At 42.0% G+C, this 135,107-nt stretch overlaps 1 protein-coding gene and 1 pseudogene across 2 annotated transcripts; both read left to right on the top strand.

Moving 5' to 3' along the window:
* The first annotated feature begins 60,883 nt into the window (after positions 1 to 60,883).
* On the top strand, positions 60,884 to 61,666 carry LOC121436213 (annotated as a pseudogene).
* An 8,878-nt stretch (positions 61,667 to 70,544) lies between these two features.
* On the top strand, positions 70,545 to 117,664 carry A2m (alpha-2-macroglobulin). 2 transcript variants are annotated; one of them, XM_041643326.1, is made up of 37 exons: positions 70,545 to 70,569; positions 70,649 to 70,931; positions 72,922 to 73,105; positions 74,004 to 74,160; positions 74,314 to 74,366; positions 76,040 to 76,060; positions 76,302 to 76,470; positions 77,311 to 77,395; positions 79,065 to 79,185; positions 79,884 to 80,001; positions 80,145 to 80,254; positions 82,781 to 82,942; positions 84,095 to 84,322; positions 84,741 to 84,804; positions 85,970 to 86,112; positions 86,685 to 86,834; positions 90,033 to 90,200; positions 90,802 to 90,880; positions 92,076 to 92,202; positions 95,395 to 95,623; positions 96,511 to 96,637; positions 97,167 to 97,288; positions 97,740 to 97,791; positions 104,552 to 104,635; positions 105,372 to 105,548; positions 105,842 to 105,929; positions 106,728 to 106,884; positions 107,161 to 107,235; positions 108,122 to 108,302; positions 110,020 to 110,243; positions 112,743 to 112,961; positions 113,118 to 113,245; positions 114,054 to 114,144; positions 114,962 to 115,030; positions 116,608 to 116,710; positions 117,141 to 117,182; positions 117,509 to 117,664. In XM_041643326.1, the coding sequence occupies exons 2-37, from the start codon at positions 70,834 to 70,836 to the stop codon at positions 117,523 to 117,525; spliced, it is 4,422 nt and encodes a 1,473-aa protein (XP_041499260.1). In that variant the 5' UTR covers positions 70,545 to 70,569; positions 70,649 to 70,833; the 3' UTR covers positions 117,526 to 117,664. The 2 variants fall into 2 exon arrangements, with proteins under 2 accessions (XP_041499260.1, XP_041499265.1); XM_041643331.1 differs by having other exon boundaries at positions 79,884 to 79,998.
* The last annotated feature ends 17,443 nt before the right edge of the window (positions 117,665 to 135,107 follow it).

Raw genomic sequence — 135,107 nt, forward strand, 5'->3', positions numbered from 1 at the left:
GATGATGAATATGTCTGCAGAGTGACATCACACTATTGGATGATGAATGTGTCTGCAGAGTGACATCACACTATTGATGATGAATGTGTCTGCAGAGTGACATCACACTATTGATGATGAATATGTCTGCAGAGTGACATCACACTATTGATGATGAATATGTCTGCAGAGTGACTTCACACTATTGGATGGTGAATGTGTCTGCAGAGTGATGTCACATTATTGGATAATGAATGGGTCTGCAGAATGACATCACACTATTGATGATGAATGTGTCTGCAGAGTGACGTCACACTATTGGATGGTGAATGGGTCTGCAGAGTGACATCACATTATTGGATGGTAAATAAGTCTGCAAAGTGACGTCACACTATTGGTGAATGGGTCAACTGAAGAAACTTATAAGTGAACTATAAACATTCCTAGAATTGAAGGAAAATGAAAGCACAGCGTACCCCAATCTATGCAGTCCTAAGAGAAAAGTTTATAGTTAGTTCTAAGTACATAAAAATGAGACAAAGAGAAAAGCCCAAATAAATAACCTAATTCTGTATGTTAAAGCCTTAGAAAAACAGGAACAACCCAAATCTAAGGCAGTAGGAGGGGAAAAATATTAAGATCGGGGCAGATATTGAAGAAATAAAAATGAAAAATAACACAAAGAATCGTGAAATTAAGAATCAATTCTTTGAAAAGTTAAGATTGACAAATCCTTAGCCAAACTATCCAAAAGAAAGAAAAAAAACCGAAGTTAATAAACTTAGGTATGAAACGTGAGACATTGAAAATGATACCAATAAATTAGAAAATCACAAGAAAATACCCTAGAAACCTACACTTCACTAAGTTGGAAAATCTGAAAGAAACTGATATATTTTCAGATGCATACCACCTGCCAAAATGAAATTAAGACAACACAGATTTAGACAGACCTGAGACCAGCATGAGATTGAAAAAACTCATAACAGCAGATAACCCCCTGACTGAAATGAATCCTCCCTGGAGGAGCACACAGAGACTCCTGTTAGGAGCAAGAGACACGTGCTCTCCAAGATTTGAACCAGAGATGGTTGATTATAAGCCTGTCTGGTGTAGAGCCTGTTGTAAAAATAAGAAGTCAGAGCTCAGCTGGTGATGGGAGGTGTCGTCTTGGATGAGTTTTCTATATCCGTCTTCTCTACTGCCTTTCTTCCAATTGTCTACACAAGCGTATTTGTGATTGGTTTGCCCAGTAATGGCACGGCCCTCTGGACCTTCCTTTTCTGAACAACAACCACTACAACCACCCACCCTGCTGTGGATTACAAGGTCAGTCTGGCCTTGGTAGACCTCCTATCTGTCATTTGTTCCCCCCTCCCTGAAAAGCTCATTTCCTACCACTTATACATCAACAACGGGATCTATGGGATGCACTTTGCACGGTGATCATCAGCATTTTCCATGGCAACGTGACTGCTGCATCCTCTGTTGGGATTTTGATGGGCATTGCATTGAATCTGTAACTGCTTTTGGTAAGATTGCCATTTTTACTATGTTAATTCTACCTACCCAAGAGCATGGGAAATCTTTCCATTTTCTAGTGTCTTCTTCAATTTCTTTCTTCAAAGATTTAAAGTTTTTGTCATACAAGTCTTCCACTTGTTTGGTTAGAGTTACTTTGGACTATTTTATGCCATCTGCGGCTATTGTGAAGGGTGATGTTTCTCTGATTTCTTTCTCAGCCCATTTATCATCTGTGCATAGGAGGGCTACTGTTTTTTTTTAATTTAATCTTGTATCCTGCTACATTACTGAACATGTTTATGAGTTGTAGAAGTTCCTTGGTAGACTTTTGGGGGTTGCTTATATAAACTATCATGTCATCAGAAAATAATGAGGCTTCTGTCTAGGCTATTAACTTTGGGGGAGTGTTGGCAGGGCAGGGGCTGTCACAGAAGCCTTCCACATTTCTCCCTATCAACTGTGTGTCTGCAGTCATCGATAGCACTGCAAAATAGTCTCCTTGCTCTTCACAGTCATGGGTCTCCACTTGGTTTCTGGCGACAGCAGCCCTGACCACAGACACAGTCCCCTGCTGTAGTAGGACCGTGGGCCCAGACATCACCATGGCCTCAGGCGGCAGCATAGCCACTCAGATCAGTATGGCACCTGACAACAACACGGCTCATGGACATCCAGATGGCTTCAGGCTGCAACACAGGCCACAGACATCCTCATGGCCGTTGGTGGTGACTTGGACCACAGACATCCACACAGACCGTGGCTGCAGTAGGGCTGTGGTCCCCTCCATGGCACCATGGCCTGAATATCACCACAGCCCCAGTGGGCACATGGCTTAGTATTTTTAAAAGCTATTGTTGGAACATTTATTGTCGATTTTGCTCACCTATTGCCAAATAAGAAATAAATTAAAATCTTTACAGAGTCTAAATCACATCTGTTTGGAAACATTGCATGAACAAGAGGTTCCAACCCACTGAAGAAGTATATGACTCCAAGTTAACTTTATACATTGGCTGTATATTGACTTTAAAATTATTTTATTGTATACTGATCTGTTAATAACACATGAAATGTTAAAGGCAAAAACAAGAGACCCTTACCAACTAAAAAAGTGTTTAGGACCACTGCAGAATCTACAAGACCTTTGAAGAAGAACCAGCATCAATACTATTTATTATTCTGTAAAAAGCAAAACAATGAATGGCCTTGAAATGCACTTACAACCTCAAACCAGATAAAGACATCAAAAAAGTTTCAAATAATCAATAAAAATATTATGAAAAAGACACCAAGAAGGTTATAGACCCCTCTCCATAATGAACATAGATGCAAAAATTCTCAATAAAGTACTCACAAAAGAAGTTCAAGATCACATCAAAAAAATCATTTTCCCTAAACAATTACAGACTCCATTCCAGAGACAGAGAGATGGTTAAACAATGTAAATCAACAAATGTAGTTCATCACATATATGAACTCAAAGACATAAATGACACAATCACTTCAACAGATGCAGAAAAGACCTATGACAGCATCAATCATCCATCATGGCAAAAGTCATGAGATGCAGGGAGCACAAGCCAGGGATGCAGGGAGCACACCTCACTGTGATAAAGGATCTATGTGTGTCAAAGGTGGTCTGGGTGTGATTATTCATGGGCAAGAACATCAAGAGAGTGCCAATATCTGAGTTTAAGAAAAATGGCTCTATATTTAGGAGAACAAGTCCAGGGTGGGGGTAGACCAGTGGAAGAACCCCCGCCTGGCAAGTGTGAGGCTCTGGCTTTGATCCCCATATGGAGAAAAGGGACGTCTACCATGTAGTCAGAATGTCTGGAGAGGAGAAGTAGAGAGGACCCCCAGGGTGTCCAAGGGCAGAATAAAGGAGGTGGCACAAAGAAAGATGAAGAAGATCTTGGCGAAGATGAAGTGAGATTGCAAGTTTATTCTCGGACTTTGATTATTTTCTTCTGCCAGGGAGTCTGGCTTCCTCAAGATCCCCAGAGATGAATGATTGAAGGTCCCATAAGCCTGGGAGAGGTTTTTGGCAGCTGTACTAAAGACTGCAGCCCAGGAACAGTGGCGGGAGCTAGACCTCGTGATGGGATTGGAGACGGTTCTGAGAGACCAAGCTTGGAGCAGATGAAAGGGAATCGAATAGTCTACTGAGAGGAAAGCTGGGCTGTAAACACATGTGTTCAAAGCATAGAGCATAGGTGCTTGGAATCAGAAGTGAAAACCAGGGCAACACTATTCTCACCAACCACCTCTCTCATCCTAAAGATTTAACACCTGTTGACTGGTTCACAGGACAATGTCATGTACACTGTACTATATTCTATGAATATGTCATAATAAAATAGCATACAGGTGCTTTATAAGCAATAGAATTTAATCCTTTCAGGTCTAGAGACTAGGGAGTACAAGATAAAGGCAGATTTGGTGTTTGGTATGGGCTTTCTACCTGCCTTATAGATAGCATCATCTCAAATGGCCTCAAACAGAAAGGGTAATGAGATCTTACCTGGTCCTATAACAAAGGCACACATCTTCATACCCTAGTTATTTCTAGAGGCTTCATGTCTCAATATAGTCCTCTTTGAGTTTAGGATTTCAGTGTATAATTTGGGAGTAACACAAACACCCAATTCCTTCCTCCTAAACTATCTTTTAGGGTTCTTCAGAGAAACAGTCCAACAGTGAGTAAGTGTGTGTGTGTGTGTGTGTGTGTGTGTGTGTGTGTGTGTGTGTAATACATATTTTAAAGAATTGGCTTGTATTATGCAGTCTGGAAAATCCAAACCATGCAGCGCAGGGCTTTGGGCTTGAGGTCTAATTCCAGACCCAGGGCCAATGCCATCCGCTAGAAAAGTGATTTCTTAGTCACGGAAATCAACTGCTGCTCTATCCAGGTCTTCAGCTGGTTGGCGAAGCCTGCTGTGATGTTTGATCTTCACTGTTGGCTTGACTTGGTTGGATCACCCAGGAAAACATGCCTCTGATGTATGAAAGAGCGTCTTCAGAGAGGTTTAGATGAGGAGGGAAGACCCACCCGGAATTTGGGCAACATAGTTCTATGGGCTGGGGGCTGTGATGAGTAAAATAGTAAAAAGTAGAAGGTGACCTTACCACAAACATTCATCTCTTTCCCCAACTCTAGGTGCAATGTGACCAGCTCCACTGCTGTGCCTTCCCCACATGATGCACTACATCCCTTCAAACTGTGAATCACCATACACTCCTCCCTCTCTCTCCCTTCCTTCCTTTCTTTCCTCTCTCCCTTTCTTCATCCCTTCCTCCCTCCCTCTTTCTCTTCCTTCCTTTCTTCCTTCATTTTCCTTCCCGTAGTTGCTTTTGTAAAATGCTTTGCCATAGCAATAAGATAAAGAATTAATACACCACTTTCTTTGCCACAGCAATAAGATAAAGAATTAATACACCATTTTCTTTGCCACAGCAATACGATAAAGAATTTATACACCACTTTCTTTTGTTCGCTTAAAATTCATCAGTGTTAGTATTAATCTCAAAAAAACCACCTTTCCAGAAGCATTCCGAAAAATATCTCATCAAACAACTTGGCCCTGTGGTTTTGCCAAGTTATACATAAAATCAATCGTCACTCCAGTATAATAGCTGCGTTATCTTCCTGACAGCTCTGATATCCAGAGTGAGGTTTCTTCCGTCCGCTGAGTCTGACTTCCTTAATTTATAACTTCTGCATGATGGCCAAGATAGCTCTTTCCTGAAGACATCTGTCTGCATTATCGTCACTAAGAAGACAACCAAGGGAAAGGGAATGCATTCTTGCTCTTTAAGAACACTTCCTGGGGCCAGCCAGATGGCTCAGCAGCTGCCAGTGCTGACACCCTGAGTTCCATCTCTGGGACCCACATGGTGGAGTGGAAGTTGCCCTCCTGCCGTCTGTGTGGGTTTGAGTCTATAGTGCGGCTGCTGGGGTTTCTAGCTCCTTGAGACTCTTTACAATGAATTGCACAGGCATGAATAGTTACAGGAAAGGACGTGGTTCACTACAGAAATTCAGATGAATTTAGAGGTGGCTAGCCTCAAGCATGCAAATGGAAATAAAAGGGGGGTTAAAAGATATTTCATGCATCATTTACGTATTACCCACTTCTCCAAAGTTCACACAACATGGGCCCTTCTTTGAGCATGCTCTTTCAATTGAATAAAATCCAGATAGGCTAAGGAAGTGGTTTTCAACCATAGAGAATGATTTATTTGGGATTTGTCCTTTTCACACTGCTGACTAAGACCATCAGAAAACACAGATATTTACATTATGATTCATAACAGCAGTAAAATTACTACTTATGAAATTATAAAGTAACCATGAAAATAATTTTATGGTTGGGGGTCACCACAACCTGGGGAACTGTATTAAAGAGTTGCAGCGTTAGGAAGGTTGAGAACCACTGGGCTAAGGGCTTCCAGAATGTGCTGAGCTCTGGAGTCTCCTCTTCTGCCCTGTCATAGTTACAGCTACTATGGCTTTGATGAATCACCATGACCAAAGGCAACTTGGGGAGGAAAGGATTTCTCTCACTCACAGTTCCACGTAACAGCTCATCATCAAATGCAGTGAGGGCGGGAAGGAACCTGGAGGCAGGAGCTGATGCAGAGGCCATGGAGTGCAGCTACTCCCCGGCTGTTCCCTATGACTTACTCAGCCTGCTTTATTATAGAACCCAGGACCACCAGCCCAGGGGTGGTTCTACCCACAGTGGGTTGGGGCTCTCCCACATCAACCACTAAGTAAGAAAACACTCTACAGGCTTGCCTACAGTCTGATCTTGTAAAGGCATTGTATCAACTGAGGTACCCTCCTCAACGATGACTCTAGCTTGTGTCAAGTTGACATAAAATTAGCCAGCACAACCCTGTGCCCCATTCTCCTGACTCAATAGTCCCCTGAGAACTGTGGTACAAAAATTGTTTGGGGGGGAGCAGAAGAGTGATGGTCATTCAGTCTTTGTTGCAGGAGCTCCTTCCGCTCCTTCAGCCAATAGCTGCTGAGATACCAGCCCATTGGGGCGTGGTCTTTCTCTCTTTAAAAAAGCTGCCAAAGCCCTCAGCTTGGTCTCTGGCTTCTGGCTCTGCTTCCCTTCCTGATTGCGCAGAGGGCTGTTGTCTGGGACGGTGATCTGTAAGTTTTTCCCCCTTAAATAAATAACCATTATATTAATCATAATTCCAAACTGGTATGGGATTGTTTGTGACTTATGCCTTCAAGTCTTCTGTAACTACTTCCATGGCAATGAGGGTATAGTACTTGCCTACGAGAGACCACCAGACTCTTCTCCTGTCTCATCTCGAGCCGAGGCTCTGGATCTCCAGTAGTAAGAAGTGCCTGGAATCACCATAGTATCTCAATTTTAGTCTGAAATCCTTGTGTATCATAGAAGACACAAATTTTACAAGGTTAAAATATAAGGTTTAGAAAAAAGTAGCAGGATTGTGCCAATTGTGACTATGCCTGTTCCAAGAGACACATTTTGTACTCTGCTCTCAGAGGTTATTAAAACACACAAAGACACACACACACAGAGTACACATAGAGAAAACATACAGAAAGAGACAGAAACAGAGACCAAGACATAGACACACAGAGAGAAATATTAAGAATGTGGAAAGAAACAAGGGAATATTTTTCCAAAACAATATTTTTATTGATTCTTTGAAAATTTCACACCACACACCCTGACCACACTCACTTCCCAGTCTTCCCATGTACTCCCCTCACTGTTATGATATCCCCCAAATAAGTCCTATTCGTGTTGTCCATATACTCCCCAGAGCATGGTCAAACTCCCAGTGACCAGCTCCCTAAAGAAAACTGAGTTTTTCTCCATCTACACCCCAAGAGAAGCCATCATTTGTGGAGAGTTACACTTCAGCATCCTTACCTCAATTCTTAAGAATTCCCTTGGATGGCTTCCTTTTTAGGCTGTTATTTTTTTTGGAGGGTGATAGTGGGGGTTGGGGTAGAGATTGTCACAAAGTCATTGAAACCTTCCATGTGCCTCTTTCTGCCAAAGTAGCTTCCTTGCTCTTCACAGTCATGGGAGCCCAGGTCATGGGCTTCTGGTGACAGCACAGGCCATGAATATGGACCCTGCCACAGTAGGACCATGAACCCAGACAGGGCCCACGGACATCAACATGGCCTTAGGTGGCAGTGGAGGACATTCAGATCAGTGTGGCCTCAAACATCAACATGGCTTCAGGAAGGGAGCACAGACCACGGACATCCACGTGGCCTTTGGCAAAGGCATGGGCCGTGGACAGCAACATAGACCCCAGCTGCAGTAGGACCCCAGACCCACACATGGCCCTCAGCAGCATCACAGACAACAGTAGTAGTTCGAGGAGGTCCAATCCAGAAAGTGAACTTTTCCTCATTACGGGCCTCTGCTACTGTTCAGAGCCAGGGTGATCCTGTGGCCAGGCATCCTGTTCCAGGGGCCGAGTCTGTGTCTGCATACCCTGCAGGTTGCCACACACCATTCTGCCAGCCCCTCACGGGCAATGACTTGCTCCACTTCCAACCTCAGCCCTCCCTCACATCTGTTCTGCACACATCACGTCTCCAGTTCCGCCTCTCCCCACAGCACAGGTTCTGCTCCACTCCCCCCACTCCCCCACCCCGTCTTTCCCGCCTCTCCATCACTCATTCATTCACCATAATGGCTCTGCCTAAGAGGCAGGGAGGGGGCGGGGAGGCTGGCCAGCTTCCATGCCGAGAGTGAACACTTTTAGTAAGAAATTGATTGACAGTGGAAACGACTAAAGGGACTGTTGAGTAAGGTCACAACCACGGAGCGCAAATGTCTGCGAGAAATAATGAAACAGCAAGGCCTGACGTAAGGTTGCAACGCGGATAAACTTGGATAGCTTCACCTGAAAACATTCGCATAACAGGAGCCTTTTTGATTGATAGTTGGGAGGGCTCTGTGACAATTCTATCTAGTGTATCAGTAGCTCATTTACAGGGTTTAACTGAAAGCCTTGTACAATGCCTTAATTGTTGTTTTTCCTTTAAAAATTTAGTGGCCGTGCCGTGTCCTCTGGAAGCACAGGGGGCATGTCCCCTTGTGTTGACTTTCCTCTTCATAGAATTGTACCCTGGATAAAGTCCACCATCTGGGACACTAGCCTCTCTGATCGAGAAGACAGATGGTTCGTCAAAGCTTTGGGATGCTTTGAGAAATTCGTCAGTCTCCTGGTACCTCATTGACTCAGGATAGGAGCCAACATATTGGATCTCCATCCGCTTTAGCATTGACCTCCACACGGTGGTCAGTTATGTTAGTATTTTGAAAAACAAACTCTAAAATTTTAGCTGTTTTGTAACACACCAAAATAAAGCTTTATAGAGATAGATTTTCAAATAAAACCGACTTAAGATTCAGGTTATTAATTAAAAAGGGCTAAGTCACAATTCCAATCTTCAGACAGTAGGAATAGCAGAGCCTATAACAGTGGTCCTCAACCTGTGAGTTGTGACCTCATTGTGGGGGTCACATATCAGCTATCCTGTATATCATATATTTACATTATAATTCATAACAGTAGCAAAATTACAGTTAGCAATGAAATAATTTTATGGTTGGGATTCTCTAGAGGAACGGAACTGATAGGACTAACATGGGTTGAAAGAAGATTTATTAAATTGGTCTGCAGGGTGTGTCCTAGCCCAACAATGTCTCCCTCACACCCGAGAGGCTGAGAGCCCTGCAGTTTCTCAGTCTGCGATGTCATGTGCCTCAGTACTTCCAGTCTGACCCAGAATGTTTGGAGGATTCCAGGAAAAACTCTGGCTTCAGCCCACATCAGCAGCCACAAACTCCCCTGCCATAAAATCCCAGCCGGGTTCTAGCATGAGTGGGGGAATCAGCAGCAGCCACAGAGTAGACAGACTCGCCGGCAAGAGTGCAGGCCGATCGAGCAAAGAAGGCAAGGCTTCCTTCATGTTCTTCAACAGGCCGCTACCTGAAGGGAATTCAGAGTAGGTCTGCCCACGTTGATTGAGGCAATCAAGACAACCCACCCCAGACACACCTACAACATACTTCATGTAGACATCCCCTGCTCCCTATGGGTGACTCTAGCTTATCAAGGTGACAGCTGAGCTAACCATCACAGTAGGTGTCTCAAGATAACATTATTATCGTCTCAACATATACGGAAAATAAATGAAAAGGATATTTAGATGGCCATGGGTTTGTTACTCAGTTATTTTAGGGAAATTCAGAGACAAACTGAGCTCCATCCTATGATGCAACAACATAGAGTAACACACAGATGATTACATAGAAGTAAATGTGAACACATGTGACCCAGCTCCATCAAGGTAAGGTATTCACATCTCTCTCTTTGAGGGAACAGCGTTAGCTCTTGGGAGAGCTGCAAGACTCTTTCGTTTGTCTGTCAGTCTTTCCTGAGTATCTTCAGTCCTGCAAGGTGATCATAGGCAAGGGTGGGTTCTCCAGTCTCAGTTCCCGAGTCTTCAGCAGTTGAGATTCCTGAATTATTGAAGGTTCTTGGGCTAGTTTAGTTATTTGGCATAGTAAGTTTTAGAATCATCTTTTGGCAGCAAAAATAAAGAGATGGAGCAGGAGGCCTGGTGGGAGGGAAAGATATTACTCAGCTAACAGGACGGCAAGTGCCTACTGCAAAGTACAGCCAGAGAATTGGGGTTTGGGGAAGTCCTCATAAGATGAGAGCGATTCAGGGAGGAGATGGATAGAGATGGGAGTCCCCAAAAAGCTTCCAGTCTTTTCTGTTGTATTGCTGAGGGCCTGTGGAAAGGTAGCATGGGCTCTGGTTATTCCTGGGGGCTCAAGCACTCTAGGTGGCACGCTGTGGACAGCAGGTATGGAGAGCAGAAGGTTTCATTCCTGATCTGCACTATAGACCTAGTTTCTTCCCTTTTGTTCTTCTCTATAGTTGCCCATCCTGGTAAAGAGCCATAAATGCCTGTCCATGGGGCAGTTTAGGTCATTATACTTAATTTTCACAAGATAAGCTCATTATAAAATGGCATTTGAACTTAAGGTTTTATCTTACGGCGAATATCCTCCTTGCTCAGCTTGTATTGGAGGCAGAGAGTATCATAGCAAAATATTAGCCTCCTTTTTAATTAGGTCTTGGGGATCTGACTTATTCCATCTCCTGGGGCTACATCCAGGGAGTTCAGGGAAGCTGAAAGCAAGTTTCTCATTGTGCTCCTAAAGAAAGAGGAACAGTACCGGAACCTCAGGAGTGAAGGACATCTCTGTCAGCATACTCCTCTAGTCCTGAGACCAGGCAGTAGAGCACCTCCTTCCTGTCCTTAACTTCTATCTGCAGCATCTTTGGGGCGCCCCTGAGCTTAGCCACACAGGATTAGAAACATCTGTCTGTACTCCAAATGCTCTTGGGCTTCCTTTTCCTCCAGCTAGGGTTTAAAGAATGCTACACACACACACACACACACCATGATTAAATCCAGAAATGTGTGCAAGTCCGCATTACAGATATTCCTGAGGCATGTCTTCCACCTCAGTCTTTATTCTAGGAAGCGTGGGGAGGGGGAGTTGGAGGAAGAAGGGAGAGAAGGGGAAGAGGAAGGGAGGAAAGGAAAGAAGGAGAGAGAGAGAGAGAGAGAGAGAGAGAGAGAGAGAGAGAGAGAGCTGGAGTCACTCCCAAAGCCACAGCAGTGGCATTCCTGGAAGGGAGGATTTCAAACCATTCTGAGATCTGCAATGAGTCTCCCAGGAAAGAAGCAGGGAGGGATGAGTACCTTGGCCAGACCTGACAAGTGCTATCTGCAGGAGATCCTTGTCATGGGCGGGGACAAGAGCACGTTCTGCCTAAGCATGCCAACAGCCACCAGGGGAGGGTTTATGGGCTCTGAGTCAGAGCTAGCTAGGACTGCTTTCTTCCAATGATTGAGCTACAACCTATTTACCTTTATCAGAAGAATACCAAGATCCCACCTACTTCAAGCCTGCTGGAAAAACATGGGATGTCTGGATCATCAAAGCACCCTGTTTCTTGATCAAGATGAAAGACAAGTCGAGGAAACTTTGCAACCCCACTACTGTTCTGGGATGGAAGGATAAAAGGTTCAAATAAAAGTTTAATTTTACAAAAGAAATTAGAATAGGAAGATTATCTTACAGTAATGTCACGTGCCTGGTTACAACCTGATGTGCTTTGCTGGGGAATAGAAAGAGGCCTGGAGTCATCAGCAACCTGGACCCTTCTATTTTATGCTAGACGTGAGCAACTGAAGATGCCCATAGAAGTGTGTCAAGTGGTAATGTTATCCGGCATGCAAATTGTGAGCATGCTGACAAAAATCAGACATGCTTATGTCTTTACACAATGTATGCACACTGCCAGATTACACAGCAATTAATTTACAAAGTAAATCAGTTTTACTGCCTCTAATTTGCCAAATAGTCCCAGTTTTCCTTCATAGCTGGCCAGGCAAAACACAGGTTATTTTAGTCCAATCTTAATGACTAATTAATTCTCAGATCACACACACACACACACACACACACACACACACACACGTGTGTGTTATAGCTATAAAGGGTTGAAGAGAAGTTCAAGAGGCTGGACTGGAAGCAAGCAGAAAGCTGGTAGAGATTCAAAGGGAATCTCTGTGGGGATTTGCTGATGGATACTGCTGGAGGTGTTGGTACAGAGTTGAGTCCCAGGCCAGAGTTGTGTTGAGTCTCAGATTCTAATCAATGTTAAAAAATGTGGTACAGGATTGTGGATGCTATAGAGGCAAAGGGAGGAGCTAAATCCAGACAGATGGGTTGAGGGAGTAGACAGACAGCAGATCTAGATGGACAAACATAAGGGCAAATGAATGGTCATTTGATAAGTTCTGTCAAAACAAACTGAAACCCTAGCACAGTTGGGCTTTCTCTTCATGTTGGTCCTTGATGCATGTGCTGGCTAATTTTATGTCAACTTGACACAAGTTAGAGTCGTCTGGGAAGAGTGAACCCTGATTAAGAAAATGCCTCCATAAGATTGGTCTGTAGGCAATCCTGAAGGGTATTCTCTGATGTGGGAGGGCTCAGCCCATTGTGGGAGGGGCCACCCCTGAGCAAATGGTCCTGGGTATTGTAGAAGACAAAGATGTGTTACATTTGTTTCTGCTGTGGAACACTTGTTTTAATGATGAAAAGATGCGTTGCATTCTTTTATGCTGTATTTGTTTAACTCTGTGAAGCTATAATTCTTTGCCTGTCTAAGATATACAATGGTCTAATAAAGAGCTGGATAGCCAATAGTGAGGCAGGAGAAAGGATAGGGAGGGCTGGCAGGCAGAGAGAATAAATAGAAGGAGAAATCTGGAAGAACATAAAGAAAGAACAAGGAGAGGAGAACATCAGGGGCCAGCCACCCAGCTACACAGCAAGTCATGGAGAAAAAAATGAAGGGTATACAAAAGTAGATAAAGATACAATCCCAGAGGCAAAAGATAGATGGGGTAATTTAAGATAAGAAAAACTGGCTAGAAACAAGCCAAGCTAAGACTGGACATTTATAAGAAAGAATAAGACTCCATGTGTGATTTATTTAGGAGCTCGGTGGTGGGCCCCCCAAATGACAAAAGATTGAAAGGAGTAAAGCAAACAATACTTTGGCACCCAATGTGGGGCCAGATTTCCATCAGGGCTTAAGAAAGCTGGAAGAAAAAAAAAAAGAAAAAGGACACAACTCCTTTAAGAAGTGCTGATGTTCAGTCAGCAGCACTAAATAGAAAATAGAAATGGCAAGCTAAGTAAAAACCATCTGTGGCAACACAGGTACCAGCCTCCATAGGTAGAAAGAGTTAACGTAGTTCTTGGTCACAAACCTCTGACTGGACTGTGAGCTTTAGGCTTGGCTTTCCTGACCAGAGAAGTGGGCTAAGCCAGCCACAAAAACTGTGTAGAGGTCCTGTAGTTTTTTGCTCATGCAGACAAAAGAGGCTCAAAGATACATAGTAAAAGAGATCCAGATAGAAAAACCTGTAAACAGGTTCCAATGTGTGTAGGCTTAAGAAAGAAAAGAAAATGGGTATAGATAGTCAAAGAAATAAATAGATTAAAAACAATAAAGTCTTTAAAGAGACAGTAAGAGAAAGAGAAAAAAGCTACAAAAAAGATGGGAAATACACAGGGAGTGTGGATCCTGTTTAGTACTGCGTTGATTTTAAATTTTTTGATTCTTAATGGGCAAGAGATAGCTGCTCGGATACATACGATTGTGAGCAGGACTGCACAATTGAGCCAACCTAGATACTTTATGGCTATCTTAACTTTAAAGTGAAAGTCAAATGGAAATTAAAAATGTTTTGGAGAAGAGGTTTTGCTTTTGTTTCCATAGAAACAAGAGGCTGTTGGTTCATTCAGGAATAATATGGATCAGGTTTGATCAAGGAAGACCTCCTAAAACTTGGCAGGTGATATCTATCAACAAAGGTTACCACAGGTCTTTCCAGGACTTGAACATTTTCTCAAATTTTCTCAGGGATCCTTAAAGATGCCTTTACCCACAGACAACAGGAAACAGTCTAGAGAACACGACATCTATAGTCCCAAGAGTTGGATTGTGGAAGGCTTTTGGTTATTTGGTGGGTTATGGATGCTTGTTATAATTTAGGGGAATATAGAAATATAGGATAAAAAGTAATTATTATACTCAGATATTTTGGATTGGCATAGATTTTGGTATATTGATACAAATTTAAAATTATTTTTTCTTAAACTGTACATATATATATATCTACTCTTGTTTGGGGTATTGTTCTTATGCAGTTCATTTAAAAATGCAATGTATAAATTAGAAATGAGGTTAATAGTTAATCTGTAATAATCAAACTTATAGTCACATTATGCATGTTTTCCGGGTTAAACAGGTATATTTTAAATAGATGGTCTTCGAACACTTCAAAGACCTATAGAATACAGAATTTAAAATGTTTTGTTTACTTGGGACGTTCTATAACAATGAGACACATCTGCTACTGAAGTACCAATTTACTTCAGAGAAAATGATGGATACTGAAGAAACTCCATATGAAATTGCTTTTATTGTAGTGAGATTAGCCATTTGGACAAGAAACTGCTTTTGCCTTGACTGTTTGATAGTATGCTATATAAATTGGACATGCAAAATGCACAGAAAAGTTACTGCTGAATTTGCCAAAACAAGGTGGGTCAGTCCTTCAGGGTTCCTGCTTCATCCTGCAGGACACAGAGAAAAGTGACTGATGAACTTTGCCAATACAAGGTAACCCTTCATACTCCCTGATTCCCTGAAAAGTCTGCCAGATAATCTATGCCTGTAGGTTTAAGATGGATGCCCCAACATTACAGAGGAACTCTGGATGACTGTCCAGGCAGCAAGGTGTCTCTGTTGTTAGGTAATATTACATCCTTCTGGGAGTCTTTGATGCAGTTGAAGACTAGATAATTATAGTTACAGTTTTCCTTAGTTATGATAGAAAGTAAAATAGGTGTAAAACTTTGGATTCACTAAAATAGGATAGATAATACATTATTTTCTCTGACTATGCTAGCCCCAAGTGGGCAGAATATTATAAATGTAATTCTTAGTTGATAACTTTTTGTTGTATGTAGTTTTACTATGTTAAAGTAAAAACCTTTCTTTTCACTTAGACAAATAGGGGAAAATGTTGTAGAATATTATTTTAAGATATGTTGCATTTTTTAATGCTGTGGAACAATTATTTTAATCTTGCAAAGATATGTTGCATTCTTTTATATTGCATTTGTTTAACTCTGTGAAGCTGTGACCCTTTGCCTGTATAAAACACTTAATGTTCTAATAAAGAGCTGAGTGACCAATAGCGAAGCAAGAGAAAGGATAGGTGGTGCTGACAGGCAGAGAGAATAAATAGAAAGAAATAAAGAAAGGTATACAGAAATAGAAAAAGATAAAAGTTCAGAGGCAAACAATAAAAGGGATAATTTAAGATAGGAAAAGCTGGCTAGAAACAAGCCAGGTTAAAGCCACGCATTTATAAGAAAGAATAAGACTTCTCCATGTGCGATTTACTTAGGAGCTGTATGGCAGGCCCCCTAAAAGACAAGAGTAAAAAGAGCAAAACAAACAACACCTGGGTTCTATCAGAAGGTAATGTGAGCCAGACAGTAGTGGCACATGCCTTTAGTCACAGCACTCAGGAAGCAGAGACAAGTGAATCTCTGTGAATTGGAGGCCAGCCTGGTCTACAGGGTGAGTTTCAGGACAGGCGTCAAAAGTTATAAAGAAACACTGTCTCAAACAAACTAACTAACTAACTAACCCAAAACAAAACAAAAAAGGCAGGGTGAGAAGTCATGGAGAACAAGCTAGCACACACACCACCACCACCACCTCCACCACCACCAACTCTACCACCTCTGCCACTTCTACCACCACTACCACCATCATGGCCTCTGCATCAGCTCCCACCTTCATGCTCTGTGTGAGTTTCTGTCCTAATTTCCTTGAATGATGAACAGTGATATAGAAATGTAAGCCACATGAACCCTTTCCTCCTCAACTTGCTTTAGGTTGTGGTATTAAATTATGAGTCTGTGCCTCATGGGTAATGGTGGACAAAAGGTGATTGATTACATGTCCAGCAAGCGAGCTGGTCTTCATCATGCCTCTGTGTTTGAATCCAAAATGGACTCAAATGACTCTTGTAAAAATTGAGTCTCCCGGGATGAGACATAACCTGGCAACTGCTGGTTTATACAATAGGGATAACTTAGAACAGAGCACACCCAGACCTCAGCAATGTGAGGAGGAAAGATAAAGACGGACAACTGTGTTCCATGTCCCCTCTCCCCCCACCACAGAAGACCCTTCCTGAGTGTTGAAGACAAGTTTCCCAGAGTTGGTCCTGTCACTCAGCCAGCTCCAAATCCACAGGCGCTGGGATGGAAGCCAGCTGGCCTGAGAATGAAAGGCTTTATTGAAAAGTGTATGCAGATGGCAAACAGTGCACTACAGAGATAAAGGACAAGCGGCCTCCTGTGTTCTCCAACACTCAGTCTGCCTCCTTCGGATTGAGAAGCATGATCTACAGGACAGACGGTGGGAAGTGACTGGTGGGACTCACTAACTTGTGTCCTAACAGCTGGGGAACTACAGCTCTCCAGCTTTAACACTCACAGTGACCCCCAAACAGCTGTGCTTTGTAATCATCGGCTTCTTCATCATCTCTTTATATTCATTTATTAACTTTTTATTGATTCGTTGTGAATTTCATATCATGTACCCCAATCCCACTCACCTCCCTGTCCCACCATTTCCACCCCTGCCCTTGCAACTTCACCCCAAAAACAAATCAAAGAAGCAAAAATTCTTACTATGGAAGCCACCACAGTGTATCATGACATGCCACACAGTAGACCCTTTTCCCCAAAAGCTTTACTTGCAAATGTTCATCATAATGAGTCATTGGATGGCTTCCAGGCATCTGGTTTTTGCTACTCTATCAATACTAGATCCTCAGCCGAACTCCTCTCAGATGTCCTGCTGTTACCCTGTATCATGGACATTCTTCTGCTTTGGTTCTGCAGGAGCAGACCCTTCACATAGTCCAGCAGTTCAGGGAAGGAGTGGATGTTAGGGTGGACCAACTCAGCCCCGAATCTGGGCCTGGGTGGTAGCTGAGTCAGACAGCCTGCCTACTCTCCCTCACCCACACCACCATGGCCAGCTCTCCTGCTTTGCCCAGGTGGGGAGCAGGGCCAGCTCTCCTGTGTCCATGCCACCAGGGCAAGCTTTTCTGCTTTGCTCAGCTGAGGAGTGGGGCCAATTCTCCTGCTGTGACAGCTAGCAAGGGGCAGGACCAGCTCTCCCTCTTTCAGGCCTTAGGGTTAGCTCCCCTTATCCAAACCATCAGGGCCAGTTCTCTTGCTTTAGCCAGGTGGGGAGCAGGACCAGTTCTCCTGTGCCCATGCCAAGGCAAGATCAGTGCTGCTGCCCAGGCAATGTGCTGGGTCAACTTTCCTGAGTGCTGCAGCCAGGAAGAGGTGGGGCCAATTCACATGCTCTCAAGCATCCAGGGCCAGCTCTCCCATACTACCCAGGTAAGGGACAGGGACAGCTCTTCCAAGCTCATGCTCTTGGGGCCAGCTCATCTATCCTCCATGGTGGTGTGAACTTTTCTGTTCTGCTAACCCATTCCCAAATAACCACACAGAGACTTATTATTAATCATAAATGCTCATCGGATAGCTTAGGCCTGTTGCTAACATTTTAAATTAACCCATTTCTGGTGCGGGAGAATTGTCTGTATTCTGTTAATCATGTTTTAAATAAATGCTGATTGGCCAGGCAGGAAGTATAGGCTGGTCAACCAGACAGGAAGTAGAGGTGGGGTGATGAGAACAGGAGAATTCTGGGAAGAAGGAAGCTCTTCCCGCATTCCTGCCCAGATCACCAAAGAAGCAGGATGTGACATACCCTGCTGAGAAAGGTACCGACCCATATGGCTAAGATAGAGAAGAACAATGGGTTAATATAAGTTACAAGAGCTAATAAGAAGCCTGAGCTAATGGGCCAATCAGTTTATAATCTAATGCAGACTCTCTGTGTGATTTTTCTTTGGGGCTTGCTGGCTGAGGGGTATGGGGCGGGACAGAAGCCCCAACAAGCAGGCCCCTCATGTTACACATTTCTATTTCTTGACTCGCTGCCACGTGGCTCATGACTTGTTCATTGCAATAGCACTGATTGTCCTGGCCCATTGGGACAGGTGCTTGAGTGTCATCTTCTGGACCCACAGGGCGTCTTTTAAATTTTTTAATAGTTTTGCTTATTAGTAGCACATATGCATTGTACAAACTGATGGAATTTATTGTGACAGTCACATGCGTGTGTACCATGTGGTCTCATCATGTCCTTCCCCCATTACCCTCTCTACCTTCCTTCCCACTGGTCCTTTCTTTCCAAATAATCTTCTTCCCAACCCACCCACTCCCAATTTCACATGCTACTATTCTTTTAATTCTAGATTTCAGGAGTGATCTTAAAATGTGTGATATTTGTATTTTTAGTCCTGGGTAATTCATTGAACATGATGGCTCCAGTTCCACATATCTTCCTGGAAATGACAGTTTCTTCTTCTTCATGGCTAATTGGTACCCTGTTATGTGCATTGGCACTGTTTTCCTCATCCTTCCAATTGTTACAGATGTCTAAGTTGATTCTACAACTCGATGATTGTGAAAAGTATTGCGTTAAGCATGTATGTACGGATGCGCTATGCTGACTTTGATTCCTCTTGGCATGCACCTCGGAGTGGGATAGCTGGGTCATACGACAGTTTTATCTTTAAGCTTTTAAGGTAATTGTAAACTGATTTCCATTGTGACTGCCTTCATTGACAATCCCACCAACTATTCTCCACGTCATTACCCATGTTCCTTTGCTTTCTTTACAGTAGCCATGTTACTGGTGGACTCTCACTTGCATGTTCCTCTTGACTAAGGATGCTGGACATAGTTTCAGATATTTACTGACTGCTATACTTCTTTTGAGAACTTTTTTGTCTATTTATTTATTGGATTTTTAAAAAAAGTTCTCTGTGTATCGTGGCAATTAGTCCCTTGTCAGATGACTAGTTAGCAAACACTCCTTTCTGTTCCCTTTGCTGTGGAGATGCCTCTGGATTTAATGCCACCCCATCTTCCGACTCCGGCCTTCCAGAGTCATATCCAGCAAGTTCTTTTCCATACTTGTGCCTTGAGGTTTTTTCCTTATATTTCTTCAAGTGCTTTCAAAGTTTCAGATCTTACACTAAAGTCTTTGATACATTTTTGAGTTGATTTTTTTTTTAAAAACTCAGGAACGATATAGCTGGATCAATACCATATGAGAATATTCTCCAAAACATCTCCATTAATTCAGTTCCAACATCTAGTTTCTCAGAATTGTGTTTCAAGTTGCATTTAGGCCAGAAGGGGGCGCTATGTGGTCTCTGGTTGCAAGTTTCGGGATAAGGGGCAGATAGCATCTAAAGAAGCAAAAGTCCCAATCTGTTTAAAGAAATCTTAGATAGTTTTAGCTCCCTTGTTAATGGCTCCTTTCATTCTGAGTTAGATAAGTGACGGACGCGGAGATAAATGAATTGCCTACGGAATCCCAATGGATTGTCAGAGACTGGGCTGGACAGGATGAAGGCGAAATTTGAATCTCAATGGGAATAAAGTTCAGGGTGGAGTCTCTAGAGCCAGCTGTCAGCCATTAGCCCCAAAAGTCCCAGGGGGAGGTTGCCAGTGTGGGATTTCGGCCAGAACTGTATGGAAAAAAAATCTCTTGCTCTCTGATACCCAGATTTTAGAGCTAAAATCTTCCAAAGGGGCTCCCCCTGCCAGAGAAAACGGAGCAACACAATTACCAGCCCGGGGATTTCATAATACTCATCTTGATTCGGGGGGGGGGGGGGTTCCCATTCTGGGATTAAAGGAGAGGCCCCGGACAACTCAACAGTCACCTCTCTTTGACAGTTTGTCTTGGTTTATGCTGAGCTTAATAAATTGGTGATCCTCAGAAGAAATCTCAGACAATGCCCCCCCCCCAATATGCAGACTAGAGGTCCTGGGTCCAGTTCATTTCCTTGCTGTTAAAAAAATTAAAGGGCAGGAAAAATTGCAGTCACAGCAAGTAATTAAATTAAATTTATTCCATGTGGAGAAACACACACACACACACACACACACACACACAGAGAGAGAGAGAGAGAGAGAGAGAGAGAGAGAGAGAGAGAGAACATAAAGACAGGCTTTCACGGGTGGGAAGGGGATCCAGAGGACTTGGGTTTGTTATAGGTTTGGGTGGCCTGTGGGGGGATGCTCTCTCCCATTTGGTGTTGGTCATCTTGTCCAAAGGAGAGGCAGCTGACTGACTCTTGACCCAGGTGAGCCAGCCTAGCATATGCTTGGACCAAACATCAGCAAGGAGATGGGAGAAGTCCTCTGAGTCTTTATCTTGGGTGAAGAAACCAAGAGCCTAACAAGTTGTTTATTGTCTGTCTGTCTTTCCTTGTCTGTCTCCCAGGGAGCTTTCTGACTCTTATACCTCCCGCCTTGACCTAACCTAGCATGACATCTGTGTCACTGTGGCTTTTGCTGTATTGCCTGAAGACACGAAGAAGATCTGGAGAGCATCCCTGGCACATGCTGACTCTCTCTGTGTTGGGGGTAGGAGCATAAGCCTGCTGGTGCTGGGACAACTCCACCAACTGACCCCAGTACCAACCCATCCACCAATTGACCCCAATACCAACCCACTCAGATAATCCCCCACAGCTTTATGATGCTTGCCTCCCGGCAGAAATGGAAAAGGAGACTCCTGAGTCACTTGGTTCTGATAAAACCAAAAGGATACCCAGGGTGCTGAGGAAAATCTGGCCTTACTTTCCTCCAGTTTATCAGGAACCATGACTAACTATGCAAACCTCATGTCAGACAGTGATGAAAGGGAAATTATATCTTGAGCCTCACTTTAATTTTCAATCAGTACCCAGTATGAGAAAAAAAGCCTTAAGGATTAGAGGACAGACCCCACACTGCTCAGATGTATAAAAGTAACCTTCAAGGTCTTTAATAAAAGAAGGACCTTAAATCCCCAAAATTCAAATGCAGTCAGATTAAATACCAAATGCTGGCTGTACCCTTGTTTCTGGGGTAACTACAGGGTAAGTTAAACAAAGGAGTGATGTTCTTTCCACTCATTTGGGCCACTGGGCAAGAGCCTGCTCCAGTCCATGGCTGTCACATGGGCCTGGTCCCCCGTGTCAAGAGGAAGCACACTGGAAATCAAGTGTTGAGAGAGACCCCAGATTCTGTGCCTTGCTTCTGCTCCCACAAGGTCCTAAACAGGGAATTTGAGCTTGGTGAGTTTCCTAGGACTGGTTATTTCTGACTGCTTGGGACCAGGGATCATTGGTTTATCACTATCACCCTTAAGGAGCCACAGGTAATGCAGGCTGGTAAGGCTATCTCATTTCCTGGGATATAGGAACTAGTTATTCAGTTTCACCAGAGTTTGCTGGGCCACTACAAAAGTCGCCTTCCAGATCTAAGCAGAATGATCACTACTGTGGAATCTTGTGGGCATTCCTGCTCCCATTTCTTCTTGCTCATTCCTGGATGCTCAACCCCTCTCCTCAGACATGATAGTTCAGAAAAGTTCCATGCATTGATTACCTTCCGATGACAAAATCCTCATGACAACCTCCCTTTAGCACTTTGTCATTTAGACTTCTTCCTGGTGGGATCTCAATACTCTCCTACTTTCTGTCACGTTGGGTCTGGGACACTGCCTCCCTGACTGTTGCTCTGTACCTTACTCCTATAGTGATTACAGGACCAGAACCCACTGACAGGCGGGCAACCAATGACTTTCAGGATAGAAACTGAACATCTTTAAGGGCCCAGATTAGTGGATCAGAGAAAGTCAAGCTGTGTGCCTACAGTGACGAACCAAGGAGAGGGGTTGTCGGGCTTTTAGAGTGTCTAGAGCATTGACAGGACTGGTGTCCACAGAAGGGCAGGCTGATCTGGGGGAGTGAGCAGAACCTCGCAGGCTGTTCTGGTGCAGGCATTCAGGGGTTCAGTGGTGGAGTCACGTGCGATGCCTTTCATTACTGTGCTTTGAAGGGGAAATGTCACCCATAGGCTGGGTATTCGAACTGTTTATCCCCAGCTGGTGGTGCTATTTGGGAAGATAAGGAAGCTTAAGGTGAGGGAGCCTTGGAATAAGTGCATGGGGGGTGGGGCTCTGAAGTTTTATATCCTGGCTCACCTCCCATTTGCTCTCTGCTTCCAGACTACAGACACAATGTGACCAGGCATCTCTCCCTCCTGCTGCATGCAATGCCTTCAGTGCCTCTGCCAACCAGACTGTACCCTGGGACTTTGAGCCAAAATAAATCTTCTTTCTTTAAGTTGCTTTTACCGGGTGATTTTCTACAGTAGCAAGAAAACTAATAAAAATATATTAAAGAATACAGAGATCGGAACACAGGGGGTTTCCAGCCTCCTGAAGGAAAGAATAAAATTTGTGACTACAGATCCAAGTTTTCTGTGATTAATGGCACTGGATTTGGGACATTCCCCAAAGGGAAAAGGCATTCACGATGGCTGTGGCAACCATGGGGCCCATCACTGTTGCTATTGATACAGGCAATGCATCTTTTCAATTTGACAAGTCAGGCCTTTATTATGATCCAGCCTAGAGCAGCAAGGATCTAGGTCATGATGTTCTGTGGTTGGCTACAGATGAATGAGCAAATTCAAAGGGTGGTAACTACCCACTTGTCAACAGCAGCTGGGGTCCTGAATGGGATTCAAAGGGCTGCATCGCAGCAGCCAGAGACAAAAACAAAAGGGCTGCTGCAGCCAGCTGGTTTATTGTGTGAGCTGATGGACCTCGGTAATAAAGGAGTTGAGGACAGCCTGTATGGAAGGATTTATCTTAAAACTGACCAAACCTTCATTGTGTAAGAGAAAACACTAGAATCATTGAGAATCCTAGCTGCGATTTGGACTCTATGGCATTTTTACAAGGGTAAAATATTATGACTTCTCTAACCCTCAGTACAAACAGATTTATTATACTGAAGATTCACTGCTTAATCCTTAGACTTGAATTGTATAAAAGGTTGTACGTAGCTTTATTTTTAAAAATAAAGTTTGTTAAAATATAAAACAACAACATAAAGGAAAAGATCACATCACATGTTTCCATGTATTTAACAATATCAAAGTAACAAAGCTATATAGACAAAGAGCAGACTAATTGTTGCCAGCAGGAATGAGGCAGGTCACTAGGACTACAAAGGGTCAGCACGGCAGAGTTCCACTTAGGGACAGGAGCATCTGTACACCTGGTGGTGGCGCTGTTGCACAATTCTACACATGAGATCAACTTGCATCAACCACACACTCACAAATGAAGGTCTGTGGCCTGGCAGTGCTGCTCTGTTAGCAGCAATGGGGAGAGGGAACAGGGCTGAGCTGCCGAGTGAAACTGTGGTGTGGGAAGTCTTCTGTATATGTGTTGCTTTTATTGGTTAATAAAGAAGGTGCCTTTGGCCAATGGCTTAACAGAATATAGCCAAGCTGGATATATATATATATATATATATATATATATATATATATATATATATATTTAGAGAGAGAGAGAGAGAGAGAGAGGGTAGGTGGGGTCAGTAAGACACCATAGAGCCACCCAGAGGAGAAAGATATGAGTTGCCAACCAGAACCTTGCTGGTAAAATAATAGAAATTGGTTAACCAAAGATATAAGAATTAGCTAGCAACACACTTAAGTGATTGGTCAAGCAATGATTTATATAATATAGTTTCTGTGTGATTATTTTGGTTCTGGGCAGCTGGGAACAAACAAGCAATCTCCCACAACAAAACTCGGATTCTTTACTTCACTATGAACAAGAATTTGGAGATGAGTCAGTATGAAGCAATGTCAGTGTTTATTAAAGAGAGAGAGAGAGAGAGAGAGAGAGAGAGAGAGAGAGAGAATCAATTTTAATATAGATATAAGTTTGGGTCTTAAGGGAGGGAAAATGCTGTGGAATAATCCTCTTTAGAATTGGTTTGATAAAACACTGGCTGGCCAGTAGCCAGGCAGGAAGTATAGGTAGGGTGGCCAAACTAAGGATGATGGGAAGGAGAAAGGCTGTGTCAGGAGATACCAACTGGATGCAGAGTGAGCAAGATGGACATGCTGTGCCGAGAAAAGATACCACCATGTGGCAGAGTGTAAATAAGGAACATGGATTAACTTAAAATGTAGGAGCAAAAAAGATAAATAAAAGTAGGAGCTAGTTAATAATAAGCCTGAGCTATTGGTAATAAGGAATATTAAACCCCTGTATAGTAATTTGGGAAGTGGCTTCTGAGTATCTGGGACTGAGTGGCTCCAAGACATAAATCTTCTGCCTACAAGAAAGATGCACAGAAAGAGGGTAGTATATACCCTAAATATAGGCATATAACCAAGTGCTCCTTAAGAGAGAGATATGCTTATACATTTTAACACTAGATGTGTGTTGTGTGTGTGTGTGTGTCCGTGTGAGTGTGTAAAATTTTTGATGGTACCTGAAGCTACATTAGAGCTTTTAAGAAAAGTTTTTCACTTAGTAAATTAAAGCACAGGGTGATTTCTTTTTTTTTTATTTTTTTTAAATTTATTTATTTATTTATTAAAGATTTCTGTCTCTTCCCTGCCACCGCCTCCCATTTCCCTCCCCCTCCCCCAATTAAGTCCCCCCCACTCAGCCCGAAAAGCAATCAGGGTTCCCTGTCCTGTGGGAAGTCCAAGGAACCCCCACCTCCATCCAGGTCTAGTAAGTTGAGCATCCAAACTGCCTAGGCTCCCACAAAGCTAGTGCGTGCAGTAGGATCAAAAACCCAAATGATAGCCTTTGTTGGAGAGGTTGTGGAGAAAGGGGTACACTCATCCATTGCTGGTGGGAATGCAAACTTGTGCAACCACTTTGGAAAGCACAGGGTGATTTCTAAGGAACGTGGCACAGTATCATGGACGAATGCAATAAAACCTTTGGTCACATGACTCACAGGACTCCTCACTAGACTAGGTCACAAACAAGCTAAGGCAAACATTTGGCTGTGAACAAGATTCTTAATTTTATTTGTGAAATTCTTTATAGGTTCATAACTGGGAAAAGAATAAGGCTCACTCCAGGGCTTCCATGGAATTCTCTGATATTTTAGCATTCTTATTTGAAATATCTTCTTTTTAAAAGAAGAGAATATTGTCTGTCTTTGTGTAGAAAATGTTCCATGACTTTTGTTAGTTGTGTTGAAATTCTTGTCCCTTAGCCTGTGAGAGCCTTTTCCAGATGTCTGGGTGAAGGGCTCCCATCTTTTCTAATGAAAATATCACCATGGTGGGTGTACAAGTTTGCACTCCCATCACCAATGGGAGAATGTTCCCCTTGCTCCAAATCTTACAGCAAATTGTCATCAGAGAGGCTTTATCCAGCAACTGATGGGAGTTGATACAGAGATCCACAGATGCACAGACATTAAGTGGAGCTTAGGGAAGAGGGGAGGAACTATTATAGAATCCAGAGGGGTCAAGAACACCAGAAGAATATGACCCACAAAATCAACTAAGCAGGGTTCATAAGGGCTCACAGACTGTGGTGACATCAGGGTCCCTGTGTGGGTCGAAGCTAAGTCCTCTGCATGTTTGTTACAGTCGTGTAGCTTGGTGTTCTTATAGGACTCCTAACAGTGGGAGTGTGGCTGTCTTTGACTCTATTGTCTGCTCTTGAGAGCTTTTCCCTCCTACTGGGTTGCCTCATTCAGCCTTGATATGAGGGTCTGCGCCTCTTCTTACTGCTTCTTGTTATGCTATGTTTGATTGATATCCCTGGGAGACCTGTTCCTTTCTGAAGGGAAATAGAGGAGAAGTAGATCTGGGGGAGAGGAGAGGTAAGGGGAGCTGGAAGGAGTGGCGGGAGGGGAAGCCTGCAGTCAGGATGTAAAGAAGGAATATTTTTTTTTAAATGAGAAAGAACCTTAAAAAAAAACAAATAAATAAAATGTCACCACTGGAGAAAACTTGGTGAAGCATCCAAATCTTCCATGTATTATTTTTGGGACTCTCTGTGAGTCTACAGATTGTTTTCTTTTGAGAGAGACTTACTGTGTTATGCAGACTGGACCTGGACTCAAGATCCTCCTGCCTCTGCCTCATGAGTGTCTGGGATTATGAATTAAAAAATAACCAACACATGTTACTTGGCATCTCATTTTCCCTCCTGGCTACAGGAAGTTGTGTCTTTTCTTCTCCACAAACTTTGCTTGCTGTCCCTGAAAGGGAATGGTATCAACTCAGGATCCCCGAGACCAAGCTCTCAGGACAGTTTTACTAGCCCCACAGAGACAAACGGCAGGGATAAGTGACAAAGATAAGTGCTGGACAAGGGAGAAGAGGAAGAGAACAAGGGAGAGGGGTTAGGGATATTTATCCCCAAGGGGCAAAAAGGACTGCCTCTGAACAGAGAGGAGACAGATATCCATATGCAAATGTGGTTTATAAAGGTAAAAGCAGAAAACCCATGTTAGGATGAGATATTTAATTTTGATTGAACATGTTTATTAGCTGAACCAAAGGGGGCTTTTGATTGTTAGACTTTAATATTTAGATAGCTGCACCTTGGTAGTCAGCCTCAGGAGGAGGGATTGGCCACATAAGGGAATAGACCTTGGTGTCTAGCTTTAGGAATGTAATCTAATGGTTTTTAGCAAGGCAGAAGGGTAGGGGAGAAGGGCAAGGCTGCCAGAGTCATGTTGCCATGCTCAGCTAGCTAGAGTTCCTTTAGGCCCCTCTTCTGCTGTCCTCAGTCATTATTCTTCACCACCATGAGACAAGCTCAGCTCCGAGGCAGGAGATCTATAACGCTATGACACACACCTGACCAGAAGCACCTTAAGGGAGGTTATTTGTCTCCTGGTCAAATAAGGGATGTAGTCTATTACAGCAGGAAAAGCAGGAGGCAGGAGGTTACTTTACATCCTCAGCCAGGAGGCAGAGAGAAACAATGTGGGTGCTCAGCTCTCTTTCTTCTTCTTTTCCAACCTGGGATGCCAGCACATGCAATGGGTAGAATTATACCTTTAGGGTAGAATGTTCCTGCTCAGTTAGACCTTTCTGGGAGCATCCTCATAAATACACCCAAGGGTTTGTTTCTGTGGGGATTCAAAACCCAGTAAAGTTGGCTATGAAGATTAACTGTCAGAGGATATGGTAATCAAGCAAGACTAAATCAAAATTTAATTTTAAGTTTTAATTATGTAATCTTTTAAAAAAATTTTGAGATGGGTTCTCAGTATGTAGCCTTCCAATCCTTCTATATTTCTACACATCGTAGAAAAATTTAATGGTGCTGGGAAAATTGAATATTCACATGTAGAAAAATGAAACTGTATCTATTATAAAAACAATTCAAATTTGATCAAAGGGTCTGGAGAGATGGCTCAGAGGTTAAGAATGCTTACTGCTCTTCTGGAGAACTGGGGTTCAGCTCTCAGCACCCACTTCAGGAATTCAGCTCATAACTGCATGCAACTGCAGTCCCAAGAGATCCAACATCCTCTTTAGTCCCCAGGACATGAGCACACGGTGTTGTGGGATATTTGTACACTGTGTGAATATGTATTGCTGTGACTGGTGCCAAAAAATGCTGAATGGTCACTAGCTAGGCCAGAGGTGTAGGCAGGACTTCCAGGCAGAGGGAGAACTCTGGGGGAAAAAAAAGTGGAGTCATCAGCCAGACTTATAAGAAGCAGAATGGGAAGTACAGAGATGAGGTAATGCCATGTGGCAGAAAGTAGATTAATATAAATGGGTTAATTTAAGTTGTAAGAGTTAGTTGAGAATAAGCCTAAGCTAAGGCCAAGTTTTCATAACATAGGCGTCTCCATATTGTTATTTGTGAACTGGTGGCCCTGATGAGAAAGTACTGCCATATATGGCGCACAATGTGGGGATCAAATGTCCGATTAGGGCCTGAGAAAGAATGCTCTTGGGTAGGCTTGTCATACAGAGGCACAGCTCTTTTAAGAGGCCCTGCTATATAGCTGAGCTCTTGAGCATCAGACACTGGGTACAAATTCCGACTGCAGGCAGATACAACAAATTGCTGGGGCTGGGACAGGTAAATATGGCTCTGGGGCTGGGTATGTGGAGGCTAAGTTCTCACAGACTCAAAGGGGGTGGAGTCAGCCACCAGCACCACTCTGTGATGGTAGCCTAGCAGTTTAAGATTTGCCTCCCATAGTCAGAGAATGCTGCAAGGACAAAGCTGTAGACAAACAAAAAAGCTAGGTCCAGACACACAAAAAAAACTAAAAAGGTACAATATGTTTTAAAAGGTGCTTAGGTGCTAAAGTAAAAAAGAGGAAGAGAGAGAGAGCAAAAGAAAATTGGTATAGATATTTATAAAAAATAAATAGTTTAAGATAATAGTTTTTAAAGAGAGAGGAAAATAATATAAAAAAATAAGACACATAAGGATGAAAATATTATAGCACAGGGAGTTTGGACCTTTTGTGTTACTTTGTTAATTTTGAATTTTTAAAATGCTAATGAACATAGAAGGGCAGCTACTAAGAGACATGGGATTATGAAAGGAACTGCTGACTTAAACTAGTGTATATACTTTATAGATGCCTTGGTTTCAGAATGGAAGTTGAAAAATATATTGTGTTTGGGAGATGTTGTGCTTTTGTTTACGCAGAAACCAAAAAGCTATGGATTCCTTCAAAATTAATAAAGATTAGATTTGACTTGGGGAGATCTCCTGAGTATATTGGCTATAGACATGAAGGAGGAGGCCAGGAAAGACTACAGGACAGGTGATGTGTTATCTGATCCCTCTGCATGGGAATAATAGCTCTGAGACTGGATGAGACATGATAAATCTTTCTGACTGCAGAATCTTCATGACATAATATTACATGCCATTCTTTCATATGGTATGGATAGACATTTGATTATATAGTCCAAACAAACTTAAAAAGCTCAAAGATGCCTTTTACTTGTTAAAACATAGAACAAAAAAATCATCTTTAGCTGATTTGGGCACACTGCACATTCTATACTTGTGTTAATACAGATACATATGTCTTCTGAGAAATACAGCAAGCATCTGCAGCAGCCTCCTGGTGAATCATAAACTGGTTCTGTTTTGTGGGATCCCTATCTGGGATGTGGAGGGTCTTTGCTAGGACCCCAATATTCTCCTGTCCGGGACAAATAGCAAGACATCACCCACCGGCCTAATTTTTCTCTGTTTAAAGGGAAGTTTTGTCTGTCTTGTTGGAAGTTGTATCTGCCTGGTTTGTTGGAAAGTTTTGTCTTGTGTTTTGGTGTGCTTGTAAGTTTTGTTGCAAGCATGGAGCTGAGACAGAAACAGGTTGGATATTTTTGCTATCTCTGTGCACCATGACTGCTTTTATGGCCAGGGCTCAGAACTTATTTCTGAGCTCTCTGGTCACTGGATTCCAGTTAGCAGGAGTTCAGATGTCTTTTGGGTATGGATAACATTAAAGTTGTTTTATGCTGTTCTTTGTTGGAAAGTTGGCTCTGGAGTAGAGTTATAGCTCTATCTTTTCTAGACCTAATCATATTTAAAGGTTTCCTCTATGCCCTGTGTCAGTTGAGCCGCCTAAGACTGTGACAGGGAAAAGAAAGCAAAGTAAAGCAGCCAAAAAATTAGACTTGGTTTATGGGAGCATTCTGTACTTCAAGATTTATAAGTTTATTTTATTGGATATGGTTAAAAGTCTGTAAAATGTATGAAAAAAAGTTAACGTAAAACTAGTAACACTGGGAGTTGATAGTTAAAAATTTGTGTATATGTGATCTTAAAAGAACCATATGGCATGATTCCATTTTGGAATATAAGCAACACGTGAGTTGTCACCATCTTTAGGCAGCCACATGGCTGGCAGCTATCTTTGGTAGGGATGGAGATGACAGATGTCATGTGACTTCACTGCCATCTTGATTAAAGGCGACCATGTGTTGTGGGCCTACCAAGGAGGCAGCAACAGGTCTCCAAGATATTTTGGATTAGGATGGATTTTTTTTTCGTAATTCCTGTCCTGAAAACAAGTTTATGAAAGAAAATATTTAAAAACAATGACTGCTTAATAAAGTACTAAAGCTGTACCTTCGTTCCTTCCTATGCAAGAATTTACCTTGTACTGTCCGCCAGACTTTGTAAGATGGGGGTAGTCCAGGTGATAATGGTTTTAAAGACATTAAGGGATCATGGGGAACAGCCAAGGTTTGCCAATGTGTGGCATGCCTAGAGTTCCCAAAGAGAGCCCAGTTGCAATGAGGGACTTTAGCAGTTTTGAAAGTCCTGGTGCCATGTGATAGTCACCAGAAGCACCGGGTACAATGAAATGGAGCAGACAGGTATCTACAAGGCAGGCTATGTTTATGCTGCTGAGGGTGGGGTCAAAGCGGTGATCCAAGACCCTTGGGAAAACCCAAAGGATTGTGAATGAATCACAGACACTGAGTTTTGAATTGTTGCAATGTTGGAGCTTGGTTTTGCCAAATATATCCAGATCTATCAAGAGGTAGATTCATTAGCTGAAATAGCTCTACAATATGATAGGCTACTCAACCCATTCTATGTAGAACAGAGGTTATTGTATAGCTTTATGGTGTGGGAGAATTGTCTGTATTCTGTCAATCATGTTATAAATAAACGCTGATTGGCCAGGCAGGAAATATAGGCTGGAAAATTAGAAATGATGTAATGAGAACAGGAGAATTCTGGGAAGGAGGAAGTTGATTCCTTCCACTCTTGCCCAGATCACCGAAGCAGCAGGATGTGATCTGCCCCACTGAAAAAAGGTACTGAGCCACATGGCTAACATAGATCAAAAAAAAGGGTTAATCAAGATGTGAGAGTTAGCCAGTGAGAGGCTAGAGCTAATGGACCAATCAGCTTATAATTTATGGAGACCTATGTGTGATTTTCTTTGGGGCTAAACAGCTGGGAGTACTGGTCAAAACAAAACCCCAACAACAAGCAGGCCCGGCCTGTCCATGTTACAGCTTTAAGAGAAAAATGTGGTTCCTATAAAAACCACTCAGTAATCATTTAAAATAACCTGACTGCACTAAAAAAAAATTATTGTAAAAAAAGGAGACTTGAGATGAAATAACTGGTCCCCATTCTCATTTCTAGGTTCCTTCTAGATAGTAACTCTGTCAGCCACCACAGGGCCTTTGGTCCTTCTGTTTCTGCTAATTGCTGTTGTCTCTTGCATCACTGATACTTTAACTTGATTAAATGATAATTTCTGACTGGGTACCATTAACTGGGTGCCATTAATTAGGTTCCAATGTAAACAGGTACCCATCACAGAGCCAAGGATTTGACTCGGGATACCACTCAAAGGAGGAGTGTGAGAGCCAAAGTTACATTGCAGATTTTAATTGCTACATCTAATAGATCCATGAAACAAAAATACCTTTGATCTACAGGCCCCTTATCCAAGGGCAGATAGTTTCTGAAATGCTGGAGGCTATTGTTTATGGGCGATAATAAGCCACATGTTTCCACTCCCCTGCACCAGATGTGCGTGATCACGTGTGGGTGGGAAGTTCACAGGCAGGAAATATGTCAGGATGCATGCTTGCTCCCGACTGGACCTGATGGGAAATACTTTAAACCTCTGCAAACCATGACTTAGGGCCATTTTCTTAGAAACCAGAGATGAACCTGGTCAGAGAGTCTATCAACCTGGCCAGTATTTAATTAAAGTTTGTTTCAAATTTGACTTTAAACTGTGGTAGTGGTCTTATTCTTGATGGGTGGGATAAACAATGCATGTATGCCTGCACATATGGATACAATAATACATTATTTTCGAAAAGAAAAAAAGATTGTTATAGCTAAAATGCCAAAGGTCATGCTTCCCATCACAATGGATGCTAAAGAAAAAAGTAGAGATGGGATTTGAACACTTAAGTTGTGCTTTATTCCAATGGCAATCTGAGGTGGCGGGTTAACACTCTCTCCAAACATCTTATCACATATTTAAAAAGCCATTTATGGGGAATTAAACAAAGGCAGTTAATCATTCATGCTCAAACTTGTCCCCACAGTGAGGTGATTGCCACCCTGCCGGAACTGGTGATCTTGGTGCTCTCATTTCTGGATCCAGGCCCTTCCTGCAATGTCGGGTCTGGTTACTGCCGTGTGGTAATAACTCTTTGTACTTTCCTAGGTGTCTCCTGGACTGGAGAGTTAACTCAGAACAAATGAGCTGTTAATAATGTATGTGTGCAGACTGACTCAAAACAAAGCAACAGTTACGAGTTTAACTGTACAGATTCATGCCTTAGTGTGTGATTCAAAGCACCGTAATAACCCGCTCCTGTTATTCCTTCTCCTATATTACTGTTGTCTCTGCAGGATCTGTTTCATGTGAAAGAAACCTGTCAGCTGCAAGCAAGTTTTTTTATCCATAGGACATTTTCTGACTCAGACACAAACACTGTAATAGTCCTTATGTAATAGTGAACAGTTACCCAAAACAGACAAAAAGTAGGAAGACTAGGAAGGCTTCTATTGGCCTCTGAGACTTGGGAGTGAGACAGTAAGACTCATTCTCCCTTCCTTATATTAGAGATAATTTCATTAATTATACTAGCTTTTTTGTTGATCGATTGAGCATTGTCTAACTGATTAAAATGACAGCTTCCTTTAAACCGTTCACAACCATGAGCTTGCCTGAGTAACAAACAATCTACCTCAACCTGCTTTTCTCCAAAAATGGCTTCCCAGGCTTCCCAGACATGACTCAACTCCTGTCTGACAGTCCCAGTACCATGGGATGTTGTGTCTAAGGCTCTGGTCGTTGTGTGAGCCAGGTACTCCCCCCAATTCCGCATTCAGGAAGCTTACCATCGTTGGCGTCATGAGGACGGTCAGAGAGGCGCACTCACTTCTCCACCCGTGCACTTTGTCGTCACACGTCAGCAGGGAGGAAAGGTCCCTCTTAGTTTTCACTCCACGCATCACTTTCTGAGATGTGTGTACTGTAACCCTTCCTATGCTGCAGCTATCCCCCCACTCCCCGCGCGCGCCTGCGCCCGCCGAGCTGTTTGTAGGCACGAAAGAGTATCCTGTCTTCCTACACAGCAGGAACCACCCTGTGGGTCACTTGGCCCACAGCATAGACTACGGGAGTGAGAATTACATCTCATGAGGGTGCTTTCTGCGAGATCTACACAATCTCTAACACACCCTGCCACCCTGCGAAAACGACGTACCGGTACCTTGGCGGATGAGATCCCTGCCAGTTTTAAGGTGAACATCCCCATTTCTCTCTTGGTCACCACGGATCCCCAACTACAGATGTCAGGAAAAGCCATTGGCTTATTTCTTTTCTGGAATAAAGCGTAACTTTGTAGATCCTCAAGGTGTGTGCTGACACCCATGAGGCATCATGTAGAAACCTCCTCAGCATATGAACCACCTCTAAGGCAAAAGTCAGAGGTATTTAAAAATTTTCTGGCAAGTAAACCCATACGATCTCTTCCTGCTGAAACGCAGTGATGTCTCCCTGGAGGGGCAAAAGGCCAGTCATTGATAACAGCATTGTCTTTTCAGAGTCAGCTTCGAGTCCCTTGTTTATTTGGATACTCTTTGGTCTTCACACACTTCACACTTCGTGGTGTAGTGTCTCTAATGCTTAAGTTCAGCAGCTTGTCCTGCTGCTGGTGTTTCCAGAAGCAATTCCCAGGGACCCATCCACTTCTCAGCTGTCTGTTCCTGCTTTCAGGTATTTCAACAGAACGTCTTGACTTATGCTTGATTGAGTGCACAGGACCTGTAAGGGCAAGCTCCTTAGCACTTGCCTATGTTTGATTAACTCTACAATTTGCTTTAGATAATGTGCATAATTCTTAATGTTCAGTTCCTAATCTATAATTGTGTTACTCGGTATATGTTTGGTCTGGCCTGATAGACAATTTCATATTGACTCAAACTGAACCTACTTCAAGGAGCAAGTCTTACCCTGAGCAAGGCAATAGACAAGACTTGGTCCCAAGCCGGGCGGTGGTGGTGCACGCCTTTAATCCCAGCACTCGGGAGGCAGAGGCAGGCGAATCTATGGGAGTTCGAGGTCAGCCTGGTCTACAAGAGCTACTTCCTGGACAGGCACCAAAGCTACAGAGAAACCCTGTCTCGAAAAACCAAAATAAAATAAAATAAATAAAGACTCGGTCCCAGCAATGTGTTTCTTGGCACAACTTAGTGATCCTCCTTTTATGGAGTGATTCATGTTCTCAACCTTGGGGATTTCAGGATGTGTGTAACCTCCTTTTATTCCCAAGTATTTGCTTATTCTTTGAGCCATCTTGGATTCTGCTAGAGTCTACAAGTAATAATTTTCCTCACCAAGGATTCAATAACTTCTCAGTTAAAATGAAGAATTCTCTAATTCATCTTCCCAAAGTGTCATTACAGACCAACATATATTTGAACTCTCTTGGTTTTGATATTATAGTAAAATCAACTTGTCAATTCTCAAATGGATGCTGTTCCCACTATTGTTTTAAGTCCTTTTGGTTTGGGATGGGGGAAATGTTTTTCTGACAAACTTTACAAAGCTGTCCTTACTACAGCTTCAGACAGCCTGGAGCCTGTAACTCATTGCTAAGTGTAATTATTTGTAGTGTTTCCCCCAAAGTTGGTAGACTCATGCAATTGCTTAACAATTGCATTTACTAAATGGACTGGAGAGAATTCTTTCCTTGTTTAAATTTCTTCTGTGGTTTTATGATTTGGATTCAGTAAATTCTCATCAAATAGTCTAAAAAAAACTGAAGTAGAATTTTGAGGTCCAGTTTCAAACCAGCAAAGTAGAGCAATGAGTGGCATGACATTGAGGGGTTTCCCGGTCTCCTTAGCTGCTTCGTCTGGCGGGTCATGTCTGGCGACCAATGCAGCACCGCCATTCTTGTGGTCCAACACTGTATGACTGATCCCTGTTCAAGACGGTGCCAGCTTCCAGGTATCTAAGAAGCCCCGTTGCATACTTAGCGTCTTTCTTATTAGATTGACCTATCCTTTTTCTTTCCAAATAGAATTGTGAACACATACAACCTTAAAAGTATACCTGGGGTCAGTATAGCTATTGGCTGGATTCTCTGCTGACCATTCAGATGCTCAAGTCAATGTCACAAGTTGAACATTCTGGGCAGACATCCCTGGAGATAGCACTTTGGCCTTATTGACTTCGTCCAGAATACCAGTCCTTCTTCCATGCTGGTAGATGTAGCTGCTTCTGTCAGTGTACAGGAGCTGGATGGCCTTTGTCAGAACCGATCCTGTAAGTCAAATCTACCAGAGTTTATTTCATCCATAATTTTGGTGGACTCATGTAATAAAGGCTTTCATTTTGGGTCCAGGAGGAAAACTACTAGGTTTATCTTACACATCATCATGAGGGATACAATGGCATTGTTAGGTAGGACTGCTTAATATTTTCTCACTGGTCTGCACTGATATAAGAATAAAATTCGGTTCAGTCCCATTTTATTGTAACCAGAGCTGGACCAGGACTTCTAAAGTCTGGCCCAGATTATTTTCCTTTAACCACAATTAAACACAGCATAATTTCTGAAAAAGAGTATTCAGATAACAGTTAACTCCGTCCCAAGTGTATAGCAATTTAAGACATGTTTGCATTGAGATTCCTTACAAAGTACCCCTGGCTTCTTTCACAAGAGTGGATGCTGGTGACTCAGAGATAGTGCTCACATTTTGGAAGCTAAGGAGCTTGGCTGAGGTAAACATAATGCCTGAGAGAGTCAGGGCTGGCCTGGTCCTAGGATAACATAGCAGTCACTTTAGGCAAAACACAAGTGACATCACTCATTAGAATAGGGTTAATGACCTAAAAGCAATGCTCACCGTTTAGGAGAAAAGGATCTGAGATAAGTAAATTCAGGGAGATGCAGGCAGAGTCTGTTTCAATAGAGAGCAAAGCATCACCAGGTTGTAAAACTTCATCATTCCTGGGATTCCAGGAAGAGCAGCTAAGCTCATCCCATTGAAGAGCTAAGCTGTGTGTTTAACTTTTCTGGTTTCTCCAGTGCTTATCTGTGTGCGCAAGGCATTTTGGCCCTCTACATTTCCCCATTTTTAAGTTTTTAAAGGAAAATAGTGGCTGTAATAGAGGTCATTGTTGAATGCATTGCCTCTATGGCTAGTCTAATTAATATGGGCAAGTATAAGAGAATTGTAAGAGCAGCTAACAGAGAACCAAGGAAAGGGGAGAATGACCTTAGCCATGGGGGACCCTCAAATGACACTGGAGAGATTTTGTCTATCTCTTTGTTCACATCATTAATTTGACCATCAATAGCCTGAGAGAAATCTGACACATTAAAGCAGCAGATGACAGGAAATTGTTGGCAACCAGGATTATGCTCAAGCAACAAATAGTCTGTAGTAGCTGTACTTTGTAAAACTGTGGTCCTCAGTTCACTCATCTTTTGGTTGATTTCTGCTAATGTCTTTTACTGTAATATTAATAGTTTTATTCATCATCCAGGTCATTTTAGAGACTTCCCTTTGCATTCAAGTAACTTTTCCTGGTATAGGCATTAAAAGCATAAAAACAATCCTTAGTGTGACAAAAGAACAGCGTACTATCCCCTATTGCAGGTTGTAGTAGGAGAGAGTTCTGTGTTGGTCCCTGGCTGCTCAGCCCCTAAATAATCACACAGAAACTGTATTGATTAAATTACTGTTTGTCCCATTAGCTCTAGCTTCTTATTGGCTAACTCCTACATCTTAATTTAACCCATTTCTATTAGTCTGTGTATCACCATGTAGCTGTAGCTTACTGGCTAAAGTTCTGGCATCTGTCTCTGGCAGGGCTACATGGCTTCTTCCTGACCCCGTCCTTCTTTCTCCCAGAATTCAGCCTAGCTTCCCCTGCCTCCCTAAGTTATGCCTTGCTATAGGTCCAAGCAGTTTCTTTATTAATCAATAGTACAAAGGGAAATCCCACATCACCTCCCCTTTTCTGTTTAAATAAAAAGGAATGTTTTAACTTTAACGTAGTAAAATTACATATAACAAAACAGATATCAAGCAAGAATTATAGTTACAATATTTATATCTACTTTATCTTTTATCATAACTAAGAAAAACTATAGCTATTCTTCAACAAAGACTCCAGAAGGATATGATATTACCTAAGTAAACAGGAAGTACATTGTAAGCAACTTCCAAAACTCTAGAATTGAGAGAAACATCTTGCTGCCTGGACAGTCACCCAAAGTTCTTCTGTATCGCTGGGGCATCCATCTTCAGCCTACAGGCCCATATAATCCAGCAGAGTTTTCCATGAAGCAGAAAATTTCAAAGACAGTTCCACCTACATTGACAGTTTGTCAGTCATTTTTTCTCTGTGTCCTGCAGAATGTCTAACAGACTCTTTCATTAAGCAGGAACCTCAAAGGATCATCTCACCTTTAGGCAAGTTCAGCAGCCATTTCTCTGCAGGTCCTGCATATCCAGTTAATCAAGCAGTCTAGGCAAGAGCAGTTTCTTACCCAAATGGCTAACCAATGCCATAAGGAGACTCTTCAGTGCCTATCTTCCTCTTGAAATAAATTGGTGCTGCCAGGAGCAGATGCATCTCACTGTCATGAAAAATCCTAAATTCTTAAAACATTTTAAATGCCATATTCTGTAGTCCTTGAAAGATCTGAAGAATCCCTACCCATCTGAAATACATTTCTGTGCATCAAGAAAATCTAACTAATATGACTACAAGCTTGACTATTATAGATAATTATCTACTAGCCTATGTTTCTAATTTTAAAATAAACTACACAATCACAATACTTTAACCAAGAGCAGAAATATGCATATAACAAAATTGACCTAAACTACCAATAAACCAAGATCCATACCAATGCAAAGTATCCATCTCTATAGCAAATCCCCCTTTAAATATAAACAAACATTTATAAACAATATTTGGGAATTTTGGTGTAGTACTCTAGATTACTTCTTAATTTGGGGGTGCTGTTAATCTGGTCTTTCATGGTGTATCCTGTGTGCTAGGTTTATCTCAGTCAGCAGTTGGGCAAAGTAATTTTTTGAGGAGTGTTCAAGGTGACCTTTCAGAAGGTCTTAGTCCATCAAACCACATTAGTCTGGAAGAATTCCACAGGTTCTCTTTCTCCGTGGAAACAAAAGAAGAACCTCTTTTCCAAAGTGACATATCCTTAGACTCAAATTTTGAATTCAAGATACCTTTGAAATATATATGTTGACTTAGCTTAGCAGTCCCCAGAATCAAATGTCTCTCTGCAGTCAAAAAATTCAAAGATAACACAATAATATACATAATCCAGACTCTCTGTGAATTTTTCATCTTTATGTGGCTTGTTTTGATTCTATTACTTTTTCTACAAGTTTAATATTTATTTTATTATCTTTACTCCTTTAATCTCTGACTGTCTGTACTCTGTCTCTTTAAAGACTTTGTTTTATTTTTTTAAAAAAAAACATCAACTTCTTTTTATAACTCTCTGTACTCTTTTTCTTCTCTTTCTCTCAAGCCCATGTACATTTATCCAACACTGTGACCCATTTAGAGGTCTTTTATGTCTGAATCTGTCCTAGTGAGTATCTGAAATTAAATGGTAAGCAGCTTGGTTGCAGTGGCTCTGGACGCTGGCTCCACCTCTCTTCACTTTCAAAATGATGGAGTTACCATTACTGCAAGCTCTGGGACTGCCAGGTAGGAGTTGCACTCAGCACTTTAACTCTGAGAATGAGCATGCAGCACACAAACCCTTGTTATGTGAGTAATAGCTAGATATGCCATGCAGAGCATTGCATGGCCTGGAAATATCTCTGCGTATGGTAGGAGGAATCCACCATGCTCTCCTGCCTGTGCACTCCTATAGTCCTGATCCCACTGCCTGCCCAGGCAGGGTGGGAGGGGACTGAGCTGCGGCCATGATCTCAACTACTTTTCCAAGCAGGAATACAAGCACTTGGGCCCACAAACCCCATTCAAGTGCTCCATAGCTGGACCTCTAGAAAAAGTCACAGTTGGCACCAGCAGCATGGCCCAGAAAGCCTTCATTTCAAAATGGCATGGCTTTTTTTCCTGCTACTGCTGAGTCAGTAAAACCTCTCTTAAAGGAGCTGCAGCACACCACCATCAACAAGCAAGAAGCTGTGTTAAACTCTGTATTTTTGTGTCTAGAATTCCTTTTATCTCCCCCTAACAAAAGGCATTTGGATTCTGCATTGATAGGCTGAGAGTTAACGTGTGATATGGTTAGTAAATATAACAGCATCACTTTTTGGGTTGGTCATACAGTGCCTCCGTTTCCCCAAAGACTCTGTTTGATAAGCTAGAGTCTTGATGCTCAAGTTATCAGTTCGCTACTTTTCTTGGGACATCTCCTTTTCACGGATTTGTCATCTGCCTTCAGATGTCTCATTTGTGTCATTGGTCTCTGAGTGTCCTGGTTGGATGCTTCAGATTAGGAGCCATCTGAGACGCTGTTCATTTAAAGACATATGCAGAGCCTGGCCTCCATGTTAACAGACTATGGGATTCTTTCTTTTCATTTAGCATTTACTTTAGGCTCTGACTCCTTAGGACAAAAATGCTTTTGGGCAGCATGTGGTGATAGAAGTGGATATAGCCTCTTTTTAATTTTAATTCTTTAAAATTTGCTAATTAAGTATTAGATGGTGTTTTATAAAGGCTTTACCCTGTATAAAGTAAGGGACTTTAGTAACATGATTGATTTTAAAATTCCTTAAGTTATTTGCTAACTTAAGCAGAAGAACCATTATTAACATTCGGTTGTAATGAGAGACCTAGGAAGAAGACGCACAGAGTTATTTGACAAAGTCAAATTCCAGGTGAGCTATGATGCTGTTTCCTGGAGCTCCCAGGGCCTCATGCCATGCATAGGCATGTGTTCTGTAGCTGACTAGTTAGGGAGAGGCATTATGCATGCCTGTGGTGAGTTTTAGCACAGATCTCTACATACCTGATAGCATACAGGGTCCAAGGACACAGATGGCCATGGTTTCAGGAATCAAGGTCCATTCATTACTAATTCCACACTAGAAGCTTAGAATAAAATAATATCTTTATGCTAATGAAAAATACCTTTAATAGGGATAGGCTTCTGTGAGCTTTCTTTAATTACCTCCCTGGCCAGTGCCTGATCATTTATCAGAACAAAGGCAAGTGTAAAATAAAAAAAAACAAGCAAACAGAATATATTTAATTAACAATGGTTATTAAATTTTTTAAAGATTTAAACTTAAGGCTATAAGATTTGAGATCAGGGCAGTTTTAATTTTGGGATTAACACTCTCTCATTAGCTAACAGAATATTTAGAAGTACCTGGAAAATAATCACAGAAAGTCATGAAGGAGAAAACAATTAAATTGTTTTATGTGAGCATGAAAGTTTAAAACCAGTTGAAATTGTAAATGCAAATAAAAAACGTGACTAATATCCAAGCCTAGCAATTCCCTGGAGGAAGCTCTCATCAGAGGACTTCAGTTTTTACTACATTTTATAGGCAGTGTGATGTAATAGATTCTCTGGCTGTACCAAATTAATTTTAGGTTAAAAACAAACTTCAAAATAATCTGATTCTTACTGACTATGTTTTTTATTGAATGCCCCTTGGCCTCCACGAGAATTTGAGGAACATGTAATTATATCTCTTCTTTGGTCATCATAGTATCGAGAACAATCATCTTTAAAGAGTTCTTGATTTCAATTTACTCCTCGTTTGGTTTTTGAATCCATCCAAGTCTGTTTGCATTGTCATTTAAAAACTTTTATTATGTTGTACAAAAACAATGTAAATATAAAAGTGAAGTTTTAGTAATATAAGACAAAATAAAATTTCTTATTTTGCTAAGGCTGCTAGCATATTATTGGATGGATGCATAATATTACCAGGCAATCATCTATTAGTTATACCTGATTTCAAACTTTGTTTTTATTCACTTGCCTTAGGCTTAACCTCGAAAATATATATAGAAGGCCAAAGCTTGACTTTTTAAATTGATTATATTTGTATTTAGTATGACTACAAATTTAGTTTTGAGCACATTAAAAATCGGATCACTTATAAGGTGACTGAACATTAATTTGCATTTTAAAATTATCTTTAACATCTTACAGCAAGTTAGTAGATTTTATAAATGTGGGTTTTATTGTTTTAGACATGCATCTCTAAGTAAGTTTTTGTTAACCTGAGTATACCTTTATAACCTTAGGAATTTACCACCACACAAAAACCCATTATAATCCAGAATCTCTTGAAGACTTGATATTGTCTCCTTAGTCTAATAAACATAAGATTCAATTGTTTGGTTGAAAGTATCACCTCAGCTTCCTGACACCCTTTATACAAAGAGTCTGGAATGTCTGATTAGGGCTTCACCCCCCCCCCCCCAATCTATTTTAAAATGCTGGGTGGAAAGTTCCATTCCAAAGCTTCCTCCCCCTGGGAGCTGCCTCAGTCCAAACTCCACCTCTGAGAAAGTCTACCTAACAGTGACCCCTCCCCAGGGAGGGTCAAAACAACTTCGACAGGATATTTAAACTGCCCCCTCCAAGAAAATGAACATGTGGTCTCCTGGTTTTCTGTGGTTGTTTGGTACTCCTTTCCCCATCTCCATATTTTCCTGGGGGTCACCTGGGAATTCTGACATTAGACCTGGGCCTTTTCTAATTTGGTCTGATTTGGTCTAATTTGGATTATTGTGTCAGTGGAGAGGCTTGTTGGTCAGAAAATACTTAAAAATAATAATAAACAAAAACTTTAGTAAGACTAAGTTTTAAGAGTGTTGCCTTAGTTGGTTTAAACCATGTGGAAATCTTAAGATGGTGGTGAATTACACGGCATTTGATTTTAGTAAAGATGACTCCCAGTCATATGGTCTTTTTTATCCTGATGATGACCAAGATGAAGATAAGCTGTGTGGTTATTTATCATTATCATTTTATACATTATGATATAGCAGACCTAATTTTTTTTTTGGTAGAAAGAATTTATAGGTTGTCCAACCAAACCTTGTTCTCGAGTCCTAAAAAGTCCCCCAGAGCAAAACAAAATTCTAAGAGCAGCGAGTACACAAGCCTGTTCTATTATTACTAAATAGTCTTTTAAATCTTTCATAGTAAAATATTTACATTGATTTTTAAAGTTTGAAAAAAATGTTGAGAATAACTTGAGAAGGGAAAGTTGGCCCTAAGCTATTATAATCTTTCAAAGCAGTTTCTAAAAAAAGCCATAAATCTTGGGACAATAACTTAGTGACCACGCTTTCTCCTCCAGAGACTTTTCAGACAATTTGGTTCTGGAACTGAAGTTTGTTTCCCTTGTGATTTTGGGGTCTAGAATCCACAGCGCACTGTGAAGACCTGGTCGAAGGTTTAGCAAATTGGATGATGTGGACCCTGGTATGCTTGAGTTTTTGTGAAAGTCTCAGGTTTATGGGAGAGCCTCTCTAGCCATGCTGCCGTCACAAGGGCCACGTGTGAGAAAGGTGGAGTACAGTCTCCAGTGCCAGTCAGTGCCCTGAGACCAGCAAAGCCTCCGCAACACTGTAAATATGAAAAAAATGGTAGGTGAGAATGGATAACATTTATCTGCAGGCCTGAAAACAGAACCAGCGTGAAAGCTTTTAACTCCCCAATGTCACAGACCTAATTTTTAAAAACAAGAGTTGAATCTCTCTCACACACATTAATTAAAATTACTTATGTGTAGATATAACTATTATCATTTTGTTGATGGTTTTTAGTTAAATCTCTGCTGCAGGTTTTATAGATTTTGTAAACTATATACAATGAATTTATAAATCCTGAGATAAAGAGTTTATATAGAACAAAGATACCTCTGTCCTTCATGTGCTAATTTATACATGGAGTCAGTTAATATCGAGCCTTAATCTTCCTTCAGGATACCCATTTTGGGTGAAGATGTGAAAACTGGGGATCCAAAGCTATTTATTATGACTATAAGATTGATTCTTCTTAGTTCAAAAAATAAACTGTCACCTGAATTTAAATAAGTATCAGAGTCAGTTAAAATGTTCAATGGCTGAGAAACATCTGAGAAAAGATGAGTAATTACAGCAGGCTTAGACTTGAGCTATATCACCTGGGATGGGTACAATCTCCGAGGAACTTGTAGAATTTTTATATAAAATATATGCTCCTTGTTCCTTTAAACAGTCATCTACAAAAAAAGCATTAAAAGCAATCTTTGTTAGACTTCAAAATCTATAAGATTTTTTGGATAAAGATTTTGACAATATTCAAGGGATATCTTTAAAATTCTTAAGAGGAAAAATTTTGGATATATATCTGTAGATCCCTAGTAACATGCTAAAGCAGCCTGCCAATTATTATCAGTGTGAAAAAATAATCATCCTGCATTTTACCTAGTGACACAATAATTTCTATAGGTTCTTTATCATTGAGGGATTATTTCTGAGTTACCACTTTAGCAACCACATTATTTAACATATTTATAACCTACTCTGCTTTAGATGTTACATTTGTTGTAGAATTTAACCAAGAGTTTCCAAATCCCTAGAAGTGATAAACAGATAATAGAGTATTCAATGATATGATACATTTGCTTAAGCATTAATTAGACAAACAGGAAAAGAGAGCATCCTCTATAGAATGAACGACTAATACCTCTGGAAATTTAAACAACATTGGCTTAGTGCTTTATGCCCCGATTGTAATTGTTTCTGTACTAGAAGTTGGGCTTGCTTTACTTTTTTTCTCCCATGAAGAGACCATTGATAATTGAGTTATTTTTACTATGAGGGAAAACAAAACAAAACAAAAAACTCATTTTCCACAAAGGAACCTTTAATATTGAATTATTCCCGCTTTGAGGAAAAAGCAAAAACATTTAAATAAATACCAAGCAACAAATAAAAGACTAAATTCTGAGGCAGCCCAGCCAGCTCATGTTGGAGTCATGGGGCTCCATGGGTTATTCTTGGAACTCACTGTGTTCCACCAGACCCTGGTGGCCAAAAAACCCTGTAGGGTGGAGGGCTACAAGTTCCAGCCAGATCTCTCATGATGGTGAGAGCCCCAGCATGGCTCTGTGACCAACCACTCACTGGGAAGCCTGAACCTGATTTGACCCACCCTGCCAAGATCTGCCAAGAAGTGTGGCAAAAAATTATCTGTCTGTATCTCTGTCTCTGTCTCTGTCTCTCTCTCTTTGTTTTTCTCTTCCAAGCAATACATTAAATACATTACTGTACTCTAGCTTGTAATTAACAGGGATTTTATCTCCCTTTTCATGGGTTATACTTACGAAGCTACAGAGCTGTTGCTCTGAACATTTTGCTCTTTTGGATCTTAACAAAGATCTCAGTAATTGTATAGAATGCTTTGTCTCAAAAAACCAAGAAGAACCCGTGTTGATTTCCACTCTCTCACAGTTGCAAACACTTGGGTGAGAAGTCTGAGTTTCCTAAACCCTAATTTCTCTTTAAAGGAAACGTTTCTTACCTTTATGGAAGGTCATATGTCTCAGGTTGTGGCAACAGCTTGGTGATTCCATTGCAGGTGTAACAACAGGCAAGGAAAAGACAATCCATGAAGAGACAAGAATGAAACGGCTCAGCCCAATTTTATTGTAACCTCCACTGGACCAAGACTTTGAGTCCTGCCCAGACCATTTTACTTTAGCCATATTTAAGCATAGCACAATTTTGGGAAAAAGGTTTTAAGATAACAATTAACTCAGTTCCAAATGCACAACAATTTAAGACATGTTTGCATTGAAATTCTTTACAAAGTTCATCTGGCTTCTTTCACAAGAATGGGTCTGTTGACTCAGAGATAGTGCCCATGATTTAGGGTCTAGGGAGTTTGACTGAGGTAAACATAATGCCTGAGGGAGTCAGGGTTGGCCTGCTCCTAAAATAGCATAGCAGTTATTTAGGCTGCTTTAAAACACAAATGACATCCCTTCTAAGAATGGGTTTTATGGCCCAAAATTTTTGCTCAAGATTTAGAAGGAAAGGATCTGAGATAAGGAAATTCTGTGAGATGAGGGCAGAGTCTGTCTCATCAGAGGAAGAAAGACATTTAAAAGAAATCCCACACTAGCTCAGAATTGAGAAATGGATGGTTATTTATTTAGGGGCAGACTCATAAATCAGAATTCTCTGCAGGAACTGAGATCAGAAACCAAATCCCACAGCTGGAAAAGAGGCCGGTTGCATGCTCGACATTGGCATAAATAGTATAACAGGCCATGCCTCACTGGGTGTAGTCTTTCCTATAGCACCTCCCCCTTTTGTTTAAATAAGAGAGTTCTAAGCCTATTACAAAATTATATACAATAAAGAACAAATATATTCAATAATTATCCTTTTCTAACTAGTTTAAGTCTTGTACAATAAATAACTTGACCAAGTCATGAGAGGAAAGTAACTACAACTATCTAGTCTTCAACCCCATCAAAGATCTGAGAATGGAAATAATATTACTTGAGTAAGCAGGAAGTGCAATCAAGCAACTTCCAAAATGTGCAACAAATGACAGAGACTCTGGCTACCTGGGCAATCACCCAAAGTCTCATTTGCAACAATTTAGAAACTAACTTTGGCTAAGGCCTAGAATAACTGACAAAACATTTTCAGAGGCAGGAAAAATTTCAAAACCGTCTTACCCTGTCTTGGCAAGATTTGACAGTCCTGCTTATCCATTTCCAGATATTATTTATCTTGTCAGTGGTTGAGGCATGGGTAGTTTCTTGCCCAAAGGCCAGTTTTGCCAAGATGAAAACAAGCTCCAAGTGGAGTGTCTTTGGTGCTCAACATTCTCCTGGGAAAAGATAGCAGCAATTGTGTCTCACTTCAACAGAACCCTAAGTTATTTAAATGCCATATTCTACAGCTTTTTGAAGTGGTTGAAGATTACCTATCTATGCAGAATACAATCTCTGTGTATCTAAAGAACCTGATTAGTCTAACTTAACTATGACAAACATAGATGACTATTGATCTATAATTCTTAATACCTATATAACTTTAAGACTTCATATTAGAATATTAAACAATAAATAACTGTGCAAAGAGTGAGAACAATTACCTCAAAATGTAAACAATGCATAAATATCTTGATCAGGGGTAGAAATGTACATTGCAATATGGTAAATATATATCAATATGTAAAAAATGTTTTAAGCAGAGGTAGAAGCATGTATGCATACAATATTCAATATAATTTAACTTTGTATCAATATACAAGAATCTATACCAATGTAATTGCCTATAAATAATAACTCACAAGTATTCATTCTATTACTTACTATTACTATTAGTGTGAGTAAGCTCACACTAATCTATTATCCCATTCAATCTCCCCCCCCTTTTTAGAGATCCCTGAGCCTATAAAATTTCTCCCCCAACCCCCACCCTATACCAATTTATTCATTGAAGCCCATGTTTTGACCACGTTTTGACCTAAGGAAGGGTGAATGTATTCTATAATTAACTATTGCTTGTTTAATTTCCTTTAGATCATTCATATGCATGGGTTCCCATGTATATTCTTTGACTACCTTAGGGTACTTGGTGCCAGATGGTATTTCCTATACTGTCACTGGATAGGCCGATAGAACTCTGGGTAAGCTATCCTGGAGTTTGGTATATGCTGATGAGGCTATTGTCTTTGTACCTTTTGTCCCTGGTCATCAAATTTGATAAAATTCTCAATCTTTTTAGAACTTTTTACCACTGCCTTTTGTAAAGTCTGGATCTCTTGTCCGGTGTTCTGTTTTAATGTCCTCATTGAGGGTTCTAAGGTGTGAAGTCTGTCCAGTAAAGATAATGTCTCATTCTTGAATGTAATTTTTATAGCATACATATTACCTTCTTGGAGAGACATTCTATCCATCAGTCTATCATAACCATTTGACAGATTCTGATTAATACATTCAATGGTACGAATTCTCTCAGACAGTGTCTCAGTACCCTCTGTCATTGATTGGGTTTTGTTCATCAAATTGGTTGTATCCTTTTCCAGAGTGCTGAATTTCCCTTTTAGTTGGTCATTATCAGTTTGTAAAGACTGTTTCATTTCTAAAAGTGACTCATTCTTGGTCCTATTATCAAACCATGTTTTAAGGAGAAAATATGAAGGACAAAGCTAATACCCAGAATCAAATAGAGGGATGTAGGAGGGAAATCATATAAACCTTGTATAATATCATACATTGTATAAGTAAAAAAGCTATTGAATTCTGGTATTGTCTGTCATCTTTCTCTTTTAAATTTTAAATTTATGATTTGTATTTTAAATTATAAATATTATCTGTTGTTGAGTTTGTGTAGGTACAATAACCATTACCTGCCAGTAGGTATTGTGGCACACTTGTAGCTGCATGGCTGGCTTGAACCTGATTTTAGTGTTAAATACTGAAAGATATGATCAAATTAAAAACAGTTATTCAGTGTAAATCACAGACTATGTGCTCAGTGGAGGTCCCTGATTGGTCAGCAGCTGCAGGAGCACAAGGATAATAAGGCAGCACCACCAACAGAGATACCTGGGGAAGCCTGCATACTGACTGAACTTCCACAGTGTGCAAAAGCTGGACCCAGAAGCCAGCTGTAAACCTGGATGTTTAATGAAAAATTATGAAGGATCGTGGGCATGGAAATCCTGCACCCAAATGTTATGGAGGAAGGTCATTGGCTAATAAAGGAACTGCCTTGGCCCATTTTATTGGTTAGAAGATAGGTGGGAGGAGTAAACAGAACAGAACACTGGGAGGAAGAGAAAGTGAGCTCAGTCTCGACAGCTCTCCTCTCGGGAGCAGACGCCTGAGAGAGACGCCATGCCCCGCTCCCGGGATGAAGCTCCGACCCAGGATGGACATAGGCTAGAATCTTCCCGGTAAGCTACACACAGATGATTAGAAATGGGCTAAATTAATATGTGAGAATTAGCCTAAAAGAGAATGAGCCAAGCAGTGTTTAAATGAATACAGTTTGTGTGCTGTTATTTCGGAGCATAAGCTAGCCAGGCTGCCGGGGTGCTGGGGATGCAGCCCCGCCGCCCCTTATTACTACACAAATGCACCTCATGGAGCCTGACAGTGGCAGGCTAGAGCCACTGGAGACCTAAGCTCCACAATTTGGCACCAACTGTTTAACTAACCCAGTTCAGGAAATAACCAGGCTAGCTGACAGATAAAACAATTATATATTTTTTATTATAAGGGGTAAAACTCATGAAGCAGGAACAAGAAGTCCAAGCTCAGCTGTGCTGTGAGGGAACCACACAGAGTGAGAACGTTTGGGCCGTGCACCATTTTTCTCCAGGCCCCAGAAAACCACATCCTAACTTGGTGCCAACTCTTAAAGATAATTGATTGACAAAGATTCCCCATCGGGGGCCAAAATGTGCAGGAGCTTGGGAAATTTCCAAGTCACCATGCTTAGCTCCACTGTGGTGGAGTTTTATAAAAAAAAAAAAAAAAAAAAAAAAAAAAAACCACCAAAAAAAAACCACTCAGGAAGTGAAAACAAGCTAAGCAGGCAGGGGTGGGAGACCCTCTGGGCTCTGGATCATTTGGGCCTTTTAGACCAATCCATTCAGTAGGTGTGAAGTTGGGATCCACGTGGGGTGTCAGATGAAGCGGACTAGTGGCTGAAAGATTTCCTACAGCACAGTAGTGCTATAAAAGCCTGGGTATGAGGCATATTTTCTTGATACTTTGCAAAACAGCTGTAGTTGTAAAATAGTATATATTTCACCTTAGAACTCAATACATAAAATGGCCAAACTGTCTTATCATAATAAATCATTTCAGGGAGTCATAAGCATAGTCAAACAAACTTGCCAGAATTTGTTCTCTGATATATTGTTAGGGAAATGGTCAAAAACATGGACTCAAGCAACAAAGCAATGCCACAAGATTGTTAGAATGGAGGCTATTCCACCCTTTCTAACAGACAGAGCTATGAAGAAAATTGACAAAATGGCACAGAAAGGTACCTTCAATATGGAAGCTGCAGAGGCAAAAACTTGATGAAGCCAGAATTGAACATTCTGTCAGCAAGTCCCTGGAGATTGTAATGGAAAGGGGGAACAGAACACAAAGTGATTCAATTTGTTAAGTGATAGTGTCTAAGAATACAACTGCTGGAGATGGGAAAGGGTAAGTCACCAAGTTAATTCACTTGGTGGCCTTTAGGGAGTTGTCTAAGTTCAGAATCCAGGATCCCCCAGCCTAGGCAGCCAGTCACTTACCACAGTGCCAAAATAGTCCCAGTGAGGGCGCCAACACATGCAAGTGGGTAAGTGGATCTTCCTTGCCTGACACAAAATCATTAAGCAGCAGCAGAAGTTTGAACCTTTAAGTTGTGCCTTGTTCAGAGGGCAGACAACTGTGGAGGACTGTGATAGCCTTTGAGAAAAACACTTCAACACCTCACACAACACTGTTGGTTTATAGACCATGAGGAAGGCCAACTAATCATTAGTGATCCGGCTCACCTCTCTCCCCAGTGGGTGGTTATTACACAGGACCTGTTATCTCCCTTCTAGGTGTCTGGATCCCTCTACCACAGTATCTGGTATCTGGTTAATGTCAGAAGGTATCAACTTTGCACTCCTCCAGGTTCCACTGGTGCTGGAGAGTTAACTCAGAGTAAATACGCCATTAAAAATGTACATATACATATTTAACTCAAACAAATGTTGCTGGAAGTCATAGGCAGATTTTATTCTACAGTGTGCCCTGCAAATGACCTGCCCTTCTCCTCCCCTGTGCAGTTTCTGTAGACAGTCCTCCCTGGTCTTTCAGCTGTTCTTGATGCATCTAGTGAGAAATGAAACAAGTACTGGGGATGAGTAGCTTTTCTTCCCAATGTTGCCTTTCCTCTGTGTTTATATTCTACCTCAATCAGACCAGAGTGTGTGCATGTTTAAAATGAAGTGAAAATAAATAGGGAAACTGAGGAAAGAAGCCATGCATGAAAAATAACTCTCACTGCAAAGGGAAGAGAGAGATAGAGAGTGACCGTGGCTTGGCAACACAGATTCCAATTTTCTTAAGTAACATATTCTAGGGGTGGAGAGATGACCCAGCCAAAGAAAGCTAGGCTTACAACCAAAATGTCAAATAATGTGTTCTAATGAAAAAAAATTATTTTAGAAGTTTTTATAGTTAAACAAAAAAAGAAAGATAAAATTAAGGAATCTTTTCCCCAAATGCATTATTGGAAATATGAGGAAAGTGGGTTATACCAAATCAAAAAAAAAATCTTATTTTGGATTTTAGATGCTATCTGATTGTTTTTTGTTTGTTTGTTTTGCTTTGATATTGGTGGAAACTTGAAGCCTCTTAAGTTGAAGCATTCCAAAAGGTCCTGCTTGATAGTCACAAGGATGCTAGGTCACACACAGAGGTGAGCAATAAGTGGTTGTTAAGGGGACTAAAGCTAGCTCAAGATTATTTGGTTCAGACCTACAACATTCATGAAGTTCTAAACAGTCCATCACCATGTAGGATCTTACATGGGTGTGACTCTTTTCTTGTGGTGTTGGCAAGGCTCAGGGCTGGGATCTGATAGAGATGAGAATGAATAGGTAGGAAAGCATCCTCCATAAGGGAAATGGTAGTCATGAAGGAAGAAATCCCTGGGTTGCATCAACTTCACTAACAACAGTGCTCCAGATCTCCCTACTTTATCTGACATACATTTACATAAAACATCCATGATGATCCATATTTGCCTTCTGTAGCTGAAATAAGATTTATAGGTAGTATATAATAATAGAAATACCATACCCAAAATTAAAGCCGTCAAGAATATAGTATCATCTAAAGAAGTAAAGATGGCAGATGAGGGAAATGGGCATTTTAATTCCACACGACATCACTTTAACCAGACTGACTATGTGTTTTCAACTGTGTCTACATGTGATATTACTCCAGAAATATTTTATGTTTAGGAGGTTTGAAATAATTTATCTTTTAATTCTACTTTATATGCAGTAGTTAATCTTAGAGCTGCAACCTCACACAGAGTGATTAATTGCAGTTTTAGAAAAGATTAGTCTTAAATGGTTAAAGTTTCATCATTTTAATTTATTATTAATAACTTAATTTGTCTTCCTATTTTGGTGTTGTATCATCTTCTACTTTGGGGAAAGAAGTGGGTTATGGAATTATAGATAAAATACTATCACTTTAAAATTTAAAAATGCAGTTGTATTTTTCCCCTTGTTAATGGCAGCAATAAAAACAAGAGGCCAGGCTTGTGAGACATTGGGATTTCATAGTTTTTTTTATATTTTAGAACTTCATATATGAGCACTTCATATATGAGTACTATGTCACACCCACCCTTCCCTATTCCCCTTCTAATCCCTCCTGTGTCTCTCTAACTGCCTCTTTAATCCATAGCTTTTCCTTCTTTAATTATTATTGTCACACATGCACACATACACACATACACACACTCTATTGAGTCTGTTTAATATTGCTTGTACAGCCTGTGTAGGCACTGGACCCCCAGAGAATACAGATTCTCTCTCTCCCCCCACCCCGCTTTGATAGTCTGTAGCTCTTCTTCTTCCTCTTTCTCCTCTTCTTCTTCTATTTTTATTTTTTGAGACAGGGTTTCTCTGCATAACCCTGGCTGTCCTGGAACTTCTTTGTAGACCAGACAGGCCTAGAACTCAGAGATCTGCCTGACTCTGCCTCCTGACTGTAGGGATTAAAGGTGTGTACCATCACTACCCAGACTGTAGCTCTTCTAAATGTGCAATTTCCCTTGTCCATGTTGATGTGTTAACTGGCAGTGTCACTGTATAGGTCTTGTTCAGGCAACCACATTGTTGAGATTTCCTGGGTACCATGTCCTCGTCATGTCTAAAGGACTCTAGCAGCAGGTGTCATGGTTCTAAGGCTCTTAAAAACTTTCTTCCTGTTTATACCCACCTTGGTAGCAAGAAGCCCACTGAGGTCTGTCTCCCTTTTCCTCTCAGACCCCATCCCCCATGAATCACGAAGATATTCTCCCCAACCTTCTTTCTCTCAGTTCATCCCATTATCCCAGCTTCCAACACCAGCAGGCCTTTCCCGTGAACACACCAGCTGAGCAGGACAGGAAAAGGGGCCCCACACAGTCATCACAGGCTCAGAAAACCTAGAGGGGAAACAGAGACCAAGGGGGAAAAAAAACCCACTCAACAAAGACAAATTCAGAAATCATCATCTAGACCTCCAATCATCCCAAACCCAGATGCCTGGATGCCAGCATAAAAACACAATCAATTACAGCCAGGGCAATATGTCTTCACTAGACCCAGCTACTCTACCACAGCAGGCCCTGAATATTCCAACATAGATGAAGCACAAGAAAAAGACCTACCCCTCTGCTCTCCTCCCAAGGAAGGGGTCGATGGTGAGGCAGCCTTTGCAGCCTGTGCTACTTACGCTCCCTGGGATTTCTTTCCCAGGTCCAGTCCTTCCCTACAAGGAAAACTGTTGCCTGCTCTCTAGAATGATGCCCAACCAAAAGCCACAACTCTTTTCCTTTGCTTAGCAAGGAGGCACTTTTTAGATCAATGAGCTCTTTGGGGAAGTACATTAATGAATGGGGCGTTTAAACTTGCCTGGCAATGCCCTTGGACCCAAAAGCAAAAGTTTAAGAAGTGATGAGATCTTAGTATTTTTCAGTTTAAATATGATAGGCATCTGGTCGCTTACCATTAATTAGCGTCTGTCCAGTCATGGCCAGCTCAGGGATCACTCTGTCCTCTCTTTACCCTAATTAGATGCCACCTCCTTTTTTACTTTCACAGCATCTTATCATCCCCAAAGACCTCTTCTTCCAGGAGTCAACCTGGGACACAGCGGAGGAAGGGACCAAGAAAGTCGTATTTAAACCACAGTCATTTGGGCTTGTGTTTTTACTCTAGCAGAAACCAAAAGAAAAATAGAAAAATACTGAGTACATTAGAGGAAGAAGCTCAAATACTGAGAGCAAATGGCACAAAATCCTCCATTTTACACAAAGTGTTTTTACACAGAAAGTGTACCCTGGCTAGAAGCAAGATGCTTCATACAGAACTCTTTAATCAGGTTGTGTTCTCTGACGTCAGAGCACCTCATATCACCTTCTCTAGGGCCACCTGTGCTGCGCAGAGCACAGGTACCACTGCTAAACATATATTAGGGATTTTATTCTTGTTGACTGAACCCAAGACATTGTACAGACATATATTTTTATATGATGTCTGCCTATACACTTGAATGAAATGAACCAAAATGTACTTAGGGAGGAAAGAGAACCAACATTTCCAAAAATTATTTTTCTAAAATCTTGCAGAGGGTGCTGGGAATAAAGTTCAGTAGAGTGCCTGCCTAGGATTCAGGAAAACCTGGGTTGGATTCCCAGTAACCCAAACATCAGAGACCCACGGTCATCTTCTCCCACATACTGAGTTCAAGATCATTACAGTATGTGACATCTCAAAAAATAATAATAATTCTGGTAAGATCCTCACAAAACTCCTAGGTCAATAGTTTGGGTCTAAATGTTTGCTCCAATTTTCAGAAAATATCAAAAACAACAAAAGAACTATCTGCATTCCTTTGCTGCAGGAACTCCAGCTAAAATGACATTTGGGAGCTTGGTGAAGATGTTCTAGGCTCCCTCCTCTATCAGCATTCTCCACTTCCATCTGACAGAACTAAACTACGCTCTTTCAACATGGAAGCACAAGCTGGTGAGCCTTGGGGCCTTGTGGAGCACGGACTCTGCTTCATCACCTCTATTATTTTGAACTCCCTAGGATATATACTCATTAACTATTTACCAACTTCAACCAGGTCTCTTTCCTGAACTTTTATGCTGAAAGTAACTCAGTTATTTTTACTGGGAAGGGACTGCAGGAACTAGGGTGCCAGCAAACGTCTGGTTCCAATGGCAGGCTTTCTGCTGAGGTAGAGATGGTGGCCCTCACCCATTCACCTTCAGCACTGCCGTAGTGAAGCAGCAGAATTCCCACGGCAGCTTCTCCTTTACCCAGCATCCTCCAAGGTGACATGGCAGCTAGAAAGCTGAAAAATGGAATAGTTATAAGGAGAAGAGGAAAGTTAAATCATATAAGGTGTGTTTGTGGAAGATGGGGTTTTGAAAAAAAAAAAAATACTTTTCCCTAACAGTTCTTACTGAATGATGTTTAGTGCATCAGTGTGGAATTAAGGACAAACATCTCTCCTCCCCAAGGCAGCCTGGGCTCACTGGACAATTCCAAACAAGTTCATCATCCCACAAACGTTTGAAGCCAAATTACTGCTCTCTTGGGCATCGTGTGATGTTTGTTCAAATCTGACCTCTCCCCACTGTATGGCTTGGCCTATTTCCAGCTGAGATGAGGCAAAACCGCCCCCTGGTGGAGAGCTCTCGGCTTCAGACTAGATCTCCATAATCCCAAAAGAGGTTTTATGTGAACCAAAACAATGTAATTTAAAGGACCGCGAAGAAGCAGAGCGCACTCCGGTTTGGCAGAGCGACTGAAACCCTCACTTGAATTTCTCCAGGGAACGCTCCCTCTCCATTCTCTTCTGCTTTCCTTGGGGATACCCCTCTCATCCCTTTTCAAGTGGATTTTTTTTTCCTGCAGCTCTTGAAATTTTGGCTATATTTCTGATATTATTCCTTGGATGATATAAATAATTGTATCAAACATTCTGAGAGTCTAAGGTGTCCACTCTTATGTGGTTGTCTTTTAATATTTGGGGAAACATAATAAAACTTTCGCTTTTGAAAAAAAGATTAAGTAGTGGGTGAGGAGGGGGCAGAAACTTGGAGAAACGGAAGTCTGAAGTCGTCTCATCCCATTTTATCCTTCGAGAGGTTCTCGTCCTCACCTATGCTCATCAGCCATCCAGTCCATGACGATCAGCGCTACTGTTTTATTTCATACTTTTCAAACTGTTCAAAAACTATTCTTTGAAGCTTCCCGTTGCTGGTCAGTGTTGCCAGGAAACCAGCAGGGCCCCATGAGGCCTCATACCTGGCACTGAGAATTTGGCTTCCTAACCTATGACCTCTAGAAGCAGAATTGTCTGTCCAGGCAGATAACTCCCTTCCGCTCCCGTTTTTAAGTGGCTTACAGAAAAGAAGCTTCCGTGGGGCCTTTTCATGCTTTTGTCTGAGTCCTCCCTTCACCTTCCCCTCCCACTTCCCAGGCCTCTTCAAACCTCATATTTCCCCTCTCTGCCTTCATATTGCTGATGTCCTACCAAGCCCCCTTCTGTAAAGAATTTCCTCCCCCTGAATGGCCACTCGCTAGTTTCCTTGCATGTACAATCACTTCAAGTTATAAAAAGAAACACACAGCTCTCATGATTCCAAGCCTGGGTCCATGGAAGAGAGAATATTTGCCATTTGTCCTGAGTTACCTCACTATATATATAATTCATATATATATATATATATATATATATATATGAATTCTATTTGCCTGTAAATTTCACTATTGTTTTTTATAACTGAATAGAATCCCACTGTGTGTATTACCACAGTTCACTATCTTGCTTATTGGATATTCTGGGTGCCTCTTTTACTTGTAAGGATGGCCATCTTCCCTCAAGATCAGGTATTGCACTGACTTGGGTTTGCTCTATGTCTAAATTTGCAGTGTGAGTCTTCTTAAGGGGTTTCTGGGTCCTGCACATTCAATGTGTGCAATTTTTTTAATCATACATTTATTTGAATGATCTAATTCTTCTACCTTGTCTCCAAGCCCTCACACTCTGTCTGATCTGGGGTCTCTTGGAAATGATGTGAGTCCAAGAACGAGTCTTGGATGAAGTCAAGAAAGGCGCCTAGTGTGGCTTCCGACTGGGCCTAGGCGCAGAAAGGAAGCCAAGGAGGGAAGCAAGGAACAAGGACAACTCTCTAAAGAAAAGCACAGGCATCTGGTGCCCAGCTGCTCCTGGGCCTGGAGGGCAGCACAGGTAACATCTGGGACAGACCCAGCCAGAGAACGTGACTATGTCAATCCCCCTTGTGCGTGTGCCTGGTGTGGCAGCCTTGATGGACAGTTCCGGGTCAGGGTCCTGGATCAGACTAAACTAGAAGATGTGTGGACTTGGTCGGCCTGGGTCTGGAACCGGAAGGGAATGAGGTATGGAAGCAGAGAGAAGAGTGGGCTCAACAAGAGTGCCTGCAGAAGCATCTCCTCCTGGGCCTGGAACAGTGGTTTGGAAAGGGGCAGCATGGGGTCAAGACCAGGCTGGCCTTGAACTCACAGAACTTGCCTTTGCCTCCCACATGCTGAGATTAAAGGCATGCACCACCACTGCCCGGCCACATTCATTTTTTTTTTAACCTCTACTTTAAATCTGTGTAATCTGCTTTCTCCCTCTCTGGAAGGGTGAAGTCATGTCACTGGAATTCTGAACACACAGCTCAGAGCAGGACCCCCTCTGTATTGTTTGAGAACATTTAGTATGTTCACAAGAGAAAACGAGCATCTTTTCAGTCAGAATTTATTGTCACATGAAATTACCTTATTTTTTGTCTGCATAGCTTGGTTTGTATTTTTTCCACAGGAATGTAAGCGTCCCAGTAGCAGAGACTGACATGGCCTTTGTGCAGTACAGAACAGAACTGGGTACACAGTGTGCATGAAGATGTTTGCACACTGACAGGGCAGCATCCTCTGGTTTTGCTCGTCGGCTTTGATGGCAACAAACCTTCCAGGACCCAATGCAGAGCCTCGTTTTTGTAGATTCTTGAAAGCTGACTGGGTGTGTGATCTACTTCAGCATCTTGAAATTCTGAATGGGTCCCACTTCTTACTGGATATCTTCAAGGGATATCCCCCAAATAAGCCCAGATTGTGTACATTTAAGAGTCTTCCTCCTCAAATTTGCCATTGACAAGACCATGTGTTCATTTCAGTTAAAACCCGGGTACATCTCTAAAACAGGAAAGAAAAATGCACATCTATCTTATGAAACTTTGAGCACATGAAGTAAAATGAGCCAGACAAAGTGCTAGTCACAAATGTTTGTCATTTGGGTCAAATGACAGTATCCATAAATATTAACTACCTCAGTATTAACTTATTCTAAAACCAAAAAAAAAAGGAAAAAAAATCTCGTCTTTGAAGTCAGGATATATTTTACCACCAATATATGCTCATATATTTAGATGAGACTTTTCTTCTTTCAATAGAACATTAGATAATTGTGTCTTTTATGTTGATTTTATCTTAGGTGTACCAGAATCATAATTTCTTCTCAAATATATTATTAATGAAATGTTATTAAGTCTTGTCAACTATATTAAAAGTCTGTATTTTTAGCCCCTTCCTAATGTAGCTGTAGGTTTGAATCACATTTTCTCACTCCTGAACACGCCTCGCTCCTCCATGGCCCTTCACAAACACGTGTGCCATAGTCTTGCCAGAAGAACCATGTTTCTCCCATGCACTAGCTACACAATTGCCTACAAAATTAAATCTGAATTCTGTCTTAGGCAGTTCAGGCTCAGCTTCTCTCTGGCTTTATCTCCAGGCCCTAGTCAAGCTGAATCTCCTTTATTTGCAGTTAATCTAACACCTCGTGTTATTTCATAAGCCCATCTCTTTGGTCACATTGCCTTACCACCAGAATATTTCGCGTGTGTCTGAGAGTTAACCAGGAATTCCGCTGGCAGCAGACAACAGGAAAGCCACTGCTAGCTGCCTAAACAGACAGAGGTCCATAGGTTGATGCTTCAAGGCTGGCAGGTTGATGCAGTTGCTCAAGGGTGCTAAGATGGAGACAGGCCGATGCTGTCTGTTGCCCGTGCTTAGCAAACAGAACTTTGTTCTCATGCTGCTGCTTGACGTTTTCAAGACAGCTACTGAACTGCAGACAGACATCCGCTTGCCATGGAGGAAGCATAAAGAAGGCCGACATGCACACTGGGGTGTGTGTGTGTGTGTGTGTGTGTGTTTAGAAAACATAAAGTCCCCGTCCATACGCCCCATCTAGCAGTTTTCTGGTCCTTGTGTTGATCCTTGTGTTGGCTAGCTTTATGTCAACAAAACACAAGCTAGAGACATTTGGGAAGAGCGACTCTCAGTTGAGAAAATGTAAAAACTGGCCTGAAGGCAGCTTGTGTAGTACATTTTCTCATTTGATGATTGATGTGGAGGCACTCAGTCCACGGTGGGTGATGCCACCCCTGGGGGTGATAGTCCTGGTTCTATTAGAAAGCAGGCTGAGAAAGCCATGGGTATGCAAACTAGTAAGCAGCATCCTTCCATGGCCTCTGCTTCACTTCCTGCCTTCAAGCCCCTGCCTTGAGTTCCTGACCCGATGTTTCTTCATGATGGACTACAAGCAGCAAAATAAAACAAACGTTTTCCTTCCCAAGCTGTCTTTGGTCATGGTGTTTTATCACAGCAATAGACACCCTAAGACAAACCTCACTGGCTAGACTATTTCAAATAGTCATAACTAGTTGGAAGGAGGCCAGAGAAAAGATTACTCTCTGAGCAGGACTATGGGGCATTGGGAAACAACTGAGAAAATGATTTTTTTCATTTTTTGATACTCATATCAGAAGTTATATCTTAGGAATATATATATATATATATACACTATATTTATAAACTATATATTTCCCTTTCATTATCACATGCATATTTAACAAGCACCTCATATACAGTCCATACCACTGAAGGATTCTCACTGAAGTCATAAGGAGAAGAACAAGAAGTGATTGTCTATACATGACTTATTAATTATAATGAAACTATCCACAATAATATATTCTTTTAAAGTAGATATTTTTATTACACAAGAACTTATCTTCAAAGCACATTTAAATAAAAACAGAGCAAACTGCACAATAAAATATTACTTTGAAGATAAAAATCAATTTAAAGTTTCATGTGGCATCTCAAGGGACCCTACACAGCCAATTTTGTTCTTTGGAAACAGCTCATACTTCTAACTTTGCATTATTACAGATGCAGTCATGTAAACAGAGCTATATTGGAATAAAGATGACTAAATAACTCAGTGGGTACAATACAGTCCAAAAATATACCCTTCTACTACTGCCAAAAATGCTTTAAAAAGTTATAAGACTACTAAATAGGGGCAGATTTTTCCACAAAAGGAATTTAGAAAAAAATAAATATTTGAATTCAAAGAAATAGAGGTAGGCCTTCATGCTATACCAATTTTAAAATGGAATTAAAAAGTTAAATTTTAAAACAAAACCTAAATTCCTGCAACTTGTAGAAGAAAGCAGTGAAAAGTTCATAGTGTTGGTCTTGGCCATGATTTGTAGGGTAGAAATCAGAAGTCTAGGTGACAAGGTGACATCAAATACAAAACGTTTACTCTATTAACTACCTTTCTGCTGCTGTGGTAAAACACCACGACCAAAGATAACTTCAGAAGAAGTGTATTTGGGCTACGGTTTCAGAGAGAGGATCCACAATGGCAGAGAGGCATGGTGATCGGGGCCAGGGCAGAGCTGAGAGATTACATCAACAACTACAAGTATGAAGCAGAGAGAATGAACCATTAGCTGGGTGAGGTTGTAAACTCTAAAACCCGCCCAGCAGCACAATACCTTCAGCAAGGCCACGCCTTTTAAAGATTCTATAACAACCCACAAACAGCACCCTCAACAAGATGCTAATTGCTCAGATGCCTGAGCCTATGTGGTAACATTTCTCCTCCCACACACCAGACATTAAATTCAAAAGTAATCTGCAATTTTAAAAAAATGCTTGCAATATCTAACAAGAGACCAGTATACATACTATATAATGAACTCCTATAAATGTACAACAAAAACCAGCCTGAGTTAATTAGTTGACAAGTGTCTCGGATGACACTTCCTCAAAAGATGAGGTCCATATAACTAGGAAGCCTGGGGACAGACCTTAACATTGCTACTCAACAGAGAAATGCAAACCATAAACACAGTGGAATAACACACCGTATCTGGTGATGGTCAGAGTTTTAAAATGACACAGGAATTAAGAGAAGGGGATGAAAATGGAGAGAAATGACTCTTGTGCACTGTTTGTTGGGATTATAGAAATCAGTTCTTGAAAAGAAAATGAAATTTTCTAAAAGAAAAAGAAAAATAATGCCGTGTTTCATCATTCCCACTTGTAGGTAGAACATCCTTCCTCAGCATCTGTGAGAGCATGATTTTAGGGCACCTTCACCTTCAGACACCAAAGCCCATAGATGGTCAAGTCCTTTATGTAAAATGTTATAGTGTTTGTATATGATCTATGTACACTGTCCTGTACACTAAAAATCACTGTAAGATTACTTATATACAATACCTAATAACAGAAGTCACTGAAGCAGAAGGCAGGTGGTCCTACTGGAAGTTATGGGGAGGGGAAGTAAAAGAATCATGGATTAATGAATATAATAATTTCAAATCTGAGTGTTAAGAATTAAGTTTGGACTCCCAGCTGCAGCGGCTACAGCACTTACAACCTTCAGACAGTGAGTGGCTTCAGCTGAGAGCTGACTCAGCGGCAGCACCTGGAGGAACACAAGCAGGTTACTCCCAACACACACACACACACACACACACACACACACACACCATGCACGCGCGTAACTTCACCATGGTGGACTATTGTGTATGCACTGCCCACAGCCAATGCGCATCCCTCCATCATATGCTGACCTTGGCAAAGCTGCCAGAGACATTCTCAACAAGGGATCTGGATTTGGGTTTGGGTTGGTGAAGCCGACTATGACAACAATGTCATGCAGTGGTATGGAACTGTCAACAACCAGTTCATCCAATACAGACCCGGGAAAGTTTCTGGGTAAATGATATGAGTGTTGTCCGACTTTTATAGAAAAAAATGGAACGTTGCTAACACTCTGGGGACAGAGTGCGGCTGGAGACCAGGCTTGTCAAGGTTTGAGACTGACATGCGTTGTGATCTTTGCACCTAGCACATGTGCAAACCTTGGCTGTGATGTCGACTTTCATTTTGCTGGACCTGCAATCCCTGGTTCAGCTGTCTCTGGTTAGAGGACCAGCGTGCTGGGTACTAGCTGACCTTTGACAGTCAAAGCTGACAAGGGGTGATTCTGCAGTAGGCTACAGGACCGGGGACTTCCAGTTACACACTAATGTCAACAATGGTACAGAATTTGGAGAATGAACTTATCAGACAGTCTGTGAAGGTTTTCACACCAGTAAACTTTGCTTGGACACCAGGTGCTAACACAACTCGTTTTGGCATTGCTGCTAAAATCCCATTGGCTTCTCCTGCTTCCATTGCTGTGGAGGTCAATAACTCTGGTCTAGTCAGAGTGGGCTATGCTCTGACTCCAAGGCTTGCTGTGAAACTTACATTCCTCTGGTAGACCAGAGAGCTTTAATGCTGGAGGCCACAAATTTGGATTTGCCTTGGAATTGAAGGCTTAATCTAGCTGAAAGAACCTCTGGAAACAGATATCGGGAGGTCAGACCTCAGTATAGTTCCATGTGTTCAGCAGGCTCCCCTGACTACACTCTCCTAGAAGGTGATCAAACCAAAGGTTGATTAAACAAGAGTTGTATTTAAAATATTTAGACAGGTCCCTATTGGCTGGTTATCTAGTTACCAATGCTGCAATCATGCAGCCATCTCTACAGTTTTTAAATGTATTCAACTGTTAAATGTGCTACTCAGCAATAACGAAATAGACATTTATAAAAACTATGTGGAAAAATTAAACATTTCACAACAATGTTAAATATATGTCACACCACTGAACTCTGTACTTAAAATCGTTATGAGAAAGGAAAAAAAAAGAAAAATCCATATGTTCAACATATGTGTGATATTTATAATTTAAAAATACTTGGGGTAACTCATCTTATGTTCTTCATATCATTTTCTGTACACTAGCATAAGTGTCACTTACTGTTATAACGTAATACATATTTGTAAAAGCTAAAAATATTCAAGTTCTTTTCTTCTCTCCTTAAATCTTAGCAGAATTAGGCACACATTTTCAAAAGATTTATGAAAATATGGCAGAAATACAAAAGAGCAACATATTCTATAAAGAGAAAGAAAGATGAGAAGAAGGGCTGAGGGCAGGAGCTTAGTGTGGCCAGAGTGGCCCCTGGCAGTGCCCCAGAACTGCCAGTCATGGACATGGTATTAGTTATTCTGACCTTTCAAAAGTCTACTGCCCTTTTCTGGCATTACATGTTGCTGATGAGAATGGCTGGGCAAATGGACACAGTAAATTAGGCCCACCTCTGTCTAGAAAGGGGAAGCAGAAGTAAGTTGAAAGGACCGTGTTAACTGGTTGCAAGGATCCACCAGCTGACAGACAAAGCATGGGGCTGTGTCTCATCCCGTGTTGGAGACGTGAAGATGGAGCAGGCTGGTACTGATGGGAAATTACCACATTTGAAGCACTGGGCAGTTTAACAGCCCACCATCCCTTGGAGTCAGGCTTTATATGAAACCTACACAGCACTTCTACAGGGGCTCTGAATCACCATGTGGGATAAATCCATGCTTGGTAGTCAGATGGCCTCTGATAAGTTCCTTGTTCTTCTGCAAAAAATTAAGAAGCCTATACTGGGACTCCCACTTGGTTCAGAAAAGAGGAGCAATAGAGGAAGGCTTGAATGTCCTTCTCAGAATGTCCTGTCCCATGGGACTGCTCCACAGACTAGGTTGTGTCTCAAATGTCAGCTCTGAAGCTACTAATGCTCTGAAGTGGAGTCTCAGGAGAACATCATATTCTTACATAACATTTGAGTGAAGTTTAGTGAACACTTACCAAGTCTGAACTCACAAAATAAGATAGTAGTTCCCATTCTTGAAAATTAAACGAGTGAAATACTAGGAATGAGTGACTGTGTCAGACAGAGTTCCAATCCTTTGCGACTTACACGAGAAGCCCAGCCTCTCTCTAAATTACTGTGCGGCTTTCACAACTCGTACACCAATTGTCTCATTGTAACTCTCATCTGTGTTAGTAATAAATGAACTGACCGAACAGAAACACGAAAAGGATCTCTGTCTTTATATAAAACCGAAGTCCAGAGTCTTAGGAAGGCTCAACAGAAAAGAGTCCTCTGAAAACGTTACTGGGGCAAGGGCCAGTGAAATGGCTCAGTGAGTAAAGGCACCTCCACCACACCTAATCCCAGGACCAACACAGTAGAAGGTGAGAGCTGGCTCCCGCCTGCAACTTATCCTCTGACCTCCACACGAGCACTGGTATTGTGTGCATACGTGCACACAGGCACGGGCACACAGGCACGAGCGCGCGCACACATACACACAGTGAAAATGTCATTAAAAATGTTGTTGTTGTCATTCTATCATGTATGCACATTTTAAGTAATGTGCTGTAGACTATATGTGTAACAGGACGGCTGCTTGTTTGTCCCGGCTATCCTGAACCGAAATAATCACACAGAAACCATATTCATCAAAACACTGCTTAGCCCATTTGCTCTAACTTCTTATTGGCTAACTCTTACATTAATTTAACCCATTCCTATTAATCTTTATACCGCCATGTGGCAGTGGCTTACTGGATAAAATTTCCAGCATCTGTCTCCTGTGGCTCCATGGCTTCTCCCTCCAACTCTGCCCCTCCTTCTCCCAGCATTCAGTTCTGTCTTCCCCGCCTACCTAAGTTCTGCCCTATCAACAGGCCGAGGCAGTTTCTTTATTCATTAACCAAGACAGAAGGACCTCCCACATCATAGATAGATAGATAGATAGATAGATAGATAGATAGATAATACTGTACATATTAATTTATATTGTCAATTGGATACTAAATTAGAGGGATCTGGAGAGATGGCTCAGTAGTTAAGAGCACTTGCTGCTCTTGCAAAAGTCTCCATTCCCAGTACTCACATGGTTCACAGGCATCTAACTCCAGTTCCAGGGCATCAGACACCCTCTTCTGGCCTCTGTGGAACCAGGCACATATGCAGTGTGCCTATGTACAAGCAGGAAAAACACTTACACATAAAATACAATAAACGTCTTTAAAAATATTAAAGTCGGGCAGGGAGGCACATGCCTATAATTCAACCATAAGGGAAGATGAGGCAGGAAACTTAATTTAAGACTAGCCTGGGCTATATAGTTAGACATTACCTAAAAATTATCTAATTTAGATGAATAAATGAATGAATAAAGTGGCCAAGTAGAGTCTTTAATAGTATATCAGGAGTTCTTGAATTTAAGCATACTGAATGCATTTAAATTAATTGCACTTCTTCTCTTGGTTATGCTTTCAGTGTCTCATCTTTGCATGGTGTAAACCTCCAAAGCTGTCAGTGCAGTCATATTGGCACAATCCTAGTAACCGTAGAAGCATCCTCTAACATCATCCTGTGGCATACCCTTTAGCAGCATCCTTTAAGAGCATCTTCTCACACCATCCTCTAGCATCATCCATTGGCAGTATCCTTTAGCAGTATTTTCTCACACCATCCTCTAGCATCATCCTTTGGCAATACCCTTTAGCAGCATCCTTTAGGAGCATCTTCTCACACCATCCTTTAGCATCATCCTTTAGGAGCATCTTCTCACACCATCCTCTAGCATCATCCTTTGGCAGTACCCTTTAGCAGCATCCTTTAGGAGCATCTTCTCACACCATCCTTTAGCAGCATCCTTTGGCATGCCCTTTAGCAGTGTTCTTTAACAGCATCCTGTTTATTTGGTAGAATATGAGGTTCATTTTTGCAGTTCCTACAACAAATGCCATTGAATTAGGCCTAGAATAAATAGCTACCCATTTTAAGACAAGGTGTAAAATATCTATGAAAGCCTTTATTCCAGTTTCTGCACAGCATGAAAATCTCAAGTTCTAGAAAATGTCACTGTATTGAACATATGTTTCATATAAGAAAACACCATATCAGGCTAAATGATAGAGGTTAAAAGTTATTATAAAGTTACAGGTTATGCCAACAAGAAGCATTTAAATTATTTCCCCTAATAAAAATAAACATTTTCTCTTTGACACAAAAATTAAAATGCATTAACTTAAAAAAGACATTATAATGTTTAACCAATTAATGGAATTATTTCTTATTATAGCCTCAGAGGACGATGCATGACATATGCCTCATGTTCTTCTGCTTTATAAATAACTTGTAATTTCCTTTCAAATGGCACCGTGCTATTTCAAATTGTATGAGCATACTTAATTATAATTTGCTATAAAAATACATGAAGTACATGAATTATGCCATTTATTATTGACAGCTTCATCTTAACATACCCTTCTCCTCTGATTAGGAAGAAGGACTTTCTAATAAGAAAATAAAACCTAAGCCAAGCTAAGTCATAAGTGGCAGACATGGTTCCTGGAAGTGGTAAAGATGCCAAGCAGCTCAGAGACCACAGACTTCAAAGGGAAGAGTATGTATATATAACCTCCATAAACTGGTTACATTTTAAAAGATTACTTGTCTCTTATATGGCTGACAGGAGATTATGTTCTGAATAGATGACATGAAAGTGTGTGTAAGATATTTTACAAGACTCTACTTTTAGCAAACATTATACGAACACATCAACTAATCTGTCCACTGGGACTGGAGAGATGACTCAGGGGTTAAGACCAACTGACTGCCTTTCCAAAGGTCCTAAGTTGATTTCCAACTCCCACATGGCATCTCAGAACCATCTGGACTCCAACTCCAAGGGATCTGTTACCTTCCCTTGACCTCTGCAGGTACCAGGTGTACAAATAGTGCACAGAAATACATGTGGGCAAACATGCGTACTCATAAAAGTAATAAAATTTATCTAAAATCAGAACAAAAACACATCAGCAAGACTTCCAAAATGTGTATAGTGTGTGTGGAGACAGGGGTGGAATTTATTGCTTGTATTAAATTGGTTTAGTCTGGTCACTAATTCCTCCATATCTCAGTAGTGGTGTCTGGCTGTGGGTGCCAGTTATCTTCAGAAACCTAAGGGAGCAAATAGAATTTAAGTGAGAAGGCAAAACGTGCTAAACTTTTGCTAACTTGGGGACATCCACAGCAAGGACTTTGTTATAGAAATGTCCGGGAACTGCTCTGATTTTATCTCACTGAAGTTGGGGGAGGCTATGAGATCACACAAAATGTGCTTAGTCCTGAGAGCCTCACCATGGACACACGCTGCCCCGCCTTCCTGGCTCCAGGCCTGCACGATTTCTGAACTGGTGAGTGTGGCTTGACACCTACTTAACATCCTCGTTTTGAAGGTGGTTAATGTATAAACGGCTGAAATGTCCTCACCATCGCAGGGACAGAAGACATGCCTGTTTCCCACGTTCTCCTGTCTTGGGCGTTGTTAGCTAGTACACACCGAGCCCAATCACAGAACTTTCTAGTCCCTATTAAGTACTTTTGCAATGTGAGGGAAACTTTTTTCTTACTAATTTTTGTTAAGGCCTGTCTCCTAATCTTGCTTTTTTTTCCCCCTAACTCCCAAATACACCCCTTGTGTTCTCCACCCTTTCTTCCTGTTCCATGAACTGCCTTTCTTATTTCCTCTCTTTCTATCTGTAAACACTCGCTACGTCCTTCCAAGATGTATAAAACCCATCCAAGCTGTGTGCTCCCTTTCCCATGAGGCATTGTCTATTCAGGTAAAGATACTTGTATTTTTTTTTCCTGGAAGTAGTGTTGAACACTGTTCCCATGGTGAAACCCACAAAAGATATGAACAATCTCTTTTCAAATATGAAGATTTCAAATGTAGAGATTAATTTTCGCTAGTGTGATAAGGTTTGCAGTTTGAAGATGACAGAATCTGATCTACGATAGTCCCATGAGTCTGACAGCACAGATGGCGGTACTTCCAACTCACTGGCAAGACAGCTGAAGTGCAGAGCAGCTACCCAGCTGGCCGTGACCAACCACGTGATTCGCTCAGAACCAAGGCTCCGGTGACCTGGAGACTGACTGCTCCACCCACTTGTCAACTTTTTCTTCTCAAGTTCTTCACCCCAAGTGAAAAGGGTTTGGAAAACGTTTCCTCTTTGTAAATGAGTATGTGGCAATGGATATATGGGGAGAATGTCCTTCCACCAGGAGGTGATGAATCTCTCCATAGCCTTTGCTTTTTTAGTCAGCATTTCCACTCATGCACACAGTGTGCACAGATCAGTTCCAACTTCCTCTTGTCCTTCCCAGCTCTAGTATTCATAGTTCTACTTCCATTTGACTTCTGTTGTCTTCTTGTGTCTGGCTTGTTTCCCTTAGCATAGTATTCTGGAGTTCCATCATCGATTGCAAATGACAGCATTTCATTATAGTTTACAACTGAGTGCTGCTCCATTGGGATGCACATTTATAGCACATCGGCTCGTCATGTCCTCAGTGCGTCCCTGTGAGATGATTCCTTCTCTACACAAGTGGAAAATTCTTAGCCGTGGCCATGGCAAAAGCAACTTAAAGGAGAACATTCATTCTGGCTTGAGGTTCAGGTGTACAACATGGTGGGAAATTCAAAGCAGTTGGATACATCATATCTACAGTCAAAGTCGACCATGAGTGTGAACTAAGCATGCAGACCAGTGTTCCGTTGTCTTCCTCCATTTTCACACTGTCCAAGGAATTGTACCAACCACAAGAGGTGGGTCTTCCAACCTCAGCCAAGGTGACCAAGATAATGGGGGATGTCCAGAGGCCCTTGGCCTAGGTCATTCTAGATTCTGACAAGTTAACATTCACTGTAGCCATCAGACAGATGTTCCAGACTCTCCCCTCTCCCTTTCCTTCTGCATCTCCAGCAGACATACACTGTAGCCATCAGACAGATGTTCCAGACCTCTGCTCTTCCTTTCCTTCTGCATCTCTAGCAGACATTCACTGTAGCCATCAGACAGATGTTCCAGACTCCTCCCCCTGCTTTTCCTTCCTTCTGCATCTCTAGCAGACATACACTGTAGCCATCAGACAGATGTTCTAGACCCCCGCTCTCCCTTTCCTTTTGCATCTTTAGCAGATATTTCCTGGCATTTTCTCCTTCTTAGATCAACTACAAATGTCTCTCCTGTTTGTCATGTTCCCTCCATGTCTGTGTGAAGCTTCTGCCCCACGCAAACATGGAGACAGATGATTCTCAAGGCTGTCATCCCTAATCTAGATGAATAGTTGTCATTCTATAATTTAATGTCACAGTGACATAACTTGTCAGGAGTGACCTTCATTGTTTATCTTCACAATTTACGATGAGAGAGCAAGTAAATTTTATTAACTTTTGTCCACCCTGTCTTAAAAAATCATCCTTGGAAATGTTTGTTTCTAACATCTAAAAAAAATGTCTCAAATTCTGTTACAGATTGAATCAAGGTATTATAAAGTAAGGCCTTTGTATTTTTAATTTTGAATGCTATTGTTACGGATGACTTGGCATGAATTCACAATCACGCTGATCTAGTAAATTACTTTTTTGGTAGAAGGGTCCTTTTCTTGAGACTCAGAGACCCCCTCACTCTCCTGAGATTCCTGACTTTTGCTCTATTTGACTACCTCTGCCTCTCACTTAGACAAGTGTTTCTTGGGCCCTTGTCTTGGGCTCTTGACTTTTTCATTGGCATCTTCTGAGCATTGGCATTTGTTCCTGTAGCCTGCACAAGCACGTGAATCTAGGGACCTCCGGTATCCAGGCAGTTTAACTTTAGCGTAAGTGAGAAATAGTGTATATTTTCATGATGCTGCCCACAATGAAATAATATAATCCCAGTTTCGTATTATGACCCAGGACACGGACAGTTAAGGATAGAGGTGATTCACACGTAAGTAATGGCACATAAGGGTAGGGTACAGTCTTTACTCCTAGAACAAAGAAACCAAGAACAGAAAGAATACTTGGATGCCACACCCTAACTGCCTAACACTATGTGTTCTTTCAGCTCAACCCTCTGTCCTTGCCTCTGCTCCTGCCTGTCTGTTCTCTGTCTTACTCAGTCAAAGGTGGTTTAATTCACTTACTGACTAGCTGGGAAATTAAAACAAACAAGGCTTTTTATTCCCTGTCATCTTATCTCTCAAACACTCTGTCACTCGGCAACCTCTTTCTGGTTCCATCGTGAGTGCCCTGGTGTAGAACCCACTCCGCTCACTCCGCTCACTCCGCTCAGCCCGCCATCTTCTGGATTATTTCCTTGTCCGCTCCATATTTCAGTAAGATTGAGCTTCTCAAGGAATAGATCTGAATTTTAATGTTGCCAAGGTTCTTCTCTGATTTAAAGCCAACTGTCTTCGCCACCCTTCTAATCGGTCAGCCATTTCTTTCAGGACAAATACATTTATTTTGTTTTATCAAGAGCATCATTACTGTCTCTCCTCCTGAGCTCCTGCATATGTATGTCATTCTAAAGCTTAGGATGCCCCCTCTCCCACCCTTTCCTCGGGCTAACCACCACTCACTCTTCACAGCTTACTTTCAGGCACGTTTGCTTCCTCCCAAATTGTTTCCAGGAGCCCCGGCTGGACTTTGTGCCCTCGGGAAGTTCTTCAGCTTCTCTAAAGATAATGGTTGGCTACTTCATTTGTCTCGCTGGTAAAATCTATCCTATCCCCTGCCCCATGAGAATGTTAGAATTTTTGTTCATTCTTGCTTCTACTTGTCTGACATTCTATCGCTAGGTTCTGGCCAGGGAGGATCAATAAATGGTTAGGAATAACCAAGGAGCTGCAAGAACGAGTGGATGGACGCGCCAATTAATAAAATTGTCTCTAGGACGTAGAGACTAGAGAAGGGAGTGTCATACAAAAATGCTGGATGGCAAAGACGCTTAGGATCTTTGTTGGGAACAGTAGAAGGGGGTTCTTTGAAACTTGTGACTTTCCACTTTCTTAGACTAGAAATGTATGTGTGGGAAGGCTCCGGTCAATTCTATGCTATATTGAGACTTAGAAATTTACTGTTTAGGCTAGACTGGCTGGCCAGCAAGCCCAGGACACTCCTGTCTCCTGTCCTCCAGCACTTGGACTATAGTTGAACATTAGGCAACTTAAAAACAATCATTTTTCCTGAACCTGAGGCTTCCTTTGCAACCTAGTATATAATACCTCTAAAGTCAAAACCTACTTGCTACTTTGGTTCAAAATCTTTTTCACAGAAGGCTGCCGAACGTGGGCCTCACGTTAAAGACAGGCTTTATGTGGCCCGGAACTTGTTGGCACACTCGTTTGGAGTGAACTATTCAAGCCTCCCCAGCTCTGCTTAAACTGCACCCTCCTTGCCAACTATCCAGGCAGGAGCCCAGAGCGTCAAGAAAAAGCACTGCGGGAGGCTACGGGGGTGGAGAAGCCGATTGTCCGCTTTATTGGACAAACCAGAAAAAGTGAGCAGTAACTGAAAAGTGGTTAATCCTTCTGGGAATTTTGGCTAACCGGCCAGGAATTAACCTTGGCAGTAATTAGGCCATCAATGACCTTTTCAGAGACTGTTCAAAGACCTCAGCTTTGTTTAGAGAACTTCTGTGGGTGGAACCAGCTATTTGCAGAAAGAACAGCGTAAAGCCCGGCTGCTCCGCAGCAAGTTCAGGACCAGATCTCCGGCGGGTGCAGGGTGCAAGGCAGCGGGGGTCTCCAGTCGGTCCTGTGGCATGGGGAAGCTCAGGCTCCCACACCCAAGCGTGGCCGTGCTGCTGCCGCTGCTGGGGCTTCTTCTGCTACCCACGGATGTCGTCATATCACAAAACCCGTGAGTTCCACAGAACGCGAGAAGCTTGGCTTTAGGGTCTTGATTTTTCGTTCCTTTCCTCTAACCATCTCCTTCTTTCTCACCTCTAAAGTTCCTCCGAGATGTCCCCAATCCTGCTCATTCATTCGTCCTCCTTTACTCACCCTTAAACATTTCTGAGCTCTCTGGATTTGGGAACATTCAGATCCCCTGGATGCTTGAAGTAACAGTCGGTCTTCGGGACTGCGAGACCCTGTGGTCTTTACATGCCTCACCTTGTCTGAGTCAATAAAGTCACACCTCTCCAGAGTGGCGCTTTGCCTGGAGAGTCACAAATCCTCAGGAATGGCTCGCAGTGTGTATGTTGATGCTGAAAAAGTAAGGGACTCGGTGACAAGACAAGGCTTTCGTGCAGATTAGCTAGTGATTAGCTCTGTGTTTCAAAGAAACGAGAGTAAACAGACAGAACAATGTTTGGGAGCACAGGCTCTAGGTAATTAAGGGCAGATCATACAAGAGGATGTGCAAGAATCGATGACAAAGGTATAACTGTTATCTACCATTTACTTACTCGTGTTGGAGACTGTTTTCCTTAGTGCTTGTGTTTACTCAAAAGAAGAGTGTTGTTTTCATGAGGAATATCCAACCATGCATCATCAATGTTCACTGGGGGGTAGAGGGTGGGGGGGGGCACAATTCTCAATAAAGATGTGCTTTGCAAGTATTTCTATTTTAAATCTATTATGTATGAATCATCATTTATGTATTTTGGTGAGTTGTGTATTATAACTTCTGAAAATAATTCAGTCATAAGAAATTTTTGGCACAAATTTTAGTCACACATTTAAAACAAGAGTTACTGTTGTGTTTTCATACCCATGAGTTGGGTATAGCCAACATCCATGTTGGATAGACCACAAGCATATAAATTTCATGCATAAAAGTATAATGTGTATATACCTGTTAATAAAAATTATGTTGTTCATGAGATATTTTGAAGCATAAGGAAAATGGAGGATAAACTTCTATAGAGTTAGCAGCACAGAAATTAGAATTTTTGAGCATTACAAAAAGAAGTTTCACATACATTTATTTATTTATTTACATACATACTTATTTACTTACTTATTTTGGACACAGGATCTTGCTATGTAGGCCTGGCAGGCCTCTTGGTAATCCCCCTGGCTCAGCTTCCCAAGTCATGTGCCACCATACCTCTCAGTACAGATTTTTAAATAGGTGATAGTAGTTATAAAATTTAAGATTCTATGGAGAAGTTGAAACCTAATTTAAGAGAAATTAAGTCTTATTTTAGGGTGTCAAAAAGGCATGTTTGCTTGTGTTTAAAAATACAATAAAAATAGAAGTTAACTTGAGAGTATGTAAGATGGGCATGTCATTTAAAAGTGGTCTTGAGAGTTGCTGCTTGAAACTGGAGTGTTTTTAGTCGTATGTTATGGTATTGAGAAACTCTCTGCCTTTCTCCTGAGTTACCAGAGGATGGGCTGTGTTCAAATGGAGCTTTTCCCTACCTTTGGAAAGGCAAATACGTATGGTGCAAACAAGTTGTTGGTGTGTGAGCTTTATAAGCTTGCTGGATACATGCACACATCTATCTATCTATCTATCTATCTATCTATCTATCTATCTATTATCTATCTAGAATCTATCTATCTATCATTGTTTGTGAGGTTCAGATTCCATATTTGTAAAACAGAAACAAGTTGTTGGTGTGTGACTTTTACAAGCTTGCTGGATACATGCACATATCTATCTATCTATCTATCTATCTATCTATCTATCATCTATCTCTCTCTCAATAAAGATGGTCACTACAATGGCCTGGGAGCAAAGGGGGCAGTTAGTTTTTACTCCATTCATGGCAGTTCAGTGTCTGTCTTCTCTTACTATGTAGCTAAGGATGAGGGATGGTAATGGTGGAACTGTGATGGGACATAGTGACATTGATGGCAACAACTCCCTCACTCTCCTCTAACTCCTCCATCCCCAGAATCTACATGATGTTGGTTCCCTCCCTGCTCCACACAGGCGTCCCTGAGAAGGGCTGCCTCCTCCTCAGCCACCTAAATGAGACGGTATCCGTGAGTGCTTTCATGGAGTCTGTCCAGGGAAACCAAAGCCTCTTCACTGACCTCGTGGTCGACAGGGACTTGTTCCAATGTGTCTCCTTCACCGTGAGTACAGCCCACTTGGCTTACTTGACTCAGTTAGAGTAGAGATCTGGTGTTACCAAGGCAAAACACTGAGAAACTGGGTGGAGGCAGTGGAGCTCGGTGCAGGGAGTGTCCAATAAAGAATCTGAAGCTAGCAACCCAGTGGAGAGATCCAGTACCCACTCATTGGTTTCACCGACATATTATAGACATATTGAAAGTAAGTTCAATGATCAAAGAACAATTGTATTAGTCTTTAAAAAAACCGACAGCACGCAGTAGAGAAGGGGGAAATGTGAATTTTACTTAAAATTAAAATCATTTTTTAAAGTTTATAAAGCAAACTAGGTCAACATTAATCATACTCTCCCAAGAGTAAAAAGCTACACAGAGAAACCCTGTCTCGAAAAACCTATAAGTAAATAAGTAAATAAATAAATCTGTAGAAATCACCCTGGGCATCTGTAGAAGCCACCCTGGGCATCTGTAGAAGCCACCCTGGGCATGTGTCCAAAATCTCTTCAGGGCTGGATGCACTGGCGATACTTGCAATCTAGTACTAACAAAACACCTTCTTTTTCCCAGTGTTGAGACCCCAAATAGCAGTACCTACAATGTCCTGTTAGTGGATAACTACTTGGCCAGATGAAGGGTGTAACTGAGTCCAGACTTCACTGTATTTTCCATACAGATCCAGATGAGATCCTCAGTCCCGGCTTTTCTCATTAGTGTTCTTTCTCCACCTCATGTTCAGGTCTTCCCATTTGTAAAATGTCAGAATTCCTGCCTCTGCCAACTTCCAGGATAAGAATGAGGGAGCGAAATTAAATAAAAAGGGCAAGATCTCCATGGAGATGTAGAACAGGTAGAGGAGGAGGCTGGAGAGACTCACTGGGTTTCAGACTCTTCCATATTTCAGGTCCTACCAGCTTTGTTCAATGAGGTGATGTTCCTCACTGTCCAAGTAAAAGGACCAACTCATGAATTCAAGAAGAAAAGCACAGTGATGATTAAGAATAAAGAGAGTTTGATCTTTGTCCAGACTGACAAACCCATCTACAAACCAGGGCAGACAGGTATGGTGAGATCCACAGTCAGGACAGCATCAAAAAAGAAGCTTCTCTCCCTCTGCCTGACCCCCATAGTCCCTGTGATCCTTCGTTCCTTAATAGTTGTATTGCCCACCTATAAGGACTGGTCGGGAGCTCACCAAAATTTTTTTATTTCAGTGAAATTTCGTGTTGTCTCATTGGACGAAAATTTCCACCCCCTTAATGAACTGGTAAGTCTCCTATTATTTGCATAAACCCATTGTTATTGGTATAAACTTGAGGGAGGAAACACTGGATGGCACTAACAGTGATTCCTCACGCTGCAGTAGTACAGGGTCCTCATTTGAAATAGGGTCCCAGGTCAAACAGTAGGGACCATGTTCTGCCACTACTGTGACAGATCTGGCACTCAGTCGCTTGTTACATACTTAAACTTACTCTTCAGTTTCTAACTAGGAAGAAAATCAACAATGGACAGCCGTCCAAAAATCTAAGTTCAAGTATTTCTTAGAAATTTAAATCTTTTTCAAGCACACCAAAATCTCTGCCGTGAAAGAAGTTGCGAGTATTAAGTTTATTTCTTTGTGAGGATTCACAACTCTTTCTACCGCAATGTGGACATCAGATCAACTCTCCCTCCTCGCCTAGCTTTCTACTGTATCTTCTCCTCTTCAAAAGAATCGATGCTCTTTTAACCCCAAAGGCAAAAGGAAATGCCATGACCCTGGCTTCTCTGTCTCACACATCAATAGCTAGTTCACACAAAATCATGTTGGTTAGAAAAGTACTATTTTTTATTACCTGAATTGTTACAACTTGGCCAGTATCTGTAAACAAGACGGATGTGGGATTCTCTTCTGTATACTGTGAATATGTTTTATTACCAATGGTTAATAAAGAAGCTACTTTGGCCTATGGCAGGGCAAAATAGAGCTAGGCAGGAAAACTAAACTGAACGCAGGGAGAAAGAAGGTGGAGTCAGGTAGATAGCATGTAACTGCTGAAGGAGAAGGATGCTGGAACCTTACCAGTAGATTAATAGAAATGGGTTAATTTAGGTTGTAATTTAAGATGTAAGAGCTCACTAGAAATATGCCTGAGCCATCAGCCAAACAGTGTTGTAATTAATATAGTTTTGCGTTCGTTATTCGGATCTGAGTGGCCAGGATACTAAAGCACAGTCTCCATGTACACAAGACCCATCACAGTAACCTTGATATTTGTCTCTCAACTTCTATTTTCACTCCACCTAAAATCAAATATGATATCCACCATTCTGTCAAGCTAACATGTATGAGCAATATATATGTCACAGGCATACACATATATCAAACCATATATCTATATATAGTATACATATATATGATGTCATCATGTGTGTGTGTTTTCTCTTTTTGTCCATCCTTTTAGAATCAGGACAGATAGACATATTGTTCTTTTCTATTCTCAGCATCTAGAATGACACACAACATACAAGTAGATCTGGGTGGTAGAGGAGCTGTTCTCATCTTTTCTCTTTCTTAGCAACACCTATTGGTGCGTATTAATAATTGGGCTCAAGAGTAGTTACTTCCAGAGGATGCTACAAGCTTTTAGACAGTATTGCAGTATTGGTAAACTCTATTCCTAACAATAGTACACTATAGATAGATGATAGATAGATAGATAGATAGATAGAGATAGATATATCCATTATATATAGGTATATATAATAATCTATATATATATATATATATCCATTACCCATGGCAACTAAGTTCTTAATATTACCTATTAATCACTTGAAATGAATTAATTAAATTTGAGTAAAATTTAATTTGGTAGAATATATGTGTGTGTGTGTGTGTGTGTTGAGTTATTCAATGTATTTGAGAACATTACACAATTCTCTCTTTTCTTTCAGATTCCTCTTCTGTACATTAAGGTAAGCAATGTGAATAGTTTACAATCAGGAGAATAGCAGTCAGCAGTCATTTCACGGGAAATCTTCTGTGGGGACTTATTACAATCATATGCCAGAGACTTTGGAGAAGGAGGAAGCTTCACCTGTCCTCTGAGCCCTTCTCGTGCGCTCTCTTTATGGATAACGTGGAAGCTTCCATGGATTTCTTTCATAGCCTCTGATGTTCTCTGCCCTTTTATGAATTATGGTTAATTTATTACAGGACCCCAAAGGAAATCACATTGCACAGTGGCCGAGTTTCAAGTTAGAGAGTGGCCTTAAACAGTTGTCCTTCCCTCTCTCCTGGGAGCCCCCTCGTGGTTCCTACAAGGTGGTGATACGGACAGAAACAGGCAGGACCATAGAGCACTCCTTCTTCGTGGAGGAATTTGGTATGGATGGTAAAAAATCATAGAATGTTGTCCTTTAGAACTGAGACCTCTAGAGCTCATAGTTTGAGTATATAGAGTCCTTTGGTTTCCTGTGGATGATTTAGGGCTTAGAGTTGTCAGAGGCTGCTTGTTTGATTCCCACCTGCCAAGACCCAAAATAATCACCCAGAAACTATATTAATTAAATCACTGCTTGGCCTATTAGCTTTAGTTTCTTATTGACTAGTTCTTATATCTTAAATTAACCCGTTTCTATTATTTTATATTTTTCCACGAGGCTCATGGTTTATGGGCAAGGTTCCTTCATGTCTGTCTCCTGCGGCAGCTACATGGCTTCTCCCCGACTCTGCCTACTTTCTCTCAACATTCAGTTTAGTTTTCCTGACAAGCTCTATTCTGCACTATCACAGGCCAAAGCAGCTTCTTTATTCATTAACCAAAAACATCAACACATAAACAGAAGGTCTTCCCACAACATAGAGTAAAATCAATTACATCTAAGTCCAATGGGGCATCAGTGCTTTGTGAATGAAATTTAGTTTGCTTTTTGTAGCAATACTGAATGACCAAAATAAAATATTGTTTCAATAGTGAGAGGGGGAGGGAGGAAGACAAAGTAAAGGGGTGGGGGGAGAGACTCTTCAGTGTTATAGTGAACTGTCATAGTTCCTTAATCAAAATCTTTACTTGAGAATGAAATTAAGTGTGGATAAATTGGAGAATGGAGTTACCACTACAAAATACTGGAATATTGTTAGAGAATTGTTACAAAGAAGTAGACAATATTAAAGCCTTCCACTCTGCAGCATGACCACTAACCTCCTTTCTTGCGGTTCACAGTGCTGCCCAAGTTCGAAGTGAAGGTGGCAGTACCAGAGACAATCACCATTATGGAAGAAGAGCTGAGCGTGTCAGTGTGTGGCATGTGAGTTGATGAACACAACAGCAACAGCCCTTTGAGGCAGACTCACCATCTGAGATATCTTTGATTTCCTCAGGAGCAGGGGCAACATGGGAAACTTAAATACTTCAGGAGTGTTCCCATAGGCCATGCTTATCCTGCTCCTTTTTGTGTGTGTGTTTCCTTCTTATTTCCTTTATATCATCTCTATCAACATTTCTATAACTATCATGAGGTGGGGACCGTTTATAAAAGGCCATGTGGCTGGGATTGACCCTACAAGTGAGAAAACTGAACACACACTCACATACACTCACGCGCGTATGCAAGTGTACTGAAGGATGCTGGTTTTCCCTTATCCATAAGTGATACCATTGCACTAAGGAGGGAGAAAAGTAATGCCGGCGTATAGAGGAATTTCAATCAGTAATAAGTCATTTATTTGACCTTGCAAGCAGTGGGTAAAGAAAGTAGATTCAGAATCCAGAGCGTCCTTAACTCATCAGGCTGTTTGAGCTAACACCTCCCTCTCTACACGGCCATTCTCACAGAGAGACTAAGCATGCTCTTTCAGGGTGATCCCTTTGAATCCAGAAATGTCTGAAGGACCTTCGGCCCCCAAGAGACCTGCAGTGGCCCTAACAGACCAGAAAGCAAAAAGACCAGTGCTGCCCTGAGCTCATGCATGTGGCACACACACTAGCAGCTCCTTTGGAGTCGTGTTCACCGAGGCCCCTGTGACTACTGACCAATGTTTTTGCAAAGAGAGGAAGGGGATACTTCAGATTTCCAAACCGGGAAGGAAACAAAGCAATCACATGTGACATTAATGCCACAACTCTACTTCTTTTATAAAAAGTAAACAAACATATACATAGAGATATACACCGAGAACACATTTTGGTAGTTTGGACTCTTGAGTCATTTTTAAAATGTTTACTGTTTCTAGTAAGTATATTTTGTGTCTGTAGGTACTACAGTTCTTTTAAGAATGTAAAGTCACACATTCTCTCTCACCTATGGACCCTAGCTTGTAATGTTCTTATGAGTGCATACAAATAGGGGTGGATATGGGTACACTCTGTGAGATCAGGAGATCATTGGAAGGGAAGAGAAGAGAAAGGTAGTCTGTGTGGCCCCAAAGTGGAGAAGGGAGATGAAGGGACTGGGCAAGAAGAGTCGGGGGAGAATTCAAAAAAAAAAATGCTTTTGAAAATGTCATAAAGAAACCTAATACTGTGAGTCCTAATTTAATTTTTTTGATAAAACAATCTATTTAGCTTTTGTAACAAAGCACCACTATTTAGGTTATACTGAGATTTAAAAGTTAAAAACTGAATATGGTGGTATATTCCTATCATCTCAACACAACGGAAGCCAAGGCAGGAGGATGGTGAGTTCAAGGCTACCCCAGGCTCTAAAACTGTCTCAAAATAAATTAACTTAAAATAATAATTTTAAAAAGATTAACAAAACACCTGACAAAAGAAGAATGAAGTGAGTTCCAGCATGTGCCGTGGAGGATTTTCTGAGTCCAGTAGGTTTGTCAGCTTCCGGTGTGTGATGAGTGGCCTCAGCACAAGGCAGAAGGAAACACTGCAGACAGATGTGCTGTAGCTGAAGGGGATCGTGGAAGAAAGCGACAGGGGTGTCAAGTGCTGCTTTGAATCACGCGGCTACGTTTTCATGGCAGATACACCTACGGGAAGCCAGTTCCGGGACATGTGGCCGTGAGGATTTGCAGGAATTACAGTCATCCTTCTGACTGCTTTGGCGACGAGTCATTGGCTTTCTGTGAGAATTTCAGTGAACAGGTAGGCTCAGAGCTGCGCCTTCTGGGAGCTACCAACAGACTTGTTGTTTGTTAGCAGTAACATGATGTTAAGCTGGGGGACGGTCTATAATACCTTTAAGAAACTTCTTTTTAAAAAAAATGACTTAGCTAAAAAATAATTCCTTGTCTTTTGCGATTGCCCAATGTACATTCCCCAGAATAAGTCGAACCATCCAAAGCCGTCTCAGGTATCTTGTGTAAAAGAAGAAGACACGCCACACATCTTTTAAATCACTTTGATCCTGAACTGTGTCAGTTCTGTTTTCTTTCTAGAAGCAAGAATCTATTACAGTGTCCTATCTAGATACCATGGAGGTGAGATAGTCATCAGATAGATGACCAGTTACAAGCTGTCTGCCATGGAGGGTGGGGGTGGGGATGACCCAGCACTCAGAGAAGTGTTAGCTCTGTTGCAGTTAGATAACCTAAACCGTTAGCATATTTCTCAGTTATTCTTTCTAGCAAATATCAGGCAGCGAGGAAATTATATCTGTCAGTTATACACAAGATATCATTATAAAATTACCCATAAGTAGTCCCTGGATAGTACATAGTGAGTCATAATATAATATAGTATGCCTAGATTGCTTTACCATTCCCCCTAAATTCTGACCCATTAACTGATCCAGCCAGTATAATCTGCATTATGTTTTTGCGTTTTATTTTCTCCCTTATTAGCTAGACAACCAGGGCTGCTTCTCGCACATACTGAAAACCAAGGCTTTCCAGCTAAAGAGGGAAGAGTATGAGATGCAGCTTGAAGTGAACGCCAAGATCCGAGAGCAAGGAACAGGTGGTGTGTCACATGGGCGTGGGAGAAGGAAAGGACATGGATTTCTTGCTTGGGCCAAATTAGGAACTATAAGAAAGAGGTAATGATGTAAGAAATTCATGGCCATCGGCCACCAGCCGTCGAAGAACATCTCCCCTCTGTTTCAGATGTGGAAGGAACTGGAAAGGGGACCGTAAAAATCACGAGAACCTTGAGCAGCCTGTCATTTGTGAACATGAACTCATACTTCAGACAAGGGATCCCATTTGTTGGACAGGTGGAGTAGTTTTCCGTTCATCAAGCCCTGTGCTATCAGAATTCACATCGTGGGTACAGTGTCTGCTAAAACTCTGCCTTGCTGGTGCTCTCAATCAATGTAGCCCAAGGGGGAACATATAACCAAATGTCTATTACCAAAAGTTATGATGTATAAAAATATACATGTTTTTTACCTGAAGTTGAATCTGAAGTCTCTAAAATTATCTAAAAGCTTATCAAGTTGGCAAGTTTTTTTTTTATCATTTTTAGAACAGTGTTGTTTAAAATCAGTAAGTCTTTTCATGGTCTACTTAGCAGATTTTATAATTTTATCCCCTAACCCTGTCAAAATTCATAATGACAAGTTACATTACCCTTCTAACAGCAACTCCATGTAAAAATGGATATAGAGGTTGCTTTTCCTTTGTGCCTAGGGTTTTCATAAATATTATATTATCAGTTTTCTGTAAGAACAAATACATATTTTTTCTTTTATCTTTTCTCTCCTCTCTCTCTCTCTCTCTCTCTCTCTCTCTGTGTGTGTGTGTGTGTGTGTGTGTGTGTGTGTGTGTGTGTGTGTGTCAGAGGGGGCAGAGATATTATTCCTCCTCAAGTGCTATCACTTTTTTAAATTGTTTTTATTGAGCTATATATTTTTCTCTATTCCCCTCCCTTCCTCTCCTCTCCTTCTTCTGCCTTCCCCCATGATCCCCACACTCTCAATTTACTCAGGAGATCTTGATTTTTTTCCTACTTCCCATGTAGATTAGATTCATATATGTCCCTCATAGGGTCCTCTTTGTTGTCTAGGTTCTCTGGGATTGTGAATTGTAGGCTGATTTTTATTTGCTGTATGTCTAAAAGCCACTTATTATATATATATATATATACATATATATATATGTATATATATATATGTGTGTGTATATATATATATATATACATTACATTTATTTTTCTGGATCTGAGTTACCTCACTTAATATGATGTTTTCTAGATCCATCCATTTACCCACAAATTTCAAGATGTCATTATTTTTCCACTGTATAGTACTCCATTGTATAAATGTACCACATCTTCTGTATCCATTCTTCAGCTGGGGGGCAACTACATAATTTTAGACAGCCCTAAATATAGAGATAAAGCACTGGTTGAGGCTTCCACCCTTTCACAACGGCCCTTCTTGCAGACCTGTGACAACTTTCTGTTACTAGTTTTCTAGTGTAAGCAGATGTACAGATGAGCTTCGTGACTCCAGAAGTCTGAGGGGACCATTGTGCCCCACTCAGTGTGTACTGTGTATTGTGCAGAACATATTCGGAAACTGTAACCATTTCCTAAAATCCAAGTGTAGTCCATTTACAACTTATCCAAGGTCTAGTGCAGGGTTTCTAGTTTAATGCTGGGAAATTGCGATCTGTCACAGAACCCCTTAGCAAACGACAGGATAGTAAAGTTGGGCGCCATTCTTGGGCTTGCACATGAAACTACAGCTTCTTGATAAACCTAGAGTTTACTGGTAATTCGGAATACTGATACGTGCCAGCCTGTTTTGTTTTCTGCTACCAAATATACGAGGCAAGTGATATGCCCATTGCCTTGATCTCATCAGTATACACTGTTTGCATATGTATTGAAATTTCACATTGGATTTTATAAATAGATACTATGTGTTAATTAAAAATAAAAAACATTTCAAAGTGAGGCTGGAGAGACAGTTCAGCTGTTAAAAGCTAGGCTCACAACAGCAACAAAAAACTCAAAGTAGCTTATAGTTTAAAAGAAGTCATTAACTTTATAATATGGACTGGGTTGTTTCTTTTATCTATCTATCATCTATCTTTCTATCTATCTGTCTTGTCTATATATCTATCTGTCTTGTCTATCTATCATCTATATATCATCTATCTATCTATCTATCTATCTATCATCTTTCATCTATTTTTCTGAGTTCAGTATTAACAACAGCTAGGTTTTAAAATCTGATTTACTGCCAAGTGTACCTCCTCCATTTTACTTTTTGTCCTATGGAAGCACACCCTCATGTCTGCCCATTTTCCAGAAGGCTGACCATCTAGGATGAGAAGCAGGGGCATATGTAAGTCAACTGGAGAAGCACTCGGGACCTGTATTAGGATTCTTTGCTTGCATACACAATGGCACGCCGTGGCACTAAACCATAGGGAGTTATCCTGTCCTCCACAGGATGGGTATCTGAGGCTCAAATAACTTGACAAGTGGACTAAATTTTCTACCATCCTGTAACGCTTGCCTTCTAGAGATCCCTGTGTGTTGTGTGGCACATGCACTTTGAATGAGCCACAACAAATCTACTAAGCCACTCCTGTTTCTCCTTGTTGCTTCATCTCTCCTCAGACTTTCACTTTGCTTCCTGGGGTTCATTACTGCTCCCCGAGTATACATTAGTGGTGTATTTACCTAGCATCTGTCTCTTTTACCCCTTTGTCGCCCCTTGATGAGATCCACAACCCTGGGACTGTGTACATGTGACACCTAAGGATAGACATTTGCTTTGAATCTGCAGGTGCTCTTGGTAGATGGGAAAGGCACCCCTCTTCCTTCTGAAATGGTCTTCATTGAGGCAAATGAAGCTAACCATCACTCAAATGCTACCACTGATAAGAATGGCCTGGCGTGGTTCTCCATCAACACCGATGACATCCTGGGAACTTCCCTCTCTATCAGGGTGAGTGTGGGAAAGGGGTTGCTAATGGCATGCCTAAGTCATGACAACAAAAGTGCAACCTAAAGAGATGAAATCTCCAAATTGTGGTTTAGTCCTACGGAGCGAAAACAGCCCTAGAACTGGCAGACAATTTAAGAACAAGTTGTAATAGCTTTAATTAGAAAGCTATGATTAAGTATGGGTGCTGTGCTTTGTCAGATGGTGCATACACTGTGGAAAAATATTATTCCAGTTTCTCAAAAAAAAAAAGTACATTAAAATAAAAACAACTAGGGGTATCTCTAAAATTTAGCACTCTAGCTATTATGTACACTATTGTCCGCCCTGCTGCCCAGGTGCACGGCCATAGCTAATGGTAATGTAATGCATATTTCAAAAAGCTAAAAGAAAGTATTTTAATGTTTTTACCATAAAAAAATAATAAAATATTTCTTTTCTATGGTGTAGTCCTGGCTGTCCTGGAACTCACTCTGTTGAGCAGGCCGGCCTCAAACTCACAGAGATTCACCTGCCTCTGCCTCCCGAGTGCTGGTTTAGAAGTGTGCACTACCACCACTCAACTTTCTTTTAAATATTTTTTAATGTTTATGTCAACAAATAGGATATTCCATCTGAATTAGATGCTATGAAATTCAGAACTATAGAAGGCACTCATCACACACCTGAGATAGGCCTGGGAAGGATATCAGCTAACTCTCCAACTCAGCTCTAGGCAGTGTTTTTTTGCAGTCACGTCTCTCAAATCCCTAAGGTTACGCTATTTCATTTACTCATAAACCCAATTGGCACTGATTCCAAAGAAGCGGCGACTTTGAGAAACAGCTCCTGGTGTTTGCTCTCCCTGGCGAGGTCTTGTAGCTCCAGGGTCAGTCCGCATGGCAAAGCAGCAAAGGGACCTGCAAGCCAGCTAGTCACAAGACACTCAGCTCTCGGTACTCTCTTCCGATACATAAATACCAATCTCAGGGTGTTCTGTGGTGGAAAGTCACACCCGTGCCTCTGTACACAAGGCAGATAAAATAAGGGCTTCTCTGACTTCTACTAGAGGGAAAGACTTCTAGCTACGGTTAAGGAGGGTAGCAAACTTCCAGAGCATGGTGAGGACCATGGCATACCATCTGGTGGTATACCATTGTTTCTCTAATTCACTAGGCCAAGTATAAGGACAGCCTCGTGTGCTATGGATCCAGATGGTTGGCAGGAGAGCATGTGGAGGCATGGCACACGGCCAACGCAGTTTTCTCGCCCAACAAAAGCTTTGTACACCTGGGATCGGCGCCTGGTAAACTGTCCTGCCAGCAAACACTGAAGGTCCAGGCGCATTACACCCTCAATGGAGAGGGCGTACAGGAGCTAAAGGAGCTGGTCTTCTGCTACCTGGTGAGAAGGGAGGTTACTGAGTTACTGCCTACAGACGAAGCTCTCTGTGGACATCACGGCTTTCCCTTCCTTTGAAAGCTTACTGTTTTCATGTATATGTGTACCCGTGACTGTATGCATGTGTGTGGGTGCCTGTGGAAGCCAGAAAAGAACATCCAGTCCCCTACAGCTGGAGTTACAGGTGGTAGTGAGCTGCCCGGCATGGTACTGGGAGTGGAATCTGGGTCCTTTAGAAGAAGCCGCACAGCTTTTGACTGCTGAGCCGTCTTTCCAGCCCCTGGCTGCTTACTCTTGTTTCTTTCTAAAGTCTTACTTCTCATGGGGCTAATTACTTTCAGCAGGCTCAATAAGACAAGCCTGTAAATTGGAAGCTAGGTTAAGATCTCTGTTGAAAAGATGTTAATTTCCTGTTTTGCAGATAATGGCAAAGGGAGGCATTGCTCGATCGGGGACTCACACACTGCCCACGGACCAGGGAGACAGTGAGTATGGTATTATCTCCACAGTTACGCTCCATGCTGACCACCCAGCCTCATTGCCTGTCAGGGATGCTCCCAAAGGGTCTCTCCCCGATCAAGTCACTACATAGAGGAAGTCAGGGAGAAAGGCAATGTCCTTTTTGTCATTCTTGATCAAATAGTTTCTTTTTTTTCCAGTATATTTTGCTTGGGTTCCTTAAGCTGTTGATAGGGTCATGAGCATATTGTAGTTGTTTCAGAATTTCCAGCCAGAATTATTTGTGGGCTGTTATTTCAATGTGAAGGACATTCGAGAGCTGTATAAACTTCGAGTGCTTTCTACTTCGCAGGTTTTGTGCTAATCTCTCTCTCTCTCTCTCTCTCTCTCTCTCTCTCTCCACACACCTCTCTCTTTGCCTCCCTCCCTCCCCGCCGTGTGTGTGTGTGTGTGTGTGTGTGTGTGTGTGTGTGTTTCTCCCCTGAACTTAGTTTACCAAAGTTTAGTTGGGCATTTCTAGCATGTAATGGAACTCTGCTCAGGAAAAATAGAATAATAAACATCTGAAGGCTCCCCTGTTCTGATGACGTCTAAACACTGATTTACTAGAAATCTATGAGCAAGCACCTTTTCCATTTTGGTGCCAAAATGGAGGCGCTGCAACTGACACAAGAACATTTAATGCAGACACGACAGCATCCAAAGGCATCAAAGCCGGCTTCTGCAGGAGTGTAGGCTTCCTCCGCCGGAGAAAAGGACACCGCTATATGTTTCACAGAGGGAAAGAGGACATAAGTATAAATACAGTGTGTTAACCTCTCAGCATCGGGCCTCGTGACTTCCTTTCTCTCCTAACAGAGGGAACCAAGAATAAATGATGGTGAAGGCAAGACCTCCGCTCCCTTAGGTAGCATTTGAGGCTATGGTCTGCCAGCTAAAGCTCAAAAGTGATAAGAAAAAAATATATATGATTTATACAGGAGAGTGTATTTCATGGAACTCCTTCTCCAGAGCCAGGGTTCTACGAGGTAGCCATGTATTTGTCAAGTGGACTGTTGGTCATGTCCACTAATCTGAGCTGTCATTGGCTAGGCCAGGGGCTCGGACCAGCTCTGTACGACGAAGTGACTCTCATTTTCACTCTGAATGTGTCTAACCCATGGTTGCTGCCTCTCATTCTCTCTGCTCCAGAGAAAGGCTATTTCTCCATACTAATCCCAGTGGAGTCAGACCTGGCTCCTATAGCTCGATTGCTCCTTTATATCATTCTGCCTGGTGGCGAAGTCGTTGCAGATACTGTCAAATATGAGATTGGAAACTGTCTGGGCAATAAGGTGGGTGCTTCCTATAATCAAATTCTACATTTAGGACTCACAGTCCCTTTGCTAGCCGCTCTTTTATACATGTGTGGATTGTCCCAGCGATGTCCTACGAGGTCACAGCAGAGTCACATTAAGAATTCGTGTTATTGCATCATTTTCAAAATTCTCTGTGCGTATGGCCTAGCTCTCAATGCCTTCTTCCTCTCTGTGTGATGGGATATGAGGAAGCATGCAAGCAAATCTAAAAGCCACATGAAGCCTGAACAAAAACGTTTAGAGCGTTTTGCAGGCCACAAATCCAGAGTTCATGACCTTTCATTGTATATCTGAGATACAAGACTGACACGTCAAACCTGACCGTTTAGAAGAATCTGTAGAGACCATCACAATGGTCTAATCAATCTTGAGAATCAGAGCAAATTCCAAGGCACAACAAAGTCTTTCTCATGTAGGGTAACACCAACCACTGGGAAAACAACCAAAGTTGTTACATGCTGGAGGCGAGGAACACCTGGGAAATGTAAGTGACCCCGGGTGGAATATACAGAAATTGGTTTTCCTGAACTTTCTTTCCTCTATGCCAGGTGGACTTGAGCTTCAGTCCAAATGATGGCCTTCCGGCATCTCGTACCCTCCTCAAAGTCAAAGCTTCTCCTCAGTCCCTCTGTGCTCTACGAGCTGTGGACCAAAGTGTGCTGCTTGTGAAACCCGAGGCTGAGCTCTCCGCATCCTCGGTGAGTCCTTGTCAGCCTTGCAGATGAGAGACAACCGTGTGGTGTGAGGGCCTTGAAGCAAGGGGAAATACCCGAGCAATGTAAGACCTGCTGAAACTATGGTGAGGCTGTGGGAAGGGAAAGAATACGATCAAAATCTATTACAGGGAAGTCTCAAAGAGTAAATAAAAACATAAAGACAACTATAGTTCCCTATAGGTTAATAGTTTTGAAGTCTTTGGCAGGCCCCTTGCTCAGTGAGGAAGATGCTTGCACACAATCTCTCCTACTTCCTGTTTCCTCATCACTCCCAGCTTCTGCGAGTGAAACCAAAAACAACGCAAGTGTTTTGCTCAGTATATTCAAGCAGAAAACCAGTGTTTTGAAAATGTAAAAACACAATGCAAATTAGCCAGAAAGACACAAGATTCAGGTATCAAGAATCATTATCATGTCTTGCTCCAGATCATATGGCCATGTGAACCCTGCTAGGACTGCGCTGAGCCACTGCACTCAACAGTGTTGGGGAGCGCACAAAGCAGGCTGCAAAAGTTCTACAAGAGAGCTACAGATGTGTAAACTAAAAACGGATTACTTCTGACGGTAGAACCAGGAAGGTCATAATAAAGTATATTTGTGTAAAAAGAGAGCCGAGTGCCCGGAACCCATCTCTGCCAAATCAATGATATTTGTTTTCAAACTAGTTTTAGCACTGTGGGAAGCTGAATGAAGATCCTTACCTCATGAGGCGGGTCTGGGTGGTCTATGTGCCTACACTGGGGCGGCATAAGTGCAATAGTATTTCAGATTTCTGTTTTCATACGGATGGTGTTCACTAAAACAAGGGATGTCACAAAGTGAACATCATTATTGAAAAATATGTATTGATGAATAAAAAAACGAGAATATCAATCATCGGATGATAAGAGACATTGAGAAATAAAATACTTGAAAGCAGGACGTAACTAAAGGGTGCACCATTGCCTAGAGCCACTCACGGGGTGTAGTTGGCTCTACAGGAATATGTTCTTGCCGAAGTATTTATGGAAGCTTACAAAAGAAAATAATAGATTTTTACTTCAATAATAATGTAAGTATAGTGTTGAGAAGGCCCAGAAAGTAAAGGAACTTGCTGCCGGGTCTGACAATTTGTGTTCAATCCCCAAGCTCACATGGTGGAAGGACAGAATCACGCCTACAGGCTGCTCTCTGCCTTCCACGCCGACACAGATACAGACACTGACAAACACGGACACATACATATACTTTAAAAAGGACCTTTAATCTTAGCACTCGGGAGACAGAGCCAGGAGGATCTCTGTGAGTTCAAGGTCAGCCTGGTCTACACAGCAAATTCCGGGACAACCAAGACTATATAGAGAGACCCTGTCCCAAACAAACAAGCAAGCAAACAAGATTTTATTTATTTATTTATTTATTTATTTTTGATGTCAAATATATTTATTTGTACAAACTTATCATATGGTATGAGCCTGACATATTTATTTCATTTTATTCCATCTCAAGGAATTTATATTTCACAAATTTGATGTTTCTGTGCTTAGTTTGGTGATTGTGATTAAGAAATTCTGGCAGAGATATTAACCAAAGTAAAAACAAGTGAACTAATTAACCATTTTAACTTACTGATATACTTAAGATTATAATTATGTCAAATTTCTCAAATTTTATGGATCCATTTAAAGCATTTCTAGGTAATATTCTAATGTTATTTTGTTCCATTCGTCAAATGGTTTATTCTGAACGATCTATAACAATTGAGAAAAAGGCAAACAAGATTTTAAAAAGGAAGTAGAAGTAGAAGAAAATATAACTTCTTGGTCTTTAATTTTTACTTTATGTCATTGCTGTATGTTTATGACATGTGTGGATGTGTGAATGCTACAGAGTGGATCACAGGTCGAGAACAACTTTCACGTGTCAACTCTGTCCTTGTGCAGTGTGCTCTGGGGACTGAACTCGGGTCCTCGGGCTTGTGTGGCAGACACACCCGCTGAACCATCTCATCAGCCCACGCTGCTTGGGCTTTTCAAGTCGTATTTTAATAGAAAGTGTTAAAATATATTTTTAAAGGACGTGTTAAGTGCATGTCAATAAGCAGAACAATAGCCCTGGTTTGTGTATGTGTGATGTGATTTTTATGCTTGTCAGAGCTCTGAAAGCCCGGCAGCACTGATGGACACAGAGTAGACAGCTAGTGCTTCCATAGTCGTGAAGAGGGAGCGTTTGGGCCTTTGTAACAGGACATGAGCTCCTTTCAAGCCTTTGTTAGTATTTTACTAATAAAACAGTTTTACCTGGTGGGTCGTCCACTGAGCATGCTCTCAACACCTGCTGTGTTCTCGGGCTGTATAAGTGCTGGGACCTGGTTGGGAGCTATGAAAAATCAGATATTTGTGCCGGGCGGTGGTGGCGCACGCCTTTAATCCCAGTACTTGGGAGGCAGAGGCAGGTGGATCTCTGTGAGTTCGAGGCCAGCCTGGTCTACAAGAGCTAGTTCCAGGACAGGAACCAAAAAGCTACGGAGAAACCCTGTCTCAAAAGCCAAAAAAAAAAAAAAAAAAAAAAGAAAAATCAGATATTTGTGTCCTACAGAATTTACATTCTCGTAACTGAAATGGACCATCTATGTTTGGGAGAAAATCAAAGCAAGGGCGGAAAGTTGCGGGGGCGGGCTGGGGGCGGAGTTTGTGAGGATCACCACACACTCCCAGTCCAGTCTTTCCCGGCCATGGCCATGGTCTCTTCTCCTTGAAAGCACATCCATGCCTCTCCTAGCACTGGGTGTTTGTTTTACTCCTCTCCCCTGAATGGATTGAAGGCGTTGTGTCCAGAAGGTCAGAGGTCAGCCCCAGAAGGTCAGAGGTCAGCCCGTAGGGACTGCATGATGCCCTGGAGCATTTTGTCTCTGTTCCCTCCCACATGGAGGAGTCTACAGTACTTGCTCTGTCTTGTACAGGTGCCCTTCATTCTATGCAGAGTTTCTTGCTAACTGCAAGGTGGCGACAGAAATGTCACTTCATTCCTTCTTCCCAAAATATAGTGCCACCCACAGCACAACTGTGCCTCTCCATTATTAAGGCATATCTCAGGGCTCAAGGGGAGGGAAAGTTGGTACTGATGCTCTTGGTTCTGTGTTTTGTTTTGTTTTAATAAAAAGCCACATCAAGCTAGCCCTACCTGCTTGCGTTTCTGCAGATTTATGATCTGCTCCCAGTGAAAGACCTCACCGGCTACCCTGAGGGTGCGAATCTGGAGGAAGAAGACAGCAAAGACTGTATCAAGCATAGCAATGTCTACATTAACGGCATCCTGTATTCCCCGGTGCTGAATACTAATGAGGAGGACATGTATGGCTTCCTAAAGGTAAGCTCCTTACCTTAGAGACAGCTCTGAAGGCTCTGAAAGTATCCTGTGTGGAAATGTGTCTTCTTGTCACTGTTGGAACTAACAGAATAAAGGAGCCAAGTATCATCTCCGAGCCCACCAACAGGAGCAGATCTGCTAAATGCAGTGACTTCAGGACCAATTTTTTTTTTTTTTTTTTTTGGATTTTTCGAGACAGGGTTTCTCCGTAGCTTTTGGTTCCTGTCCTGGAACTAGCTCTTGTAGACCAGGCTGGCCTCGAACTCAGAGATCCGCCTGCCTCCACCTCCCGAGTGCTGGGATTAAAGGCGTGCGCCACCACCGCCCGGCTTCAGGACCAATTTTAATGACTAATAATGCTTTCTTTTATTGAAATTTATTGTTTTGTGATATGTCTAAGTATCATGTATAAAATCATGACTGCCAGGGGAGTTTAAGGGACAAAATTAACACCTCGAGCGTGTTAACATTTCCACAAGCGTGCTAATGTTCCCACAAGTGTGCTAATGTTCCTGCTTTAAATACACACACGAGAATTTTACTTCAGATGGAAGGACGTGTGCATGGCTGTGCACTGATCAGCTGATCATCTCCTTTGTAGGACATGGGGTTGAAGGTATTCACCAACTCAGATATCCGTAAACCCAAGGTCTGTGGATGGTCCGGAAACAGCAGAGGAGGTTAGTGCCGAAAACACTGAACCAAACGACATAAATTTTTAAAAACAAAACGTGATCAAAATTTACACAAGACTTGATTCGGATGTATGAAGTCCATTGCATAATGTTCAACGATATTAGCTCAAGACTGATACTGTCACCCCTCTGCCAAGTGCAGAGCATGGGAAGCCGACTGTCGCCAGCGGCCTAAGAGAGGTGCAGATCCAACGCAGGCACACAGTAAAGAAAGGAAGGGCTCTGAGGAGCCAGGAAATCTGTCTGTCTTTGCCGATAGAGATGAGGGGGCGGAAGGAAAAGGGATGGTGCCCAGGAGCCCAACAAGCAGGCTCCCTTCTCCCAGTCAAGCAAAGACGTTGCTCAATGGCCCTAAAGTATCAGTGAAGACTCTTCACCGTGCTGGGGGATGTCAGCTGGGTCTTTGCTGAGTCACAGTGGAAAGCATGGGTTTAGTATTAAATTGCTAACTAGTGACTGGCCGTGTTAAGTATGGAGAAAAGGAAAAGTCTAGGGAAACATTCCATGAGAATTCCTTTTCTGTGTGACGTTACTACAGAGAATCAGATGTCTTTATTTATGAATTGTAGACTCCGTTATTATTAGGATTTATAGGCAATATAGATGTATGATCTGCCCATGTATCTACTGTCTATCAGTATGTCCATCTACATACATTTCTCTGAAGGGAATGGCTGTCGTGTTCACGGTATGGGAGAGCTGACTGACATTCGGACTCACCATGGAGTGCAGAGCTTTTCTAGCCCTGCTTCCTCCATTGCTGTAAACTCTTTCTCAAAACTGCTACCATATCTTTTTAATTTGCTTTCACAGACGAACATGTTAATGGTAACCTAGGCTACTGCCCACCCCACCCCCCCTTCACCCCCCCCAGAACCCTAGGTCTCTTCATGGGGCACAATGGGCAGTAGCTTCCTGGGATTGCACAAGGCCCTCCCTCCCTTTTGTATACAATCCAAGACTTTCTGCCACTCTTCTTTTATTCCGTGCTTGGGATTTTCTTCCCCTGGTTCAGTTTGTTCTAATGCCTCAGAATTCAGATGAAATGCCACTTCCTCCAAGAAGCCCTCCTGATTGTCCATGTGTCCTTCCCGATCTTTCTGTGGAGGTGCCTTGGTAACACAACATCTCCTGACCTCACTCTTGGCATTTATTGCCCCTGTCTCCTCTCCTACCACAGGACCAGTTGCGTACCAACTCTCAAGCCAAAGCCCCAAGGAGGATTTCCTAAAGGCTTCTGAGTCTCCCAAGGAGATTATACGGAAATACTTCCCTGAGACATGGATCTGGGACTTGGTGGTCTTGGAGTAAGTAACTTATTTTTTATGTAAGATGCAGAAATATAGATCCACGACAGTTTTTCAGCTGTAGTGGGTTTTCCCTTCTTAATGTATCTATTGAGGACTGAGTAACACGTGTCTCACTTTCACTATGGCGGCATCCCTGTGGTTGAGCGCTGTAGAAGCCTCCTATGTTAAATTGATTTCTAAGTATTTATTTTATCATAAATGGGATCATTGTCTTATTTTCCAGATAGCTTGTTACTGGTCTGGAAGTGCAAACATACTTTCATATATTGATTTTGTACCAAACAGCATCGTTGAGTTTATTGATTAGTTTTTTTTTGTTTTTGTTTTTGTTTTTTTTTTTAATGAACATTTGAGACTTTCTTCATTTGGGACGAGCTAATCTGTAAGCAGGAATGATCTTCGTCGTCTCCAGCTTGGATACTCTTGACTTCTCTTCCCCCTCTAATGGATTATTCTCGACAGTGCTCCGTTGAACAAGAGTGGGAATGGGCTCCTAGTCTTGTGCTGGGTATTATAGGTGGAGCTTTCAGGTTTGCTCCACTGGGTACAGTGTTTGGGGTTCTCAAAGCAGTCTGTGTTACCTGGAGAGAATTTCTTTCTGGACCATCAGGAAGGGATGCTGGCTTTTTGCTCTGTACCTGTTAAGATAATCACATGGGCTCTACTCTCTCATCAGCTAATGTGGTGTGCCGCACTGATGGCACTGTGTCTCATTCAGTGCCCACCGCGTCATCTCTTTAATGTCCCATCGGGCTCAGTCAGCTATTATTCTATTAGGGATTGTGTTATGGTTTTCTGTCTCTTTAAGAAACAAGCCACGCCCACTCCCTCCCCCATCTGCTGAGGCAGGCTGATCTTCAGCTTCCAGCCTGAGCTTGCTCTCTTTTTCATCTTCCTCTCGGAGAGGCAGCTTCGCTTCTTCCTCTCTCCCCACTTCTCCACTCCCCCTTCTCTGTCTCTGTCTCTTTCTCCTCTTCTCTCTCTCTCTCTCCCCCTCCTTCTCCCTTCCCCCTTCATAACTCCCTGAATAAATATTCAACCTCACCCTGCATGTCGTGTCTATCCATGTCTCTGTCTTCTGCCCGCCCGCCATGTGTCTCCCTGCCTGGAACCAGCCACTGCTCAGGGACCAGCAGCTGTCTCTGCCTGGAACTGGCTGCTCTCAGGGCCCGCTGCCTGCCACCACATGGCCTGCCGCCACCATTTGGGACCTACAGCATTTCTGTTGCCTACTGCCGTCGGGGATCTTGAAGCATTTTTTAAATAAATATAAAAGATTGTGTCTTGGTTTATTTAAGATATTGGCTTAAAGACTGATTTTCTTGTGGGGGTCTCATCCAGCTTGGCTATCTGATTGAGGTTGGTCTCTATTGCCATTTTTGAATGTCTTTAAAAGGCTGATATTAATTCTTCCCTAAATTAGGGCAATTGAGGAATAAAGCAATCTCGTTAGAAAAGATACACAAAATTATTTTGTGCTTTTTAACATTGTTGAGACTTGTTTCTTGACCCAGCCTGTGACCTACCCTGGAGAGTACCTACTGTGTGCCTGTTATTTTCTCTGAAAGTTCTAGATAGGTCTGTTTGGTTGATTGTTTTTTAAGTTTATTATTGCTTCATGGGATCTGTCTGCATATTGTGGCTGAACGTGAGATATTGGGATCTCCCAGTCAGCCAAGCCAGAGATTCTAGATGCTTCTCGGATCTTTGTGCTTGTTCGCACCACCTACTTGTCATTGTGGTCACCAGAAACTTAGCAGTTGCCAAGATCTGTCAGCTCCTCGAGACAGATGAGATGGAAACTGACCCACTGAGACATGGTTAGAAATCGTTTGCATGTTAACTGTTTGTCCAAATCCTTTGTTCCTCTTGGAGAGCCCAGGAACTGGGTTCACACCGTGCAAAGCCGAGGAGAGGGTCTGTGACAATGGCTCCACTCTTGTTCATATTGCACATATTTTTGTTCATCCTTTCAGTCCCTATATCCAGGGGCCAACCTTGTCCTCTTGCTTCCAGAGACAGGCGAGCTGGTTGGGACACTTTGCTCTATGTCTGGAACCATTCAGAACAGCAGAAGGAGCAGTAGAAAAGGCCCATGCAGCTGTTTGAGTTCCCAGAAGACTATGAGTTCATTAAAGTCCTGATCCCTGGAGAAAACACTGTCAATGAGTGTGGCTAAAGTTATTCCAGGCCACAACTAGGAGCTGGATGCTTGTCACCTGCTCTCTTTGTGCTGAGCCCTGGGAGAAAGGCACTGGTCAAAAGCACACATCCATGTCACCTTTTCTCTTTGTTCTCCATGGAGTCAGAGATCTTGAGAATGCAAGCATCACTCCTTTCCTGAGATGGGTGATTTAGGAGGCAGACCAGACCTGTGGAGAGAACTACAAAAGCTGAGATGCCTGATGCATTGACAAATTCCTTCCAGGAAAAGCCAGGAACTAATTTTGGCACCGAAGCAAAACCCTGGGGTAGAGTAATAGGAAATGCCCACCTTTCTACCAGTGCTTTTCTCAGTCTTCTGGGAGACCTCCCCTTCTCTACAGTGGGCTAATGAGTCCAACTCTCAGAGAGCAGTGAGGCTAAATGAGTCTCTTCTAGGAGAAACTAAAAACTCTTACCTCATTTTTCAGCTCCCAACTGTAAGTTCCATCCCTGTTTCGGGGAGAAGTTACCGTGTTACCTGTGTCTTTTGAGTCAGAAGCAAGACTTTCTAGAAGATTTAAATTATAAGATTCTAAAAATATGAGCATAAAGATCAAATGTAAGCAAGTACCGTACATATTAAAACCAATCTGCTCCATTACTGATAAGCAAGAAAAGTCAAGCTTAGAATATTTCTGGCCAAACAAACACAGTAGTGGCAGAAGGGAGATCTGTAGACCCACACGAGTGGGATCAGGTTTTATAACAGAAATTGAGAAAAATATCGATTCCATGCACAGTTTATAACTATGTTTTTCTGGAAGAGATTAGATCTAGTTATCAGGAGATAATTGTAAAATGGACTTAATTGAAGACAGAAGACAATCTCATCATTTCCCCACAGGAAGTCTTGGCTTTGCTCTTCAATTACCAATATTTCTATTGAGCGCATTTAAGTTATGGCCACAGAATAATTTACAGGGCTCTCTGTCTAAAGGGGATTTATTTAGCTGCTCACCTCCTTCATATCCTCCCCCCCCCCAGCTCAACAGGAAGAACTGAAAAGGAGCTGACGGCCCCTGACACCATCACTGAATGGAAGGCCGGAGCCCTCTGCCTGTCCAATGACACTGGACTTGGCCTCTCTCCTGTGGTGTCTTTCCAAGCCTTCCAGCCCTTCTTCGTGGAGCTCACGATGCCCTACTCTGTGATCCGTGGAGAAGCCTTCACACTCAAGGCCACCGTGCTGAACTACCTCCAAAAGTGCATCCGGGTAGAGATTTATTTTCTCAATTAAGCACAAGCAGATTTTTAAAAAGTTGCATTGTTTTGTTTTGCTTTTGTTTGTTTTTGTTTTGTGTTTTGAGACAGGGTTTCACTGTGTCGCTTTGATGCCTGTCCTGGAACTTGCTCTGTAAACTAGGTTGGCCTTGAACTCACAGAGATCCACCTGCCTTTGCCTCCCAAGTGCAGGGATTAAAGGCATGCGCCACCTGGCTGAAAGTTGTATTCTTAGAAATACCAAAAAGTTAAAAAAAAAAAAAAAAGTAAACCTATGTCTTGTCTACAAATATGGTCAATAGAAAAAAACTATCATGCATGTATTCATAGGTTATGAAAATGGATATCTCTAAGAATCAACCGACAAAGACAAGTTTCTGACATTGATCACAATCCTTTAAGGTCAAGTCGTTTGTACAATAGAAAGATTTCTGACCCCAGCAAGCATCGCCCTACCCCGTCTCGTGTTTTAGTTTGTGCCCTCAGCTTCTGTCTTCTCACGTGTTAGTTCTTAGTGCACTCATTATACATGGTTTCATTTAAAAAGCTGTTTTGTACATCTTGCCTCAGCCCAAACCAGAACTACTTAAAGACTTTTATGTAGTGACTGAGCTGGGGAGTAGTCATGCAGGAGTCCCAGAAAAAGCCCTCCCCGAGGCAATAGCCCTTCGTTATCTTTCTTCCGGCTCCACCACTTATAAGACCAAGCAATCCTCCAAGGGCTGAGGTTCATCTGTGAGGTGTTAATGAAGGCAGCACAGCCCTGTGTCTTCATCTGCCTCGTTGATGTCAGGCGACATGAAGTCTAACCACCTTCAAGTATGCTTCGGTTTAAACTTGGTCTCCCTGTCTTTAATTTTGCTTCTTGTGTGTTTCCAGGTTGTTGTGCAGCTGGAGGCGTCTCCTGATTTCCTAACTGCCCCGATGGAGAAGGAGCAAACGTCTCACTGCATCTGTTTGAAGGAGCGTCACACTGTGTCCTGGGTAATAACTCCAAAGTCATTAGGTGAGCCAAGGAGTCCCAGAGGATCGGAGTCACAGGGGAAGCCGTGTTCCTTTTCCCAGACAAAGACCCCCAGACAGGAGGACTGATTTTCTTTGACTTGCATTCCAGAATGCCAAACACTGTCAGGTTTACTGGTGCACACCTTCAGGCCAGCCCTTAAGAAGGCTGAGACAGGGTCAACCATGTGTTCAGGCCAACCAGGATCAATCAGGAGTTTAAAGACAGTCAGGGTCATTCATGACTTCAAGGCCAGTCAGGGTCAATCATGAGTTCAAGGCCAGTCTTGCCCACACCACAAATAAAATAAAACACCAACCACAGCAAAAAGAAGTCTTTTCTTGTAAGATAAGGGTGTAAGGGACCCTCAGTTCCTCACCTCTAGTGCCACTGGCCTCTAGTAAATGTTGCTTCCATTTCAGGTGCTGTGTTTTTACTAATCTGAAGCAAACCCTTGCAAATTCTGAGCTTGATAGCATGGAGGAAGGGGGAATGTACTCATCTCTACTTGGCTTTTTTTTTTTCCTGCAAGGAAATGTGAATTTCACTGTGAGTGCAGAGGCTCTCAACTCTCAGAAGCGTTGTGGGAATGAGGTACCAGTGGTCCCTGAACGTGGAAAGAAAGACACAATCATCAAGTCCCTGTTGGTTGAAGTAAGCAAACCTGCCTCCCTGAGAGAACACATTGAGTCACAAGAGAGTGGAATCAGTTAGGGGTCTGACTATTTTTAGGGTTTCAACTCTTCAACTCTTCAATTTCTTCTTCTAATGTTAAATAATGCACAGTGCATAATAAGGTTCATAATAGCATAAATATGTAGCTACTATAATAACATTAATATATGTATGTTTCACAATATTTTCATCTCTCTATTCATCACCCATTCATCCATTTATCTGTCTACTTATCATCTATCATCATAATTTTCTCTCTTTAATTAATTGCATTAATCTTCACATATATATATATATATATATATATATATATATATTGCATAAATCCTTTCCTTAACTGTAAGGAGCTCTGTCCTGAAACAACAACACACAGATCCCTAAGATCAATGCATTTTATCTTAACTTTTCTTTTTTTTTTTTTTACCTACAGCCTGAAGGTCTAGAGAATGAAGTGGCATTCAACAGTTTGCATTGTCCAACCGGTAAAGCCTTAACCACTATAGCTAAGCTCACTTTGACTAAGACTTGTATAACATTGGAAATTCAAAGATTTTTTTTCACATTTTCCGTGTGATAAAACCTAAAGTGTCACCAGTATGTGTGACAGATGAGCTAGAAAGTAGTTCCTAAAGAGGTCAGGGTGTGTTGGTGAGTGCCCATAATCCCAGCACTTGGGATGCCAAGGCAGGGAATCCAAAACAAACAAACAAAAACATCCATCCTAAACTGTTGAAATATGGAGCGGGGGGCTGTGTCCCGCCACCCGGCTAGCTTTACCCAAAATAATTATACAGAAACTGTATTCTTTTAAACACTGCCTGACCCATTAGTTTCAGTTTCTTATTGGCTAGCTCTTACATATTGATCTCACCCATTTCTATTAATCTGTGTAGCCCACGAGCTGGCTTACCAGGAAAAATCTTAACCTGCGTCTGTCTGGAGTGGGAGAATCATGGCGACTCCCTGACTCAGCTTCTTTCTCCCAGCATTCCGTTCTGTTTACTCCGCCTACCTAAGGGCTGGCCTATCAAATGGGTCTAGGCAGTTTCTTTATTAATAAGAAATCACTCCCACATCATTTCCCCTTTTTCTGTTTAAACAAAAAAGAAAGGCTTTAACTTTAACATAGTAAAATTACATATAGCAAAACAGTTATCAAGCAAGAATTACAGTTACAATATTTATATCTATTTTATCTTTTATCATAACTAAGGAAAACAATAACTATCTATTCATTCTTCAACTCCATCAAAGACTCCAGAAGGATATAATATTACCTAAGTAAACAAGAAATAAGAAAACTCTAGAAATGACAGAGACATCTCACTGCCTGGACAGTCGCCCAAAGTTCCTTTGTACGGTTGGGGCATCCATCTTCAGCCTTCAGGCCCATAATATCCAGCAGACATTTCCATGAAGCAGGAAATTTCAAAGACAGTTCAGTCACTATCTGCTGTGTCCTGTAGAATGTCTCGCAGACTCTTTCATGAGTCATGAACCCCAAAAGACCATATCACCTTTAGGCAAGTTCAGCAGTCCTCTCTCTGCGGGTTCTCTGTGTCCATTTTATGCAACAGTCCAGGCAAGAGCAGTTTCTTGCCCAAATGGCTATCCAACTCCATAAGGATCCTCTTTGATGTCCATCTTCCTCTCGAAGTAGATTGGTGCCGCCAGGAGCAGATATGTCTCATTGTCATGAAAAGTCCTAAGTTATTAAAATATTTTAAATGCCATATTCTGCAGCCTTTGAGAGATATGAAGAATGCTTATCTGAAATATATCTCTATATATCTAGAAAATCTAAGTAACATGACTACAAACTTGACTATTATGATTATCCATCAACAACCTATATTTCCTAATTATACATTACATTTTAAAAATGAACTACACAATCACACCTTATTCAAGATCAAAAATACATATACATATAACAAAATTGACCTTAAAATCCATACAAATTATTCATACCTATATCATATCCCCCTTTAAATGTAAAAGAACATTTATAAACAATATTTTGGAAACATGGGCGCAGTTTTTTCTCTCCAAACTGCTTTCTGCTGAATGGGGGCGTCGTTAATTAGGTCTTTTATGGTATAACCTGTGTGCTAGTTTCATCTCAGTTGGCAGTTGAGCGAAGCAATTTTCTGAAGATGTTCACAACAACCTTTCAGGAGGGCGTGGTCTATCATACCAAATTGTAATAGAAGAAATCCACAGGGTTTGGTCCTCTGTGAAAACAAAAGAAGACCCTCTCCAAAGCATCATATTCTTAAACCCAAATTTTGAAATCGTAATACCCTTATATCCATTCTGGTTTAGCTTAGCAGCCCATGTAATGAAATGTCTCTCTGTACTTAGCTCCTTTACAGTCAAAAATTTTAAAGAAAGCACAATGTACATAATCCAGACTCTCTGTGAATTTTCCATTTTTACGTGGCTTATTTTTTTTTATTTCTTTTAATCTCTTAACTATCTGTACTCTGTCTCTTTAAAGACTTTACCTTTTTTTTTTAAACCATTAACTTTATTCTCTATATTCTTTTCTTCTCTCTCTCAAGCCTACGTACATTTATCCAACAGTGTGGTATTTTATGTCTGAATCTGTTTTATTGTGAATCTCTAACATTTTTTTACTATCCAGGAGCATTTTTTAAAATGTTAAGCAGTTCTTAAAAACTTAAGTTGCACCATGTACAGGTAATACGGTACCGCCTGTGTCCTGCCCAGTTGAAACCTTAAATGCGCTGTTTTTATGGTAATTACGGTAGTTCCTACCTGAGACCAGCACAGTTCAGCATGGCAGAGCTGAGCCAAGCCGCTCCTGCGTCAGAGCCATTTGGTGCCCCTGAGCCACACACAGTTCCAGGCACACAGCAGTCCACATTGCCATCAAGCAAGCCATAGAGCTTTACTCCAAATGCTCCATTCAAAAGCTCTGTCTCCCACAGGAGCCAGACAGAGATCGCAATGGCAGTACAGCCCAGAAAGCCGGCATTTTAAAACAGCCAGTTTTTTCCTGCTGCTGAGTCAGGACAATTTCTTTGCGGCACGCAACCCACAAACAGCAAAAAGCTATCTTTTCCTTATTTTTAAGCCTTCTCAGGTTTTTAAGTGGATTTAGCCCCACGTTGGGCGCCATTCTGTTGAAATATGGAGCGGGGGGCTGTGTCCCGCCACCCGGCTAGCTTTACCCAAAATAATTATACAGAAACTGTATTCTTTTAAACACTGCCTGACCCATTAGTTTCAGTTTCTTATTGGCTAGCTCTTACATATTGATCTAACCCATTTCTATTAATCTGTGTAGCCCACGAGCTGGCTTACCAGGAAAAATCTTAACCTGCGTCTGTCTGGAGTGGGAGAATCATGGCGACTCCCTGACTCAGCTTCTTTCTCCCAGCATTCCGTTCTGTTTACTCCGCCTACCTAAGGGCTGGCCTATCAAATGGGTCTAGGCAGTTTCTTTATTAATAAGAAATCACTCCCACATCACTAAACAAAGAATGCTTCCTAAAAGACAAGGAGGCAGTTCTTCTTGTGTTCAGACTACTATCTGGTTCTCTTGGCGCTCATTTTTGAAGACTCTCCTTTTCTCACTCTGTTCTGTGCTCTTCATTGAAAGTTGTCTATACACATGTGGATTCACTTCTCATGTCTCTATACTTTTACGGCGGTCTATGTATAGTTTAATGCAAATATCATGTGATTTTAATAACGTCAGTTTTGTAATGTACTTACATACGGGGTAACGCCTTGAGTTCTGTTCTTTTTGCCCGTGATTACCTTTGCTATTTTTTTCTGCTCCCACATCTATTTTAAGGTTGTCTTTTCAATTTCTATGAAAAATGATCATAAAATTTTGAAAGAGTTGTATTTAATTTATAGTTTGATTTGGGTTATACAAGCATTTTCACAATATTTTTCTAGTTGATGAACATGGGGTATCTTTCTATTAATCTGTTTCATTTTTAATTTCTTTCAATATTTCATACTTCTCAGCATTCTTTTTTAAAATCTCTTATCTTAGTTAAATTTATTCCTACACATTTTTCCCAAAAGCAACTACAAACGGGATTGTTATCTAGATTTCTTTTAGATCCTGAGACCTATTTTGATTTTATGTGTGTGTGTGTGTGTGTGTGTGTGTGTGTGTGTTACCTGCATGTGCGTCTGTGAACCACGTGTTTACATGGTATTCATGAACATAAGAGGGCATTGGATCCCTAAGACTGGAGTTAGGGATGGTTATGGCTCAACTCCAGGTCCTCTGGAGGAGCAGCTACCAGTGAGTCATCTCCCCAGTCCCTGATTCAATTTCTCTTAGAGTAACAGTAATCTGCAAAAGCAAAAGTACTTCTTTTACAGATTTTTGTGTGTTGATTTTATGCCCTGTTTATTTACTGCTTGCAATGACTTTAGAGTGGAGGTTTCATGCAATCATCACACCAGAGTGACTGACATCTTCCTTTATGCATGGGTCTTCTTCTTCTTCTTCTTCTTCTTCTTCTTCTTCTTCTTCTTCTTCTTCTTCTTCCTCCTCCTCCTCCTCCTCTTCCTCCTTCTCCTCCTCCTCCTCCTCCTCCTCCTCCTCCTCCTCCTCCTCCTCCTCCTCCTGACAATTCCAACCCTGTAAGTAGAAGTGGAAAAAGTAGGGTGTCCCATCTTGTTCCAGATCATAGAGAAAAGGTTTTCAAGTTTTCTCTGTTGAGTAAGTGTTGCCTTTGGTGTGTTAAGATATATTCCTCTGGCCGGGCAGTGGTGGCGCATGCCTTAATCCCAGCACTTGGGAGACAGAGGCAGGCGGATCTCTGTGAGTTCGAGACCAACCTGGTCTACAAGAGCAAGTTCCAGGACAGGCTCCAAAACCACATAGAAACCCTGCCTCGAAAAACAAACAAACAAACAAAAAACAAACAAACAAAAAAAAAGATATATTCCTCTGTACCTAATTTGGTGAGAGATTTTATCAGGAAAGTGTTTTGAATTTTGTCCAATTGTTTTTCTCCATGCAATGAAGCAGTAATGCTTTTCATCCCTCATTTTGTCACCGTGGTATGTGACAGTGACTGGCCTGTGGTGAATCACTCTTGTATCCAGAGGACCGATCCCAGTTGATCATGGTGTATGATCCATTACATGTGGCATTGAATTTAGCTTGCTGCCACATTGCTGGTTGTTGTTAAATCTGTGTTTGTAAAGACACTGGCCTGGAATTTTCTTTTCTTGTGATGCCTTTGCTAGGCAAGGCTAATCTCACAAAAATTATTTGGAAATATTCCTTCTTTAATGTTTCTGGAAGACTCAGAAAGACTGGTGTTATTTCTTTAGCTAGTTCATCAAATTCAACAGTACAGTCATTAGGTTCTAGATTTTTCTTTAATGGAGATTTTTAATACCAAGTCAGTATTCTGATTCATTTTTGGTCTGTTATGATTTCCTATCTCTTTTTGATGAAGTATTGATTGATTGCAGATCTCCAGAAATGTGCCCATTCCTTCTAAATAATCTATTTGTTACTGAATAATTCTATCTTTTCTACCAGTTCGTGGTAGCTTATCTAGTTCTAATTGCCAATGAAGAATATTAGTCTTGAGATCTTCCTGCTCTTTGGGTTTGGACACTTAATACATTTTCCTCTTAGAACTGCTTTGTCTGTGGCCTGTAGGTTTGGATAGTTTGTGTTTCCCTTTTCATTTGTCCCATGATGTTTTTACTTGGATCTCAATTTCTTCATCAATACACTAGTTCTTCAGGAGCTGGCTACATAATATCCACACAATTATGATTTTTCCGAGATTCTCCCTGTTGTAATTTCATGATATACTGACAGAAGGTGATTTCATATTGTTTGATCCTGTTGACTAACGTATGATCTACCCCGAATAACATTTTGTGTGCTTCTGAAGAATGGGCGGTCAGGAAGAGCGAGGTCTCCCCAGAACAAGCCCTCGCTCCTCCTTCAGCTGCCTAGGCTCCTGCAGGTGGTCGGGTTTCCCTTTCTGCAGCTTTCCTGATGTGAACCCCAGGAATGGTCTTTTTAGAAAGGTCTTTAGTGTTATTTACCTCTCCTGTACTCCACACTCTATCCTAACATCCACTTCTGACCCAGTTTAACCCTTCCTCTTCCATTATTTCCCTTTACCCTTACCAGCGCAGCCTGTCCCCCCTCCCTTGGACAGCCCTCCTTGGGGCCCCTTGGTCATTTCTTGATGTCTATGGTTATTCCGAATGAAATATACATTTGTTTGTTTAGGGCTTGTTTATAAAATCCTGTCATATCATTTGACCACATGTGTTTGAGTATTTTGTCTTTTTTGACCTGAGTTGAGTAACGCTGATTATTTAAGGAACACACTGGGTTTTCTTTCAACCTTACCTATGGCATCTGACTTCTTATGTAACTCAACATTAATTTTATGAGAAAGAGATGATAAATAACACAATCCTTTCATTTGCCTTTTCATATATTCCTCAAGATTAAAGTGACAGCATATATTTAACCACCAATTATTATTACTGCATTTCAAGCAAATCAGAATCTTTTAATTGTTATTATTTTATTTTAAGCAAGTCAACGTATTTTCTTCCACTTGGTTACTTTTATGTTTGCTTAGAGTATTTTTTTTGCAAAAATTTTGATAATAGCTTTATGAAAAGGATACATAGGAAATAACTATTATACTTTTCTATTTTATTTTATTTTTAATGAGTCAGGTACTATTCATTTCTTTACTCCTATTTTAGAAGTCTTCCATTAAAATATACTATATTCATATCTAAAAGGAAGAACATGACTTGTAGAATTTAGGAGTATTTAGGGAGTTTCTCTTTGTTTATTTGTACACACGCATCTTTGCCGGATTTTCCCCTCTCGTGATTGTTGAGAGAGGGTGGTGAAGGTGTGTGCTACAATAGGTCCTGTTGTCCTGAGCACACAGTGCAGGCTGTGCGGTGACTGCAACGGAGCCTCTACTTCAGCCTCACTGACCGGGGGCCTTCTTTGGAAATGCTACTTCACGTCGGGGGGAAAACAGATGGTTTGGGATGAATTATGACAATCTCCAAATTTCAGAAACCCCTAATATCAGAACAAAAACTTGTTTCATTTTTAAAAAGGAACAACTCTTCCGAAGTAGCTTATGTGTAAGGCACAATTCTAGTTTCCCAGCCACCGACGTCACTGAAAGACGCAGTGTGGAATGGACTTTCCTGGTGATGATGTGCTTCTTGCCCTAGGTGCTGAGGTGTCTGAACAGATAACCCTGAAGCTGCCACCAGATGTAGTCAAGGACTCTGCCCGAGCCTCTGTCACTGTTTTGGGTGAGTTCACTCCTTAGGGAATCTGTACGTTAAATTCTGCTGAATTTCTTTTTCATTAATATATACATAGATAGATGATATGTAGAGATAGATGGATAGATAGATAGATAGATAGTAGAGATAGATAGATGATAGATAGATATAGATAGATAGGAAGATAGAAACAGAAGTTATTTGTATTTACCCAGCAAAATTGTTGTACTTTATAATTTTTGACTTTTTAAATTAAAATATATTTACATCATTTTTTCCTTTGTCCCTTCCAACCCCTCTCAGGTACCCCCTTGCTCTCTCTTCTAAGTTATTACCCCTTAAAAAATTGTTGTTTTACACACACACACACTCATAAATATATTAAAACAACTGCTCAGCCTATACAGTGTTACTTTCTATAAATACTTTTTCGAAACAAACAACAACAACAATGTGGTAAGACACACCTACAATGCCAACACTTGAGAGCCCAAAGCAGAGAGATAGAGAGTTTGTGGCCAGCCTGAGTTTCACAGCAATGCTTTGTCTTAAATACATACATACATGCATACATACATACATAAATGTAACTTTCAATGTCTTCTCCTCTTTGAATTGTTTATTATTTCTAGTAATTCTTCTGTCCCTGAAGTGCACCCTTTGCAAAATTACTCATTTTTTAACGTGGCTAATTACTCATTTCTTTTGAGTATTTCAGATCTAATCTTAAATTTCAGTATTTCCCATCTCTGCCATTCTCTAGGAGATATATTGGGTCCTGCCATGCAAAACACACAAGATCTCCTTAGGATGCCCTATGGCTGTGGAGAACAGAATATGGTTCTGTTTGCTCCTAATATCTATATCCTGGATTATCTGAATGAAACCCAGCAGCTGACCCAGAAGGTCAAGGACAAGGCCATTGATTATCTTAATATGGGTGAGTACTGGATGAGGGACTAAAAGTCGGCAGCATAGCATCAGTTGGATTGAGTGAATTATCATTACGATCACATATTATCCCACTGTCATGGCTACCATAATAGAAAACATTAGTGTGATTTATTTCAAAGGAACTATCTACTTTCCAAACTCCAATAAAACATTCCAAACTCAGAACATACTATATATGGACAAAAAAAATTAAGAAAAGTCAGAAGAGATGGCAAACATTTTCATCATCTTTCTGGCTTCCATGGGCATTCAACCTGCCATGATGTTTCACTATTGCAGGGTACCAAAGACAGTTAAACTACAAGCACCAGGACGGCTCCTACAGCACCTTTGGAGAGAAATCTGGCACTAACGGTGCCAGTACCTGGTAAGAAGCCAGTTTCCTGAGCTCTTGTTTTGAACCAGCACTTTATATGTACTCCAGCTATAATAACAGCGAGTCTGTCAAGTCATACGCTGTTAGATCTAGAGTGAATTATGCTACACAAATGCACCAGTATTAGCGAGTTTAATCTGATATCCAAGGACATGCATGCTAAATATGTTCCCAAAAGCCATCCTGGCCATGTTATACCAACATAGTCTCTTCTAAACCAGCTCCCCTAAAGCAGAAAGAGATATTGTGAGCATATCACTTGACTTATAGATAAGTCATATCAACTTCAGCTTCTATCATCTTTCGCAGGTCATGAGAAAGGAGGAATTCTCTTACCATGAGAGAGGATAAATTCACTGGGGGAAAAGAATTAAGAATGGTGCCAAATCTTATTTTTACATTCCTAAGTAAAAACAGACTTAATGTTACTGCTTAGGAGGGTAGGGCATGAGAGGATTCTGCCATCTCTAGGAAGACACTTTTCAAGAGAAGGGTCTAGGACCATCTCATGCTGTTTTCTCTTCAGACCATATAAACTTTTTGCCTTTTAAAAGGGCCTTCCTCAAAGAACTAAGAAAACAATTGGGCTAGAAATCTACAGATTCTTTACAGCTAAGGCAATTTCTAGGCCTAAAGTCTTCTCCATGAGACTAAAGGAGAGGGCATTTCCAGTACACACACGATTGGATACTTCTTCCGTGTAAAGGGGTAATTCATGAAGCATGCTGATGGGAAGTGGTTCTAACGTCATGGTAATGGCGAATGTACAATCACTTCCCCCTCACCCAGGCTCACAGCCTTTGTGCTGAAGAGTTTTGTTCACGCTCGAAAATATATCTTCATCCATGAAACACATACGCTGCAAGCCCTTCTCTGGCTCTCCCATCAGCAGAAGGACAATGGCTGTTTCAGGAGCTCCGGATCCCTGTTCAACAATGCAATAAAGGTGAGTCATTCCAGAGCTAGTTTTGATTTATTCCTTATAAGATCTGTGAGGACAGAGAGAAGACGATATATGGTAGAAATTATCAAGAAATCCATCAAAGAACAATAAGACCTAGACATTACCAAGAAAGAGAAGATAGAGTTCATATTTAATGTGACATAATGACTGGGGGATGGGTATTAAAAAGTGATACGCTCCACAACACAGCATCATAAGAATAACTAATTAATAGAATTCTTAGAACTACTCTGATCTCTTTCTCTTGCCCATTCACAGGGAGGAGTAGATGATGAAGTTACCTTGTCTGCCTACATCACCATTGCTCTCCTGGAGATGTCTCTCCCTGTCACTGTGGGTACCACTTCATTCCCTGTGAAAAGGTGGCTCTGGATGCAGCAAAATCCTGGCCCATTGTCTGAGACTTGAGCTTCCTATCACCAAAGTCAGCTTCCCTTCTATGCAGTACAAATGTTCCGCAGATCCTCTTGCTCAATCAAAGAGGAATCTCAGGGAGGTTTCTGTGCTGTTTCTCTCCCATGACCATCTCCACTTCCCAAAGAATCCTAAAGATATGATTGATACCAGACTAATGATTGATAATGGATTACATTTTTTTCCTTTTGAGAAATTCATGTATGTATGCAGTAACAAGCAATCATACCCCCTGTATTTCCTCCCTCAGAGTCCCCTCCATTTCTTCATCAACCCCTCCCTTCCCAACTTCATGTCTTTTTTGAAAAATACAACCCACTAAGTCCAGTTGGTGCTACTCCTGTGTTCATGAGTGTGTGGCCATCCCCGAAGCATGGGACTTTGACCAGGGATTGGGCTCTTGAAAATGCATAATCCTCTCTCCCTCCAGAAACTACTAAATACCAAGAATGCCTCAGTAGGGGGTGTAATCTGGAGAGCACCTATCTCATCTATGCCAGAATTTTGTCTGGCTTGATCATGTGTAGGTTTTGTGTCGGTAGCCCTAGCTCCTGGAAGCTCATAGTCTGCTGGCCATGCCGTATTCAGAAGCAAGCATTTCACAGCACTCCTCCCTACCCTGACATCCTTTCTGTCTCCTCTTGTGTGATACCCTGAGCCTGGGTTAGATGCGATTCCTTCTATGTATAAGAATGAACTGGAAACATGTCTTTATCTCTAGTGCCGTGTTCTGGTTTGTGTGCTTCCCTGGGAAGGCCATCACCTTTGTTCACATAGCTGTTTCCTTTCTGCCCGCTTTTCTCAGGATACTGTTGTCCGCAATGCCCTCTTTTGCCTGGACACAGCCTGGAAGTCAGCAAAGGAAGGAGCCCATGGCAGCTATGTCTACGCTAAGGCGCTGTTGGCCTATGCATTTGCCCTTGCTGGGAACCAGGCCATGAGGACAGAGATACTGAAATCACTTAGTGGGGAATCTGTGAAAGAAGGTGAGAGCAGGTCTGGGATCTTTCTCCTGCCAACATTCCGGGCACCAAAAAAATACAAGGTAGATGGTCCCTACCCTGCGTCTGTGACCTCTGTCCTCTCCATTACCTGCTGTCTATTATCTAGTTACCTACAAAGTCCATATAATTTTTTTTTAAATGTATGATTTTAAAAATGAAATCACACATCAAAAAATAAGAAGCATCAAAGAATAAGAACTCAGCCTTGGAGACTCACTCCAAAGAAACTATTTGTGTGAAGCTGGGTGAGCTTCTTCTGTAAGCAGGAATAAGGTTTGCCCTGCAGAATTGTTGCATTAAGTGATTATTAATAATAAATGTAAACACTTAGTGGATTGGGTGGCACATGGTAATAGAAATACCAGCTGCCATCACTCATTACTAAGACAGCAGTCCCCAATCCACATCTGACCATTCCTTGGGGACCTCATGAGAAAGTTCTGGCATTTGTCTCATTACAGAATTCAGTCATGTTGACCAATCTTTTTGTTTTCATGTGATAGTTTACATACATCACAGTTTATGTGAGAAGTTAATGAAAAAGAAAATACAATACACATACTCAATAACGTTAACCATATCCTCTTTGGTAGTGTTATGAAATGTTCTTAATATGTTGAGAAATACTTCAGATAATGCAAAAGGCATAAAGAACAGTTAGAAAATACTGGGTAACTCATTCCCAGAATAAGAAATAAAGTATTTCCAATGTACACAAAAAAATTCCATGTTTCATTTCCATCTTCAGAGGTTAACATTATCTTGAGTTTATTATTACAATACATACAAGTGTGTTTGCTGCATTTGTCCATAAGTAATACATTAATTTTATAAAGTTTTCATCTTTGCATCTGCCGTAGCAATATATGTTGATATTCCTTCAGCTCCTTTTCTGTTTATTTTTTAAGTTTAAGATTATGCAAATAAACCTCCCTATCAACACCTGTGGCTTTAGCTTGTTAATTGTCATCCCTTTTTATTATTGAGACAAAATCTTGCTTGGTAGCCTAAGTTAGCCTCAAACTCACAATCCTCCTGCCTCTGTCTCCCAAGTCTTGGAGTGACAGATGTGTGGCGCTATGTCAGACCCCTTGTTGAACAACCACAGTGGCTACACGGGTGCACACGCCAGCTTCTCCAAGCTCTCCTTCTAGAACCGTAGTGACTCACTATAGACCTGACACTTTTTGCTTTGCTGAATGTTGCCAAGTTGCTCGCCAGCATAAGCTCGCTTTCCACAGCAATCGTTGCCAGTTCCATCCCTGAGACAGTAACATCAGCTTTGGGTATTTTAAAGACGATAAGAGTTCTTGCAATCTAACGAGCATAAGCTTCTGTTATTTCATATGCTCTGTGACATTCACAGGAGACTTCTCGGGAAAGGTTTTATTAGATATCCACTACAGTGTAGTTAAGCTCAAGATCACATCATAAACAGACCACCCACGGCCAGTGAGAAAACTTTCTCCCAGGGCTCAACTGCAGTGGCTGTTTGAAGTCACAAGTAGTTAAGGGTCCTGTGACTCTACCAACAGCCCCTGCCTTGACGGGACTGAAACGTCCAGTTCACATTTATACCAAAGGGAACATAATTCTCTAAGGTTTGAAAGATTACATCTCACTTTAGCTCTGCCCTGGTTACTTTCAAACAGCGATATAAATATTTAGCCACTGATGGGTATCTTTTTCTCACCCCCAGACATTTCCATCCACTGGGCCAGTCCTCAGAAACCCATGGTGCCAGAGGGTATTTGGTACCAAGCTCAGGCTCCCTCTGCTGAGGTAGAGACGAGTGCCTACGTGCTCCTGGCCTATCTCACGGCCCAGCCTGCTCCCACCCAAGAGGACTTGACTGCTGCAACGCTCATTGTCAAGTGGCTCATGAAGCAGCAGAATTCGCATGGTGGCTTCTCCTCCACTCAGGTCAGATATTGGTCAGAACCTTTTACTTCACCTTTAAATGGCGAAAGACTTGCTAAGTATAAACACACACGAGAACAAAAGAGTGCCGGTGACCTGAAGGATTATAATAGACAAAGATAGTGGGGAGAAATTCAAAGACAGCTAGAAAAGTGTTCTTAGCCGACAGCACCCCACCCCGTCCCTGTATTCCCATAGTCTCCTGGTTTCAATAACAAATACATGTGCCTACAACAGTCCTAGGGCGCCAGGAGGAGGGGAAAATTACCTGTCATTCTTCTTGCAGGCAGAGGCTCTCTTTTGAACTGTTGATGGGAATCCTAACTCAACATTCTCTCCTTACAGATGTGTCCATTGGTAGGTCTATGTTTAAACTAGACAGTTTTGATGTTCCCCAGACACCTTTTTTTTGTTCCTAGTACACATACAAAAATATGTGTACTAGGAACATATTGGACTGTCTTTACTCACCCAGTCTCTCAAGCAAAACTATGTATCTAACAATTCATCAGCACACACCCAGCAAGAAGCTTCATTTTCAGAGAAAGTAGATGTTAGCATACATCTTCTCTCAGAGAAAAGGGGATGTGGAGAAATATAATCTTGCCCTTTTCTATTCCATTAAAAATAAGATTATTTTTTCCACAAGAATGAAAAAAAATTATTTGATTAAAAATCATTTTCACTGATTTCTTAGAAATGTATCGTTTAAATGTACCCTCCCAGCTCAGAGTCAATGGCATTGAGAATATAGCATGGCCAGGAGGAAGTGAACACAGGTGGTATTCTGACAAAAAGGGAGAGTCAAATAAGAAGAGCACCACAGCAGGGGGATGTTCCTAAGCTCCCTGCTTCCTGTGGAGAAACTGAGGCCTGACTCTGAGCAGGTATAAAAGACTTTGGCTCCTCATCAGCACAGGAGAAGTTTAATTTGGAAAGGGAACCAGACAACGCTCTGACTGGGTCACAGCGAGAATGGCTCATAATGGTCCAAAGGGCCTCCGTAAGCAGTTAGCTGATGCTAATAAAGCATTCCATTCCCATTTACATATGTTTTCTACACCCCATACCACACACGTTTATTTAGGGAGACAGAGAGAGATCAGTTTACTGTAGGGCACACAACCCAAGGCATGTTGTGATGTTATTATTCCATTATCCACCAGGGAGTTGTGATCCGTCTCTAAAGCTTAAATAGATGAAGAGAATACAAAACTAGGAAACCTAAAACCCTGTAACTGCTAACAGAACTTTGGGAAATCAGAGTTTTCCTATCTATATTAGTGCTTCTTTCATTCCATAACAAAATATCGGAGAGTAATCCTGCAAAGGACAGAGGCTGATTTAGCTTCCAGGTTTTGATACTGAAAGCCCAGAGGACATGCGAACACTTGAAATAAGGCTCTGTTGCAGGCTGCCCTGCCTGTAGAAGGATCAGTGGGCTGCGTTCCTGCCTGGCTCCCCTCACAGCTAGCTTTATACCCAAAATAACAACACACAAACTGTATTCTTTTAAATACTGCCTGGCCCATTAGTTTCGGCCTCTTATTGGCTAATTCTCACATCTTGCTTTAACCCATATTTATTAATCTGTGTAGCACCACGCGGTGGTGGCTTACCGGAAAGGATCTTAACCTACGTCCATCTCAGAGAGGAGAGCTATAGCGTCTGTCTCACTGCCTTCTTCCTCCCAGCATTCTGTTCTGTCTACTCCACCTATCTAAGTTCTGCCCTATCAGGCCAAGCAGTTTTCTTTATTAATTAACCAATAAAAGCAATAGGTAGATAGAAGACCCACCTACATCACCTGCCTGCCGGCTTCCTCATCTTGTGGAGAATTGCAGTTGAGGTAACATATGTGGGAAGATGATACTCTGTTTTAAAACAGGAAGCCAGAGATCTGTGTAGGCCAGAGTTGTTCTTTTTATAGCAACGAACTAGCAATAACTCCCTTGGATTCCCATCAGAACATAATCCCTCCCAGGAGCAGTGCGGCCAGTGCGTTAAGGTCCTCTGTATTAGTTATGATCCTCTTGCTATGATATAGCACTATTATCAAGGAGACTGGGAGAAGGAAGGGTTTATTTGGCTTATGGCCCCAGAGGAATAAGAATCTGTCATGGCAAGGAAGTCTTGCAGCAAGGGGCAGACATGGTGGCAGGAACCTGACACTGAGAGCTCACTCTTAATGTCAAGCATGGACCGGGGAGCAATGTGGTAACAATGCAAGACTTTTAACTCTCAAAATCCACCCCAGTGGCCTTCTTTCCTCCAACAATACCACACCAACAGTAAAATTTCCCCCAAACAGTGTCACCAACAGGGGAACAGACACAAATATGGGAGCCTCTGTGGGACATTTTCGTTCAAACCAGGACAGCCTCCTACTTGCTTTGGTCCCCCTCCAATAGCACCGTTATGGGGAGTAAGCTTCAGGCTTGGGAGCAACAGATCACTTGAACCATAACAATCCTTGAGTGAGTGGTGCCATTCTTCTTTCAGGACACAGTGGTAGCTCTCCATGCTTTGTCCAAATATGGAGCAGCTACTTTCACAAGAGCTAAGAAAAATGCACAAGTAACCATCTCTTCTTCAAATTTATTTTCTACAAAATTCCAAGTGAACAATGACAACCAATTATTACTGCAGACGGTCAAGTTGCCGACCGTGCCTGGGGATTACACCGCAACGGTGAAAGGAGAAGGATGTGTGTACCTCCAGGTGAGACTTGGGCTGAAGAGAAGGGTCCCTGGAATTGTTCTCCCTGTAAAATCATAACCCAGCAAGCAAATGACCAAGTCAGAGAAAGAGTCAAGGCAGCTGAGGGGAATTTCAAGAAAAGGACAAAAACCGATTCCTTTCTTAAATGTTCCGTAGACATCCTTGAAATACAATGTCCTCCCAGGAAAGAAGAAGTCCCCGTTTGCTTTACGAGTGCAGACTCTACCTCAGACGAGCAATGATTGCAAAGTTTACACCAGCTTCCAGATCATACTTAACATCAGGTAAGACTCGTTTTCATAATTCAAGGTCAGGGGGAACAGCCCATCTTCTCAGTGGAACGTCTCACTCAGAAGAACAGTTGGATAGTAAATATCTGGATCTGTTTTAAAAATAAGATATTCTTTTAAGTTGGTAAAACTGAGTTTCTCAGCAATGGAGCTTATGTTGCCTGTCCTCTTCCTTCCAAAGTTAACTCCCTCAAATAATTACTTACTCCTGATAATAAACAAACAATATCACCCTTGTCTATCACTTGAATTCTTTCTATATGATGAAGTTTTACAGTAATCTTGGTCTTCACGGAAGAAAAAAATTCTTAGAAGATTTAAATAAAAGGAAGTGGTGACTCTTCCATTGTAATTCCGCTGTCAATAAGTAAATCCAGTCATATATAGTATAATGTTTGGAAAACAGCAAACATATCCACAGCAATAGTCAAGTGGCCACAGGACTTACAAAAACTATCCACAAGACCCTTGTGAGTTGACTGACTGCTCTACTTAGGGAACTGTGGAAGTAAAGTGTGAATAGCAAAATCCCAGTGTAGATTGGGGCCTCAAGGGCATGTCACCTGCCAAACTTCCTTAAAACACAGGGCAAGTGAGTTCACAAATTTGAAATCCGATTCCAGACCTGGTCTCTGTGAATTTACTAAGTTCTAAACAAATTCTAACACACAGCAGGCTTTTCAGGGTCCTTGGAAAATCTTACGTGTACTTTGTAGAACCATGGAATAGTCAACATACAGACATAGAAAAAGAATATTAAATAATACAGGAAAACCTAAGTCTTCCTTCCCTGGATCTTCAGCTACACTGGCAGCCGTTCTGACTCCAACATGGCAATTGTTGATGTGAAGATGGTGTCTGGCTTCGTCCCCTTGAAACCAACAGTGGAGATGGTATGTTCACGATAAGCCCAAGATAGCTATTTTGCATCTGCAGACCGAGATGATATTTACTAAAATACTATTATATTAAGTCTTAAAGAATTATGCCTTCTCCAAATGAAGTGTGTTTGTGCATGTTGTGTGTGTTTAGACATCATGGCTACCAGGGAAACTTGCATTCATGTTATCTTTTTCCCCTCTTTATTTTTTTATTTTAATTCAAATATAGTTACGTCTTTTTCCTTTCCCTTTCTTTCTTCCAACCTCCCCACATTTCCTTTACTCTCTCTCAAATTCACGGCTTCTTTTTCTTTGTTATCCTTGCATATGTGTGTCTATATGTGGTAGATAAGCAGTTATGGGGCTCACCCCTGAGAAAGATCTATTGTCCTTTTCAACAGTTGTCTAATTGCATAGATCTTAGCATCTTAAGGGGACAAAGCCTAAGAAGATCAGCCGGTGAAATAATAAGAAAATGACTGATCATAAACTTCTGTGTCACAGAAGTTTAGTGAAAATGAGATTGTTTGAGGCTAAAAGGAAAAAACAAGGGAAAAAATCTCCTTTATGAATATTACTTGAACCTTGAAAAATGAGTAACTCTCCTTTCTTCAGATACATCAGCTCTAGAAGTGCACCATATGCCATACTAATAGCATGCCCTTCGTCCAAGTTACCTTTCATTTTTACTTTTACTTTTTTGTTTATACGGGACCTTTGAAGAACTTCTACCCTCAGGGTATTTTGATTATAAAACAATTTCATTTTCCCTGGAGTCTCCAGGGCTCACATCTATTTATTAACATTTGTGGCGCCTCTAATTCTTCAGGTTGAGAGCTCTGTGAATGTGAGCCGGACAGAAGTCAGTAATAACCATGTCTTGATTTACTTGGATAAGGTGAGTGCCCTGACTGATGCAAAACACATAGAAATATAACCCTGAAGGAACTGTCTGGAAAGTGAGCATTTGTATTTTAGAGTCTTCGCCTCAATGCTAGAGACAAGTGACTTCTAGCCTTACAGTGACTGCCCTCTCCTTGGAGATATTTTACCTGAGATTATGAGTAGAAATGCCACACTAGACTACTGGGGTATGCATACTTCCAGGCACCTGTAAGACATTCTCCATAACAGTTTTCATTATGTCAGCTGGTGAGCGTGAAGATGCTGAATAATGCGGGGAAGTGGTTATTGTGATCAGTCAGTCATCATCATCTTCATCAACAGAGTAGAGGAGAAGATACCATCAATCTCAGCTGGCACTTGGACCACACAATAGTAAAACACCAGTGGTGTAGGAGGTCCTTCTGTCTAGGTGTTGCTTTCATAGGTTGAATAAAGAAACTGCCTTGGCCTGATAGGGCAGAACTTAGGTAGGCGGAGAAGACACAACTAAATTCTGGGAGAAAGGAAGCAGGGTCAGAGAGAGCTGCCATGGAGATGCCAGGTCAGACATGCTAACTCTTTCCCAGTAAGCCACAACCTTGTGGTGAACACAGATGAATAGAAATGGGTTAAATCAAGATGTGAGAGTCAGCCAGTAGGAGGTTAGAGCTAATGGGCCAGGCAGTGTTTAAATGAATACAATTTCTGTGTAGTTATTTCGGGTATAAGCTAGCTGGACGGCCAGGACAAGGGGACCCTCTCTCCATCAACACACCAGTCCACCCACAAACTAATAACTGAAAAGACGGGTGTGACAGCACAGCTATGCAGACCTCCAGTGATAGGAATTCCAGTTGACAAAGCAGCAGTGGCTCAGCCTTCTGACAGCACAGCTATGCAGACCTCCAGTGATAGGAATTCCAGTTGACAAAGCAGCAGTGGCTCAGCCTTCTGACAGCACAGCTATGCAGACCTCCAGTGATAGGAATTCCAGTTGACAAAGCAGCAGTGGCTCAGCCTTCCTTGGGTCTCTATCTGCATTTTTATACGATGGAAAGACAGAACTGCACTAAACCTCTGAAATTTAAAAGATGACGTAACAGGTAGTCAACAGAAAAGGAGCACACACGTGTGCACACACACCCACAAACAGAGCCATGCACTGGCATTGATTAACGCAGGGGTTCTCAACCTGTGGGTCACAACCCCTTTGGGGGTCACAGATCAGATAGCCTGCATATCAGATATTTACAGTATGGCTTATAACAGTGGCAAAATTACAGTAATGAAGTAACAAATGGAATAATTGTATGATTTTGGGGTCACTATAACCTGAAGAACTATATTAGAGAGTTACAACATTAAAAAGGTTGAGAGTCCCTGGACTGAGGCCTGTGTAGTGACGAAGTTACATTGAATTTATAAGAAGTAATTTTTCTCATTTACTCTGAGGGCTTTCTACACCATGTACCATGCTGTTAGCAGATAAAGCCTCCACCCCCCACCCCGAACCCCAATTAACACTTATCTGTCTAGTCAAAGGGAGAAGAAAGCTTCCAAGAAAGTCATTGATCTCTTTTTGACTTCCAGGTGTCAAATCAGAACATAAACTTGTCATTCACCGTTCAGCAATATATTCTAATAAAACACCTAAAGCCTGCCATAGTAAAAGTCTATGATTACTATGAGAAAGGTGAGTGTGAACGACCCAAGCAGACATCCAACTCCCGATCACAGAACTTAGGAAGGCGTTGGGTGACCCATTAGCACTGGCATCTCATCACTTAGTGCTGTCTCCATCAGGCTGGATACTTGACTTTTCGTCTCCTTACTCCTATGGGAGAAAACACATTTTAAATGTATCAACCAGCAAAGCAAAATAGCTGCACAGTTAACTTTCTGTCAGATAAACCAATTGTAGGGCAATAAGAGATTTAAGGATGAACGACAATGGCCTGTCAAGAATCTGGAGTAAAAGAAAACTGTGGCTCACTATCCCTGGAAGGATGCTCCAGGCAGCAAGCAGGGCATCAGGGGAATGACCCGGGCACTTGTGATGCAATCTCAGATGCTCATCTTGACGTCACATAATGGTGTTTGTTTCCGTTTTCCCTTTCTCTCAGACGAGTTTGCAGCCGCTCAGTACAGTGCTCCTTGCATCAAAGGTAACTAGATCACACTCCTTTACAGGATTGTCTCCAAAATTTCATTCTCCAAAAAGTTCTATGTAAACTTTCTTCTTAGGAATTATTTTTGCTTATATCAAATATTATTATAGAAAAACATGTGTGTTGGAGAGGCCTGATGCCTCTTCAACCCTCAGCTAGTTTGCAACATTGCCTGTTGGGGAATTATCTACAATGGATCTCATTTTCTACTGTATTCATTGCACTGTCTTGGACACTATGCTGTTTGTACTTACAGGCAGGGGCATAGTTTGCTTATGGAAACCCAAGCCCATCTTAATTTTCTTTTCTTTTTACTGCTACAGGTAATGAAAATGCCTGAGGATTCATGAATAAAAAAATGCTTTACTGGAGCCCTATTCTTAGGACTTCATAAGAAAAGCAGTGGTTTTGTATTTCTAGATATTTGATAAATAAAACATTTTTCATATCTATTAGTCACCATTCTTTCAGTCATCATTTTTGAAATTTCTATGCTTCCAGATCTAATATGCAATAAAAACTGATGAAAATCAAGAATGGAAGGAATTCAGAATACCGAACAGTGATACAGTGGTGTTGGTTTGAATAGGCTTTGTAGGGTGGGGATGGCACAAAAAGTATCAGATCAAAGCTAGGAGAAAGTAAACCATGTTTGGTTGTGGGAATGACTTAAGGAAGAGCCAAAGAGTATATTTTTATGAGCTAATAAAAGATTCACTTGATCGGAAATACAAAATTGGATATGTTTTATTGGAAAATAGCCTCACTGTTTGGGATTTATGTGTTCCATGAAAGGATAAATTCTGCCAAAGGGTAGTGAGAGTGACCCAGCCATTAACTTTGATGCTCAGATTCCGCAGTGGATGACTTCTGAGACTAAAGCTGTGATCCGTGCCGATGCGAGTATCTCAGAAGGAAGACTGTCTGTGACTCAAGTCCAGTGTGTGTGGGGGGGTGATATGCTGGAGCGCCTGCAGCCCCTGGGTCATCGAGTCAGGGTGCAAGGACAGACAGCATCGAGGGGGCGTTAGACGCAGAAAGCAGAACCCTCACGTGATCTAGTCTTCCATACCCACTCCTTCCCGTCCTTATTTTATTTTTCTTGCATTCGATATTTAAATCACCTTTTAGGTGATGGCATACACAGAAGATCCCTGAGATTTGTAGAGGAAAGCAGAAGGACACTGAAGTCAGAAGAATCCAGAGGGAAGACACTGGAGGCAATCCTGGCCACCCCGGCCTCCATTTGGCAGGAAAGTGCCAGGGTTTACTCTGTCAGGAGATAAGTGGAGGTGGTGTAAGCTGGCACTATGGAAGGACTTCGAAATGTAATCAATCCTTAGTTCTGTTTCCTGGGTAAACACACAAAAAGGACCGTCATGTTTTGTGGTAAATTATCCCATGAGCATCTCACAGCTCTAGTCCCTTTCTCTTTGTCTGTGAGGGACTCATAATGGAAAATGTGTTTTCAGAGAGTCTTGTGGCAATTCATTAACTGTCACACCCAGTACAAAATGCCAACTGTTTGCTTTACATCTGCAAAGCACGGGATTATTTCATAGCCTATTCTGCAGTAAACATAGCTGCATGTGTTTTAAAGCCAGACTCAGAAAGGCAAATATCACAGAGGGGAGGAGGGGTTTTCTCCTTCTCTGCCCATGAGTTGCTATGATACTCTGTCTTCTTTGAAGCTATTTTATCGATGAGGCTTCATATTAAGATTCCTTTTTGTTTGATTTACTCAGTTGTTCATATAAAAATTTCAATTTTATTATTTCCAGTATTTCTGCCTCTTGATTTTACTCCTCTTTTATGTACTGTATTGTCTTCCTTGTTTTATTTATCTGTTATTGCAGTCAGAAGGCTGAAGTAAGGGAGACCACGCACCTCAGGCCAGTCTGTGCCACATGGCAAGAACTCAGAGACAGAGTAGGAAGGACGGAAAGAGGGAGAGGGAGGGGGGAGCAAAGAGCTTGCTGCTAATCTCCAGGAACAAAAGCAACAAGACAGAAGGGAGCAGAGACCAAAGAAAGAAAACACCGTGAAGGCTGGGCTCATCACTGAGTGGATTTGCATACCAGCAGGGATTCTGGGGTACCCATAACAGAAAGAACTTCCAGGAAACTCCTCCCTTCTCTGTCTCCAAGCAGAGCAGCTGCAGAAGGCCCTTTTGAAGAAGTCACTGCTACTCAATAATTCTGCATTTCTAGAGTTGAAGGTCCATCCCTCCCTTCACTGCCCATTCTGGGGAGCTAGGGCATAGAGACAGACTTTGAACTTTGTCCAAGAGAAAAACAAACCTGCAGAATAAAAAACTAGTACTATTTTTTTTATTAAGAATGTTTTTTTATTTATTCTTTGGAAATTTCATATATGTGTAGTGTTTCTGATCCTATTCACTTACAACTCTCATTTTTTACTCCCCTTCCCATCTTTCCAGCACATTTCCACCCAACCTCTACATTCTCTTCATTTTTTATGGCCACTGAATCCAACTAATACTGTCTGTATGCACTTAGGCATGGAATCATCTACCTGAGCAGTGGCAATCTACCTCAGGCTTCTACCTGAGCAGTGGTTATATCCCTGAAGAAAAATGACTCCTCATTTCTAATAGCCATCAACTACCAATACCTTATGTAGAGCAGAGCCTCATAAGCTCCTCCCATACCCATCCTGGAATGTTGCCTAACTTGATCTTTTGAAGTTCTTGTTTACATCATCACAATGGCTATAGGTTCATGAGTGCAGTGGGTATGTCATGTATAGAAGACAATACTTCTTGGGACCCCTCCTACCTTAGTTAGGGCTTCTTTTGCTGTGAATAGACACCATGACCACAGAAATTCTTCCAAAGGAAAACATTTAATTGGGGCTGGCTTACGGTTTCAGAGCTTTAGTCCATTCTCATTATGGTGGAACATAGCGACATACAGTCAGGCATGGGGCTGGAGAAGTAGCTGAGAGTTCTACATCTTGATCCACAGGCAAGAGGAAGTGAGCTGTGTGTTACACTGAGCATAGCTTGAGCATAGGAGGCCTCAAAGCCCACCCCCATGGTGATACATTTCCTCCAACAAGGCCATACCTAGTGCAGTAGAGTCATATTCCTAATATTGCCGCTCCTTACAGAGGCCATTTTATTTTAAGCCACCACATTTTACTTCCTGGCTCTCATAGGCTTGTAACCATATCATAATGCACAAATGCATTCAGTCCGACTTCCAAAGTCCCCATAGTCTATAACATCTCAAATTTATCTGAAAGTCTAAAGTTCAAAGTCTCTTCTGAGATTCATGCAATCACTTAACTGTAATCTGTAAAATCAAAACCAAACAGCAGATCACATACTTCCAACATATAATGACACAGGATATACATTACTTTTCCAAAATGGAGGAAAAGAAGGATAATGAAAAAATACTGGATCAAAGCAAGACAGAAAACCAGCTGTGCAATCTCCAGACTCTGTATCTCCATGTCTGACCAATGTCACAATGCTTTTCAGATCTCCAACTCCTTTCAAATTTGTTGACTGCAGAACACTTCTCTCTATTGAGCTGGTTCCACTCCCTGTTAGCAGTTTTCCATGGCAGGTATCCCAGGACTCTGGCATCTCTAACATCTTGGGTTATCCAAAACAATCCAGGCTTCACCTTCACATCTTCGCACATTGGCCTCTCTAGACCACCATTCAGGGACACTCCTGACGCATGCCTGGCCTAAGCAGCTCTCCTTAGTCATGGAGGAAGATTCCATAATCCCTTTCTTCTGTCCTTGACTCTAAAGCCAGAACTACGTGACTGAAACTGCCAAGTCCTTCTGTTTCCTGGAGCTAGAATATGGCCCCCTCATTCAATTACATCTTCACCGCCTTTCTGTTTTAATGATTTCCTTCACTGCCTAAGCTTCACTGTCATTGAACTTGCTCTGTAGACCACACTGGTCTCAAGCTCAAAGATCTACCTGTGTCTGTCTCTGGAGTGCTAGGATGAAAGACATGAACCATCACACCTTTTATCTAAGTTTTTCTTTAATTCCTTTTCACAAGTTGGAAGCTTAGCTGTGTGGAGTCTTGCCCTAAGGTCACAAAGGACTTAGCTCCATTTCACTTCCTGGTGCCCCCTTTCTCCTCAAATTATACATTTTATAATTTTCCTTGCTCAGCTTGCCCCCTTTTATTATAAATCTTTATAAGAGTCAACATGAGTAAGCACACGACAGAGTCTACACTAGGCTGTTTTGAGATTTCCTTTGCCAATGCAATTTATCCAAAACTTTTCACTCTACCCTCAGGCAGACTTTTTAGAGAAGGGCAAAAAACAGCCATATCTTCACTAAAATATCACAAGAATGATCTCTAGGCACCACACTAAAGTTCTCTGAAATTTCTTGAGCCAGGCACCCACAATTCAAATCACCTTCAGCATCATCATCTTCTATGCTTCTACTAAGATGGTCTGCTAAGCAACATTTAAAGTATTCCACTGTTTTCCTAACCCTAAGTCCCCTAAAACGTGGTCAGGCCTATCACAACTCTGGTTCCTGGCACCAACTTCTGTCTTAGGGTTTCAATTGCTGTGAAGAAACTCCATGACCACAGCATCTCATAAAGGAAGACATTTCATAGGGCTGGTTTGCAGTTTCAGAGGTTTGGTACATTATCATCATGGTAGGACATGGTGGCATGCAAGCAGAAATGGCGTTGGAGAAGGAGCTGAGAGTTCAACATCTTGATCCATAGGCAGCAGGAAGTAAACTGATGCCACACTGAGCATAGCTTGAGCATATGAGCCCTCAAAACCCACCCCCACACTGGCAGACTTCCTCCAACAAGGCCATGCCTACTCTCCAAAGCCACACTTCCTAACTTCACTCCCTATGGGAGCCATTTTCTTTCAAACCACCATACCTTCTCATCCCCTAGCTCTTGCATTTTCTCTACTCCTTTACCACCCTCTTCAATGATGTTTCCCAGGCATTGGAGGTAGGGAATTGATATTGCTGACCCACTTTGGAACTAAACACTCAACAGTCACTTATTATCTGCGCATTACCCAGTCATGAGTGTCTTGCAATAACCACTCATTACTAAAATAAAAAGCTGGGCAGTGGTGGCACATGCCTTTACTACCAGCACTTGGGAGACAGAGGCAGGTAGATCTCTGTGAGTTCCAGGCCAGCCTGGTTTACAATAGCTAGTTCCAGGACAGGCTCCAAAGCTACAGAGAAACTTTGCCTCAAAAAAAAAAGAAAAAGAAAAAAAAAACAAACAAACAAAAGAAGAGGAGGAGGAAGAGGAGGAGAAGGAGGGGGAGGAGGAGAAGCAGCTTCTCCAGCAAAGGTTAAAAGCAGCAATAATCTATAGGTATAAACATTGATATTTTGTCAACGTGTCCATTAAAAAACAAACAGTAGTAGGTTCTGTTAGGATTCTTCATTATACTGGCCCTGCCACAGCCCTTTCCTCAGCCTTCCTGCCACCTGTCCCCTCTCCTGTCTCCTCCACAGGAGCCGCCTCGCACACTACTGAGGCTGCACATTGGACCACTGCACACTCAGAATCACTGACACTTTCCCAATGGCTACTGGTGGCACAGTAACAAGATGTATATGGCTTAGGGCAACCCAGTTCCACAGCCACTGTTTCCTGAGGAGACTCACACACAGTCCCTGGAGCAGATCAGCGGTAAACTGTTGCTGCCCCTCAGGATCTGCAAGCAACCACAGAGCTCTCAGGAGGTGACCATGGCCAATGCCTGTCCCTGGGGCAGGAGTGAGGAGCCTCAGCTACTGCTGGTCGACCGCATTTCCTTCCCCTTATCCCTTCCCTTCCCTAATAAACTCCTATGTGGGTTTGCTGAGCCCTGTGGTTTACTTTTCATGGCCACAAAAACAACAGGTTTACCTCTAGGCCCCATAATCCTCCTAGACACATACTTTTGACCAGTTTATAGCACCAAACATGAGTTTCAACCACAACCAGAAAACAACTGGTTACCCTTATAACAGTGGCACCACCATAGCAGCAGTAGGTACCTCTTACCTAGAAGGTCAAAATTGTAGAATGCAGGGTTCACCAGTGGTTAATTCTCCTGCAGAGGACTACATAGATTCTTCTGGGCACTGTGAAAGCTATCCCTGCATCATCATATTGCTCCTTTATTTGTAGAGTAAAAGAGGTCAGCCAAAAAAATATATCACGACCCTGAAACCAGAGCCAACAACAACAACAAAACCCATACATTGGCCCTAAAACCTGAGTCAGTGAAAGAAAACCTGAGTCAGTGAAAGAAATGCATTGTGGCTCTGAAACCATAGCCAAAAGGTTAAAAACAGCCAGTGAAAGAAACATATTTTGGCCCTTAAACCAGAGCCAAAGAAACACATTCTGCCTCTGACCAACTCAGTATGAAAACCTGAGCATGAAACCAGTCAATCCCTGAGCCCAAAATCTAGCCAGTCTTTGAGTTTGTTCAATGGTGTAGGAGGTTCTTCTGTTTGTGTGTTGCTTTCATTGGTTGGCTTGGCCTTTGATAGGGTAGCCCTTAGGTGGATGGAGTAGACAGAACAGAATGCTGGGAGGAGGAAGGCAGACAGGGAGAGCTACCATGAAGTTGCCAGGTCAGAGATGCTGAATCTTTCCCTGTAAGCCATGACATCATGGTGATACACAGATTAACAGAAATGGGTTAGATCAGGATGTGAGAGTTGGCCAAGAAGAGGATAGATATAATGGGTCAGGCAGTAATTAAATTAATACAATTTCTGTATGGTTATTTCAGGGGTTAAGCTAGCCAGGTGGGATATGGCCTGTACCTCCTACAACAGTCCAGGCTCAGGTATTGAAATTCAAACAGTTCCCACCCTGAAAATATTCACTCTGGAAAAACTCCATCCCTAAGAAGCCCTCTACAAGCCCCCTGTACCTGTTCAGTTGGTAGCTGCCTTTTTCCACCCTGGCAGAGGTAGCCATTCTTCTGGATTCCACCCTCCCAATAAATAAAATAAATGAATGAGTTTTGGGTAAAGAACTGTTTTTTCGGGAGTGTAGAGGAGCAGAAAAGTAACAACTTTCACCAACTCAGGAGCAAACTGTTGCATCTCTGCAGGGGTCTTCCCCTTACCAGAGTAAAGCAGAGAAGCAAGGGACATCTCTGCTGGGAAACTCTCTTGGCAGAGTGTAGAATTGAGCTGTAGCGCCTCTCTCAGAGGGGAGCAGGATTGCTACATTCCTGCAAGGAAACCATCCCCCTCGGGAACACAGTTACAGATACAGCCTTTGCTTCTGACAGCCAGGATACAGTTCCCTTCAGAGCTGTAACACTTACACTATTGGCAATCAACAAATCCTAGGAAAAGAGGGAAGCATGGTCTCCAGCTGTGCTCTCAGGGTGTCCCACCAGGCTTTGATGACTATTTCCAAATTTAGAACCACACAGACAGTTAGGATCAAACTCTGTGAGACACAACAAGGAAAAAATCTAGTAAATAAAAGCAAGAGATTTTTAGGTAGAGGGAAACTGTTAGGAGTGGGAAGGAACTGAGAAAAAGACCAAAACACAGTGTAGATACATGTAAAATTCTGAAAGAACAAAATTTACTAGTGGAAAAGAAAACTATATACAAAAATCAATTACTATTGAAGTATCATTTGCTATGAATATGCAATCACCACTTCAGCTCTAATCATATTAGATAGTAAAAGAATGATGATAGGATATGGTATGCATCAAGACATTAGTTATAATGTACATGTTTGGAAATAGCAAAAGATTAATGATTATTATTAGATATAATAATATATAGGGAAAATCTTAGAGAGAAAAGTAAGTATAATCCCAGGTTTCGGCATCCATCTTTGGAAGCCCCTCCCCTGAGACTTGGCCCCTCCCCATGGAAGGTCAAGACCACTCCCACAGGCTATTTAAACAGCTCCCCAGAAAATAAACATGTGGTCTTCCCTCTTCCTCTTCTGTAGTCTTGTAGGCTTTCCGTTTCCCCCTCAGGGCCACCTGAGAGGGCAGGAGTCCAACTAAACCTGGATATCTTTTAATTTGGTCTGATTTGGTATGATTGGGATTATTTGCATCAGCAGAGAGGCTCGTTTTAGGAAATATTCCTAACATTTTGGAAGTCCCACCAAGAGGGCTGTTTTTCCCAGGGGTTCAAGGCCTTGTGTTAGAAACACCCTTATCGCCTGTGCTCTCCACCAGGACAACAATCAGCTTCCAGACTACATTGGCTTCATCTCAGTGAGTCCCCCCCCCTTTTTTTTTTCTCTATGCCAGTATGGTAGGGATCCATTCATGTCGATTTTGTGGATTTTGGCGCTTTCCATTGAAGTTGCAATTGCACCATGAAAGCCTGATCCAAGTGGCTAAGCCGAGTTTAGCTGAAGTGAAGATTGCGTGGCTAGGCACACCTACCATTCAGTTTTCATCACAGCCCCATTTTGGCTCGAGTTGTCCCAGTGGACTCACTGTAACAGATTTGAGCCCCCAGTGGACACACTGTAACAGATTTGAGCCCCATAATTGGGCTTAGACTTTTAAAATGAGCGCTTGCAATTCGAAGCCAGATCCATTATCACGTCCGGGCTGCCTCCTACAAAATCTTTATAAATTGGGACTGCCGGATACAATCTGTCCCGAATGGCCAATTTCTCTATGCACCAAGATTTGGCCTCAATATGACCTTGACAATGGGATGCAATGGCCACCAGAGGGAACTCTTGAGTTTACTGTCCTCAGGTACCTAGAAAATTTTTGCCAGCATGGAAATAAATGGACAGAACTCTCATATGTCCATCTTGAACCTGCCTCAGTAGCCAATGTCTTGCGGCACTGGCTCTGGTTGCTGGGGTCACAGCGCCTCCAGATTCCTGACCATCTGGGTATTGGGACCCTGATAGCTCCACCATGACCATGCAGCAAGAGGCACTGGCCCCTCCCACTCCCTCAAATCCTTATTCCTCAAGCCCCTCCTGTGGAAAACCATTTTCCACATTCCTTCCCTTACCCGGCCCCACCTACCCCCTCCATAGCTAAACCGGAAGTTCAAGGTCAACTTTCTCCTTATCCACCTTCCTCCCCTCCCCTCCCTTCTACTGCATCTCCCTACCCTCCACACACACCTCAACCTACTTCTTGGACCCCCTCTACACACTGGACTAACCCTCCCCCATCTCCTCTCATACCAGATCTCACCATAACCCTGCCCTTCTCTGCCCTCTCCAGGAGGTAGCCGGAGCAGATGGCATTATTAAAATCCATGTTTCCTTCTCTCTTCCAGATCTTTCTCAAATAGAAAAGTGGCTGGGTTCCTTTTCTGCTAATACTTCTGTTTATATTAAGGAGTTTCACTGTCTGTCCCAGCCTAGAATCTAACCTGGCATGATTTCTGTGTCATCCAGGCTTCTACTCTCACTCCTGAGGAGGGAAGTCGAATTCAGGCAGCAGCTAGACAGTATGCAGATGAGACCCACCTAGTAGACAACACAGTCCCTGTGGGGGAAGTAGCTGTGCCAGTCACAGAACCACACTGGGATTACCAACCTGGCCAAAAGAACCAATAGAGGTGGACATCATGGTCCCATGCCTCCTTCAGGGAATGGAGATGGTATCAGAAATAGTAGCTAATTTTGACAAACTTCGAGAGATCACACAGCTAGTTGACCAAAACCCAGCCATTTTTTTAAACCGATTACAAGAGACCATGGTCCAATATACTAGCCTGGACCCAGCCTCCCCAGTGGGAGCCACAGTCCTGACTACCCATTTTATTTCTCAGTCAGCACTAGATATAAGAAAAAAAGTTTAAAAAGGCTGAGGAAGGTCTCCAAACCCCCATACAGGAATTGGTGAAAATGGCCTTTAAAGTTTTTAATGCCCAAGAAGAAACAGCTGAGTCCTCCCACCATGAAGCTATAACAGGTGCAGAGGCCGTAAGCCTGTTATACACATCTCCTATCTCAAGGACATTTAATTCCTATCGACTCACCCTGCAACACTCCAGTTCTTCCTGTGCGTAAGTCCTCTGGTGCTTACCACTTGATTCAATACCTTCGCCTCATAAATGAGGCAGTTATTCCAATTCACCCACTGGTTAACAACCCATATAATCTCCTAACATCCCTCCTACCACCTCCTACTTTACTGTTCTGGACCTAAAAGATGTCTTTTTACTGTCCCTTTACACCCTGACTCAATACTTCCTCTTTGCCTTCACCTGGGAGAACCCTGACACCCGGTTCTCCAGACAGCTTACGTGGACTGTTACCCCTCAGGGTTTCAGGACAGCCCCCATTTCTTTGGCCAAGCTCTGGCTCAAGATCTTTCAGGTCCTAGCACACACATTGATGATCTTCTCTGCAGTCCTACATTGTCCCTGTCCCAACAGGCCACCTCCGCACTTCTCAACTTCTTTGGATCCCTGGAATATCAAGTCTTGGCCAACTAAGGCTCAGCTGTGCTCTCCTACAGTGGTATGTTTGGGTGTTCAACTTAGCCCAGGGTCTAAGACCCTCACCTCTGACAGGGTTCAGGCCCTGCGGGATTTATAGCCCCCAATCACAGGGGCTCAGATCCTCTCATTTTGGGGCCTGCTAGGGTTCTTCCGCCATTGGATCCCTAACTTTGCCATTACAGCCAAGCCTCTGTACCAGGCAGCCAGAGAGGTCCCCACAGGGCCTCTCACCCACCCGGCCATCTCTCCTGCGAGATGCCCTTCTAACAGCCCCTGCTCTTGCTCTTCCAAACCCTATGAAACCTTACCATCTCTATACAGATGAGAGGTCAGGAGTGGCCAAGGGAGTTCTAACCCAACAGGCTGGGCCTTCGACTCGGGCCATTGCCTTTTTATCCAAACAGCTGGATCTCACCATCTCTGGATGCTAACCATGCCTGAGAGCCCTGGTGGCAGCAGCTGCACTCACTTGGGAGGCACAAGATCCACAAGGTCCACAAGATCACCTTGTCTGGACCAATCACAGTATATTCCACCCACTGCCTCACAGACCTTCTGAGACATCTCTCTCTCTCTCTCTCTCTCTCTCTCTCTCTCTCTCCTCTCTCTTTCTCCTCTCTCTCTCTCTCTCTCTCTCTCTCTCTCTCTCTCTATCTCTCTCTTTCCTTGGGCCTTCATGAGTCCAGGCTTTTCATTTACTGTTTCTAGAAAACCCCCAAATTACTTTGGCTTCCAGTCCTGCCTTAAACCTCACAACTCTCCTTCCTGTCCCCTCTCACTCTGGTACCTCCTCTCACTCTTGCCCAGAGGCTGTAGAGGCTTTAACCTACCCCTGGCCAGGTCTTCTAGATCAGCCACTTATAGATCCCCAACTCGCCCTGTTTGTTGATGGAATAAATAGATAAATAATAATAAATAGATAAATCAGGAAACCTCCAGGCAGCATACGCAATGGTCACTTCCACTAACACAGTTGAAGCAACCAGCCTGCCAATGAGAACCTCCTCACAAAAGGCCAAATTAATTGCCTTGACTAGGGCCAAGGGCCAACGGGCTAATATATATACTGACTCTAAGTATACCTTCTCAATAGCCCATACTCATTCTGCACTCTGGAAGAAAAGGGGCTTCCTTACTACCAAGGACACTCCCACAGTTAATAGACCCCTTATAGCCAACCTCTTGAAGGACCTCCAGCTCCCTGCGGAAGTAACCATTATTCACTGGGGGACACCATTCCTCTAAGAACCCAGTGGCCTTTGGCAATGCCAAGGCTGACTCAGTGGCCCGGGGGCTAGCCCCCAGCTCCTCTGATTTCACAAAACATGTTTTGTTCTTAACTCCCTCCTATCAGCCCTGCTACCAACCAAAAGAGAAGGATGAGCTCATAAAAAGGGGGGGGCACAAAAACAAAGATGGGTGGTTCTATTTAAATAACCGTCTCATCCTTCCTCAAGACCAGGCATTGTCTATCATTTCAGACATCCACCAGACCTACACATAGGCCCCAAACTTTGTTCCACTTCTTGGAGACCCTCTTTGACCCCACCCATCTCTGAGATGGTATTTCACAGGTTTACTCCTCCTGTATGCCCAGATGTGTGCCCAGGCCAATCCACAGGAGGCTCTCCACATATGTCAGTCTCTACACCAGCTTTGTGGGCACCAACCAGGTGAAGATTGACAGGTTGATTTCATTCATATGCCTACTCATAAAAAAACTCTTATCTCTTAATACTTGTTGACACCTTTACAGAATGGATAGAAATGTTTCTGCCCTCCAGGGAAACCACAGATGTGGTGGCTCAGGTACCCCTAGACCACATCATTCCTCAGTTTGGTGTCCCACGATCCATCCAAACAGAAAATGGGCCAGCCTTCACTTCCAGGTTCATAAAACTCGTGTCAGAAGCTCTCAATATCTCCTGGAAATTCCACACCCCCTACCATCCACAATTCTTTGGAATGGTGGAGAGGGCCAATGGACTCATCAAACAACAGCTAACCAAGTTCTCCATTGAACTCAGGTTATCTTGGCCCACCCTTCTCCCCATTGCCCTTACTCGGCCCAGGGCCACTCCACGTTCCCCTACTGGCCTGAGCCCTGGCAAGCTCCTTTACAGCAGGCCCTTTCTCCTTAACCATCACCTCCCAGCCCAAACTCCTGCACTGGTGGGGTACCACCCTACCTCTTCCTTCTGAGGTCCCTTCTCCGTTCACACGCTGACAGTTTTCTCCATGACCCCACACCAGTGCACCTTAATGCCCCTAAAACTGCCCCGCTCTCCCCAGGGGGCAGAGTACTCCTCAAACAGCTAGCTCCTAGGTCTCTTGAACCTCGATGGACAGGACCTCACACAGTAATCCTCACCACCCCCACGGCTGCCAAGCTCTTGGGACACCCATGCTGGTACCATCTCTCCAAGCTCAAGCAGGCACCTACTCAGGATACTTGGTCTGTCCAGCAGTTAGGACCTTCTACCCTCCAGTTTTCCAAGATGCGACAATGAAGGGCCTACATGCTCCTCATCCTGGCACACTCATCTTTGTTGATACAAACAAAATGGTTAATAACAATATATTTTCTCCTAGTCACCTGCCTTCTCATCTCCCTCAAGGAACAGATGCCTGGCCTCTCCAGCCACACCTCTCACTAAACGTAAACCCACCAACACTCAGCTCTCCCTTCCCCCTTCCCCCACCCCATGCCCACAGGAAGTAGACAGACTTGAGCCGATGTCCCTAAATCCAAAGACAGCCTAAAATGTTGGTCATAAATATCACCTCAGCTTCCTACCCTTATACAAAGAGTTTGAAATGTAATCCTAGCCTCCGGCATTTATCTTCGGAAGCCCCCTCCCCTGAGTCCATCAAACCTTGACCCCCTCCCCAGGGAGGGTCAAGAGAGCCCACCAAACCTTGACGCCTCCCCAGGAAAGGTCAAGACCACTCCCACAGACTATTTAAACTGCCTCCCAGAGAATAAACATGTGGTTTTCCCTCTTTCTCTTCGGTGGTTGTGTCTGCTTTCCGTCCCCCTCTCTCAGGCCACCCAAGAGCGCAGATGTCCAATTAAACCTAGATATCTTTTAATTTGGTCTGATTTGGCCTGATTTGAATTATTTATGTTGGCGGAGAAGCTCATTTTAGGAAATATTCCTAACAGTAAGTAGAAAACAGGAATATATGGAGTGAGACAGTTTGCATAAAGACAGAATAAAAAGAGAGCTATAAAGTGCAATAAGAAAAACCTTAGAAAGAGTCCAAGGTCTCAAGAAAACATTAACTCTTGGTGTCCACCCTTGCCACCCACTAGGTTCATTCATGTTACATGTCTTCCATTATTTTCTCTTAAAATCTTTTAAATTGGGTTACAAGAAATGTAGGTTTTCATATAGTTTTCAAACTTCATTTTGATTAACTCTGTCATGTACTACACAGTGGTAGATGTTACAGTTTTGACCTGAAATGCCTCTCAAATTCCATGATGCCACGATTCCATGTGTTCAAGGTTTGGTCACCAACCTGTGATGCAAATGAGAGGTACTGGTACTTCTGGGAGGTAGGATCTGTTGGAGGGAAGTGAGGTATTGAAGCCATGGCTTGGAACAGGATATTGGAAACTCTCCCTCACCCCTCCCGCAATCCACAAACTTTCTCTCACCCAAAGCCTTCGTCATGTTGTGGAGCCTCATTACAAACGTCAAAGCAACCATGGTTTGAAACCTCTGGAAAAACTATCCTCATAAGTTGAGCTCTCAGGTATTTTGTCACAGAAACTAAATGTTGACTAACACAGCCTTCCACAGTCACCTCACATCCACACTACACTCAGAATTTTACCACGAAACACATGCATACACATTCTGTGCTTTCAGCCAGCAAACACACCACAGTCTATCAAAACAAAGCAGAGATCTGCAAGGCAACACACACGTTTCTCCTCCCTTTCCGTCCTGAACATAGAATGAGTCACCAGATGGTCGCCATAGTTTTCGTCTAACCATATGATCAATTCTTTATCTTCTCAGTAATCCTAACACTTTATCAATTGAAGTGTTGATGCAGTCTTGATCAGGTTTGTTTTCTGTGTCAGTTATAGAATTAAATGGCAGGGAAGATCTGGAGTACAACATGTAGCAGCAGAGAAATCGCAAACACCAAGGACAGCGGCAGACAGAACCAGCAGTGAAAGAAAGGTATTTATTGGGGGTGAGGAAGTACACACAGAGAAAAACAGGCCTGAAAAAGATCGTAAGGTCTCTGAAAAGTCTTCCTCCCTTAATTTAGGATTGGTCAGTTTGACGAAAAGTAGGAAGGTTGATTGGTTCACTGAAGGTGTAAGTCACAAATGATCCCACACCAGTTTGGAATTATGATTAATAGAATGGTTATTTATTTAAAGGGGAAAACTTAGCCGGGCGGTGGTGGCGCACGCCTTTAATCCCAGCACTTGGGAGGCAGAGGCAGGCGGATCTCTGAGTTCGAGACCAGCCTGGTCTACAGAGCTAGTTCCAAGACAGGCTCCAAAAAAAACCACAGAGAAACCCTGTCTCGAAAAAACCAAAAAAAAAAAAAAACCAAATAAAGGGGAAAACTTACAGATCACGGTCCCAGACAACAGCCCTCTGCGCAATCAGGAAGGGAGTCTAGGAGCCGGAAGTGGACCCGGAAGCAAGAGAGCAAGTGGAGGGCAGTCGCTGCTTTTTTAAAGAGAGAGAGACCACACCCCGATGGGCTGGTATCTCAGCAGCTATTGGCTGAAGGAATAGAAGGAACTATTGTGTAACCTGATCCATCCTTGAACTTGTTGAGCCAGAGGACATGCAGATGGGAGACAAAAACCTACAAGGTCTTTGTTTTAAGCTGATAGGCTTTTGTCTCAGAGCAGGAGGGTAAAAGTCTTAGTCACTGTTCTATTGCTGTGAAGAGACACCATAATCAAGGCAACTCCTATAAAAGAAAGAATTTAATTGGGAGTGTGCTTACAGTTTCAGAGGTTCAGCCCATTATCATCAAGGTAGAGAGCGTCAAAAAGTGCAGCAGACATGGTGCTGGAGAAGTAGCTGCGAGCCATCTTATGATTCCTACAGAGAGAGACAGCCGGATGGAAGACAGACACTGGGGACTCATCCTGAGGGCCGAGGGGATACAGTAGGGAGCCCACAGCATCTCTGGAGACTGTAGTTATCAATCAATTAATATATTAAGAAAATTACCAAGAGGACACAATTAACACTGTGTCTATATCTAAAGCTAGACTGTTTGGATCTAGCCTGTGCCTGTTCTGAAATGCCCATATCGTTCAAACTTCATTAGCACCTACTGCACAGCTAAAAATGCCTTTCTGTCAAGCACACACTGATTGCACCTCTCCAGAAGGTTCTATGTCAAACAAATGGCAGTTTATAAATCATGGTAGTTAGATTCCCTATGAGGTATATATTGCAGATTTTAACAGAGAAAAGCCTACTTTTTCTTTTTGTCCTAGAATACATTTTATGCTCATGGAGGCAAGTAAATCTTTATTTATTCATTTACAACTGGTATGAGACTCCTTAATTCATTGTATTATATATGAACATCTTTCCAGTCACTGTATATGCCTCCATTTTGAATGGCCATCTATCACACTTAAATAACTCCCAAGTGAGTATCTAAATAAAGTCTATGTTTTTTACATGAACATTTGAGAGGAAATTGTAAGAAACCATTCCTGGGCATGGAAAACACACAAGCAGCATTCATTTCTCTCTTAACCTACTTGTCTGCATGCTGATTGGGAAGAAAGGACCCACAGTGGTTTCTGAAAGGTTTAGGGGGCTCTTGGAGTCAGTACAGGGCTCAGACACTAAATTCTCAGCACAAAGGAGATTCATTACTCTGGAGGGGCAGTTGGGTCAGGGACTAGCAGTTGGATCAGGCAAAGGCAGACAGCAAGCAGCAAGTGTTTTTGCAGGAGTGAGTTTTTAGAGAGGTCTGGAAGACCTACCATGTACTCTGACTATGAAGGAAGGAGAGGGGTGAATGAGATCCCAGAATTCTCTCAGTACTGAAAACGTAGCTCCAGTATCTAGGAGGAACATGATGAGGCCACCTGCCACAAGAAGTGAGATCCCAGGCTGCTTGGGAGGAGTTGGTGTGGGTTTAGTCATCTCAATCAAGTCATCAGAGATCTGAGAAGGATGAATTCTGGGAGGAGGTATAATCCAAATGGCCTGTGCATCACTGAAAATGACATTGTCTGGATGTTTGCCCTAGGCTTCCATGGCTTCATTGGGGCAGTGGTGTAGGTCTTCAACTGTCTTATAGGAGAACAATTAATCTTTAGCTGCCACATAGAGCAACTTTGGCCTTTGGTGGTCAGACTCAGATCTGAGAGATTTTTTCCTGTAGAGGAACTTGGGAGAACTGACCTTACTTTGGCCAGGCAGAGTGGGGTAATCAACCCAACAGTGTACACAGTTTCAGCCAGTGGTTAGCATTACCACAATCCAGGTGAAGTCATCGGCCCCATCTGTCTTCTTTGTAGAACTTGGGATTTCCAGTAAAAATTGGTATGTCTGTTATGGAAAGCTCTTTTATTAAACATTTTAAATGCCATATTCAGCAGATCTCTGAAGAGTTTGAGGACCATCTATCTATTAAGCATACCTGATTTTCAGCTTAATATTGAAAACATATACAGGAGGTTAAATAAAATTTATCATTAAATGAATTAAATAACAATTTATAAGTTTTAGTAGTTAAAAGATGTTTGAGTTCCAAGTGGAGATAAGAGACTTTTAGAAGTGCAGAACAGAGCAAGCTATAAGAGATATAACATCATTTATTGTTTTTTTGTAAGGTGCAGGAGGAGCTCCGCAGAGGAAAAGGCAGAGTAGGTAGCTTTGAGGGGAAAGAGGGAACTTTCGGGGGTATCTGAGAGCAGAAGCTGCGGGACTGCAGGCAGGAGCTGAGAGACAAGAGAATATGGTCACACAGTATCCTAGAAGCCCCCTCCCCAAAAGTATAGAGAGGTAACAGAAGCAAGAAAAAAAAAAGTCCTAGACTGCCTCAGGCAGGACTGCAGATCCTCCTCGGGAGAAGGGAAAGGGTTAAGTTGGGAAGTGGAGGAAGGTGGAAGATGGGAAAAAGCAGCCTGACAAAGAGACGTGTTGGCCTGCATGTTTACCTGGGTGACAGTAGATGGACCAGGCCGATCTCGGAAGGTAAAAGGGAGGCCAGAAACAGGTTAAGGATAAAGCAGGGGAAAACTTGGGACCCTGAGAACCACATGCCTATGAGCATCAATCCCTCCCTACCTGGCCAGGCTGTAAAGAATGAGCCGGCTTAGAAGAAGCAAAAGGAAAGAAGGGAAAGGGCGGGGTCTTTGAAGAGATCAGAGATTGAGAGTGTCTAGGGGAAAGGGGAACTGGCCTCTTTACTGCAGATTCCCTATGGGTGTGGCAGGCC

Source organism: Microtus oregoni, unplaced genomic scaffold (assembly GCF_018167655.1).
Source record: "Microtus oregoni isolate MIOR12 unplaced genomic scaffold, Mior012 000002F_ref0000024, whole genome shotgun sequence".
Classification (NCBI taxonomy): domain Eukaryota; kingdom Metazoa; phylum Chordata; class Mammalia; order Rodentia; family Cricetidae; genus Microtus; species Microtus oregoni.

Excerpts from the sequence above, each read along its gene's own strand:
- A2m (XM_041643326.1), top strand. The coding sequence starts at position 70,834 with ATGGGGAAGCTCAGGCTCCCACACCCAAGCGTGGCCGTGCTGCTGCCG. Across the intron at positions 77,396-79,064 it reads AGCGTGTCAGTGTGTGGCAT|ATACACCTACGGGAAGCCAG; the intron begins GTGAGTTGATGA and ends TTTTCATGGCAG. Across the intron at positions 105,930-106,727 it reads ACTAACGGTGCCAGTACCTG|GCTCACAGCCTTTGTGCTGA; the intron begins GTAAGAAGCCAG and ends CCCCTCACCCAG.